Below are 122,699 nucleotides of genomic sequence, written 5' to 3' on the forward strand. Positions count from 1 at the left end.
TGTGAGACGTTTATCATGCAATAGTAACATATCTGTACAATATATCAGATAATCAAGAGCTTTAGTGTTCCAGAAACACCTTTTGTTCCACAGAATGCATTAATTATTTATGATTCAGCAGTGAATGTAATAAAACTGAGAAATATGACCTACATTGCACAGTAAATAATCTCTTTCCCTTCACTGTTAAACATTTTTGAGCTGCAGTGGTTTTGCTAGAATTCCACGCAGTCTTAACTCAAATAGTGGGTTACTGAGGCTATGCACGGGGTCAAAGTGCACCGTCGACAGCTTTGTGTACCGCGAGGAAGAACAATCGGTTCTTTAGCCGAGCTTCTGCACACAAATACCTCTGAACAGTTAATTGCTGCCATGGCAACGTGGGAGCAGACAAGGGAAAGTGACATTAGGTGAGTTGTTTGCAAGAAAGAAGCCGCGCGCACGCGTGTGCGTGTGTGCGTGCGGGCGTGTGTGTGTGTGGGAACCTGAGGTGTGTATGTGAGCAAAGGTCAACATTTTCTCCGTATCATCACACAAGCCATTCAGAACCGACAAAAGCACTCTTGTGCTACAGGATTGGGGAAAGTTTCTAATGCTGGCAAGATCATAATCTAAGTCACATTGCAGAGAAGCAGCACTCAACTTATGTGAAATAACTAGGGCACATGAGAAATGGGCATCATATCACGTCAGTGGTAACACAAAAGGACTTGTTTGTTAATTTTATTTTATTAAATTTATGATAAATACACTACATCACAATAAAGAGTGGAGACTGAGTTTATTGTAATTAATGTGTGTAAAATATATAGATGTTTTGCATTTCTGTGCAACTAAGACCACGGTGGAAAGTAAATAAGATTTCAACGTGTACAATGTACAATATGTTTAATATTTCTGCTCAACTGTAACATAGTAATAGCTATAATCACTGGTGACACTCTTCCTATCCCTAATATGTATATGATGACTACGCCTTAACACATTTTTAGTTTTGCGTCTATATTGGAGACTTAGGCCAGTTTACACAATGACACTTCAAATGAAAATGCATTGTTTTTGCATTTTCATTTTACAAAGGTTTTGCAGTTACACGGCATTGTTTTGAAAATGATGTGGATTTCATGTAGGGACCACTAGAGGATGCTGTTGATTGTTTTTGTCATGAAACTACACACACATACGCAGAGAACAATGAGCTCTAAACATTAATAGCGATGAGTACACATTGTCAGGACAGATGACAAAGTTGGATTGCTATTTTGGGTGACTCAACTATAAAACTACTAAGTCTGAGGAGAATATGGACTGAGAGTCATGACACTGTGGAAGCCCCGTTGTTGTTATTGTCCTTCTACTCGCAATAGTGCAGTAGAAGGTGTGTTTTCTGCCATCTACACGGAGATGGAGTCACTCAAAACGCAACAAAGGTTCACTTAATGTGAAGTAAATGTTAAAAGTTAAAAGTGGCTGATGGATTAGTTTGGGGAGAATTTGTGTCACATGACTAAAGTCCTTTATATCACAGCAGTAGCGCTAATGGCCAGAGGTCGATGGGGCAATACCCCTCCTGCCAATGTTCCTCAATCCAGTCTAAATACTTCAACTGGGAAAGACCTCTTAATGTTAACTTATGAAACAGATTGAATCCAATGTGAATCATATGGCTATTTGTTGGGTGGCTTGCATTGCATGTATAGAACCAGACAAAAAGTTTGACAAGTTTGACAAAAAAACGGCAAATCAATTTGGTGTATTTACCCTCATGAATATGGAATTTGCTCATAGATTATGGTGCAAAACAACAATAATGTGCCTCTGGATTTCAATTTGTGCAGACAGCTAAACGTCATTGTCACTTTATATTTTTGCATATTTTGTTATATATTTTTCAGTTGCATTTGGCGTTTGCTCAGCTGAATGGCGTTCTGCCAGCTTTGTGGCCACAAATCGTCTCATTAAAAGAAAGATGTCTCCGTTATTAGCAGAGGAATTTAGGTGGAGATTTGACCTTATTAAAATTTTACTGTTTGCTGGAAACCATGTGGCTCTTCGTATTGCAGTATCACAAGATGTATATATATTTACTGTACTGTGAACTGTCACAGATTTCTGTCATCATGAGGCAATAAGGTCATGAAAATGACTTTTAACAAATGTGTGAATTATCTGTACGGTAAAACTTTGTGATACTCGGAACAGTGTATTCACCAACTGCAAAAAGAGCTAAATAAATTTCCCTCCATTGTAAACAAAGGTTATGTAAATGCTTTAACTGACAAAAAGAGGAAAGAGAACTTTAAATTTGCTCATCAACGGGGGGGGGGGGAGTGTCAATGTCATTCATTTTGCAAGTATCTAGACTGATACAAAACATGACATTTAAAGTCAGCTCACGATGGCACTGCATGAAAAGGTTTTCACGTTTCTTTCTGGCAAGGGAGTCGGTATCAAATTCTACAGCGATTCATTCAATAGCTGTTGAAAATACAAATAGAGAAACCACAAATGTCAGCCTTATGGTGGGTGAGAGGAAAAGTGAGGGGTTCATCAGAAGACATGAGAGAACACAACGTCTCCGAGGATGAATGTCTGGACACAAAATGTGGCGGTATCAGATGGGTAGCTATTTCCACGGATAAGTGGGGACCACAGAAGTCATTAGGGTTCATCCCTTGGGCATTATGGATATCTGCAGCCCGACTCGGTTTCATGGTAATCCATCCAATACATGAAACATGTCATGAAAGAAAAACAAAAATTCCAACCTAATGGTGGTGCTACAAGTGAAATCACCAAAAGGCGTCATCATCGCAGGACCACAAATGAAAAATGTCATGGCACTTCATCAAACAGTGCATGAGATCGACAGCACTTTTAGATCTGTGCTTTTGAGGCCTGAATAAAACTAGAACAGAATAAAAACTCTGACACAGTCAGGTTGATTTTCACGTTTTTATGTTGTATTTCTTTGGAAAATGTCAGCCTTGTATGTCGGACTGAAAGAAAAGCGAGCTTCACTCAGTGCACACATGCTTCACAGCTTTGCACAGTAAGTGATCCATTCCACATTTAGTCCGACACAATCTAACAGCCACTGTCTGTGTTCATTGATAGCAAGCGAAAGTGACTGAAGTGTGTGAGGTATGGAATTACAGAAGACTAACACATACAAGCACACCGACATCGCGCTTTCATGACAGAGGACAGGGCGCCCCAGCAGGTGTCTCTGCAACAGCTCTCGTCTCTGTACGTCTACTTTCTTGGTGGGGGTGCAGATTAAAAGCTTCATTGGTTGTACGCGGGCACAGTCGCATGGCGACAAGGTCACATTTGCCTCGGTGCACCTTCCTCCTCTCGTCTGGGTTCTATCAAGCTATCAGTCAAAATACTGATTTCTTAAATCGGAACCAACGCCAGGGGAAATGAAAGAGAAAATATAATTCTGATGAGAGGATAATCGAGCGGGATATCCTGCGTGGGCCTCCAAGGGGATTGCGTCATCACACTGTGCCTGCTGTGGTGATGTTATCAGGGACAGCTGCATGGGGTGGAGCCAGGGCTGGGGCTCTGGGGGAACCAAGGGGCAGCCAGTTGCCAGCAGATCCCCCTCTGCTGAGACCCACCTGCTTCGCATGTGCAGTTCTCCTCTAAACCCCTCAAAGGGATTCCCTGAGTCCTCTTCTGTGTCCACTGGCCCCCGGTGTCTTTGAAGTCATGATCCTGTGTGTTTTCATGGCATTGAAGTCCCTTATCCTATGGTCATGTCATGTCATGTGTTTGATCCAAAAGCTTGTTTGAAGTTTCACAAGGAACTCTTAGTGGAAATATTAGTCCCCAGACAAACATGCTAAATCTATATGGCGCTAACTCGTACACAACCAAATCAATTGTCCTTGAATCTCATATAAGAGTAAAAACTTTGAAGAAGAGTGAATAATACAGTTTATGTAAAGGGACGTAAGCATCAGTCAGTGGTGGTAGCCTGCATACACATGGCAGTGATAGCTAATTTAATTGAAAGCCCTTGAAGAAAAAGCCCAGTCTAGCCTAATGCCATTAATTAAGGGTTTCACTGCCATCTCACTAAAATCCCACACCCCGTTAGTGTGATTCATACAGGAAAATATGCCTCTTTGTCTTCGAGGTCAACCGACGATTTGGAGAAGCTGGCTCCGGATCAGGAAACAGTAGTTGAGGGTGTAGGAGTGGGAACGCAGGCAGTAAGGCTGATGGTTGTTCTACTAGATAAGCCATAGCATGAGGTCATTTTGAATGAGAACTGCCTTTTTATTTCAGTTTATTGCAATGGTTTCAGTGTGAAGCAGCCGGTCTTAAAGGTGCAGTGTGTAACTATTCAGGTTGGAAACAATGCAATACGATATTCTGTTTATCTGGCAATGTATACAAATGAACACGTACATGATAACTGCACCTTTTATTACAGTTTCTTTCCATTACAAATTCCTTGTTTCCATCAGCCACATTCCCCCCTCTTCTCCTTTCTTAATGACCCTACGTTGTTGCCACGAGTCAATCCTGTCCCCAGGATGTGAAGGCATTTCCCAGATATTTGCATGTGAAGTGAGATTACATTGAGGTTGCAACAAAACAGAGCATTTTTATTTATAGCATATCAGGCTGTCTATTGTTGTGTCCATGCATTTGTTCTTGTCAGAAATAGAAAATGATTCAGAAGCAGAGGTGGCAAAAGTACTCACAGTATCTGATTTAGTAGAGTAGATACACGTGTAACAAAGATAGCTCGTTTGATTAAATAAAAGTGAGAAATTCTACAGCTGAAGTTTTTAAAGCCTTAAATATGGGGTGTAGGGTTGGGATGGACATGATTATATCTATAATAGTATAATTATTGTTTATAAAAATGGTGTTTGTGTTGGATTGTGGGTAATTTGAGTAATACGTGTTTTTGAAACTAATAAGAGCAATCTTGAAGCTATAATGTGAAACTATATGACAGATTGGGCAAAAAATACAGAATTACCAATAAAAGTTTTAAAACCAAGGCCTTTTATGACTTCCTATTTTGAAAATAGAAGAAGTTTATCCACATCGCTGCTGTACAATCAACATGATGTCTTTTCCCCATGTTTTATTTTTGTTTCTGTGTTGTTAAGCTGATTTGTCACAACGGACCAGTTGTGCTACCAATTAATGGATCTTAGATATTTGTTTGCTTCAAAATAATGAGTTGCCAGACACAATAATCTCACACAGAAAAATCTACTTAAGGAAATTAAATATTTCCACAAAGTCACTTCTATCATTGTTTACCAGTTTGTGATTGTCATTATTTATGAAGCTACGGACACAATGGAAGCCCGTCCTCTGGTGCTCCACCACATTTCTGCAGATCAGACAAAACTAAACAGAGGGCGCAGTACACAACCTCACCACTAGAGACCACGTACTTGGCATGCAGTGGTCTCTGAAGTTGATGGTAATAAAATGTGCATTTGATGTACATAGTCAGGATGTGCACTGGTTAGCAAAAGTAATTTAAGTTTGGCAAAGCGTTTGTATCATTTTGTGACAAGGTCACAGCAGTGTCCGATCCATTTCAATATGAACGCCTTAAAGGCCTGTGATGCGATAATGGCCTTGATTCAAGATTTTTTTTTTTTTATGTAATCAGCCTCTCAAATCTGGTCTGCCTCTTTTAAATCCACCAGATTTGACAGGACACTTTCAGGCCTTCTGTCTACTTTCTCCAGCAAAGCAGTCTCCTCGACAAAACCATATGAAATACCTGCTCCAGGCCAGACTCCATCCGGATGCCAGAAAAAGAGCGCATGTCACATCATGCCAGTGTAGGAATTCAATTAAAGGCAACGGGCTGGATAGCCATGCTGTCATTCATCCATGTCACTGTTGAGCAATCAAAATGTCAACCTGACATATTTTGTGTATATTCACAAATCTTGTTTTATGTTAGCGGTATGTGAGCAGTTGTCTCGAATGAACCAGCGACAGTCAGGGCGGACTCAAAGCATGTAACTGAGTGACGCAGCGTAGTCTCACCAGGAGCTGCAGTCTCGCCTTTCCTGCGATTTGTCTCCAACTGATCTTACCATGAAGACTAAAATGCTTTTACGCTCACAATGATGGGAGATTTCTGTATGTGTTTGAGTATGTATGAGTCATTATTAGAGATGTTTTAGCATTTCATAAAAAAATGGAGCTGTTATGTGTGTGCGATTAGAAGAGGGAGGAATCCCAAAAATGATTTTGTAAACGTTTTTTGTCTTAAAATGTGTCACAGAAAACATACAAATACATTTGAGTTTCTCTATTTTTCCACAGTGATTTGAGTGGCATTTAATAATCCCCGCTTGTCAATGATTTTGGATTTGAAATCACGCTTGATAAGTGTTGTAAATTCATATATCACATAATTAACTGTTTTAGCAATGCTCCTTCACAAGCTTGGCTATTTGAGTGATTATGATTACATTTTGATTAGTCCCTAGCGTCACCACGGTAATATTGCAGTGTTTACTCTCATCAAATGTTTTCCGGCTGGAGTGGAAGAAATATTGCATTTCCTTTTTTTAATTTTGAGCAAAAAGTTGAACTGGGACTTTGGCAGCCCAGTGGAAAGGAGATTAAAATGTGTGTGATGTCTCTCTTCTTTTTTCTATCAAGATGATTTAAAGAAAATTAGGCAGGAAGTATGCGGCTTTCCCTCAAACCAAATGTTTCCTTTGTAAATTCAGGTTCTACATTTCCACTGTGTATTGTGATCTGCAAAAGTGGGTTTAGTTTGATACATCAGAGAATCCATGTCTTTCCAGCAGTATTTAACCTTGGCTGACCATATTTCACTTTTTTGGCACCGATCAATTTCGAAGTACTGAAGATGACTGAAGTGTGTTTTCTTGACATTCCTACTGAGCGCTGATGGAAAGGGTGTTTTTGACCGGGCACTGTCTAGATGATCTTAGCACAACATTAACTGCTTCTTAGCTCTTGTGCAGTGCTGCATGATTAAAGACAGGAAAGCATGAGGCAAGTTTCTTGAAGCTTATCCAAGCACTATGTCAAGACTTATACGTTAAACAATGGATCAAGTCTTTTTCTGATTCGCTTGTCTTTATTCTCGCCCTCAGGTCGGAGTCGGGAATCTCCAAGTTCACGCATCGTTTGTCTCTCAAAGAACGTCCCGCCAAAGCAGAGAAGACTTCTGAAAACAGGCCCCCATCCTACAGGAGACGATCTCTTAGTGTGGACTGGTAAGTCGTATGTCATCTCTTCCTGTCTTTATGATGCAGTAACAAAAACAGATAACGTGACAACGGTGACTGCTCAGAGACCAAAATCACGCTTTGAAATACAATCACAGTAAAGTTAAAGGACATACTCAACCCCACAGACAAAATGAAAGCATTGGTATAGCAGTTGTATGCCCCAGAGTATAACTAATTTGTAAAGAAGACATTTACATACAAAGTATCTGAATTTTATTACTGTACGTTTTCAGGTATCTACCCTTCACTCAGTTCATTTTCATAGTGCAATACACAGTTATTCATACTGAAATTGAAGAAGTCAAGTTAACACCAAGAGTGGTTGAAAGCCAAACTTATCCCTTCCTCATTCTAAAATCTGGCTGGTTTTTTTCCCCCCTCTAGAATATATGGTATTATGGTTAATATCTCAAAACTACAATACAAATTGAGTTATGATTAGTGACACTACTGTATATACACCAGCCTACTGATTAGGCTGGTGTATATACACTGACACAATAATGTAATAATTGTTATAAAGCACACATGAATGTATCTAGATATGAAAGTAGCTCCCAAAACATTTTCAAGATATCTTAAAAATAGGCATTCTGAAGTTAAAATGTTGTTTTTCTACAACAGTCTATCTTAAAATCTGAATTATTTTACTGTCACTTAAGTGAATTAATTGAATCAGTACTTTTACTAATGTTCTCTTTACACAAGTATCCGTGCTTAGTATCTTCTGTCTACAGTATAGGATATGAGTAGTTCTGCAAACTGATTAAGATATGCATCAAAATAATTACAATGCTTCAGCTGGCCTCATGTTGGTTTTATATATTGTTCTATTTTGTAAAAAAAAGATTTTTTTGTTACTTATGTTTGTTAATCATTTTAATAGGAAATATCAGTAAATGTGCAAGGTACTAAATACAGAAAGAGACACACTCTCCCAAAGTCTCTTAGCAATAGTTACCGGTTAACCAAACAAATTAGTCTTTGGATTGTACGAGTAGTTTGTCGGAGTATCTAGAGATAACCTACACACAGATGTTATCGTTAGTATTTATATATATTTAGAAATATTATCAGTATTTCAGATTTTTGGGGGGTTAAATCATTTGGCATTTTTAGACAAATTTAGCTTTACTTTTGGAAAAACTAAAAACAACATGAACGTGGATTACGAGACCAACAACACAAACCCGATGCACCTTGTTGAACAACCATTGTTGAAAGAAAAAAGAAAAGGAGAAGAATCTGTTTGCCATGACGAACCTTTTTGGTTACTGACCCAGAAAAGTGTTGGCACAACTGAGGCCAATAACACATCTCTGCATGGCCTTCAGGTTCCTGAACTGTATAGATTATGAGCTGCTAAAAGATTTGTCTCACAAGCATGGTTTTGAATAGGAAAATATTTAACTCGTCACAATCGAAGTCCAAAAAAATAACACCTAATAAGTGGCGCGGCGGCACAAGAGCTTTGCTGCGATGTGTCTGCTTACATGGTCTGGGCTCAGGTTGATGAGGGCTGGGGTCTGGTGTTTTGGATTTGAGCGGAGGGTGGGTAGTGCGGTGATAGGGTCTCGCTCTGTCTGCGCGTCTGGGTTTCGTTGAAGAGCGCCAAGCGGCTCCAGTGGCGCCGGCTCATCTTGCTCTTGTAAAGCTCCAGTCTTCAGGCAGCCGATGAAAGGAGTTTGAGAGCTTTCCATCGCGAGGCTGCCTTCCCGTCCCCGCCCATGGGAATCCTTCCCAGCCTCCTCTCTTGTTGCCTGGCCTCCTCTCGTTTATCTACCCAATGAACCTGCCGTTTATCCATCTGGCATCCTTCCTGAGCTTCCTGCTATGTATTCTTGGCTCTTCCTTTCTTACTTTCTCACTATTGGGAACACGGGCCTGGATTTAGGAGGATCTTAGACTTCCTTTGCACTTAATTTCATCAAGTTAAAAAAAACAAAGTCCAGTCATCATCCCGAATGATTTTCAGGTTTCCACAGCACTACATTAGCTTTTCATTGGAGTTACTTTGGGGTTGTGGAGTTACAGGTGTGTGATTGTTTAAGGTACCATCGAATCATGCTAGGACAGGGTGTGAGGTCTTGCAAGGTCTTTTGTTGGCCTTTCGAGACCAACTGTGTGGTCTCGGACTGACATTGCGATGTGTGGTCTGCTAGTAGAAATGTGGTGTGAAGTGTATGAGCGTCAGAGTGTATGTGCAGTGTGAGGTCCTTTACTTTAACAGCTCCTTGTTTTCCTTCCATGTTACTGGTGAGGGGACCTGGCCTTTAAAGTTCAGACCCTGATTGATGTGGTCTGGTTTTAATGAAACACAGTCGGTAGATTGGACATGCTCATTTATGAGTAGGATGGGGGGGATTTACTTCAGCTGGATTCTGACTTTCTCTGGGCCGAGCCACCATTACAAGAGTGTGACTGGCCTTTTGTGACATAATAAATGAGGGACCCGTGGAGGAAAGATTCCGGGTTGAGGTCTGAGTCATGCTAATGTGAGGTGAAACATGGTTGGTCCAACTTTTGACAAGACCAAAGTAGCTCCCCTGGAATGCACAGTCATCAGCACAGTCAAAAGGAAAACATGGGACTGTTGTAGCATCTCATGAAAACACCACATGAGTCAAAAGCATTTTTGAAATGATTAAGCATCGATTGAGTTTCCTGTGGGTTTTCGTCAAGCCTTTGATCAAGTTAAAGTCACCTAACATTGATAATTCTATTAGTGGAGATTGTTTCCATCATCGACTCATCGATGCACTTGTTGTACTTTCCTCACACAAACACATTTCACTTGGACGCCATGGTCTTCAGAGCAGCTTGGTTTAAATTTACTCGACATGTTGAGATGAGGAAAACCAGCTTCAACTGCTTTTGCCGTAATTACTTTACTCTTAGGAGCTTCACTTATTCCAATCCAAGCAATTAGTCTATCCTGCAAATATTGCAAAATATACCATTTATGTAAATTATGTCGCTCCCAAGCTTCATCATCCACCCTACAAACATCTGGCGCCGTCGCCAGCAGTATGTGTTTACCTATTACTGTCAATTAATGTGTGTGGGTGGTTGCTGACGTTCGAGAATCTGCACTTTCATTTTTGGTTCCAGCATCATTAGCAGACGTGTCATTGGTTTGTATTCTCTGATTTTTCCTCGACTGTGACTCACTTCAGGATTGTGAGTCATTTTTATATGAGAATGTCAAACAAAAGATTGGATGCTTCAGATTGTCGAATGCTTTAGTGACGACTGACAAACTGTTTCTATGTCCCGGGCCTGCTACTTTAGATTGTTTACAGAAAGCATGTGTCAACCTGCAAATGAAGTCAACTTTGGTAATACAGCCTTTTTATCCCACCTATATATGCTCACTACTTTCACTCTTTAAACAGGAGCTTTTAAGTGTAAAGTGAGACAAGAGTTATATGAAATACCAAGCTGGAAACTTTCCAGCAGCCCTCTGCAATAAGGTAGTCTCAGGTGGCTCAATCTTTACTATCTATTTAGTGGACCATTGCCATTTATGTCGATTCAAGTCAGATAACCAAACAAACTGTGACCATTAAGGGAATTCTGAGCCAAGGCAGCCCATATACAGGCCTGAAACAGGAGCTGTTTTGTAGCTTTATCAAAGTCTATGAGTGCTGGCAGGGTCTTGGGAAAATGCGATAATAAAAGATAATGGCTGTGTTATTGTTATTGGTAATCATAGTAAATGGGCTCTAGGGGTAGGAGTGGAGAAAAGTGTGTAGCTGGGAGTAAGAGTTTTAGGGAGTGTTAAAGGGAAAATAGAAGGGTAGTCACTATATATTAAGCCTGCTGAAAAAATTTGTGACACGTGTTTTACATGAGACCGTCAGAGTCATTACAGTGTAAATCAGAGCTGTTGCTCAGTAAGGTGGTCACCTTTAGAGACTTAAATACATGTTTTATTCACATAATAAACCATCTGTATGCAGACTTCAGGCCATTTCTGATATGTATGCAGATGAATGTTATTGTTATCAGAATATAAGCTTTAGACCTGTATTAATCACATTGCCTAAGTCACTGGTGGCCATATTTGCTTCCTCATTTCCTGTGCCTAAAGTGAACGCAGGAGACATCTAGTAGAGTCTAAGAATCAATACTGCAGCTATAAAGGGACACTGGTTTAGTCCCAGCGTAGGGCCAGCAAATAAGTCTTTATTTCCATATCCTCTCATAGTGACAGAAAGGCAGTTCCAGCCGTTTGCCAAAACCCCCGAGTACAATAGAGAGGCAGTCATGCATATCGGCCAAGCAGTTTTTATTTCCCAAAACAGTTCCCCCGCACTACTTCTGGAGAGGAAACTTAATACATAAGTACTTAAACATCGACGTGTAACGTCGAATTTGGCCCTCAAATCAAATCCACTGCATAAACAAAATTCGAAAATGGAAAGACTGCAGTTGGTACCACACACTCGAAAGTGTTTGATTGTAACATGTGTGATTATGCAGTATGAGCCGGAGGGTTTAAGTCCTCTCCAATCCCTGCAGGCCTTCTGCTCTGCCTGGTGCCACCCTGTCTTTGGGGATAACTCCAAGCTGACAGCACTCTTAGGATGACGTCTTAACTTTGATGTCAGGGGAGAAACTTGCTCTTCCCGCAATCGCGCGCGCACACACACACACACACACACACACACACACACACACACACACACACACACACACACACACACACACACACACACACACACACACACACACACACACACACACACACAGGCTCACAGAGTGGCAGCAACTCATGTCTGTGGGTCTGATTTACTCCTTGATATTCATGCTCACACATCTACATGAGCAAACACACATTGTAATACTTAGAGCACTGTGCTGCGTTTGGTGCGTAAGGGAGGAGTGGAATTGGGGGTTACCAAGTGCTAATCCTTATGAACTGTGCACAAAGGGAATTAGAAAAAAAAAAAGGAAAAAAGAACAGAGAGAAATCACCAAAGTCTTGGTGGAAAAAGAAGGGCAATGCTCAAGGGGCCCAGGCGTGAAGTGGTTTTGGACAGTGTGCCACTTGCCTCATTTGGTTCTAATTTGATTTAATATTCCCCGCTTTTCTCCCTCGTTCTCTTGTTAGATTCTTTTCTCCTTTCTTCTCCGGCTCAGGGATGTCAGTTCAAACGAAAAGAGCAAATGAGAAGGTTATGAATGGCTGTAATTTCTCCCCATCAAAACTGGGATCACAGCATGTTTAAGATCTGTTAAATATCACTGCAGAGTGGGACTGAGTGCTGCTTCTGTTGGAACATCTGACATTTTATGTATATTCAACACTTGAAGGCTTTGACACATGTTCACTAATTGTAAAAAAAAAAAAAAAAAAAAAAAAATGTAAAACCAAAAGAAACTAGTTATAGATAGAATATAACACAGAACGAATAAAATATAGTTTCTTTGAATACTGTGCCAATGAAACCAAGTATGTATTAAGTCTTATATTTTTAAATGTAGCCTCTTGATGAAGACCACAAATGAGGATTATAAGCTCCAGAACAAAAGCAAGGGACTATGTGGTCAGAGAGTTGTCTCAAATGTTCAGAATGCCTCCAACAAAGCGATGTCTGATGTTGCCTATATTTTGAGCTTTTCGTTTGTATCTACTATGGGACTACTGAGGATTTGTGAAACATTTTCCTCGGAACCAAACCGTTTAGCCACGCTGGTTTAAGTGTCCTGCTAAGTTTGTGCCGCGACCGCTTCTTGGCCTGTAATATTAATTTGCTGTGGCTGAATTGTTGGCAAGATGAGAGACTCCAGATTCCAGTCCACATGATGGAGCAGAGGTTTCTCCTGTAACCTCATTGAATCCTGGACTATTCTCTTTTTTTTTTTTTTCTTTCCTTCATTCATACATAAACACAGATATAATCCACTACTACTCTAACCCCAGTTTCAATCCAACCCTAAAATATAATATATATTAACTTTATGCTTCAAGATTTTCCTTACAGGGGACTTCACAATGTTATGGGTACCCGGGGGTGCAATCAGCCAGGTTAGTGTAGAAAAACAGGAACACACCCACACACACACACAGGCGTGTTTATTTTCATGTCTTGAGGGGACATTGCATTGACTTACATTCATTTCCTGCACGCTAATTCTCAGCCCTAAATCTTACCCTAACTATAACTTACCTTGATGCTGAGTCGAACCAAGAGACAAAAACGATGTTGCCCCTTTGAGTCTTGTTTTGGCATATTTTTTTGAGTCACAGATCAATACATGTTACACTTAATACATCTCCTACTACATGAACGAGCATGCACCACCTCAGGCATGCATTAACTGACAAGAACAGATAATAGCGGTCAACAGCACATGTGCTCTGGACTCTGGATGCTGTGGGCTGCACCGAGAGAGATTTATGAGGCTGGCTCCCTCTTGTCCTGTGTGTCTCCGATTGGATACACTGGTTTCCACTCCAGACCTCGCACACAGACACAGAAATACAGGGTTGGGGTGGGGTGGGGTGGGGGGGGGCAGAAAGAGGAGGGAGGTAGACTGAAAGCGAGAAGTGGGGTTATGTCAGTGAGGACTGAAAAAGGTAAGAAGAGAAGGCGGGAGAGGAGTGAACCAGGGCAGGAGACAGTTTGACGGATTGAGACTAAAGTGGATGAAAAGACAGATTGAAAAGTTGATGGAAGAGGCTCCCTCGGGGCTCTGAAAACTGCATTGAAGATGTGGAAGCATAGAGGAGAGGGAGAAGTTATGCAACAGGAGAACATTGCAGGGCGGGGGGATCTGGTTAATGTGGTGTATCTGTGTGTGGCTGTTTCTGCTTGTGTGCGGAGACAGACAGCCAGTAGGTCAGAGGGTTAGAGGGACACCACACATTTCTAATAACCTGATAAAAGACAAACATTGCTGAATGAACTGCGGCCCCCTACCTACTTTCACTGAGTGTGCGGACGTACTGAGGGTCACATTCATATGGAACCAAGCAAGACGTTTAAAGTCGGAAAATGGTTTGCAGATTGAGAAAGCTCAGGCAAGACACACATGCACACTCTCAGCGCACGCCAGGGTACAGCAGAACGAGACAGTTAAGGAGTTAGAGTAGGCGAATAATCAAGACCTGATCCATCAGCATCAGATATTTTCATGTTCATTCTCTTGTTTTGACCTCTCACACTGCTGAAGCGCAACACAGTTGTGACAAAATTCTTTTTCTGCATCAATTATTCTGTCAAAGTTTTAAACAGTGACTGTTGCTGAAGGGACAGCATTTTTTTTGTTGGTAGAACTTATTGTTGAAACTATTTTTCTCATTATGATCATCTGAAAGTCTGCAGAGCTGCTCAGTAGGGCGGTGTTTCTCCTTCACGTTCTGGGTTTTGGTCTTGATTTCGATTAATTACCGGTGAGGTCAGTCTGCCACTCAACAATGACTATCTACTACTACCACTGCTACTTTAAATAAACTTACTTGTTACAGTTTTAAGATATGTAGCAAACTAAATTCAACACATATAACCTGAACTATATCACCTCTGGTTTTTGACAGCATTATTGGAAAACGTTTTATAAGTCAAATTTTATTTTTGTGAAGACATGGATATCTTTTTCAAAACCTCAGATAAAGAAGCACATACAGTATGTTCCTTCTTATGTACTTGTGTTGTTGTCATGCAGGATTTGACTCAATACTAAGCACTTGATAGTGGACTACCAATATAAAACCTCCCTAAGTTTTCTGACACGCACACAGTTTATTGTTGACTGAGGTCACCCACCCTGCATCCATAAAACATGGTGCCAGCTGATAAGAAACTGCAGAAAGGATTTATAAAAATGTCACTGATTACATGTTTAGCTTTCATAAAGCTTTGCTTTTTCACTCAAATATGTGTTTTGTACACAACTGTAGTTACAGGGCTTGTGTTATCTTGGACTACGTTTTATCGACCTCGAAACTCAGCCTGTCGACATCAGGCTGAGTTTCGAGTTGTGCTGTTTAGAGGAAAGACACTTCCATTGAGCCATCACATATATTGTTAACAGCAACGATTAACACAATACTATGGTTTAATGAGATTTTGAATTCAGTGGTTCACACTCATCCTTGTATTGTCACTGCCAGACATCTTTAGAGAAACGATATAATATGTCATACTTGTGGCCTAAAGATGTTTAGTATCTTCACTCTGGTTAATGTTGCCATCACTCCCTTTTTCCACACATCATGCAGCCTAATTTCAAGAAATTCATTTTCTCAATTTATTTCATAAAGACATGACGGACTAATTACAGTCATGGTGACATGAATCTCTACGTGTGCACATGTTTTTGTTTACATATGTGTTTCTATCAACGTTTGTTTTTAAAGTACTCACACACAGTGATGTCAGAGTTTGTCATCCTTTCCACACTCCATTGTTCATCTCTATCCATTTTAATGTGTGCTTATGTGTGTCAGCATGCTGTTATCATTTTTACAAAGCATCTACCACAGTAAGTGGAGTCGTCTTTCCACCCATCCAGCCACCTCCCTCAAGTCCAATCCCAGATAAATAGCCGTGGGACTTTAAACATGGCGCCCGGCCGGCGTGTGACTGAGAGAATGAGCCAACTGGTGGCTTCAGTGGCCAGGGGTCGAACCCACCTCTCTCCTCTCCCTGGCTGGGTGGGTGGCATATGGTGGCCCAGGCAGGGACCCCATTGGTGTGTGACACACACACACACACACACACACACACACACACTGAGAGACACACAGAAGGCATGGAGCCACCCAGGCTGGACCCACGATCGCCGTGGGAGACATGGTGTCACCAAGCCTCTGATAGAGGAGGGGCTCTGCGTATGTTTGTGTGTGGGTGATCCCACCTTGGAAGGCCCCCCCCCCTCCTGAGAACGTTGGCCGCTGCCCGCCGCCACATCCCCATGGTGACTCCACTGTTGTCTCTGCTCATCAAAATTAGAGAGATTTACCTCTGCATGCACACACAACACATGCACACACACAGAGCCAACAGGTGGCAGGCCTTGCTCGGCACAGCAGGCCCACTTCAAAGGTTAAACATACAGCGGACCGCCCACTCTTTCTCTGCCACTCTCCCAAGGGAGACCAGGGGAAAGTGAGAGAAAGAGGACAAGATAAAAGAGACAGAGAAAATGATATCATAGGGTAAAATGAGCACGTTCATAAGCGATCATGCTCTCTGATATCATATATACCTGTTGACAACAACAACTCCATAAACGGGCTCATGTCTCACACTTTAACCAGAGTCAGAAATCACGACGGAGAGTCTAATCCGGACCTGTAGCTAATAGATTTCTACGGATATACATGTATAAACATAACACACACAAAAATAGAATTCATGAATGTGCTTATGAAGTTTCAAAGCGATTATGACCCATTTTTATTAAAGAACTTTTGTTCCAATACTAGTATTTTACTCACTTTCTGAATTCAAGTGATCAGCTACTGTGCAGAGGTTAACTTGAAAGCAAAGCACATGTCAGACAATTCTACATTTCATTACAACCAATGATGTTTACAGACAGACCAGCTTGCAGCTTGTTGGTCATGATAGTCAGGAAAAGTGTGTCATATAAGAGTTGAAAGCCTGATACTTTTCCTCCTCTGCATTTCTCACTGTGAATTTTATCAAAGCAGACATGAACAAACCAATCAGTCATTATTTAGTCACCAAAACACAATCAAACTGATCACAGTCACACACGTTTGCCTCTTTAATCTCACGCACAAGAAAAGACCAACTGAAAGTAGCCTGACTCACTCAGAACAAAAAGCATCACAACAGTGACATATAGAGAAAAGCTTCAGCTTATCAAAAAGGAGGAAGTTGAGTCACATTTGGGCCAGCAGAGCTTTATCACTCAGCTGTGGAAAATATTATGGAGATGACTTTAATTTGGTGTAAACAACTTAAACTATTGCTTTATCCTGTCTGGTATCACTTTTACTGTCTGCTGTCTGCGGTTCAACAGCCTTGGTAATGTTTCCTCAACACTTAGGAGCCTGTTTGTTATCGTTTGAAAACCACAGTCTGTGGTAATAATCTCATCAAGGCCATTTACTTTCATGCCGGTCTACCCCTTTTTAAATGCACATCTGATAGCATATCTCATCCGTGCCTAAGTTTATGTTTGTGGTAAGAAATTAATGTGAAGGGATACTGTCTATGCAAATGTCCAACATTGAAACATTCATGCGCACCTCATTCATTACAAAATAAAATCCAATCCAGGAAATATGACCCATAAGAGCCTTAGGAGTTATTGGAATGGTATTGTTGGCTGTGAAATAATGTGAACCCTCTTAACAAGGCTGCACATACACTGCATGTTTTATTGTGTGGATACAAGTTAATTCGTCTTCATTTGTTTTGTTGCCATGCCATTGTAGTATGCATGACAAGCTGCAGGTCACAGTGTTGGTGTGGCCTCATGTTGCCTATAAGCTGATAAGAGTCAAGGCAATTCAAGCAAAACTGACCCCCCCCCCACACCCCCTCCCTGTCCTCCTGATTCCGCTCTCTCACCCTCTCCTCTGTTTCTCTCACCCTCGCTCTCTCTTTACCCTCTCTCCCTCTGTGCATCCAGCAGCCTGGCTGCTTCCAGCCTGTCTGGTGCCAAGACTCAGATTTCAGAATTTCCTTCTACAAGCCACATTTAGAGCAGCCAGCGTACTCTGTGCATGTGTGTGTGTGTGTGTGTGTGTGTGTGTGTGTGTGTGTGTGTGTGTGTGTGTGTGTGTGTGTGTGTGTGTGTGTGTGTGTGTGTGTGTGTGTGTGTGTGTGTGTGTGTGTGTGTGTGTGTGTGTGTGTGTGTGTGTGTGTGTGTGTGTGTGTGAGACTGAGTGAGTTTGTGTGACTTTCTCCTTTTTACTGCAGAAATCTGGTGAAACCCACCGCCTTGTTTTCGGTGTGCGCTGTCCATCTGGTGCCGCTCTCCGCCTTTCTGACATACCTCTATCCGTACACCAGTTCTTTGCGTTTCACTGTCATTGTCAGCCAAGGTGAATACTTATTTGCTCCCATGTGTGATTAAGACAAATAGACAAGCTCAGACATTCATTTATTTATTCACCTTTATTTAAAAAGCACCAAAGACAACACAGTCATTTCGAGGTGCTTTTAACAGAGAGAAACCCAACAAATCAAATCCATATATAGATAAAGAGGGTTTTTTTAGGGGTTTAGGAGACCCTGGGAAAAACTGGAATAGTGGAATATGATGGAGCACTATTGAGGTGGTGTACTGTTTGATTGAAGGAGAGAGATTTTGTTTAAAGTGAGATAATGAGTCTGATGTCAAGTCAGTGTTAATGAAAAGGGAAAACAAAAGTGGAGAGATGATTTTGGCTTATTGGGATGCAATTTTATTTTGATTGTTTGCACTGCTCCATGTTGTAAAGACTCGACTTTATGGTTTTTGTTCACTTCAATTCACTTTGTTTTATCATAACTGTGTTGTTTACTTCTCGCTATCAAAAGATCTTCCTTTGTGCTGCCAATACTAATTTAGGCAGCAGTCTCTCTTATGTCCTTTTCTGGCAGCTACATGTTTGTACCAGCAAACACACACACACTCAGCTCTTCAATTCTTTGTGCCAGCGTGTATCAGTACAAAGAAAATTCCCATTGAGAGTTTAGTTTAACACTCTCTTTGTTCCTAGAAGCATAAAAGAACATTTTTAGAAATACTTTTAATTTGTCAAGATGTTTTTTTTATTATTTTTTTTACTTTTCTTTCAGTATCTAGAATGCCTGTCAGGTTGCTTGTACAAATAGTAAATTCAAGTCATACGATTTTTATTGTTACGTTGGAGAACGTCTTGGCTCAATTCATGGTTAGCTCAACAGAATGCTGAGTATTTTGTAACTTTGTGCTGCATATTCACATGTGTAGTTTCTTCCATAATGGTAACAGCAGGTAGAGGAATGTAGGTTGGAATAAGTTAATTGAAGCGTGTACATTTTTTTGCTTGGCTGGCAGTTTGTAGATTCGCCGTCACATTTTTCTGAAATTGTCTTTCTGCATGCTGCTGTCATGAGCTGTTGTGCATACCTGTGGCTGCTTTTTAGGAAATCCCAGAAAATTTGCCATTTCTGGAGTCGACAATTATTTGCTTAAATCATAGGTTCCCTTTTTAAACTTTAAATCAAGTGGAGAGTCTAGACAATAAATACATGTCTGGACTGTCTATATGTTTTTGTTTAGTATTTGTTTACATCTGACTCACCGGCTGCTGTCTCAAGCAGTTTTGTTGGGGTGAGAAAAGAGCTGATCTAATAAATATCTAATAAAGCGAATACTGTGTCTACGTGTGTTTGAAATCAGGGGTGTTGATTGCCTGTGGAGCTAATGCAGCCTCGCTACTGCAGGCTGGTTGTATTTGATGTGGGACTGATCAAGGGCCAAGCCATTACTTTTGGTAGAGGCGTTTGGTTTCCCAGAACAACTGCTTCCTGCTTCCCAAAACTGGTAAAACTGTAGGAAATTTTGTGCTGTCTGTGTTGGTGCAAGTTCACGCAAGTTCAGTTGTGGTTGTTTGTTTGTTAGGAGCCCTTTGTGCTTTTAGTTTCTCACGTCTGTTGCTGTAGTAATGATTTTCTTGAACCGTGGGACATTACACTAATGGTGATAATGGTATTGGGAAGGTAGAAGCCGTTTCTGGTATGTACCACTTTAGTAACAAAGAGAACATGTAAATTAAATAAAACCAAACGAAGTCAACTGCTTATAGGAAGTGTACAACTCTAATCGATAGGTTGTCGGAACTACAGTCTTCAAAATGGCCGCGGCTTACAATACATATATTATGCAGTTTCTTTATCAAACAACTAAGTTCTGTATAGCTTTTTAAATGTGTCCCATCTGTGAATCTTATTTTCTGGGTCAGAGGTCATGTCATTGGACACTGACTCCCAGTCTCACGTGGAGGATGCAGCATCTCTTTGAAATCACAGACAAACACACACGCCCTAATGTCGTCAGAGAGTGATGGGGCACCATCCTGCCGACAGAAAAAAGTCGTCTGTTCCATCTCAGGCAAATAACAATAAGCCTAGGGCCGAATTCCGATGGGCTTTCTCTTTGAAATGGGATACCGGCACACGCATTACAAATATATCTCTTGTTTTATCTTCCGGGCCAGGCCCATGGAAAAATTATTCCAAATACCTGCCGCGCTTTATCTGGAACCCTGGAATAGGTTAGGCCCAGCCGGGAACACGAGGATGTCTAAAATAAGGCCTCTATTACGGGATGGAGTGGAGATGGATGGGACGGAGCGGGAAGGGACGGGGATCGGGGGTATTTTAGGTGTATCAGCCCCGTGAAAAAGGCCTTGTTGCGGGGGCTTGGAGCTGCTTTAAAGTCTACAATGTGGGCCGCTGTCAGCTGTTGCCCAAACTGCATGTGTTGGGGGAGGGTCTGCGTGTGCATATGCATACTCATGTGGGCTCACACGTCCACTGCGGAGCGGGAGTATAAATAACATTTTTCCTACAGATGTTCTCACCTTGACAAATCTGTTCTTGGCCCGTGTGATACTTCTTGGCATGTGGCGCAATGGCCTAAGCTAACGCCGTTATTTACTTTCCCCCTACATCGACCTGCTCCCGTTCAAACCGTCACTTTTTCACAACCGCTTTTACGTCTGTGGTATCTTACTCGTGATGTTTTTCAGCGTGACTTACAAAAAGCACATGTCTTTCACCCCTTAATGGTGGCAGGACCAACACATTTGTCTGCTGTAGGGATTCTGAATAGTAAGTAAATAACAAACTGTTCCTTTGCAACGAGATTTTAGATTATATTCATGTCCTTAATTTTAGTTGTCACAATGAAAGATGACATTTCTTCATGGCGTGATTAAGTGTTGTCTAGCATTTCCCATTAATTACATTTTAGGTTGAATGAACAATTACGGGGGGGGGTTATCATTTTCTGGGATTATATTATTACTACAATTTCAATCGATAGATGTAAGACAAATTCACATGAGGAAAGAAACATTAGGATGTCAGAATGAAGGAGAAATGAAAGACAACAAGGCATTAAATGGTTATAGTAACAGACCGGCACTCAGAGGAAATAGGGGAGGAGATAATTAGAGGAGTAACAAGTTCATAAGATAACAGGAGAGGTGGGACAAATATAACAGAAGCAAAAGCTGTCGAAAATTTCTCTCTCTCTCTCCCTCTCTCTCTCTCTCTCTCTCTCTGACATGGAGTCTATCACCACCAGCCTGAAGTGTCCTGCTGACATTTCCTTCAGCAGCTGAGTGTGTGTGAGCGCCACGTACCAGACTCACCCTTAAAGCACACGGCCGTCTACATAGTTCCCATGGCAGAGTGGAGAGGGGCAGCAGAGACGTCATACCAGTAATGCCAAGAAACCAGTGTTTACAAAAGAGCAATATTTTTGGAAGAAATAAAAAATAAAAAAAATAAAAAAATAGACAAAAATGTTAGAGAGCAACACTGGCAAACAAACAACAAACCAGGCTGGATGACTCATACGGCACCTGTGACTGACAACTAAATGCCAGCATCATGCCCATCTGGCAGATCAATGTAATTTATCACCATGCCATAGATCATTTGTGTTTTGGGCCCGTCTCCCAGAGGGTTTGAGTGTTTAAGTGTGTTTGTCGTTTGAAAACCACCTTCAGTAGCTGCTTTCTTATGATAATTCTACAGAAACTTGTATTGGTTGTTTACCCTTTATAGTACGTTCCCCGTGGAAGAGAACCGTGAGTGAAAATGGTTTCCTGATCCCAGAATGTTGACGGGCACTGGCATACATGCTGTTCGATCATCACCAGACATTGAATTTGTTTCAATGACTGATCTGTGAAGCTGATATATTGCACAATGTAAGTCATGTAAGACCCTGATGCCAGGGATTTCATGAGCTGGTTTCCAGGGCCAACATCTGAACTTGTTTACTGAGGAGCTTGTTCAGTGAACTCTCAGATCCTTCCTCAGTCTGTTTCAGCTTCTTTTATTTCTGCATTAGAAAAATGGGACCAAATCAAGTTAGCCAAGCCTATTTTATTTCTTTAGTCCTTTCTTCTTGCATGGAAAATATAGTATTTGACCATTAGTGATTATTTCAGTTGGACACGCGGGTTTGAGCTTAAAAAACAAACAAAAACAAAACAGAAATAGTTTTATTGTAGAAACTTAATTCTTGCTAGCATTCTGTCATGAGTTCAACAACCTTGATAAGTGGTCACATAATGTCATGTTGGGCTCAGCACCTTTTAAAAAATTTTTCTCCTCCACTAAGTACTGCAGCAGATGACTTATATTCCATTCGTTTCTCCCGCGTATCAGTCACGGCTCTTGCCCACCCATCTCTCCTCCAGGGCCGACACTGCCAAGATGACGCAGCCCATGAGAGGGGACCAGGCCCACCAACCAGTCTCAGCTCGCAAGTCGGCCAGCCTGTCCTCGCCAAGCGCAGCCCGCCGCCTATACCGCAATTTGTCTGGAAAGTTCCGTGTGGGCACCAACCCCCCTACCCTGGAAGACAGCGTGGTGTCAGGACGGGGAGGAGAGAAGGAGCGGCTGCGCAAAACCGCCATAGTAAGTCACGGGGAGAAAGAGAGGGAAAAAATAATAAGCCCAGAAACATTGTAGTCTAAAAATAGTCCAAGAAAACACATTGACTTGAGTGGTCAGAGAAGCTCTGGTGGTCACATCATACACCCACCTTTCTAAAGCTTGTGCCACAACCCAGAGAGCATATAGAGGAAAACATTGTGTGTGTATAGGCTGTGTGTTTGCAGTGTGCCAGATTTCATTCATTTAAGCAGAAAGGCCTCAAACTGTAATAACACTGGCTGTCTGGTTTAGTAGTGTTCAGATTTAACTCCGTAATCTAATTTGGTTTTGCAGTTTCAGAGTAATGAGGCATTATTTGAGGCAGTGGAGCATCAGGAACTGGACCTGGTACAGCAGCTTCTCTCCCAGTACAGTCTGGAGGAGCTGGACCTCAACACTCCCAACAGTGAGGGTCTCCTGCCCCTCGATATCGCCATCATGACTAATAACGTGCCCATGGCGAAGCTTCTGCTGCGAGCCGGAGCCAAGGAGAGTCCACACTGTGAGTAAAACAAATTAAACCAAAGGTTATATTAACAAACAAAACAAAAACACAAGTGTTTTGAACAAAAAGAACTTGTCAGAATGATTTTGCAGCCTTGCTGTTTAGAGCTGCATGTGAACTAGTTTCAATCTTTTACAGTATATATCAAAACATTCCTTAAAATGATGCCAAATAAATTATATTTCCGCATTGCATCTGGCTCCAAAATCATAGGGAGATGTTGTAAAAAGATAGCAAGACGAGCCAGAGAAATATAGCTTGATATCTGAGTTTTTTTCATTTGGTGCGTGTTAAAGTACAAAGAAAAAAAAATATTGTCACACAGGGCCGCTGGGTGCCGCAGCGAATTCCAGGTGATATTTGGTGAAAGGCACTCAGAAAAGGTCACCTGTCTATCACATGGCAAATGGAGGGGAATGCCCACTCACATATTCATACTAATGGCAATTTAAAAACCCCAATTTACCTAATTTGATCTGACAACACGCATATTTTATAACACAACCCCCTTCTATATGACCATTTGAAGCAGTCATGCAGTTCATACCGCTTTGTGTTTTTTGCTGGCACTAAAAATCTATTAAAGTTCATGAAGGGGCGGTAAGCATGATGCAATATTAGTCATCTTCATAAGCACTTTTCATTGTCTGTGATCTGGTGAGCCCTCCTCCTCCCCTCCTCTGTTAATGATTACAACTCGCCTGTTCGGCTCCGAGGCTGTTTGTGTTTGTACGTCGGCACACGCACATTTCAAGAGCTGAGCCAGACGTCTTATAAAGGTATCATTAAATTAAAAACACTTGAATGGAAAGCGCTGTTTACTGAAGGTTGCTCTTTGATTGTGAGCGCTCTCTTTTTCCTCCAAAACCCAAATAAGTCATGAGACACAGAGAAAATGAGCATATCGTCACTCATAACAGAAAGTAAACACTTCCAGTGTGTACTGATCACACTTTGAGTACATTTAACATCACAGATGCATTCTCAGCCTTTAAAAGGAATTGATTTTTGCTGCTTGTTGATATGGCTGTCCTTGATTCTTCTTTTCAATGTGTCACCGCAGAGAAATAAGCAAAGACAATCAAACAATTTCTCCAAAGCAACTTCATACTCACATTATAACTCTTGTGGTGGCTTTCAATAAGACAAAACCACTTCAATGTGCTGTTGAGAATCACGGCCTTGATGTGAAATAAGGACAAATCAGGACGCACATACACAATGGTGACAGCATCTGGACCTGTTTTCTCAGCCTGGAAATGTAAATCAACTTAGACCAGCATTGTTATTATTTCTATCCAAGCAGGAGTCCAAGGCCAAGGGTCCCCAGTAATAATTCTAACCCTCCAGCTCATCCCTGACCTGCATATTATATCTTTGTAAAGTGACAAACTGCTCTCAAATCTTCACACAAGTGGCTGAAGGGAACAACAAAAGTGACACCCAGGAGAGACAGTGGGATTCAAAGAGGAGCTCGCAGCCTCTGAGGAGACACAGAGGGAGCCGCAGAATTAAACACCCAGATGGACATTTTGACACGGAGCTTTAAACTTACTGTCAACAGTGGAATCTAACGCTCAACAGTGGAATCTACAATGAACAAACACAGACCACACAGACTAAACACAGACACACACCAGTCCCAAACACTCCAAGAAATGACCTGCCACCAAAGAAGGAGTACAGTACGCTACTGTCCTTTGTGACCTCAGCAGCTTTACGTCACTTTTTCTATACTGTTAATTTAAATAACATGTCTGCATTCGCAATTGGAACAAATCAAACCCCTCTGGTCACGGCGTGATGCCACCCCGAGTCGAGGTTTGAATATTTTCACGTAGTGTTACATCTAATCTGCCATTGTTTTAAACATCATTGTTCATAGTGTTTGAGTAACACCCGGGCCCCCGTTTTTTGAGGAAAACATTCTTCTGATGGCCATTTGACTCTGTGACACATTGTATAAATACACAAGTTATACAAAATGTTCCACAGGTTTCGCAGAAAAATAGTTTTACAATGGCAGTTTAAAGCAATGCCTATGCATGTTCCCACCATTCTGCGCTCCCTTATAACCGCATATGAAGGATACTCCTCCCTCTCTCACCCCTCTTACTTTCATTGCCCCATTTTCTGTGTCATTTTCTACATGATGTCATCCCTAAAAAGAGACTACGTAGTTACATTAAATGAAGTTTATGGAGGAATCTCCCACAGTATTTTGGCAAACAAAGACATTAAAAAGAGTGGCCTGCAAAAGTAATTTGCACCCTTGCATGCGATGGGTGACTTGCAATAACGGTATATGCATTGCTGGAACACGTGATGGAAGCAGACTCAATTGGCACGGTCGAGCTGTAGAGATGAAAACCTGTTGATTCCTAATAAACATGGATCGAAGTTTTAGTTTTCGTTAAAAAAAAGCAATGAGAACATCGAGATATTTTTCAGATGACCAAGAATTTACACAGTTTCAAACTGAATCTGTTGATTTGTTGAGATGACCAAGACAGTTGTCGTCCTTGACACTGAAAGCTCTCCCGTGTCCTCTTCAGTTGTGAGTCTGGAGGGACGAGCGGTGCATTTGGCCACCTTGGTGCAGGAGGCTGAGCAGCGGGTGCTGGAGCTTCAGGCTCAGGTCCGGAATGAAGGTCCGGGTGAGCGCGAGGCATCGGACCGCGAGAGGCAGCTGAAGGCCTGGGAATGGAGACTCCAGCTGTTCCGGCGAATGCAGACGGGCTTCGAGCATGCAAGTAAGACTTCAGGAAGGGTTTCGGCTCTCTGTCACCTTTACAGCACCATATTCACCTTTTCTGTGCCGGCTTTCTGCCTGGCCTGAGTTCATACCTTCCACACTGGAAAGCCCAACACACGGCGGTGTGTGTGTGTGCAAACATGACGCGCCTGTATTCCTGCTTTAAGTTTTTACATATTTTCATGACTTGTTCATTGGCGGAGTAGACAGCCACCCCCCCGGGAGAGGAGGCCCTCCTCTCTGCATTTTCAAAACAAAAACTCTTTACCTGCCACGGTACTCTCCACGTACTACTCCAAATACTAATTTGATGGGAAATGCTGTAGAAAGAACAACATGTCAACATTTGGAGTTCATATTCACAGTCAATACCATGTTTGTTTTTAAGTAAAGCTATCAAAGATGCAATTTTGTAGTCACTACTGTGTGTATTTTTAACTTATTCCACTCTATAAGACATTAATATAACATTTTTATGATATTGGCCCACTTGTATTTCTTTCTGCAGATTCAATTGTAGCCATTTTGTCTCTTGTTTCTCTGCCTCCCAGACCCTCCAGAAGCTCCGAGTTCCGTCCGTCTGTCTGTCAGCAGCAGCTCCAGTCTGAAAGTTGAATTCCATGAGCCTCTTTGTGTCAACTCTGCAGTGGTTACCAAGTACAAAGGTCAATTAAACAAATGGATAAATCTCAACATATTCTATTTTCTAAACGATTTGTTTCCAAAATGTTGTTATTTGTTTGTATTTGTAGTGAGTTGGAGCAACGTGCCTTCGTTCAGTCCTCTGCTGGGTGAGATGATGGTGGACGACACCACTCAGCTGCTGTGCAACATTGCCGGACTCACTTCCGTACGTTCTTCCAAAATCTCTGTCTCAACATTACTAACTGTCGGAATTATTGTACGTGTATATGTTGACCAGTGAATCAACATGAATCTCATTGTAGGTGTTCTTTTTTTTTTGTTCATTTATTAATGTCTATTCCAACATTTCCACTCCAGGAGTCATTCCACTTACCATAAATGTATTTTATTTAAGGGGTGTTTGGATAAACCTTATGACTGTGTACGTTTTTTTTTTTTTTTTTTTCCTTTGCTCAACTACATAACAAGCCATTTTCTCATGAACTTGGTCAAACTGTCGTATTTCCTTCCCACTACCAGATAAAACAGAAGCAATTATTCTTTATAAGTTACTTTATGGATGACAAAGCAACACAAAAAAAGCCACTAAGCTGCAGCTTCTCCAGCTGCTGGTGCTGACCGATAAAACATTTAGAAGCTATTCTCCCACATGAAGGCTTCTCATATTATTTACACACGAGCTTGAAGCATTTGCTTGGGCGACGTTTGAAGGCATTTCCCAAGTGGTTCTCCTTTATAAAACACATCAAACTCCTCACACAAGTTGCAGTCACCATCAATCCCAAACGTTCCCTGTGAAAGACTTATGGCCCTGCTCGAAACACAATTGGAAAACAGAGTTTATTTGTTATTTGTTCGGAGTCTTGGCTCCTGACCATTCACACACGCAACAGTTGCAAGACAGCCTCCAAAATGATAAAAAGAGCAGCTTGGTAGCCTACCACCTGATTTATGTTTGGCATTTTTAAGCGGGTAGACAAATGGACACTCTGCTAGTTGTTTATTATTATGTGAGAGAACCCCCTACCCCACCCCAGGCCCCCACTACGAGCTCACTCCTGTCACAGGACAGGGGTCAAGGCGAGGCCAGTAAGTGTTGGCGGCTGGTTTGATTGATCTGGCTGAGAAAGGAGAGACAGCGGCTCGCTGTCTGCGCACTGGGCATGGAGACAGCCAGAGCTTCTGGATAAACTCTGCACCCACCACACAGACACAGATCCACCCAGCACCATACGTAAACGCTTTTAAGCATGCATACCTTCACAAGTATGACCGTTTAAAGTTACTCATAACCAACATTTCTCTACTGTGATGTCTCCTTTTTAGGGCACTCATTACTATGTTCAAGTGTCAGCCTACAACATGAAGGGCTGGGGGCCTCCGCAAGTTTCCACCCCAGCTTGCTCTGCACCCTCCAGTAAGTCTCCATTGTGCCTGCGTGCGTGTGTGCCGAATTCATGCACGAAGCTCCCAATGTGTCGTAGTTTAATACAAAATGCCCCTAAAGGGGCTTCATTGACGTCACTATATTATCACCCTTGCGAAACAGTTTTCACACAGGATGCAAAATGTGCGTACGTGCGTGTTGAGTGTGCGCCCTGCACGAATGATGCAATTCTCAGAGCTGTCCCTCACATGAAGCGGCCTGGACGTTGCATCATTTGGTTTAGTCGAATTTGGTCACGCCAACGTCATTCCAGCGTCGCTTTGACATCATTAGGGGGATGACAGCTGGAGGCTGGGTAGGCTTTAGGACCCCCACCGTGGATGTCAGCGAGTGTAACCATAGCCCCAGGATGGTGTTTGGGCCCGGCTGGCAGAAGAAGCTCCCGGGTTCAGCCAAGAAATTAACCGTGAAGTCATGTGCAACAGCTGAGGTGTTGACCACTGCAGCTCCGACCCGCCATCCTCCATCCTCCGTCGATCTTCAAAACATTTCTGGGTTTTTTTTATGTGTTGTTTTTTCGCTTTCATGTGTTTATGATTCATGAGATGACTTTACCGATTGCTGTTCATGTGAAACTTGTAAAGTCTCCAGAGTGGGTGCACACCTACCGTCGGAGAGTCCGCCTCGGTACTATCATAATGGGCATACTGGCAGGCTTGTGGCACATCTGGGGAACACATGAACATGTTTATCCTAATCAGCACAGCATTTTTCAGTGTGTGTGTGTGTGTGTGTGTGTGTGTGTGTGTGTGTGTGTGTGTGTGTGTGTGTGTGTGTGTGTGTGTGTGTGTGTGTGTGTCTTCATTTTAAGAACCCAGGCTTTCCCTCTCTTTTTTTTTTCTTCTGTCCCACCCCCCCCCCCCCCTCCCTCCTTTCCTCCCTCCCGCTCTCCCAAGCTAATTTCGATGTTGCGTGTTTGTGTTTTCCATTTGGGCCTACCACTGGAAATATTTGCATGTCTGTGCTGTAGCGCGCGGCGCGGCCCCAACAGTGGGGGCCTTATACCGGGCTGTGGACGCCCATTAAAGGGCCCGCTTGTCTTGTCGGGACAGGCACCTTTCCGGGAATAGAGCTCACCGTGTTTCAGCCCCACGCACCCTCCGGGGGGCTCCTGCAGGGGGGGCCAATGAGGTGGGGGGGGTGGGGGGGGTGGTAGGGATTGAGTGGGGTGATGAGGATTAGTAGGCGATGGCGATGGCTGGACTAGGCTATCGCTAACACATCCTCCGGTGCTAACACAGAAGGAAGAAGGTGCTGAAGGATCGTTTTCTGCAAGATCCGTCTTCTTTTTCGGGGGGCGGGGGGGAAAAGTGTGTTTGCAATAGACTGTAAGTGATTGAGAAAGTTGAACACAATATCAAACACATTAAATATATGTTCAAATTGCAGCACAATAACAATACATGCAGTGCGACATCATGTATGTTTTCTTCTTTTGTAGGTGTTCTTCTTGTCTGTCACATCATGTTTTATTCTCTGTGTACACGTCTGTTCAGAGCCCAAATATGTGCAGATCAGCCGGCAGCCGCAGAGCGTAGTGGGTCTGTTCGTCAGACTCTTTGCAGACTGGCATGTTTGCTGTTTTCAGTGGTACACACGTTAGACTTGTTTGCTGTGCTGGCTGCCCTCATACTAGTGGACGCTTCAGGTAAAGAGCAAACCGAAGATATCAGAATACCTCTCTCCGAAACTCAGCTCACCCATCCTAGTACAGCAACGTCACATGAGCCAAGTATAATTGAGAAAATTTCTAATTTTTTCACAAGTGAAATTGCCAACAGAGAGAGCATTATCAAGCTGTATTTCATTGGGTAAAGATTTTAGGAGTCTGCTGCTGAGGAGAGTGCATCTGAAAATATATTTTCATAAAAGTTGAAGCACAAGTCGAGGTTGTTTTCATCTTACGAATGGCCATGCTTCATCAACTGAATAGCTGACCAATTTGAAACCCAAATGATGATTTATCAACAGCTCACTGGGAACTTAATAACTGGCAGTGTTGGTTTACTTGGAGGGGAAAAAAAATGTGTGGACTGATCCACACTCACATAAAGATGATTAATGTAAGTCAAATGACGACTGCTGAATCAGACAAAGGAGATGTGTCAGGCTGTGTCTGTAAATAGAAGACTTTTATTTAACTGTGAGGCATTGTAAAAACAAGACTGAGATAGTTAAGATAAGAACCCTTTCTGAAAGGCAAAAAAATATATCATTTTATAAGGATACCTAGAGAGCAACAGGACTGATGTTTACAGGAAAATCAGACAGAGTGAAAATTAAAGTGATTCGACTTCACTGATCAGTAGAACTGATGGAAAACACATCAGATATGTTACAGATAATGAATACAGAGGCTTCCATATGCGAACTTGTTCACAATAACACCGTAACAACAGTTCATTAATCGCAGTGCTCTCTATGAGAGCACTTCATTCATTAAATTGAAGCATTTAACTTATTTAATTTAGGACAGTACCATGTGAATAATGGGCTCTTTATGTTGTAGTGGTTTGTACTCTTCCCTCACAGACAGATTACCCCTGATTTGAGTCCAGGCTTGGACATTCTGTACAGAGGCTGCATGTTGTCCCTGTGCATGTGTGAATTATTCATTGATTCTTTGTAGTTTATTTCCCACCCATTCCAAAAGCATGGATCTGAGAGCAGGATACACCCTGGGCAAGTCGCCAGACCATCATCAGGCAAACCTTATAAACACATTCCACAGTAGTCAAAAGCATTGACTTTATGGCAGTTTTACAGAAAAAGTTGAAGAGAGTTGTGTATTGGAAGTCATTAATATTTATATAAATTGTAAAAATCTATTTAATAATAGCTGAAATTATTTACCCTGATCCAGTACCATTTCCTCATCAAGATATTCAATTTAATATCTTTTGTTCCAAGATTATTTATCATCACTGTGACTCTCCATTAATGTAAAGTGAAGCAGTTTTCCAGATTGGTTCTTTTCTGATGTGTGGTTGCAGGTTGGAGGGATATCGATGACCGCGCTCCACGTCAGAGAGGCCAGAAGGAGGCGCTAGACCAGCTACTCGGGCAGATAAAAGAAGCTCACCGCCACTGTGTCTGCCATGGTATCAACAACTTTTTGATCGATTTGATGGGTGTGTTTACATAAACGACCCAACAGTAATGCGAGAGCTTTAACAGTTTGCATGCTTGACCCCGAGTGAAATCCAAACCCCTGAACCTGGAAGCGATAGTGACTTGCTGTACTTGCATACGAGCACATGTCGTTTTAGACCGGGCATGAGTTAGCAACTTGAGGACTAAAGTATCGGTTGAAGTGCTTTAATGTGAGCACTTGACATTAACCTGAGCCTCTTGTTATTTTCTCTCCTCCAATCTCATTTCAAACAAACACATCTGCAATTCGTTGCCGCCATCCAGTTTGCGTTGCAGAAATGTGCGAAGTGTAAATAAACGCAGCGGCGAAGCTGTTCACTGCGCAGGTGTAACGCATTTCGCCAATTGCGACGTTTTATCTCACCTTGACACTTTCCAATCTCAGGCACGACAAGTACTTCAGGGGCCATACACACTAAGATGGCATGTCACCTCAAAAATAATACCCTCCCCTCTGTCTCGAAACCCCCCCACCTCGATCCCCCCTATGGGTCTTTCCATGACTCAGCCCTTCCTAAGCTGAATACCTCTCTCTCTCTCTCTCTCTGTGACAAAACGCAGATCAGCTTCTCTCACACTCAAGCTGTTTATATCCCCAAACACTGTTGGCTATAAGCTGGTCCCATAAGTGTCAAAACCTGTCCACGCCGGCTCTTTTACACGACGGCCAACTGCATGTAGCATTGAGCAAGTTGTCCGTCTTTTTCTCTCACACCCACATGCCTAAACACACACACCCCCTTACCATTGTCTACTGTGGCTGGACCTTATTTGCAATAAGGCGAGATGCAATATAATAGTCAGTATTGAGTGGCTCTCGGTGCTTCAGACGGCGACTGATTGAGCTTGAGAGTTCAAGCACGGTAGTCAAGGTGGCGTGTCCCGGGGTCATGTTTGTTATTCCTGTAAGAGACAAGTCTTGGGCTGGAGTCTGGAGAAGGCATAAATTAACACTGACTACTGCTGACTCCCCCTCAGTCAACCCCCACCCCCCGATGTCCCACTAGTCGTCCCGTCCACTCACACACACACGCACAGACACACAGGCACAGGCACATACGTGTAAAGATAGACAGGCTCATACATAGAAACATATGTATACGAACAGACAAATATTCAAGTACATGTGCTCGCTTTTAACTCAAACTCTGTCTCACATGTCCATGTATGTACCCCCCCCACCTCCTCCGCCACCACAGCCCAGCTTATAGCCCACACCACCTTCTCCCTCTTGTCCAAACACTATTAATTAAACTGTGAAAGAGGCCTTGACTAACACAGGCACCCCAGCAGTCGGCCCTACTTGTCTATCTTACTCAGTGTCAAACGGGGACTGAGGCCCGGCAGACTGGAGCTGAACAGAGTCGCGAGTGGGGAGAAGTTTGGGGAGGTGAGAGGGGTTGAAAGTTGCTGTTTTTTCTCATTACTCCACCACGGCTCGTCCACCTGAAGAGAAAATTAGTTCTTTTCGGGTCCTCAATGGGGGGATTTATTGACTTTAAGTGGCCTGGGGCTGCAGTAAGATCACCTGGGAGGGGAGGGAATCTGCGAAGGGTTTTGGGACTCAAGAGGTTTCTAATGAGTTGGGAGGTGCGTTATCTCACCCACCCACATACACACACACACACACATTCACACACACCTCCCTCTCTTGCCTCCAACCCCCTCCTGGCCCACTAAAAATAAACATGTCCCCACAGACTTAACTGACCTCCCTGTCAGTGAGTGGCAAAGGGTTAAGACACCTACAGACATACACACACAAATTACTACAGCTCCTTGGCTCCATGCATATGGCTGTAGCTCAAGGCATGCCATGCTCCAGCAGTTATAGTATGCAGGTAAACACGCACACACATACATCTACACATAGTTAGTGCCCCTCTGGGAACTGAGAGCTAGTGGTTCCCTCAAGGCCCGTAGTCTGCTGTTGGCAGCCGGCATGACTGTCAAATGGTGCCGCACCGCTGGAGAGCATGAAATGTCAAAAAACATTCCACTCCGACCATGTTGTTGGACGTGTCAGGCTTGTTGTCAGTTAGCGAACAGCCTGTCACCGGAGGAGATATTTCTAGAGTCGGTCTGGACGAAAGTATTCAATGGTTTGGCCGGAAAATTAATGCACCAATCAGAGATATAGAACAATATTTGACTTTGAGCACCCCGATTTAAAGCATCAGGTTGTTGTTGTTGTTGTTGTTGTTGTTGTTGTTGTTTTGTATTTTTATCTGTTTGATGCTCTGGCATTAACTGAGTCATTTGTATGTTTGCCTATTTCCTTCACACAGAACAGTGCAAAGCTCCAGCACAGGGCAGGAAGCACTCAGTGTCCAAAAGCCTACGACACCTCTTCCAAAACACCAGTAAATTTGTGAAAAGCTTGAAAAGGTGGGTGGTTTATCCTTGATGACTGATCTGAAAAGATAAGTATGTAACCATATCTATCCCGTTTTTAACTGTTTCCACTCCAACATGTGTTTGTGTCTGGCTCCCCAGAGGTCTGTATCTGACATCCATCTTCTACAGAGATGACAACGTGTTAGTGACTCCAGAGGATCAGATTCCTATTGTGGAGATTGAAGATTCCTACCCCAGCTCGCTCATGCAAGACTTTCTCTGGTTCACCAAGGTGAATAGACCAAAAGAGAGATTAAGATTAGAAAACTTGATTTTATATTATTCATTATTAACCGTGAACTTTGGAGTACGGCCATTACCACTATTCCTCCAACAGGTGTCCTATCTATGGGAAGAGATTTCCTGGCTCCAGCAGTGTCTCAGCCCCTCTCAGTCGTCTTGTTCATGTACTCTGCAGACACGCCTCAAGATGCTGCAAGCCATCTCCCATCTACAGGTACTGCGGTGACAACATGAAGTGATAAACTATACATTTGATTGCACTGGTGTGCCAATAATTCCAGTTGCTGTTGTTTTTTTCTGCCAGGGAATGTTGGGAACCCAGGATCTGGGTCAGGTGTATTTTGAGCCGATTAAAGACAAGCATGGCAACGCCCTGCTGGTGCTCCTCAAGGACATGAGCGCCTGTTCCAACCTGGATGGTGTCCGGTGGACGCAGCTCTGTAAACTGCAACTCCAACGCAAGTCCATCTCATCCCCCGAGGAGCCCACAGCCTTGGACATGCTCCTGATCACACTACATGTGAGTTGCACTGGTATCAGGCAGACAGTGATTGGAAATCAGAGCAATTTGTTTTTCTTATTTTATGTTGTTGACAGTGTATTGTTATGTGATGATGTGCTGCCAATCAGATCCATCCTGTTTTGTTATGCATTGGAACTAAAATGTTTAATGAGAAGGATTATTCACTGGGACGGCTGCTTTTAAATCTCTCATCTGCAGAAATCCAACATGACTTGACAAACATGAGGCTCTGTGGCTGAAACAATAGGACAGTCAATTAAAAGGTGCTTCCAATTACAAGTGCTGCTTGTGCAGACAATATGTATTCAGATGAACATTAATCATCATGGCTTGCCTCCATTTGTCACTGCGTTTATTGAGGACACGTACCGTTCCCTCAATTGATTAAAATGTCACATTCATGGTTCCAGACCTCTGCTAATCAAACATGATTTTTAATCATCTCCTAGTGACTGAAGCTAACTTCATTTACGCTGTATTTGTTTTGTTAAAATGTGATTTTCAGTTTCTAATCTTTTAACTGTAGTTATTTTGTGTTATATAACTAATGCTATGTTGCTGTTTTGTTTAGAAAATAACACAAACTAGAATTAAACCACAGGTTTTGTCTATATAGCAAAGTAAACCTGATACTATTGTTGCAATGCGGTTTTGTCTCCAGTGTACATCGGTCTAGCTTTGTGGTTCCAAAACAATGGCAGAGACTCTCTTTGGCAAAACCACTCGTCCTTGAAATATGTGTTCGCAGTCAGTGTTATGAACATATTTTATGATGAAAGACATAAAAATGTGCTGATGGGCACTGCTGAAACAACATTAAACTGAGAAATCTTAAGAATTGACAACAAAAAGAAGACAATACTAATTTAGTGTCTGAGGTTGTCTGAGGAGACAAAGCTACAATAACTGTTGATGCACACTCAATCTTTCCACACACCGTCCTCTCACTGGGTTTCTCTCCTCCTGCTCTTAGGAGAAGCTGGCGTATCACAGGCGTAGTAGGAAGGTTTTGTCTCCAGGCTTATACCTGGGCTACCTAAAGCTGTGTACATCAGTGGAGCAGATTAGAGCATTGGTACCCCAGAAACTTCCCAATGTCCTCTGTCACTCCAAAATCCGGGACAACAGTAATGTTTCCAGGTGGGTGGTCGTGTGTCTCTTTCTGTTGGTATTCTCATTAAATCAGCCAGTTTCCAGGAGTAGGGATCCTAATAGTAGTGTCAGAAATAAAAAGATGTCTTCTTTGTGATGCTCTAGGGAGGAGTGGCAGTGGCTGCAAGCCCTCAGCTCCTTAGACGAGTCGTTCGAAATGGACCAGGATGTACAGAGTGCGCCACATCGCCTCCTCCAGGACCTGCGCACCGCCATCAAGGACCTGATAACACACATCAACGTCCCCGGCAATCAGGTCAGGGTTAAGGCCACGGTCAGACTGAAGTTGTGTGCTACCTGATAGTGCCTCGGTTAGCATGGTAGATTCCTTAGAGTGAGTGAACGCATGTTTTCGTACAATATCACTGATACCATGAAACCAGCAGAAGCATCCGGCCAAGTTCCAGTCGAGAAGCAGAAGAGCACGAAGCCCTTTGAGTGATTCCTTTGGAAACTGAGCCAGTTCTGGTTCGACCACTAATTCCACATGATTTCTTGAAAAGGACACGGTTTTAAATTCCAGCACAATGACACTCATTGTCCGTTTGACTTTTACCACCCGCTGTTCCAACTCTGACAACGTGTACTGTACAGAACTTTACTGCCGCTACGGAAACTGGGGTTAAAATGCTGCGAACATGAGCAAATATCTGCATTCATCGATCAGAATATAAACGTGAACGCGTAAATGTGTGTTTCATTTCCGCGGGGCAAAGATGTTAAAAAGAAATGACTAACATAAATATAGTTTTAGGAGCGAGATAGTTTTACTTTACTGTTCCGCACAAGAGTCCAAAGTGTATTAGCGATATGAAATAACCCCTCATTACAGAGAAGGCGCTGCCATCCTCTGCTGCAGTTTGAGCTTCTGTTTCTACTTATTAGATGCTTAAAGGAGTAAAACTCTCTTCATGGTCACCCAAAGAAATCTGTGATTTATACCGTCCAACCGTTACTTTTATCTCACCCTTTATAGCAACCTGCAGTAAAAACACAGACTTTAAAATAAACAATAAGCGGCACGACCTTCCATTTGGCGGGACCACGTATGAAAATATTACCAGTTAATGTGTTGGCTGGATTGTGTGGAGTGAGCCCCAATATAGTTGTTACCTGGCAGGCCTTCTGCAACATGTCATCCCTGATGCCTGACTTCAACTCAAATTTATTCCAGTCAGTCGCTGTACCAGCTCCGCTCGCCAACTATGAGAAGGTTCTCCCATCAGCCATATTCGCCTGCATTGCTAGCATTTCTCACTTCAGCTTTAGCAGTCAAAGCCTTTGGCCTCTGAACAGATGAAAACACATGACTGTTTTCTGTGAGTTTAAGTGTGTGTGTTTGAAAAAAAAATGTTTATCTTAATCATGGTATGCAATCAGAATTATTCCACTGTTTTTACAGTCTTGAAAGCCTGACTTATTTGCTGTTTGTGGTTCGAAAGCCTCATCAAAGTCCAACCTCTTGCATGTGTTTAGGCACAGGATTTCCGCATCTACAGTCAGGAGGTGTTGGAGTTTGGAGAGAAGGTGTCTTTCTTGCTCCTCCTCCCTCCTTCAGATGAAGTGTGCACAGCTCCTGGTCAGAATAACCCGTACTCTCCTCGCTCCGGCTTCCTCACGCTGCCACTACAGATCTTCGAACTGGGTGTGTGATTATGCATTACATCGTGAAAATCAAATATTCGACAGCAACTTATCTATGAGTCTTTCTTTTTAAATTAATTTCCCATGACTCTGTCACCTGTTTATCCCACAGTCCACTTCAATGCCTATTGCCCCAGTTTCATCGGGCAGTACTGCAGGGTGTCGGCGCTGCTGGAGCTGGAGTCCCTCATGTCTCAACAGGCTCTTCGAGAGGCTTTCTCTGAAGCTGAGCTGCTGGCAGCCAAGAAGAAGCATCAACAGCTCCAGGAACACATACAGGTATGAGCAGAAGCATTGCAACGCGGCAAATTGAACATGTCAGAGTTACCGAGATAAACTTTAACCTTGTCAATGACAGCAAATGGAGGAGGTTTGGCGTGATGCAAGGTGGATTATGGAGGCCTTACAGTATGCGCGTTACAAGCAGCCAACAGGAGGCATATATGTAAGCTGGATAATAGACTTCTCCAAGGTGGTGCTGCCCGACAAGCCTCCCTCCACCTCCTCTCAGCTGGACTTCATGCCCTCGCCGATGCCTTCACCCGAACCCTGCCGCAAGCACTCAGGTCAGAGGATGTCTTTGACTGCAAGATAAGTTAAGTAACTTAAGATGTCTCATTCTGAAATGTTGCTCTTTATTCCCCCGAACTGTAGATTTTGCCGGTCTATCAGATGAAGAGGGCTCCTCTGAAGTCTTCCTCACCACTGACAGCGACTACGACTCCAGTCGAGCTCAGAGCCCACGGGAGCTGGACCTCCTCCCCTCCTCGCCGCTCTCATCCGTGCCGCTTGAGCCGCGCGGTTTCCTGCGCAGTGACGGCAGCGGCTCAGGAGGAGTAGGTGGGCGTGGGGGCGGAGCTTTGCGGGATTCCACGCCGGACGTCCTCCAGGCCTCCGAGCCGCAGCGCGGGCGGGAGGCCGAGCGGTGTGGCGGCGGAGAGCGGCGAAGAGTGGCCCCCGAGCTGTTCGACAGTGACTTCATCCTGCCCAGCAGGCAGATCGAGCTGCTGCACATCACAGAGAAGCGACAGGCCTTCTGTGTGAGAACCAGCAGTTTGGAGTTCCCTTCCACCACATCAGTCCACCACAAGCCTTACTCTTGCCACACTACTTGTCCCTCGCTCTCCAATTCCCCACAGCGACGGTGGCACAGGCCGTCGTCAGTAGACCGCTGTTGTTCTGCCGAGCGCTGCCAGCCACAACTACCACCAGCACGAACGTTATCAGAGGACAGTGGCACCCAGAGACTCTCCTCGCCGTCGCCTGTGGTTCACAGGAAAGGCTGCCACACCACCCTCAGAGTGTATCCACAGTATCGCACAGGTCTGCCTAAGGAGACCAGTGTTAAGGTAATGACATTTTCACTCTCGCATGCTGAATTAATAGATTGTTACTCCGTTTGCATTCAGACAGGAAAAAAAATATATAATGTAACAATCGCCCTCTACTCCTGCATTGCAGCTTTGTGTAACACCAGGCACATCTGCGCGTGAGATGATCCAGCTGGTAGTGCAGGAGATGAACATCGTGTCCCGACGCTTGTTGGGCAGCGCGGGAGGCGTCGACAAACAGGAACAGTGCGTTCACTACAGCACCGAACAGTTGAAGCACTTTGGTCTGGTACTGGTTGTGGACAACAGAGAAAAGTGGCTTCAGGATGACTTCTGTCCCCTGGAGCTACAAAACCCCTGGCTGAGGGGGAAGTTATGTGTTCGCATTAAGGAATATTCACCTCTAGCCCTCAAACACAGCCGAGCCACCACAGTGTGACACCTGGAGGAGTGAAGGGAGAAAACCTACTTGAAGTTCATCAAAACAAAAGCTCTTGTCATTTCCAGATTTACCACTCTAAACTGCAGCTATAACTCCTTTTCATTTCTTCTGCTGTTTTATTGTTATCTGAAACACGACTCGGAGGATCTTTTTCCATGAAATGTGTTCTACTGTACTTTTTTTTCAACCCATATGGACACCAAATGAACATTAACCAAGTGAAACAAAGAGAATACGAGCTGTCAGAAACTACTGATGCAGAGTGAGATCGATGGGGGCGTCACTTTGACCACTTTCATGAGTGACGCCAGCCCGTTGGGCTGAGCGCAGTGCCAGAGGGACACTGGCACCTCTTCAGCCCACACACCGGCATTGCTCTCTCATGCTGTCTTTCCCAAAGCGCTGTTGGCTGCAGCAAGTCCGGCCTGTGTTCTCAGGATGTGGACTCTGGATGCAGCCCAGGGGGCAGGAAATGAGAGAGGCACAGAGGTGGCTGACATCCCCGCTCGGTGAAGCAATCGACATGATGATTGGTCATTCACCTGCTCTGAGCCACCGTACCGTCGGGTAGCAAGCAGCCCAGCAAGCAAAGAGTAAAAAAGAGACAAGACGAGGAGCGTGGCGGCTGCATCTTATAGAACCTGGCACAAAAGGCACTGGTGCTCTTTCTCCCTAGTTTACAGCAAAGTCCTCTGTATATTAGACTCAGTGTAGTGTAGCTAACTAAAATGATCATTCCATGTTGTGTAGACATTCAAAACAAAACCAGCTGATTTGGGTTTTTCAAAATTGAGAAAGGAAAAAAAAAAAAAAACAACACAAAAAAAAGACAAGCAATACTTTTTACTTTTTGTTTTTCTAATCGGTGGAAAAAGCATGTGATACCTTCCAGAATTGTGCTGAGTAAATTTTAAGTTTTGTAGTCATGCCGTGCTAAAAGTTAACCAGTTCAGTGTTTTGTTGTGTTTGGTTCAGTGGTATTCCCACATGCATCAGAAAACGGTGCCCTTCTGTCTGGAGCAGGATCTCCCAAAGGGATTCAAGTGTGAAAGGGATGACTCAAGTTTTTTGAGGGGCCCAGCAAGTTAAACCAACCTTACCCACAATACAGTATGTCCTTAACTCTCTTCTAAACAGCCTCAAAGTAGGTTATTCATTAAAAACACCGAAATGAATTCCACTACTGTGGAAACAGTAAAAATCGGAGTCATTTTACAAATAGCAACAGCCCCGGACTGTATATAAAGATGGATGATATGTCTCCCCACTTTGACTGGCTTAGCCTGATACTCTTGCTCTTTACCGACCACAGCCAATACAACTTACAATGACAACATGCTCTACTAATCATTGATAGACTAGAAAAAGATAATTGCATTATACATATTATGATGGACACTTTATAGGGAGATACCACTCAACAACCCAACTTATTCATGACTCAGTCATTCTATCACTTACTGCTTTCAACATGTTAGATTAAAGCTCCATTAACACAAAGTTTCAAGTGAAAATGCATCGTTTTTGCATTTTTGTTTCATAAATGTTTCGCGTTTACACAGCAACGTTTTGAAAACTATGTCCATTTACACAGAAATAGCAGAAATGCTAAAAACGATTTTGATGTTCGATCACTTGTGGATGCTGTTGTTGGGGTTATTTTTGTAATAAAACCACACACATAAATACGCTGTAAACATTAACAATGGTGAGTACGCGGATACTCGTGTGGACAGACGAGGAAGTTGGGTTGAAGTTGGCTTGTTAAGTTTTTCAGATTTCTTTGAAACACCTCAGCACCTTTTTTGTTTGTTTGTTTTCAAAAAAATATGTTTTGTCAGAGCCACATATTGTTTGACAGACCCAATATGAGAAATTAAATTGACACAGGTTTTTTTTAATCTATACTTTGACACTTCTCGTCGACTGCATCGTGGAGTAGTGGTTACTATGCTCACCTCACACCAAGATGGACCCATGTGTTTGAGGGCTGTTTTGCATGGCGTTCACATCTTCCACGTTTGTGTGTTTTTTTTCTTTTTGCACTGCAGTTTCCTCCCACTGTCCGAAGCATGCATTTCAGGGTAAAAGTTAACTTTGGTGGTTATCGTCCTCTCTGTTTTTGCCCTGTGATGGACTGGTGACATGCCCGTAGTGTATCCTCCCTTTGCCCGTATGTATGGAACCATCGCAGGTGGGCTCGGGCCATCCCTGGCAGAGTATGAGCAAATCAGGGCATACCCTACATGGGCCACTACTGCATCATGAGGAAAAACAGGAGAAAAAAATGCCACATGCACTCACAATTTAGACTTATATCTTGAAATGGATGTTTTGTTTTGTTTGACTGAGCAAGGAAACTAAAGTACCTGAAGAAAAGCATTAAATTCACAGAGAAAACATGCAAACGCCACTCACAGCAAGGCCACCAAGTCCAGACTCACATCAGGGATCATTTAATGATTTTACTCCGTAATCACATGTAGCCACAGACATGCAGTCAGAATACATTCACTGTGGTGTAAGTGCAGCATTACAGACCGTGGAAAGATCACATCTCTAACAAAGTGGGGTGACATTAACTTTTTTTTGTATGTTTTTATATACAGTCTATGGAGAAAACTTCCAAAATGACTCCTCGGTGGGCAGCAGGATGAGCCGAAGCATCATTCTTTTTGTGAAGGGTTAAATAAGAGCTTCTTAAAGACACACTTTCTGCTGATAATCACAGAACTCCTCTTTCAATATGATTTACTTTTCAATCTCAGTTATTATTCTGAGATTTTCTATGCAAAACATTAAACTTCCATGCAGTGAGTGAGACAGTCCCAAACCAGGTGATTGCCCTGCTGCGACCACCTTCAACAGAAATACCAGAGGAGGCACAAAAGGAGATAAAAGATAAGGTTTTCAGCAGTTGCTTCCTCCTGAAATGTGTCCGCAGTATCAGATTTAACATCCATGATGTTAATCACACAATGTTTGTGTGAAAGCTAACAAAGCCATTTTTAACTTGGCCACCAAATCTGGCCAAGTTACCCTGAAATTTATACTGGAATCAGTCGAAGGACTAATTTTGTCTCAATGGATGTTCATCAACTTTTTAGTTTGATGATAAAAGAGAAGCCGCTCAGATTTTTGATTTCTCAGCCACTTTTTCAACCACTCCAAACTGGAGCAGAGCAGTATGTGCATTTCTTTTTACAATGTTTCTCTGTGATGGAAACTTCAATCAGCCTTCTTGTTATTTTCTTTCTCTCAGCGGTTGTCAGATATTTAATGGCGAATACTTTTCCTGCTCTAAAATCTACCAGGCTCGGCGTTGTTGCACCACTGCGATGACCTGCAGCAAGTCAAATGTAGCACTGGAACACGGTCCAGAAGGAGCGAATTTGACGGGAGAAGTCGACGGACCTCAGTTATTGTAGCATTTCCAGATTCACAGTGTGGATCTGGAACCGAGGGAGCTGACAGCGGCGTCTCTCCGAGTGTTTACAGCATTACTTTCTTTTACCTTCAACGATGTGTTTATGTGTAACTACTGTACAAAAATGTCTTCAGACAAACTGACGTTATAATGAGTTGTAATTGGTTTTACTGACGGCTTGAACTCTTGTGTTAGCGCTTAGATGTCTTCTTTATTCACACAGATAATAGCCGTTTTTACAAGGGCCATCTGCAAAAACACAACACTCAGCCAGAAAGTGAACCATGTACAGCGACAAACCAGATGAGGGGATGAATGTACTGTATCTACCCTGAATGTGAAAGTAAGTAAAACGGTGGCGGCCGCCATCTTTGCTAAAGGTCAAAGATCAGTGAAGTTGCAACGCCGTCACCTCAAGAGCTCACTGAATGGTAAGAAGGGAGTCTGAATTCCTTTTTCCAGTGGAGAACAAAAAAATAAATAAAACCCTGTGTTTACAAGGAGCTGTTGGCAGATCCATCAGGCAAAGTCATGAAGGAGACATCACGTCACTTTTTTTAAATCTATTTTTATTGAACAATAAATGAATATTACAAAATGAAAGCCTTGGTTGTTTTTGTGGGTTTTCTTCTCTTTTAAGACTTTGCTGCACACGAGTGGAGGAAGTTCTTGGTTTTTTTCTCCCCACATGATTGTTGGAGGTTGTTTTTTCTGGGCATTTTACACCTTAAAAAAAAAAAAAAAAACACTGACTGTCCAACTACAGAGGAAATGTGAAAGGGAAGACGTGCACCAACAGTAGTTGTAAAAATGAGTGAGTTCAGTAAGATATGCACCCTAAACATTTAGCTTTAAGTTTATCTCAAAAATGTAAACAAATATCTTCATGTATGTTCGACCAAGTCATAGCAACATATTTTATGTGGTTTGACCTTTTCACACTCACAGTTTTAAAGATCAGTCACTTGGATAACTGTATTACATGTCTCCATCAGCGCAGGACAAACAGAGGAACAATCACACATATTCAAAAAGAAGAAACCTAAACATGCACAGAGAGAAAACCTACAGAAATCCGCTCCAGCCCAGACTCCCAACAGAATATTCTCACTGTGAGCGTGTTAACCACAAGGGCACTATGGTTACACTAGAACCCATCATGTCTATATACATGTATTCATTTGAAATCAATGTACACCTGCAACCTTTCAAAGGAAGTTATGTTGTGATCTATTAGCTGCTTTTCACAAAAATATAAACATTTACTGTATTATCATTTGCAATTGCATAATCTGTTTTTGTTGTTTTGGTTTGTGTTGTTTCCCCCTGTGTATCATATTTCTTTACAAACATGATACAAAATGATAACATACAGGAAGCAGTCATGGTTTACCTCCACTGTATGGATGGAACATTGATTTATACAACCAAATAATACATCTCTATAAACAAAAACACATCATGTGAAAGGTTTCTCAGAATTTACTCAATATGCTTCATGGTTTACATTTTATTTTTACTTTCTTTTTGAGATTCTGTCTCGTTGACATCGTCGCCTTGTGTCAGATTGCTGTTCCCCACCCTGATGCGTTTCACCTGTGCCTGAGTGTGTGACTGTCTGCACCTGCTGGCTGTTGCATATATTGGGTGTCTTCTGTGTGCTCTGGATGTTTGTCTGTGTTTGGACTTTACAGCATCACTTTGTGATTCTGCAGTGATCTCATGGATTTTGGGTCTTGTGTTAATAGGATTTTAGGTTTTTTGTCACATTGAAAAATAATGATGAGCTTCTGTTCCACGTCCTGAGTTCTACTCTGAGCCACAATGCCTAAAATCATCATCATAAGCAAACAAACAATCCCGTAAAAAATCTCTGGGATGAAAAAAAAGCTTTATATAAAATCTTCAATTTGATTTTAGTTTATTCTTATTGGGCAAATAAATAAATGAGACGTCATGAATGGTAAATATGGGATAATATCTCTGTCTGCTGAGGGCCACCTCTTGGGGATTTTGTCATGCATGAGTTCAGTCCAAAACGATCAATTTAAATACATGATTAATAGTTGCTTGAAAAACAATATAAACTGGACATTTTGATGGATTTGTAAAAACCTACTGGGACAGCAGGTCCGGGCAAAAGAGGACATCCAGTCACCTGAGTTTACATCTGTTTGAAAAATGTCAGAGTGCTCCGACATTACAACATTTATTCTTGGAAAATTACTCCTTGAGTATTTTTTGTCTTTACCCTTCGAACCTTTATCCTTGCTTAGTCCCTCGCAAGGATCAGAGATATTTTCTGGCGTACCTTATCGGCCATATGGAGCCATAACAAGCTCATGTTCCAAGTGTGTGAAGATCACATTTTCTTTGGGGCTTATTCTTTTAGTTTGGAGTTTCATACACATGTATCATATGTTCCCGAGAGTGATTCCTTCATCTGATATGAATGAGAATGACAAATAGAGGGCTCTTGTTCCCTACAGATGCTATATCGCCATGATCTCATCACTGTTTGCCACCCAGCTGATGAAAGCGAATGGTGGGCAGCTGCAGACTCAAACTGTACGCGGTGGGCAAGGCAGCACGAGGCGGAGGATGATCGCTGTTGTTATCTGGTGTTTTTGTGAAAAGCGTGGGAGGAGGTGGAAACAGAGGGGTAATGGTGCTTCCCCTTTGCTCTCGGTTCTCACTACATTCCTTTAAAGACGAGATGGGCATGTTTATAATGCTATACCCATCAGTGATATTGGTTGTTTTTTTCACAAGCTAGTCAGATGAAGGCATTTTTTTCCAGTCATAATATGGCTTTAGGCAGTCGGATGGAATGTGAAAAATATTTTCCAAGTCCTTTCTGCAAGAAGACAAATTACACTTTTTTTTTAATTCAGCGAAATCAGTGGTATAAAAATGACATAAAATCTAGAGAATTAAACAGTGATAAACTTGAAAAGAGATACTATTAATTTTGACTTTCTATTCTGAAGAGGCAATATTTTTTTCAAATGTAAACAATCGAGCACAAAGATACTTTGTTTGACAAACATTTAGGGAAATTACAAGCACCAACAAACATAGACACTTTCATGAACTGAACTGGAACAGCCTGGACAGAATGTGGAAAGTTGATATGTCTATAAGACAACAGAGGTCAATTGTTCACCCTCGCTAATGTCGTTTTTTCACAATGCGTCCATCCAAACAATAACACAATAAAGCAGCTTCCGTTAGTCATTGGAGAGGATAGTTTCTGCTGTAAAGTTAACGGACCACGCAGTTTTATTTTAGATCTACTTTAATATGCTACTTGAGTTTTAAGCGGATTTTGTGCTTAAACCTCATGTTTGTGCATATTAGTCTTGTTATTCTGAACTTATCACTCCCAAAATGCACAAAAACTTGCAACATATTTCTGTGAAAATGCAAATACAGTACATGTTATACAAGATGTTAATAAATCTAGTCGATAGCAGGACGGGGGTCTATGTATTTAAATACACAGAAAGTCATGAATCAGACTTTCAGGATACTTTTATATTTTCTTCTGACTGCTTTCCTTCAAACCCACTGTTGCTCATTTCTTCAAATGTGTATCGAGCTATCTAATCAATTTATCTCAAAATATTTCCCAAACATAATTGTCAGTGAATATCTGCAGAATTTGAGAAACATTATGTTGATTAGTCATAAACTCCCTCATTCAGTCAGCTCAAAAGTTAATATGTAACAAAAGGAGAATTGGATATTTTCTTTTTAAATTGGTTGTTTACATCATCGCAGCCACATGTGCACATACATTTCTTCAAATAACTATATTCATTTGAAGGCTGGACAAACTTAACTGCTGCCAAGAGATATTTTCATAACCTCTAAACTCAAGAACAGCATGTGAGCACAAAGTAGAAAGTGCTTTTTTTTTTTTTTTTGCACATGTATTAATAAATCTTTATGTTGCACAGTTGTGTTTGTGTACAGTGTGGTAATAATGTTTAGGTGAATCATGATCCCCGGGTTAAATCCTGGCTGGCCAGGTTGCTTTCAGCAGGCTCATATCACAGCGCTCCCTTGCTAGCGCCATGTGTTTTTTCAGCCCTTGAGCAAATAAAATGCTGCATGCTTCCCTGTCAACAGATCCTACAAACACTAATGCGGAGATGGACGCGCAAACACTTGCACACACACTTACACTGGCGCACAAATACACAAATCTTGATGTACAGTAAATGCACACATGCACCATGTAGATTTACGCTTTTGTACTATTTCCAAACACTGTGCACTTTCCCAAGCAGCTTATCACACACAAATCAGGTCCAAATACATCATTTTTCAACACACTACTCCTTTAAGAGCAGCCCTTTACCGTTTATTGACAGTAACTTAAGAATTGTACTGGAATTCTAACACCTCCTAATTTTAAACCTTCTGACTCCAGGAGGACCCGAGCTAAATATAACACCTGGCATATATCTGAATACCTATAAAGAAAACATTCCAAAAACGTCTTGAATAGTGGCTATTCATGCTCATAAAAGAGATGTGCCGAGGTTAGGGCGAAGCGACTCGTGACTCATCAAAATATCTGCATCCAAACAGCTACAAACTGGAGTTGTGTATCCGGGGGAATCATTTGATAGGTGATTTCATCAGCACGGCGGCTTGGCACGGGCGCCAGATTCACATGCCGGAGAACTTCCGCACAGGAACTGGAAGAGTCCAGGCTTCTGATTGCATGTGAGCTCATGCAACAGCTTACGCAAGGCTAAAGTGGTCCACCTGAGGAGTAGCAACCGATGTATTTTGAAAGTGAGCAGACTTCAGGAACTAATCTGCTCCCACTTAAGACTGACCCACCTCTTGACCCTTCTCGAGGCCAGTGTGGATTTTGGGAGTAAAAGCATTTATCTGAACCTTGACCAGATCAGTTACATGCGCAGCTCTGTCTTGTGTGGAGAGATGCACGAACACTGATCTAATCAATACATCACTTACTTCCAATGTGCTAACTTTCTGTCGATGCCACAGCGACACTTTCTTCTACTGCTGCATGATCACCTGTTTCACTCCCACCTTCCTTTTCTCCTTCACATCCATAGCCAGCCTCTGCCCCGCCCCGCCCGCCACCCGGCCGATTTCACTTTGGCACTTTCTGCTGGATTAGCAGCGGCGTGTATGTATGTATGTGTATGCTGGCATATGTGTGTGTGTGTTTTTGTATTTGCGTGTGCAGTGGGTGGGAAAAGTGAAGCCTACCACTACTGCATCATTCATTTCTCTCCCTTTCTCGCTCCCTCCCCAGGGCCCATAAACCTTTAAAGCACCTATAAAACACTTGGCGAGGCCTTTTTGAAGTTTTTATGAAGATCTGGCTTTATTGTTCCCAAGAGATGAGCCCCGCTCCGCTGGCGCCTCAGAGCTTTCTGGAAGTGCCAGTGAATTTAGAAGAGGGGGCGGGGGGTTGGGTGGTAGCAGAGGGAGTCCCAGGGTAAAGAAGGGCTGTGGAGGTGGGGGTGTGTGTTTTGTTTTTGGGGGTTTTTTTATGCCCCCTTGTGCATATGTGCATGGTGCGTGATGCACATGTGTGTGTCAGGGTGGCAGATGAGCTGCAGACGCAGCGTCAGACGACGTTGGCGAAAAACCTCATTTTCACTTCCTGGGTTTCCATGCTTGAAGAGTATATTTGGGATTTAAGATGCATCAGATCAAATGCACATTGATAGAGTTCTAATAAAAGTGTGTGTGTGTGTGTGTGTGTGTGTGTGTGTGTGTGTGTGTGTGTGTGTGTGTGTGTGTGTGTGTGTGTGTGTGTGTGTGTGTGTGTGTGTGTGTGTGTGTGTGTGTGTGTGTGTGTGTGTGTGTGTGTGTGTGTGTGTGTGCGTGCCCGTGTAGGCCTGCGTATTTATTCGCAGACGATGGGGCCAGCAGGTTGCGTTCTTGTTGTTTGAAGTGGGGCTCTGTTGTTCTCATAGAGCTAAATGAATGGAGCCGGACCCCCCTCCATCTGTCTGATCCAGCGGCACCGGCCCTCCCTCCCAAATCCCAACTCTGACGCCCGACGCACCGGCCCCCTCAAAGGAACAGTTGGCAAACGAACGGCCCATTAAACAGGCGAGGGCGACGAGCCCTCACCTCTGAGCAACACTTGTAAGAGTGGAGAGAGAGAGTGTGACACAGGCAGAGAGAGTGTGTGTGTGTGTGCGTGTGTGCGCGCGCACAACGTGTGCATTAACTCTGAGCTGAGTGTTTAATATTAGTGTGTGTGTGTGTGTGTGTGTGTGTGTGTGTGTGTGTGTGTGTGTGTGTGTGTGTGTGTGTGTGTGTGTGTGTGTGTGTGTGTGTGTGTGTGTGTGTGTGTGTGTGTGTGTGTGTGTGTGTGTTACAAGTCAGTGGCCATGACATTAGCCATGCTGGTGGCTTTGACTCTGTCTTTGCCCTTCACAGCTCTCACTGTCCTCCTCCTGCCTTCCAATCAAGGAATTAATAAGAAAGCCCATCTGATAGATTCCCCTCTAATGTGCTCTTACTTATTTGAGCTCTAATAAGTATAAGATTATTTCACAGTTGCCCACTGTTAACCATTTGTGACTTGGATTTGCTGTCTGGCTGTCAGATGAAGAATATTTCTATTTGTGAGGTTTCTCAGGAAAGTTGTTTATAAAAACTGTTCCAGGTAATGGAGCTGGATTCTTCTTTCCTATAAAAATATTTTCACATGAAATCAAATGGTTTCCCAGATTCACTTTCTGGTAATCTCACTCAGGTTTGTTTGTAATCGCTTCAAATCTCACCTATTCACAGAAAATCATCACTTTTAGTCTTCACTCAGAAGATAGGGTTATATGCAGAGCAGACAGAGAATCTGCATGAATAATGACTCAAAATGCAAATATTAGCAGAGCAAGCAGGTATTTTGTGCTCAGCTTCATTGCTCCACACCTGGCAAACAACCTGAATGCAATTTAATTTCTCTATCCAAACATTCAGGATCAAATCCAAGTTAGTCACTGACATAAAAGGCAGAAATGTGTAAAAAAGAACTCACTCTATCAGTTTGATCTGCGTGGGAGAGCGTGAGAACTTCATGAGAAGTCCAGTATGTCAGATTTTGGAGGAAATACTTGCCAATGCAAAAAGTGTTAAGCTGGTCGTTTGAGTCAGAACATAGAGATAACTAACAGAAAGGACAAATCCCCCCCCCCCCCCACGCACACACACACACACATTCATATTAACCCCAGCCCTCTTTGTGCAAGGGATGATGTCATGCTTTCTGAAAACATGGGGGGAGACTCAGGGCGTCGAGGGGGGGTTCAGGGGGGATTCCTTTGGTCCTTTCAAGTTTGCAGGGGGAGCCTTGGGCCACGGCAGGGTAGACAGTATGAGGGCAGGAGGCTCAACGCTGCCACCCCTTACCCCCTCTGATTCCACCCAACCCCAGCAAGCAGTCACATTAGGCACGCTCCGGCCACGCCATCAAAGGCTCAGCTCACAGTGCACGCACACACACACACACACACACACGCGTGCGCACACACACACACAAATTTACATCTGCACACATAGACTCATGCATGTGAGCAGTTGCTGCGCATGTATGGAGCCGCAGACGCTCACACTGACACAACTCAAATGAGCATGTTCACACTCAGCTGAAACAAACGCGTGCCTAAAAATAACAACACACACACACACACACACACACACACACACACACACACACACACACACACACACACACACACACACACACACACACACATACCAACAGATCAAGCACACACTTCAATCATGCCAACCCCCCCGGCTGTGTTATTGTTTTGAAAATATGATTGCGGTGACGGATGGGGTGGGGAGGGGAGGGGGCTCTGGCAGGGGCGAGTGGCAGGGCCCCTCTATTGTCCCCGACCAGTGTGAGTTTGTGTCCATAGCTATAGAAACTGGGGCCACACTGGGAAGGCATGCTTTCATCTCCACCACAGGCTCACCGCTGGCAATAAGGGGTCAAATAAATCCCCCTGGATGCAGTGTGTGGATGGGGGGGGGGGGGGGGGGGGGGGGTTAGAGACACACATGCAACCACATGCACACACACGCACACACTCGGAAAGCATGTTTACCTGAGAGATCGCACACTGACACAGCTGTCTCTCATAGGTGCAGTTAGTCATTTGAGAAACACCAAAATAATCCGCACTGTTTGCCATCCAAACAGCTTTCTAATGTTCCCACTACAATCAATCCACAGCACATCTTTGGGTTCGCCTTTGAGAGGAGTGAAATGAGTTCCCATGAAATGTCACCTCTGTTCTGATACTGCCTCAGCCTTAAATACGATGCCTGACATGAAAGAAACCCATGTCTCACCACAACAGAGGCGGTCTGAGGCACTTTGGGTTAATGTGGCCTGAGCACGCAGCATATGTAGCACAGGATCACGATGTTGATCAGTAGAACTTGCAATGTCTTGACAAATTCCAGACTCACTGATTGCACACAGTAACGCACACACACACACGTACACACACGCGCACGCACAGGCTGTATACACAAGCAAATGCATACAAACGCACACTCTCTGACTGAGTGCCGTTGGCAACATGATCACACTTAAGTGCACTCGTCCAGCACAGCGTCATTATCAAGGACAAAACCTGGAGGGGATAGAGTGTGTTCTGGTCCCACGGACAGTGAACAGCCTAAATAATAGACAAACAGCAGACGTGAGAATAATTTCTGGAGACAACAAAATCACTCTGACTTTCTAACACAGCTGGAAGCCAACCATGGAAAGAGCAGTTACTCAAAATTCAGCCTGTTGAAACAAAAGTTTAAAGGGATTAGCTGTTGTTTTTTTTTTCTTGTATAGCAGATGGGGCATTATAAAGCACCTGAGAGGGGTCACTGCAAAATGATCAATCAAATGGAAATTAATGAACATCGTGATTTTTATACGTTTGATAATATATTTCTATTGAGTAGAATTGGGTAGAATTTATGGCTCGGAACTCCATAGCCGTGCCAGATTTTCATGCAGCCTTTTAGGAGGAATAATTGCCCACCCCTGATTTAATGTGTTTGTATGACTCACCTCAGGATTTGAGATTATAAGACACAGGAACGGATCGGAGAAACAGACAAGTATTTCCCAGCATGCCTTCTCCCTTGTTGTTCTTGAGAGGAAATCATGCAAAATAGTGATTGAGTGATAAAAAGTAATGTTCTTTCTGCAAAACACACTGCTTTAAAACTGAAAGTCTTCAGAAAAAGTAATAAAAATGCTTTTAAAATATGCTATAGTGTAAAGTCATGAATGATTAAATAGCAACTCGTTAAATGTGAAACAGGAAGTTGAGCATACAGCTAATAGCTGCCAAAGTCTTGGTGTTATGTTTCACATTCTGTCTTGTTTCACGAGTGTGTTGTTTTTATTTATTAGTTAATCTTCAGGTCTTGTCATGCTATTGTAGTTCTGGGTCTTGTTTCTATGGTTTGTGTTTTAGTTTCTTCCTCTGCACGTTTCATGTTGAGGCTGATGTTATTGTGTCTTCATGTTGCATGCGTGCGTGTGTGCAAGAGTTTTTCTGTCTCACCCTGATTGCCCTGGAGTTTTGTCAGCTGTGTCTCATTGTCTCCCCACTCCTTGTGTGTATATGTGTTCTCCTCAGTCATGTCAGGAATTAGTTCATCTTACTATATTCCGTGCTATTAGTCATTCCAGCTCTGCTCATTGTGGATTACCCTCTGGGTAAAGCATTGATGATTGGGCTGCTTTATTTGTGCATCAGACCCGATCTGCCTGTCTAAGAATGAACTGTTTTCTGCTGCATCTGGGTCTTTTACTTGTGTTTTCATGTCAATAACTGCAGTTTAGTGTGGGTATATTCATGTTTGGGTCCAATGTGTGAATCTCACACTCGGCACATAAGGTTGGCAGCCTGATAACATTTGTTTCCAACGACAGATTTGATGCGTAGTGTATCATATTGAAGTGAGGTTAAAGAGCTGAGTGTTTCCAGAATAAAGGTTCCTGTGATTAAGGTTAATTTATGTTTTTCTCTAAGCACCTATTTGGTATAGGAGCTGAAGTGGGCAGCCAATAAAAGCAGCCATATTTTTTTTAATATTGACAGGTTAAGACATTTTTCTGTGCAGTTTTTTTTCCCCCAGCGACTCAAAGAGAGATGGGGTAATATCTGCAGTGTGAGATTTTGCATGATAGAGGCTTCAACCGGGTGCCTTGTGTGGGTGTTTGCTCACTCAGCTATCCAGAGGCCATTTTGACTCCGCAGCGCCACTGTTACTACCTCCGATAGTGGCACAGAGGTGCAACAATTCCACCTCGGTGTCTTTCACACAGACAGTGGGGCAGAATAAAGTTGGAACAGCCCCGGAACAAACAGGCAGTGTGAAACGAGTTAATGTTGCGGTGAGGATCTGTTGAATCTGAATGCACAGAGCACGGTCTTTAAGCACAGTGCACAAGCCCATCGGTTCCATATTCCGAAACGGATATAATTATGAGAGAAGACCACCGGACATTTGGCCTTTCCTGTTAACACCTGTGTGTGAGTGGTGTGATGTGGTGGGGTTTAGTGTCTGATGGAGCCAGAGAGGAGAGGAGAGGAGAAAAGAGGAGAGGAGAGACGGAAGGTCAGCACCACCACCACATGCCACAGACAGACTGACGATACTTCTACTGGGCTCCATGCCGGGGACCTGGCTGTAATTACACCACACACACACACACACACACACACACACACACACACACACACACACACACACACACACACACACACACACACACACACACACACACACACACACACACACACACACACACACACACACACACACACACACACACGTTAACAGACAGACGGCGAAAGGTGCCCGGCTCCTGAATTCTGTCTCAGTCTCCCCGTCTCATTGCAGTTTTATGTCCACAATGACATCGTCTATCACCCAACTGAACAACTTCATATTGGTTCCAAGCAGTTTGGAAGAGGTAATATCACTTTGGAGGACACATCTGATTTCTTTTATTATTGTTTTTTAAATCACCATAAAAACAACAACAAAACCAAAAAGACCAAACTACGGTTCAAGAAATGAAACACTTGTCTAAAAAAAAATACAAATCTAACAAACAAACCTTAATATCTTTATTATTCTAACACTGAACACATATATACTACGACATGTAAATTATGAGGTGATGAAGCCATTGGCGCAATGCTTGACTTTGAGTCAACCTAAAGGTTCCTAAAGTCAAAGTTATTCTGCATCAAACCAGTTTATATGCCATCGTGTGCTGCAGAAAGGCCCCCGGAGAGTCACAAAATACAGCTCAAAGCAGAATGAAGTGTCACATAAGTATGTCAATGGTTAGATTCAGAGAGCTCTCGCACCAACTTGAATTGGCACATTTTCTTTTGTGAATGGACACTTGTTGTCTGACCTCTCAGTGGACCAAATCCAAGGTTAAATAAGGTCAACAAGGTTATTGGCACAAACCACAATTGTGATCTTGTTTGGCTCTCAGACTGACACCAGCACAGATCCTTGGTATCAATAGCTCCTTGTAGATCCACTTGGCCAGCAGGCAGTATGCCGTCTCTCTCTCTCTCTCTCTCTCTCTCTCTCTCTCTCTCTCTCTCTTCCTGCTGCTCCCACTGACTTGTGAAAGTTATTGGAGTGTAAATGCTTTTAACAGCCTCTGTCTGCTCCTCAATGTACAGAGGGTGTCTGCTTCCTGTTTCATAGTTACAGTATCTGAGTCAGGAACGTGCAGATTCCCAACTATAATGGAAAGCTATCGAAGTCTTTGACTTGGTTTCTTGAATTAATTCAGTTGAACCCGTCTATCTGGATGCACAACTGACTTGAGTTTGTTGGTTTTTAGTATTTACGAACTCTTACGACAATCATGTTTTCCATTCACTTTTATACTGGTCTCAGCCTATCTGTATCAACGCAGTGACATTTTGTGGACTTAATTTTGGAGCGGTGTTGCTCACTCAGCTCTGTTGAAACCTGTCAGTCATTTTAATCACGCTGTCTGTAGCTGCTCCCTCACTAACATTTATTCCAGCAGGCGCTCAATTAAGCAGTGATTCTTATTTACAGTGACAGGTGGGTGGGAATGGGTGTTCCCTTCTCTCACTGAGTTAATAGTTAGAATAAACCACCTGAATCCCTGATTGAGACACAAGCAGCCAGAGGTTGAGGTCTTCTACTTTATTGTTTTGCTGAGGTTTTTTTTTCTTTTTTTAACCACAGCACCATTTCAGTTTCTAACTTCAGCAAGCTCCTTCAGTTTTTCTTTGTACCTGCTCCCTCTATAGTACAATTTCCCTGGGGAGCTCTGGAAGAAGGCAGACGCTCCTGTTTACACATGGCTCCAGGGGCTTGTGGCTCCCGATTAGCAAACCAGTGTGAGTCAACATCTGTTACATCCCTTGGACAAACTATCTCTCTGAGCGCACACTCAGCTGTTGTCAGACTCCGTCCCTTTCCATCCGGTTCCCAAGCAGGACGGCACCCCATGGGCGACAGTGCACACTTACACATTGGCGAGATATTTCCCAAAGCCTTCCCAGTCCCCCTGGCATCTCTGCAGGCCGTCACCTTCTTACCCTCCTGCGTGTTCAAACATGCCAGAGGGCCAAAGAGCATCGGGGGCCGGCGCTGCTATTTGTCTACATGCTTGATTGGGGGGCATAGGGACTCGTTCAGGTCGTGACACCGGTGCAGTCCATCATGCCTGTGCAACCTGCGGCGATTATTTGACTGCATTTCATCCGTGACACATCAGTTTTTAATGCGGTTTAACGAGCTGCCAGGTTGAACCGAGGCTACCTCACCCTGAATCCCGTCAAAGACCGATGGAGACGACATCGTAGAATTTCCCTGACTTTGTTTTCGTTACGCAGTGCCAGTCTATGAAATATCTTGGCTCTAGACTCAACAGAACACACATGCTGAGGAGAGTGTCAGGCAAAGGAACATCTGTTGTGGTCAGTGGCTGCGGGCAAACTGTTTCATTTCGACAAGATGGCCTGTGGCAACACAATGGCTTAGTGGTTGGGAGAATGAACGAATTGCCAGTTACTTGTGGTCGGGGTTTACCTAAGTTGGACAGAGCTTCTGAAAGACATGTGGTCACATTTTACATCAAATTACTCTTTAGTTAGCGATAAAAAGGAGTAATGGCATTGTCTTGACACAATTGTGTTTCAAAATTTGATCTTTTCAAGTGGAACTGTGGAGCAACCTAATTGTTTTTTGGGCTTTTTTGTCTAAGGTCTTTATTCCATTGTAGCTCCTTTTCCATTTCTCTTCTCGTGTAAACCCAGAGTGTAGTAAGTTATTTCACAACAACAAGCATGCACGGAGTGACCAATAGAGCACGCCAACAATGATTTCACTGATGAGAAAGTAGATTAGGATGACAGATTGAATCTTTAGGAATCACGAAGAGTGAAAACATATGACTTAACTGTCCAAATAAACTGTGATATACAGTATGTTCCATTATCAAAGGTCTCATATCTCTGCCATGGCATCCAGTCAAACATCACTTGACGTCTTCAACCAGCCAAGTCTGACTGGAGGAATGTGGAACCCTGGTCAGTTGGGCTGTCTGAAGACGTTTGCATCTCAGCGTTACTTATGTCCTTTTTTTTCCACTTGCTTTCTCCATTTCTCCCTCTGTCTTGTTCTATCTGCCTCTCCTTCCCTCTTGGCTGTTGTGCCACCGTGGAGGCGGCAACACAGTGACCCCATTGTGAATGGTGGGAATTGGGCAGCAGGCCAATGATGTCATCCTGCCATAAGGAAGACCAGGGGGAACGCCCTCCTGGCGTTGGGAATGCACTGTTTTTTCCTGTTTTTTTCCGGAAGATGGTGATCAATTTAATTCCACCCTCGTCACTCCCTGATCTGGTGGGGCCAAGGAGAGAAGAGGGAGGGAGAGCGCGACGGGCAGGATGGTGGAGAGAACATTGGGGGACTCTCTTCCAAAAGAGGACGCAGTGAACAAAAAAACAAAAGGAGAAAGAAAGAAGACGACCGCGGGATGCTTGGAGCTGTTGACACCCTCTTTTTCGTTTAACTTTTTAAGATGTGAATCAGTGTAATCGCACTGGAATCTTATGAGGTTACGTCAACCTTCCCAATTCAAAGTTGCCAGGCATCACTAGAGAAGATTCACCCCCAGAACAAGTGATTCATGGAGTATAAAGTGGAAATGGTTCACGGAAATTAACAATGACTAACTTCTTGCAACCCTCATTACCCAAACACTATGGGAAATGATTTACATTTACATTAAATGGTCCTTTACTTTTGTTCCCCCTCTACGTAGTTCCTTTTTTGTTGGCCATGCTAAACAGCATTCCTTAGACTGTGTGGGTCAGTTTAACTGGTCAGATAAAACACATTGGCTCTGAAGCCTTTGAATCTTGGAGGACCTCAGCATTTTTTCTCTAGTGCCAACCATCAGTCATAGTTTTCCATTATCCTGTAGAAAACCTTCACTGTCTACCACAAATTTTATGCAGATATTTTGGATTTCCAGATGGTGATTCGACTGATGTTGGTGACCTCTGACCTTCCCCTCTGTGCTGCCGGGAGGCTCAGTTCTGTGGTCTTCACAAAGTATTTCAAAGTTGGCATCGTGTTTTGTAGAGAGAATTAACATTTGTTTTTGCAAAGTCTCGGGTCTATGCTCACATGTTTTAATAACCAATCTTCTCAGTCTCAATTGCACTTTGTGTAATCCCAATTATGCTAAAAAAGATTTGCATGAATGATGACTGGAGCAAATCAGCTCAATGTTGCAGTGAGCCATTAGTTTACCTTGAAATGAACACTTCACCATCATATTAGAGTCACATATGGAAGTAAAAATAGCTCCTCCATCCATCCATCAATCCATAGAGCAAACACAAAGAGATAAACACTGACATCCGCACCTGTATGTGTCTTTGCACACTCATGGAGAGCTTGCAAACTCAATACAGACGTCAATGCTCAATGCATAATGGCTCCAATGCCGGACTCGAACAGGATATTCTCACTGTGAGACAATAATGTGAACAACAGGGTCAATTCAGCTACTACGTTCCATGAACAATATGGACTACATCTATGTCACACAATGCCAATTACACTGCAAAAATATTTCATCTTACCATAATGGCTTAATTAGCAAATATGTTATATACATCAAATTCTACTGTGTTTGACCTTTGAGCTGGTGTTTTCATCAATTGAATTTATTGTATTGTATGTTTTTATAGTCCACAACACAATGTGAGAAATATGTATTGATTTCATTCATTTTGATTTAACTGTACCTTTGAATAACCTCCACAGCTCTTTGGATAACTTGAGTTTTTAAATGTGCTTTGTGAATAAACTCCATCTGACTTCAGTCAGATACGTAAATGTGTTTTTAGATAAAATCCTCATTTTGTTATTTTATTTATGTCACATTGGATGGTGTTTTCAGGTATTATAAAGTAAAAGTGTCTAGAATGAGTGAAAGTAAACAATGTATTTTATTGATGTCTCACTTGCTTGGTTGCCCTTTTCTCTACTGTCATACGATCAGATGGTAACCACTAACCATATTGGGTAAGATTTTGACTTTGTACTTGTCTCGATAACTTGTATGATTTAATTAGTCTTCTTCAGTTGTTATCTAAACAGTTACTATCCAGTTATTTGCATATTCAGAGTGACTAAATCCTGTTTAGCTAAATCAACCTGTTTCAAAACCTTTTTTGAAGCAGGTTTGTTTGTTTTTTCATTCTATTTTTAAAGCAATCCAGCACATCCAGCAGTGTGAACTATCCCAGTGGGGGCTGGAACATGGTACTTGGTTTAGATAGAGACCTGTGAGCCATTCTTGTACATCAACAGACTTCGTTCAGACAGTGGAGACCAGACTTCAAACCAAACATGTTGAAGCTGCATTTAGTTGCTATTCTGCACAGAAATGGAACAAGTTAACAAACAAAACTCTGGCTTTATTTTATTAACAATATCTTTTCAGATGAATAAAACCAACTGATTGAATTTCTAACTTTCATTTTTTCTTAATTTCATTTCGTCTTTTTTTTTTTTTTTTACTTTGATTGCTTTTAAATTGCACTGTTATTCATTGGAAGCACATTGTCTTGTGTATGAAATACAATATTTAAATAAAGCTGCTTAGCCCTGCTTAATTGTATTAAGTATCTGGGTAATGGTACTTTCAGGACTATTAATACTCCTTGTCTTTGCATGTGTTCTGTCATACAACCAGGCACAATAACATAAAATAAAGTAATACAATGAATTACCAAACACATAGAGAATCTAAAAGTGAGCATTGATATTCACAGTATGAGTCACAGTGACTCTTTCTGGCTTTACTTGTGCTCTTCAGTGTCTGGGCTCAAATTGGACCCCGTCAGCTCCACTATCAAATCACAAAGCCAATGGCCTGTCTCTGGTATGATCACCATTAATCACAGCTTTTGAACGTTGAAGTGTTTTATCCATTGGCGGGAGTGTCGTGACAGAAATGAAAAAGAGGAAGAAACACTCAGACTTCAGATTGAACAGCAGTGAAAGCCTACTCTCTCAGTAATAAGGACAAGCTATATACAACCCCCCTTTTTTCTGGAAAGGGGGAAAAATATCACTTTGATGCTGTTTATTGGTTATTTTGCACACAAAAAAAATAACTTTATGATGAATTTTAGGGGAAAGGGAAAAAAAATGTAGAAGGGGCTTCAAAAGTAGTGTTAACGGGAGACAGATTTTTGACATGCTTCCCAAGCCATCTGCTTTGGGTTAAAGTTAGGAGACAGACTCGAATATGGGGGAGCGAGAAGAGGGGAGTGAGACTGGAGAAGATGGCAAGACAGCAGGGAATAAAGGGAATGTAATATTGACAAGTAATGGTGGAAAACTATTTATTTAAATGGTGAGCGTTCTGTTTTAAATTGTTGTGGTATAGGTTGTATGTCCAAGGCAAGAAATTGTCTATCTTGCCAATTGGAAGATGTAATAACTTGATCTTGTTTGTACAGCTATTACAAGAAAAAATGTTTAAAATGGCTATCCTGCTAGATGTTACATTAAATACAAACGTGATCTGGTTCCAATTTTGGAGTTACTGGAAATATCTAGTTGGAAATAGTAAAACCTGTTGCTGCACTTTTGACTAAAGCGGTCTGGGCTCTGGTTGGTTCTGAAATCTGTCAGCCTGCCAAACATCCAGCAGTGAGTTTTCTGCTGGAGACGCCACAACACAAAACTAATTATGAAATGTGCTCGGAGCATATCTATTGATTTGAAGGGAGAGCGGCTTGGGGATTTCAGAATTGTACAAACTGCCACTCAAGGCTGTTTCTAAACAGCCACAGCATATTGCCAAATTCCTTCATTTCACTTATCTCCCGAACCTAATGGTGCAAGGAAATGATATGAAACGCACATACAATGTTGATTTTGTTGGAGGGGGGGTTCTTGTTTGTTTCTAAGTCTCCTGTGTTTACTCCCCTCTCGCTTCCACAAACTGTCCGTCTCCATCCACCCCTCTGTGCCATTCTACCAGTCCCCAGTGGGCACAGTCAGCCAGTCTGGCCAGGCTTGCCCCTTGCTGTGCCCCTGCACTGGATAAGCTCCTGTCTGGACCTTGGGTAGAGGCATTTGTATAGAGCTGTGGGGGTGTTGGTGTGTGTATGTGTTTGTGCGTGTGTTATGTGTGGGTGTGGATGTGTGTATAGCATTCATAGCAGAAGAGGAGAAGGGGGTCCTATCTGTGCCTAAGGGCTGCACCCCCACCCCCCCCTCCGGAGCACCTCACATGCGCCCCATTGAGACCTAAGGGAGCGTGAACAATCACTGCAAAACCAAAGAGCTAAGTCCCCTTGTTATACAAGCCCAATTTTCAGCACCAGTCCCACCTCTCCCCTCCACAGTCTGCGCCCCCACCCGGGTCCCACTCGACGGAGGTTGACGGGCTTCGTTAAAGCGAGCCGGGGCCCTTTAATGTCGTTATTTAATTAGCCATTCCACAGCAAACTGCCATCCGGCTCTTCCACCAGCCTCCCACCTATACACACATAGTTCTCCTTACTTCTCTGAAGCCGCCACCATCTTCATCGCCACCTCCCCTGCTCAACATCATCACCACTCTCTCCTCTCCTCCTCTCTCCTCTCCTCTCCTCTCCTCTCCTCTCCTTGTCTTTATCTCCAGTAATTAGCCAGAAGATGGGGGTCGGCTCGTCGCTGGGGTTGCCTGAGTATTAGTGCTTGAGAGAAGAAGGAAGGGAAGTGTCTCTCCCTGCATGGGGCTTCTTTCTCCGTCCACCATCCCGAAGACCTGCAGAGGAGGACAAAGAAAATGGCCCATTCTACAGTAGCCAGCTCAGCCTCACTGTCCCCGCTGCCCACTGAGCGCCGTCTACGTTGGCACTCTAATCATTAACCAGATTGTGACTTTGTGTGTCTGCATGCACATTGGAGGGGTCAGTGGGAATTTACTCACAGGATGTTAAAGACTGCAGGAAACTCTTTTCATGTGGTTAATAGAGTTAAGCTGAGATAATGAAGTCACTTAATTGCATGGTTCACTGAAATTAGAGCTCCTTTTTATAAGTCCCCCCATTCCTCATCTGTGAGGACTTGGTTTTACTCTTTGTTCATATGGATGATTCTGGTATTTCAGAGTGTCTTGTGCATGTATATCGCTGGTGAAGAGTTTCACTTGGGCTGCAACATAACTACCAGTGCACATTCCTCCCTCATGCACTCAAACATGAGTAGTTAAACAGTGGGGCAGAGGCTCTGGGGAGCCCCCAGCTTCATGAGCGCACCATGCTGGATCATCGCCCTCTAGTGACCACTACAAAAGACCAGCATAATGACAGTCTGTCCAAACTGCGCAACGTGAATGCAACAGGCAATATAGTGAGATGGCGAGCACGTCAAAGTTTTTGAGTAGTTTGGCTTTAATGATCTCATGATTATGTTATTTCTATGATGCAAATTTCACAATCTAGACATATAGAATTACATTGATCGGACTGGAGAATATTTGCACAACATTGATAAACTACAGCGTCATGAAATAAGTCTTGTTTTCTTTCTTTTTTTAAAGTGATCACAATTCTAATGCAGTCATGGACAACTGTGCCTCAACAAAACTGATTTGATTGTCAATATCTCTATGTTCAAGTGGCATTAAAGGAGCATTAGAGTGGCTCAAACAAGAGTAAGAAGTTAAGCATGGCTGCTGATTTTCTCATAATGACTGCTTAGCATGGGAAAGGTACTACTTAGTTATCCCTGGCCATTTATAGCTCTTAATTATGCGCCTATTTTGTGACCCCGGAGTTCAACGGGCCAATTCCTGTGTAGACCCAAATCTCGACGAACAAAGGTGGAATGTGATTCTTTTTTTTTCCGCAGACAAGCAACCAAACGTCTCCCATCAATTTCATGGGAAAGTTTGAGCCAAGGAAAAACTTACAGCTGGATATTGACAGCGCATTGGATCTTTTGGAGCATCACAGATAGAATTCAGGAGCTACAGCAGCTGTTTTCGGCTGAAAATATCTATCAGAGAGAAAGAAATACTCTTATATGCACAACACTGTTCATGTCATGGAACATCACATTTTAATAGGGGATAAAACAGGCGCTTTAGGACCCAGTTGATACTTGTCATTGTGGCTGATATTTTCCACGTTGTGAGGGGAGGGGGTAGCCCGGGCGAGGGGGTGGGGGTGGGGGGTGGCTGTCAATCACAGTGAAAGTGGCCGGGGTGGGCAGGCCCTTCTGACACTTTGTACCGACGGAGGGGGATATTTAACTTGGGACTGAGCACCACTCGCTACAGACACACTCACACACAGTGTGCCTAAGCAAAGAAATGCTCCAGCGCCAAGTCTCTCAGACTCCTGAAGTAGGAGCGACTCAGTAGGAGCTTCTGTACCAGTTATCAAAGGAGGAGAGACGCTCCCTCAGGAATTGGCCGCTTGCACCGACCGGGCAAAAAAAGAAAAAAAAAAGAAGAAGAAGAAGAAGAAAAAAACAAGCGCTCCAGATTATGGACCGTCTTCTCCTGCAGCTGCACAGCGATCTGAAGCTTTTCTGAACGGATTCAGCGATGCCACACTGAGAGGAACTCTCAACTATCTGCAGTTTGCATCTGATATGCATTAACACTGCAATTTGCTGTAAAGCATTTTTTGTTTCTATCGTTTTGCCATTGCATGCACAGCCAGGACTTCTGTGGGAATATTACAAGCTGAGACTTTGAGTGAAACAAAGCTGCTCTGTGATCTGGAACATCCTCTGGAAAGATACATGGCTGTCATTTCATAAATTGAGATTGCGTCCTGTGGCTTCTGTCAAATTTTGGTTTTTTTTGTTCTTTTTTTTTATTGGATGGGCATTATCCAGTAAGAGTGCACATATCCACGGCTGGACTATCAGAGGAGGCTGGCAGACCTTTTCCCCTTCAGTTCACGGACTTTGCGCTCTGGGACCTTGACAAACCTGAGAGCGTCTGGCGACGTTAAGAGAAACCACGTTTATAAAAGCTGTGCGTAAAAATAACATTGGCCAAGGCAGCCCTCATTGCCGGGCGCATGACATTTAAAACTTGGTGAAGTAGTCTTTTGTGCGCCCTTCTCTCTCTCTCGGGACGCTGCGGATCTATTCTGTCTCTTTAGAGAACACTCCATCCCATGCAGCTCTCGCCTCGGCCGCTGTCATCCAGTGTGGACAGGTCGTTGTGGCTTTGAGTCCCCGCGGTAACCATGACAACCGAGAGACCCCCAAAGTGAATCCGAGGAGCGGAGTGAGGCAGGAGAGAGCGCGTGAATAGGCTCGAGATTTCACCCGTTTACTTTGGTGCTGTTTCTTTTTTCTTTTTTTTTTTGTGGGAGACTGTGCGTAAAGCGGGGCTGCCGCTTCTCGTTGCAGAGTTGCATCAGCGGGACAAACTGCAAAGTTGAAGGAGCCCTAAAAAAGCAAAGCACCCCGCTAATGTCATTCAAACCCGACGTGGTCTATTAAAAGTATCGCCTTGCCGGTGACTGAACTTCTACTATATTTATGAAGCCCCGGGCTAGTCCTTGCAGAGAACACAGCAACCGGGAGAAGAAGTGACTATTATTCACGCCAGAAGAGCCGGTGCACCGTTCAGGGGGTAATAATGGGCCTCTCACAAACGCTACTCTTGTACGTGCTGCTGTGCGTCCACCTCGGAGTTTCCCAGCATTACCTTCGCCTCCGTCCATCACCCAGCGAACATCTTCCCGTGCCCGACCTGAAGGAGGACCCGGACCCGGAGTACGACCCGCGGGAGCAGGATCTGGTGGAGAGGACTCTGAGGAAAAAGCTCGGCAGTAACTTTGACCCAAACTTCATGTCTATCAGCTCGCCCATGCTGGTCAACCTGTCGGCGCCGGACAACCAGGTGAAGTTGCCGGGGCCCATGCCGAACGAGATTAAAAAACTGGACCTCACAGAGACCCCCTATGGGAAGCGGGTTAAGGTGGGCAAGAAAGCCCGCAGGAAATTTCTGCAGTGGCTGTGGACCTACACGCACTGCCCGGTGGTGTACACCTGGAAGGATCTGGGCGTGAGGTTCTGGCCACGTTACATCAAGGAGGGAAACTGTTTCTCTGAGCGCTCGTGCTCCTTCCCAGAAGGGATGTCTTGCAAACCCGTCAAGTCAATCAACAAGATTTTCCTCCGGTGGTATTGTCAAGGCTTTCTAAGACAGAAATACTGTACGTGGATACCGGTGCAATACCCAATCATCTCAGAGTGCAAGTGTTCGTGCTGATTTTTTTTTTTCCCTAAGGAAGTAGTGGTGGTCGACAGGGGAGTGGACTGGAAATACGGTTTCTATTGCACTGTTAACTCTCTACAGAGGTGGGCACCATAGCAAATCTATTTTTTTATATAGCATTTTAAGTGAAATACCAACATTGTACATATTTAAGAAAATGCAGCTATTTTTTCTAATTGAACCAGGACCATATTTTATTCTCAACCCTGAAACGTTGTTTTTTGGGGGAACAGGAGCACTTCATAACGAAGAGCTTTTTTTTTTTTTTTTTTTTGATATTTTTTATGAGACATTGAAGATGGAATGCATATGCTACACTTCTCCAAGAGGTGACCTTTTTTTTCAACTGAACATTGATGCTGACTGTTATTTCACTGCAATGCTGCCTAGAGTTTTTGTATATTATTAATATCAATAATAATTAAATTGTAAAAAAAAAAAAAAGTTGAGGTTAAAGATATATATAAAGGCGTGAACTCAGCTTTTTTTGGAATACATAGTATTGTAGGAATAAACAAATCTGTACGTTTTTATTTATTATTTTAACGATTTGTGAGTATAGAGCATAAGGAAAGAGAATAGCAGAGTATACCAGAAAAAATATGGGAGATGTCTACTTGAATATTTTTTAAAATGACAAAAAAATAAATAAATAAATGAAAAAATAAAACATATCAGTGTACATGTTATGGTTACACGTTTTAGCAATAAAGTCTATCTTTTCAACATGTATTAGTGTCAAGCCATGTTGCTTACGAGTGTCTATATACAGGGGGCGTTTACACTGTAAAAGAAAAAAAATCATCTGAACATGGTGTCTCCTTTAGGGTTCAAATGTTTCCCTGCAAAGGTTGAAAGTGGATACATTTCACTGATTTCCAATAAGTGTTTGGATTGTTATTAAAGAAATTGTGTTTGATGCAAATTGGATAAGTTCTCTAAAGTTGGAAACACTTGGAATTGGAAAAAAAAGAGTCGAAGCGGTATTCTTTTACAGTGTGCGGACGGTCGCGCAGCGGAGTGGAGTTACTAAACGCAACTTGGAGCGTCTCAGTGGACTGCCTGACGCTCCACGCCGTCACAGTGATTTCAGAAAGGGGCTGATTTACTACGCCGTGTAATGCGCAACACATACCTAAAGCGCGCCTCCACACAAGTGGCATTCATTTGTCTGGGGCCGCGCGCGCACGCACAGCTTGGACGCTCCCTCTGCCGGTGCCTGCGCGCGCGCGCTCGCCCTCGGGTGTTACGAGGCGTTAACATAATGGGGTAAAATATGATTCAGGCATTTCAAAACAGTGTCAAACGATAAAGTGGCGCGCGCGCGCGCGTGTGTGAGTGCGTATACGCGCGAGCCTGTAGCGTCTGGTGGTCTGCGCTTTTTTACTCTGGAAGCTGCACACAAGTTCCACTGAGGTATTTGTATAGAGGTGGACTGGAGCAGACCGGCGCCTATTCAAGTCTGACCGCCCTGGAGAGAGAGAGAGAGAGAGAGAGAGTGAGAGAGAGAGAGAGAGAGAGAGAGAGAGAGAAAGCGAGAGAGAGAGAGAGAGAGAGAGAAAGCGAGAGAGAGAGAGAGAGAGAACACAAAGCCCATAAAACAATGGTCAACTGTTTTTGACGTTAGCAGACTATTAATTGGAGAGCCGGGGTATGCCGTCTGCAAGTTAAAGAGATATGGCCAATTAAACGCGCTGGAGACGCGCGGGGGGAAATTAAGTCGCATGAAATCAAAGCGGAGGACTCATTTTCTATGAGCAGGGGTTTTTTTTGTTTTGTTTTTTTATGGTGTTTATATTATTGGTTGAACACAATCAACGACTTAAACAGGGCTATGACTGAACGTCTGGGGGCTAAAAGCGGGCTTCTGTGTTTCCAGTGAGCGCATCTCGTGCGCCTTCAAGTGATTTGTGCTTTTTGCGGGCAGAAGTTGGATTTGACACTTGCCGCCCGGTTATTGTGACAGAACCACTGCGGGGATTGGGTAAGCGGAGGAGAAGGACGGCAGCATGCCAGCGGAGGAGGAAGAGAAGGAGCAGGAGGTGGTGGAGGAGGAGGAGGAGGAGGGGGGCTGCTTTCCTTACTGTCAGCTTCTTTCTTGATGATGTCTCGGGGTTTTTAGAAACTGCGTCTCTGACTCGACGGCGCCACTCAGCCGCCCCCTCTCGACTGCGCAGAATGAGGCACTTTGGGAAACAGTAACCCTTTCAGGCTCTGCCCGGAGAGTATTTTAGAAGCGTGTGAAAGGCAATACGCCGCCCTGGCTCCAGCCAGTTAGGTGCGCACCTTTTAGAAACTGACCTTGCCCGCTTGTCACATCGCTGTTTCTCAAAGTGGGGTCCGGGGACCTCCAGGTGGTCCCTAATGAAATCCTAAAAGGGTCCTTAATAATAATAATAAAAATGTCATCACTAACATGTCAGGGAAGCAGTTTATTATTAGGATCATGATAATGATCACGATTCCCTCACAGCCACTTCTCACTTCATTGTACACAAGATAAGGAGAATGTTGAATTATATTGCTGGGCTATAAACGTGTAACTCATCACCGTCCCGAAGCCCATATTTCTTCAACCCCTGGCTGTTTGCGCAGTCTTTCTGCACTTTGAAAATCCACTGTACATCCTCTAAATTAATCCCGGTCTACAAATAGAATCCTTTTGAATACAGAGTTATTATAGAAGCATCTAATAGGGCTGCAGGTTAAATATGGACCATGTGGGATTTTTTTCTTGTGCCCAGGGAAAAATGCCAGTCCTTGAATGAGTAACTGTCCTGTCCAGTCTTCACTTCATGCAGAACTGCCGCGTTGACCATAAAACTACGCGGCACCACTGATGAACACATCACAAAGTTTGATCATAACGTTCCTCTTGTATATATAGAATCCCGATAGCTTTAGTTGGAGATTTGCTTGACATGTTATGCTGAGGGGAAAAAATGAGGGAAAATCGCTTTCCCATCCACAATATCAACATCAGTGGAGTGTCACATGTTGTGTATGGTCCCCATTAAAATGTCAAGGCGTTGGTGGCTTTTGCCCTGAGCATCATAAACGCCTGACATATTCTCCCCATTCATAACGTGAACTATAATAAACTCACAATAACAAATGCTGTCTGGAAAATGTGGACCCTATATCAACACACTCATTTGATTGTAAGAGATAACGCACATATTTGATGGCAGTAGGAGAATTAAATAAAGGCCTGGAGACAATTAGGATGGGGCATGATGGGGGAGGAGGCGAGAGGGGAGGAGGGGGGGGGGGTGGTCTCTCTCCTGATGAGAGTAAATCATTATGATGGACTGTGGTCCAATTGGGAGTGACTGGGGTGCGTCTGCGGCTGGGTGGTACAAGGTCTTCAGTGGCTTTTATTCAAACAAACATGTCAAAGACATCCTTTTACCTGCAAGGTTGCATATTTGCCAAAGGATAAGCATGTAAGTATAGCATGCGTGCTGATTGCATGCATGCACACAATCAGCCAAAGGCACACAGACACACAGAGAAAGACACAAACACACACACGCGCACACACTCACATAATAAATCTGGCGTGTGCGCAGTCGTCTGACACATAGACAGAGTTGGAGACAAGGGTCTGTTGCTGTGAGTAAGGCCCAAAACCCCACAGTTGTGAAAGCCAGTGAGTCAGCACTGGTGAGGTTATTGATGATGACAGGGTATTAGATTGAGCACTGAGGGGAGGGAGGGGGCACACACACACACACACACACACACACACACAAATGCACGCGCATACACAACACATAAGTGGAATGACCGCCAACGATACCCGGCATTCCATCACACCACCAACCCAGCTTGTGGTGTCTGGAGGCCTGTGTGTGTACGGGCGTCAAGCTTTGGTTCATGTTGTGTAGGAAAGAGGAGATGAAGAGTCTGGGCGTGCTTCGAGACTGTGCGTGAAGCAGAGAGGAGCCGTGGTGGACGCAATGGTGGCGTGTAAGGTCACCGATGTGTCTTTTTACAAGTCCATTGCCGTATTCGTTACAGTCTTCTGCTCACTTTCTAACCCACCAAAAAGCCCCAAATAGCTATTTATAATCTTTCATGTGTCGGCTTCTTTTCAAGTGTGAGGGTGTTTAGGACAAGATGTTTTTCTGCTGCTTAACACATTTCCACTGCTATGAGACTGATCCAGAGTCAGCAGCTCGTCTAATATCAATTGTCCATCAGTTGGAAGAGCAGATAAACCTGACCCGCCACACTGGGAACAGGATTTCTAATTTTGTAGCTCATCTCTGCAGACAAACAACAGGTGAACCCTGTCCAGTAGCAGTCGATTGCAATCAATTGCCACTCATTGCCAGCATGTAACACTGAAGATCATTTTTATTTCATTTGTGCAATGCCACGAAAACCCATACGATCGTAATTCACATGACTGCATCATCAAGTTCTCAACATTGTATGTGGAAGGTTCATCCATCCATCTTCTTATAGCCACTATATCCAAATTCAGGATCCTGGAGGGCTGGAGATGATTCCAGCTGTCAGTAAGTGAAAGGAAGGTTATAATAATGGAGCGTGATACAGCTTCAGATACTTTAGAAACACAATTAACTGTAAAGCATATCTTTAGATTGTGAGATAAGGTCACAGTATGTGGAGAAAGCCCACACAAACTATGAATAAATGAAATGCAGTAGTTGAGTAAAAGACAACAAAATTCAAAATAAAATCATGAGAAGTCAGAATGATGTGATACAGTCTAAGTAACATTTTCCAGATAAAATATAAGCTGGACCAACAGCAATTTATTTGTTTATTTAGGTCTGCAATTTTCTTTCTCAACATTTTTTGTTCTCTAAGGTTTTTCTGTCTAATCTCTTTCCACTTTTAATTTTTCATGAACTGCAAGCCCTTAATTAGATTATTTCACTGGTCTGCTTGAAGCTTCCAGCTGAATCCACACCAGTGAAAAGCAACATGGCTCGACAGCGGTTGTCCTGCATGCACTCATGCTGCTACCATTTTGATCAGGGGCAGAGTGTGAGAGTCACATTTCTCGAGTCACGCTTGCTGATTACTCAGTTTAACTCTTGTTAGATGTAACAGATATTGTACGCTCAAAGTAAGGCCTAAAAATAGAGCTGTGGGTGGTGTGGCACTCTCAGGGCTGGGAATAGTGCATATTCTGAGCTGTGTTTCCATGGTTACTTGTGCTTTCTCCTATCGCCGGCACGAGTCTCAAATGCATTGATGGCCTTTTAAATGCAGGCTAATGTTACCTTTTTATCAATATATCTCCCCTCAGTACACTGTGTAACAGAAACAACCTCAGGACATCATCTTTGGACACCAGCTTTGCACAAACACCTCGTGCTCCTGATACATGAGCATCATATTGACATATGCAGGCAAACTTTCCTTAAATTGTTTACTTGCCTACTCAGCTTCATCATGATTGCTCTCGTGTGGCTATATACACACACTCGAGCTTTCCTCCATTAAAATTCTATATTTTCCATATTCATCTCCTCTTAGCTCAGTGATTGCTGCTGTACTTCCAACATGCATGCACGCGCGTGCGCACACACACACATGCACACACCTCCCCCTCGCAGCCTGTCCGGCGGCTGTCTCCCAGTACCCCTCTGTGCGCCTAGATGGCATGCTGAGAATGTTTACTTTCGCCACAGTGTGTATTTACAGAGCCTAATAGTTTTTTAGGCCGCAATGGCGCCTCACTTCGCAACATGTGTACAACCCACCTACTACCCCTGACTCCAGAGTGCGCACACACAAGATATAGATCACTCCCCCACCTCAACAAACAACAAATCAAATCTCTGGTATTTGGGGGTTTGGCTGTGGCGTGAGCTCTGATGCATCCAGGTGACGCAGGGATGCAGCAGCATCAGAATGAGATGTTACCTATTTTGTGAGCATGTGAGTGGAGATGACGCTAAAAATAAGAGCAGGCAGGAGAGCATGTCTGCTATGAGAGAATGACTGAATGCATGAGGTGCTTGCAATGAATGTACACATGATGTCTTGGATGGCTGTGTGTGATATGTTGCGATGAGAAAGATTTATGAATGTGTGTAAAGTATGTGTGAGCAAATCTGTGAGATAAAGAGAGAGTGTGTATATCAGAGAGATGATGGAGTGAACCTCGAATAAGAAGCTTAAGCAGACTGTTGGCCGCACATAAATAATTCCTCAAATGAAGTAGGGGAAACTGTCAAAAGTGTAGTTTTCAACAAAACAAAACAAGGTAATGTGCCATCATGTGTACAAACCAGATAAACACTTTAGTTATTCTGATGTATCTCTTCATAACAAGTTACTAATGACGGGCTATTAATGAAAGAGAGAACTGCCATTCAATGTTCAACAGATCATCACATTGAATGAAAACTATGTACCTGCCAGTTTGAACTGAAGAATTGGAAGACTGACCAGTTGGGAAAGTCCTATTTCTCCAGTTTGCTGTGTTTTCATAGCAAAAAGGAATGAACAGCATGGCATCCTCCTGTAGTGCTGCTGGAAAAAAAATGTGGCTCTCTATGAGTATTTACCAAACTAACAAAAATAGCCAGAGCAGTTTTGGTTAGATCTCTCGCCACATAGTAGGAAGGTCATGACTTTAAGTCTGGTCTGGGTATGAATGGAGTTTGCATGTTGCCCATGAGCAAGTGTGTGTGGGTTTTCTCAGTGTACTTTAGTTTCCCTACAAGACGCAGGACCTGCAATATGTAGTGGCTAGCACTCTTGTCTCGCAGCACAATTCTCCCCGCTTCGAATCCAGACTTGGGGAGTATTCCAAAAGCACGTTTGAGGTTAAGTTGATGACTCTAAAATTACCACGTGTGGTTGTTCGTCTCTCTGTGTTTGACCCGTGATGCACTGGTGACCTGTCCATGGTGTACACTGCCTTCACCCACAGGCAGCTGGAATGGGCTCCAGCACCCCGTGACTCTAAAGCGATAAAGAAGACGGACGGGTGGAAGTGAGACCTTTTCCAACTTCTAATCCTCTCATGACGCTGCCATGATACCCAAAACGGATGCTATTGGTGCAAAGGAGACAACGTTGTTACCGTATTTAAAGACAGATTTCTATCGGATGTCAAATTATTGAACATAATTGAGCGCGGGGGTGAATGAGCAGACATTCGACATAAAAGGAAGAAGAATTATTATAAATTTATTTGGCATCTTCATGAGTTTATCTGTGTGTCTCCTGACTCTAAGTTTCACTTTGAATCTAAAGGAGACCGTTTCAGCACGGCTCGTGCTTCTGTTGCATGTAACCACCAAACACTGAGCGGTTTGGGTGATTAACACTCAGAAAGTAACTGACTCGACCCCATTGACTGGTGGAGATTAGGCCCTAAGAGTGGAGTCGAAAACACGCTGACCATTGTTTTATTGCCTTTCTCTGTTTAGACAATAAGTGCAAGGGGTCCAAACGGGTGAAAATAACTGGCTGTATTTTCCCCACTGGGCTGCTATGCACGACTTGGGCCGTTGAACCTGATGTCCTGACGCCTGTCTGTCTGTCGTATTCAGCCGAGGTGGTCTATTCAGAGTTAGGGACCAAGGGACACACAGCCCACGGCGTGTGGACGTGCGTGTATGTGCACTCACGTGTGCGTGTTGGTGTGTAAGGGGGAGGGAGGAGGCACAGCAAGCAGTAGAGAATGCCTGGTGATGGGTTACCAAAAACAGAGCGCCAGGGGACAATAGGACCCAGGACATTCCTGACATAACCCCAACACACCGGGGAGGAAGTGGAAGGGGGGATTTATTGGTGTCAACGGCCCCTTGCCCCAAGAGGAGGAACGGGTGCCTCTTTTGTCCCCTCTGGCGTTGGAGATGGACTGAATCGAGACGCCTTGCAAAGAGAGGACGCCTCTAAACACATACACACATAATCACTCCTTTGAAAGAAGAACCACCAATTAGGGAATGGACATATACGGCTATAGTGGTTTAGGCTCAAAGGAGGCAAGTTTCTGTGTGTGGTGGTGTGTGTGCATGTGAGAGAGAGTGAGTCTGTGTGTGTGTGTGTGTGTGTGTGTGTGTGTGTGTGTGTGTGTGTGTGTGTGTGTGTGTGTGTGTGTGTGTGTGTGTGTGTGTGTGTGTGTGTGTGTGTGTGTGTGTGTGTGTGTGTGTGTGTGTGTGTGTGTGTGTGTGTGTGTGTGTTATTGCAAGGCTGCCTGCATGCACTTTTCAATGGGAGCTGAATGTAAAAGGAGAGGCAAATAGGATGCTTTTCAGTGCAAAGTGCACAAGGGCTGACCCCATGGGAACACTGCTACGAACTTGTTTGAATCAGAGGAGCATTTAGTCTCATTTAGGAAAAGTTCATGTTACACTGAAGGAGTCCACAATGAACAAGACAATGTAATACTCTGGTAATTGGGGAGACAATTGTCAAGCAAATTCCCCGGTGTTCCCCGTAACTTTGCATGTGCTACTTAAGGAAGTGGTCTCTTGTTGAGTGAAATAACATCAAATTATGACATTACTTTGATACCTTTGGCAAAAAAAAAGGTTAAAACGTGGAAAGTTTGCATTGCAATTAATTTAAAAAAAATCATCAATGCAGTCATAATTCCTGTCTAATGTTATTCAACGGGTGAGAAGAAACATGGCTTTGGAAATGGGAGGGCTGGTTTTGAGTTGCATTGTAATTGCTGACCCTCCCTGAGCCTCATTACAGCTTATGCAAACTTTATTGAAGGTAAATACCCCTTTTGTGGACGGAAATGACTACGGAAAGCTGACCACTGAGCCTGACAAAGAATACTTTTTCTCCATAGATACTTGAGACTTAAGCCTTATAGAAAACATCAACACCACACTGACTGAAGACTGTATTTAAGGTTATTGATTTAGAAAGTATCATTATACCTGGTGACGCTGGATGATAAACACCCACTCCGGGGGACAAAGTTTACCAAGACTTGTTGATATTCTTCAATACAAACAGAGGCTTACAGAAAAACCTATTTCATTGGCAAAAATTGTTATAAAATGCCAAAAAAGATGACGGAGATCTCCAGGCAGGCTTGAAATCATCAGGTAGAAGCTTTTCATCCGAGCAGCTGCATACCCCAGTTTTTCTGATTTGGTCTTTTGGACTGTCTGGTTATGGTTTTGGTCAGCTTTCACCTACTTTGACCTTCTTATCAAACAACATCACAGGTATGGGAGACATGACAAGGTAGGCCAACACTGTCATCTAGTGGTGAACGTATTGAGTTATCTGTGTGACGTGTTCCTTCTAAACCTCCGTGGCCACATTGTGGTTGTGTGTGATAAGCAGTTAAGAAGCTGACCTTTTGAGTTTCTACAAGCTGCCGACCCGTATTACCATCATGTTGACATAGATGGCTTGGTATTAGTACATTTTTAAGGCTTGTTAGCTTGGACACAATTACTCTGGATCTTAAGGAGTTTATTTTATTCAGACTGACTCACTTTTACCGTAAGAACGCCAATGAACCCAACATCAGTTCTCATGTTCTGCTCTGTTATTTGGAGCCTGATAGCTTGAGGAAAAGAAAAAAAATGAGGTTTGGATGCAAAGTGGTGCAGTGGATTGCTCTCTCACTTCACTGCAAAGACTCCCTGGGTTGAGTCTGGGTTGTTTTTGTCGGGTATTACAGTTTCCTCCCAGAGAAAATTAAATAAAAGCAGAGAGTGTGTTTATCCCAGCCCAGTTCAGGATGCAAGATGGATGAAGGTGATCTAAACTGGGAAATACTTCAACTTGTGCATAAGCACCAAGCTGCTCTGCACTCAGCAGTGATTTAAGTTGAAAGCTCACATTAATGTGCCTGCATGTTGTGAATTACAATGTTGACATGCTCATGCGAGTGTGCACATTGATGGACGAACTCCAAGAGTGATCGCGATGTTCCAGGACACAGAGTAAGTGAGTAAAGGGTTAACCCTTGGAGAACAGCATCTACAATAGCATAAATTTGATCAGTATCGACTTTCCTGGAGCACTCCAGTCAGTCCAATTATCCAAGCACTTAAACTGAATAATCATCCACCAATCAAAACATAATGGTTACTATATTTGATGTTTATGAACATAGACAAGCTGGGGGGAAATACCAAAACATTTACGGCTTTCCTGCAATTGATTGCAGATTTATTAGGCCATTATTCACTATCAGTATGCCTGACTTGAACCACCACCATCATCCACTTCCAGCTCACTGGATTACAACTAATTCAGAAAGTGGCTCTGTAGCCCTGGGTGGCATTGTTGTGGCCGTACAATTTATTAGCTAATCAGCAAGACAGTGCCAGATTCAGCCGCTCATGAATATCAGAGCAGAATGAGAACCAGAACACAAGCTTTCATTACAAAGTTTTGACTCTTTCAGTCTGTCTAGGTCTTCAGAACACACATAGAGTTCAAATGGGAACTCCCAAGCGCTTCCAGCTGGCAACACTTTGGGATAATGATGCTGGATTCCACACAAATGAAGGGTCTAAATACCACCAGAGAGGCACCTGAACCCCCTCCTTAATGCACAGACATGCATACATATATGTAAAAACACACACGCAAACTTCTAAGCTTTTTTTTTTTTTTACTTCTCTGTGGGTTTATCACACAGGCGCTTTGCGCCAAGTGAGGGAAAACCAATTTCCCACCGTCGTTCTCCACAGTCTCTGCCGTCAAATGTGAAACAGCGAACCCCCAAAAATAATCCCACATCAAGACAACAGCGCCACTCCATACACAATCGCACCGAGGCAATCGTACATCCTTTGAGGCTTCGGGAGCGCAGATTGGGTTACTGCGGATTCTCGGCCGCAGCCTCAAGGTATCCTCATCTAAAAATCCTGTGTGATTGAGTCATCTGTGCAAGCTGGCAGGAGACCACCTTCAGTGGCGTGATGTCAAAATGATGGATGGGACAAAAATACTGGTCCAAGAGCTATTGATAGCTCACTTTCCTTAATGTTGACATGCAGATATCGCACACCCCAAGCAACGCGTGTGACGTGGACGGAGAAAAGGGCACGCACAAACACACACACACACACACACACACACACACACACACACACACACACACACACACACACACACACACACACACACACACACACACACACACACACACACACACACACGCACACACACTTGTATTTCACAAGGACACACTGGTGTTATACCCATTAATATCTCTTCCATTCCCACTCAGGCCCGAAGTCTTTGAAGTGAAGTGGCAGCTGAGCCCTGAGCAAATGAGTGTGTGAGAGGATGTATACAATAATGCCAAGATGCCGACTTGACTTAAGATGAGTTGGCGGGGGGGGGGGGGTAAACAGGCGGGGATCCCCAAGCGGCTGTTGTTATAATCGAGGGTGAGCTGAGAGGAGCTCGCACCGTTTATTTTTACATAAAAACCTCAGTGTCCTTTAGGTGCCCTCGAGTCTCTCTCTAACTTGACCTCCTTTTCCCATACAACACCCCCCCCCCCCCCCCCCCCTCTGGAAAAAAAAAAAAAAGAACCTAAAACCCTGCCACAATCTTCCATCAATCCTCCCGATCTCCGCCATATTGTGCAGGGATCTTGCCTGCAGCAATTAATTAACTGCAGTGCAGGGTTCCAACAATCTCCCGTGACTGGCCCACTTCCCCACTTGCCAACACAAATATGCTGCATATTTTACATTTATGTACAATTAATCTGGGTATCTTTAAACAATAGCTGCAGAGATCTGTGAGGTGCGCCTTTCAGTTCGGGGCAGCGGTGAACTCGACGTTTGATGACACGTTGCCACTGTGGTTGCCTGAGCATGACCTTTGACCTCCACCAGCTCCCTGGGCCAAACCATGGGAACCCACTGCTCCTTGCATGTTTGCTTAAGGTTAACTATAAATACGGTTAAAAGGAGAAAAGTAATTTCACCAAGAGAGATCAATAAATATTCTTAACGTAATTCCTTATATTTCATCAGTTATAAATACATTTGTGGATTATATCAAAAGGCTGCCTCTTTTTAAAAGGTTTTCATAAAAGGGTTTTATGAATAATTACACATGCCTCTTGTAATTATTGATAAAAAAAATATTGACTGAAACTTTATATTCTGGTTAAATAATTACAATTACAAGGTCGACTGTACACCACGATACTAATGTCTCATTAACATGTAGTATTGTAGATATTCTTGACAATATCTTGGGGGTTTTCCCATCCCAGGCCTCGACAGGATCTTATTAAAAAATTAAAAATTAAACAGGTTTATAAACCTCTTGGAAGAGAGTATTACTGGAGATCATGCTCAATATAAATGACTTGATTAATCATTTAAATGTGCACTTATTGGGAACCAGTTTCATATTAAGTGTCAAGAAGCTGTGCTGAAAAAGGAAAAACGTGTTAGTGGTCTGCTGAAACACATTTTCAGCTGGGATGTATGACCATTAGCACCAAATAATTTGTTACAGTTTGTGTAAGTATGTGTCATTTTTTTCACTTAATCTTCTCTATTTGGGATGTTAAGTGCAATATGTCACTGAAAGCAATGCTTTGTGGTGGGATTGGTGCATACTCCTTACAAACTATGATTAAAAGCATAACACAAATAATGGGAATATATCAAAATCTTTCAACCTGTTAAAAAGGTTGACAAATTCTGATTTTAGTTCTAGTTAACAACTGTTGCTGATGTGCATTGAAAAATAAGCTTGATGGGACTGGGACAAAGTAATGTAGCTACTTTTCAAAGTCAGAGTTTCTAAACTACACCTAAGACTTTTTTCTAAACAAAAATCGTATCTTTTTTTTCCCCCCAGGCCATTGAAGATGCTGGCCAGCTCTCAAGAAATAAATTGCAGCTTTAATTGTAGAGATTGTGTTCTTCCTCCGTAATATAAAAGTAATGCTCACTTTGTTTGAGCTGCAATTTTAAGGATATCTCATATCGCATAACGTGCTCATAATAGTTCCATCTTCTATTATTCTGTTCAAAGTCATGGAGCTGAAGACAATTTCTGATATTTTTATCTTATTTTCCCGGCAATGTCTTGAGATCAAATAATCTCTTTTACAGGCAAGACCTGGCCAAAATGGCAGCATTAAAAACAAAGGATGATAGACAAGCACACATGAAACAGGAGAGAAAGAAAGACCACAACCCACACTAGAAGACCACATAAAACAAAGATGATGATGATGATACTATACAATAAAACATCTACACACTCCACAACTGGCCATGAAAAAGTCCCAGGAAACATTCCTGTAATTTGAATTATTTTTGATGCGTGTACAGGGCAGGATGAGTAGAGTATATGGACTTCCTAAAGTTTGTGTCCTGGGAATAGAGACGGAGAGGAGATCTAAGTGCAAACTGTATGCTGGATTTGATTTTAAAGTGATGTATGATGGGATGCCCTATAAATCAACCATCCGAACCGTCCAGGCGCCGTGCTGCAGTAACTTGGCCACAAGAGGGCAGCCTGCCTCCGCTGTAAAACATGAGGGAGGGAGGGGGGGGGGTCCCCTTCAGACAAGGTAAGCATCTTTCCGTGCGTCCCGACAGCAGGGGTGCCAAAAAATGAAGCGAGGAAAAAGCCGGAGGCTGACATTTTCTCCAGGGTGTCCGCCGCAGGGAACCCAGCGCTGAGAGCCCCGGGCTTTGAGCAGACAGACCGCTGAGCCTTGTTTTCCAGACACAATCAGCAGACGGATCCAAGTGCAACAACTCCAAAGCACCGAGGAGAGCTCCCCGCTTGAAACCCATCTGACAGCAAGTGAGTGTGTTGCCCGTTGCTGGTCTTGTTTTCTTTCATTTAGTCTCGAATGCAGTCCAGTCTCTCCCACTTTGAAATGCTGAGATAATTTACGTAGATTAGTGGAGCTCCTTTATTTCGCCAAAATGCGTCAAATGTGGCCTTTCCGGGGAGAAATTGGAGCATGGAAGAGGTGACTGTCACTGATTTTTGTTTATAGATGGAGGTATAATATTTGTGTTTGTTGTTAACGGACTAGAGTGTTACAGGAGCTTGTGCAGCTTTATTACTGGCATGAAAGTCGACGTATATGTTCTTTTCAATTTCTACCAGCTATTCCCAATATTTTAAGTATTTTAAATGACAACATCGGGAAGTTATATGGAAAATTATATTTACCATTCCACCTCAGCTGGGAATTTTTAAAAAAATTTCTTGGGGGGGATGAGACAAAGAAACTTACTAAAAATGTAAAAAAAAACAATAAAGATAATTTAAAAAGTAATTTAGTTCCAAGACTTGGTAAGTCTGACAATGCATCATTTGGAAGACGGGCCGAAAACAACTAGGAAGAAATAACTGACAAAACAAAACAAGATAATCAAAAGATTAAATATTTAAAACAATCGTGAGAAGCACAAATGACGATACTTTGGTAGAAATTATGAAACTGTTTTGTGCGCACTCACTGTTCGGTCTAATTTACCGAACAACAGCCTAGTTTTTTTGAGGGGGGGTTCTTTTGGTTTTAAAAAGCTGGCACCATCTGAGTTTAAGTTCAATAATTAAGTGTCATTTTCTCTTTTTGCTCCAGTTGTGTTCGTTGCATCGTTATTAGGTGAGCTATTGGCTGCAGGTGTGCGTGTGGAGGCGTGACGCTCGTGCGCACACACGCAAAGGATTTTCGTTCTGCTTTTTTTTTTTTTATCCACGGGTCTTAATACGTGTTTGAACGGCCTTTGTTTGAGATTAGTAATTGGAGTAAAAGGCGTTAATGCGTAGCTCGGTTTCGGACTGGGGTCGTGCTGTTCGCCCCAGAGGATGGTACAGCAACCCAACCACACACACACACACACACACACACACACAGGAGGAATGTTGATCAGCTTTCGGTGGAGCCAGGAGGCGCTCGGGATTTGATCGGCCGCGATGCACGGATAATGAACCGCCGGTAGGCAGGCTGCACCTGCAATAACGCAGAGCAACACGCGAGCTGTCGCCTCGACGTCAACGGGAATTCTGAAGTTGGTTGTGGCAGTGCTCGCGGTTCTGCAAGGCTGGTTTTACGCGTGTAACATGTGCTATTCTCCACGCCTTTTCAAAATAAATTCTGATGGTCTGATGTGATTGGCTGAGACAATTCGAAAGTCCTGAAGGGTAAACTGACTAAAACACACCAATGAATAAACTGTATGTGGCTATATACTATAGTTCGTCACTACTGAAGGGGTGTTGTAATTACAGAGTCATTGTTGCTTTGTGATTTATCCAGTGCGCTTTTACGCATATACGGTCTCCAAAAATGGCACACTCGTCGTGACAAAGCACATCCACTTTCACCGACGCACTGCCAGTGGGCTAGAAACTATTTTCATACATTTAGTTTGATGTCACTTGACATCATCACATTATTAATTTAAAAGTAGATTAAAACGTAATAATCTATTGCGCTTTGGCTCAATGAAGTGTAAAGTAATAAATCTCACGAGTTTTGGACTGTTATTGGAATTAATAACTTATAACACTCTGCATCTGCCTCTGGTTTCTGTGGGCCTCAGAGCCCCACGTCTGCTCTGTTTCAACAGGTTCAACGTTGTGGGCTCATTATGACCTCCATATGGCTGCTGCCTGTGAACACAGCGAATAATGGCGCATTTGGAATAGGCAGCATATATAGTAACGATCAGTCCGTAAAGTGGCGGAGGTATTTGTTGTAAGAAGTGACAGAGCAGTTGCCTTATTTCAGAGAGGAACAAGTCTTGTCTTGAAAGAACCTAAGAATACTCGGGTTGGTTTTTGTTTTTTTTGTTTTTTTTGCGCACATTTTTAATCACAAAACAAATTTTTACGCATCAGTAAATTGCAGGTAAAAGAAAACTTAAGATAACACGGTGAGCAATTGTGACATTAAAATCTCTCTCTCTCTCTCTCTCTCTCTCTCTCTCTCTCTCTCTCTCTCTCTCTCTCTCTCTCTCTCCCTCCCTCTCTCTCTCTCGAGCGCGCTCTCGCTGCCTTGCGCACAGCGTTTGGGAAAATCTGGGTTTGATTTTAATGGGGAGTAGCCTACCTCGGGCTCGCTTTACATATGGATGTACTGGACAGTTTTCAGTTGGTTTGAGCTTCGAGTGCGGACGGGTCCAGTGGTCCACCTCTTCTCCTTATCCTCTTAGTTAGAACTATCCCGTCCCTGTTTAGTATAGTATTTTGAGTTGGCATTTGTAAGAAAGACGAGGCACTTTCGCGTTTGGAGCGGACAGTCCCTGACAGAGGAATTGATGTGGATCTCTCTCTGGGGACATCTTTTTAAAAAAAAGACAACGACAGTGACGTGCTGACACGTGGTAAGTTTGTAATTTTCGGGTTACTGTGCCTTACAGCTTTTTCCTGTTTTTGTGGAGAGCCATTTCAATTTTACGCACGGGTTTATTGTCTTGGATAAGAAGTCAGTGACTCACGGCGCTTGCTGTGACTGACTGTCCGTTACCTATCGTTCTTTTTAAATGAACCCAATGACAGTCGGTACTTTATGAAAGGCAGGAGTTGGTTGTTGAATCGCCGGAGTGCGCTGACTTGGATCTGCGGACGCTATAGACAGGTGTTATCCTCTCTGGCTTAGACCCGGTCAGAGGTTCAGAACAGAGGTGGATGTAACAAAACACGATGGATGAGGAGTTTTTCTTTTGATGTCTTTGTCAGTCCTGTTGCCACCACGTGCACGTGAAGTAAATTTGTAAAAAAAAAAAAAAAAAAAACGGACAAAAATAAACAGTTGTTAGAATGTGCTCTGAAAAAAAAAAATCCCCCCTGATCTCCAACAAGTTTTCAATCAGAACTTTGTGGCTTGTGAAGCCTTGGTGCAGTGATACTAGACTTGATTTGATTGTGGAGCTCATTGTGTGCAAGGTGTGACAGGAGACAATGGCTAACACAGTAATGATGAGCTCCACCCTCCCTGAGCTCATCTACCCTCTCCTCTCAAGCTGCTACAAGCCTGGAAGCGAAAGCGAGAGTCCCACACTGATTGCTTATCTCGACTGCTTCAATAGACTTAAAGTATGCCCCCATTGCACACTGAAACAGTGTCAGCCACTTGACCTACTTCTCACTCTCATCGCAAATAACTGGAATCAGTCCGCGGAGAAGGCCTCCGAATCCCCTCAGAGGTCAGAAAGAATGTCAAGTTTACACCAAGGGAGTTGAGGGTGTTCTGGGGAAATGCTGTTCATCTGGAGCGTGGCCATTGCCTTCCTGTTTTTGCAAATTAATCATCATTATTTAATTGCATCACGCCCTGCTTCCATCAGTAACAGAGCGAGGAAGGCAGAGCCAGGAGCAGCCGAAGGCACATGATGTGGAAGCTAATCCAAGGCAACATAGTGCAGATTTTAGTCACTTTTCGTCGTGTGTGTGTGTGTGTGTGTGTGTGTGTGTGTGTGTGTGTGTGTGTGTGTGTGTGTGTGTGTGTGTGTGTGTGTGTGTGTGTGTGTGTGTGTGTGTGTGTGTGTGTGGTATTTATGAAGCCCACAGAAAGGCGGGTGGATGGAGATGGATAAATCTGCAGTAACATAAGCAGATCGTTTTCTCCTGCCTTGAAAAGCAGGATTCCTCGGGACTCTTGGCTCCATCCACCTGAGCGAGTAAAGTCAACACTCACAATGTATTTTTCTTCTGTGGCTTCAGCAACTTGACAGGGCAAAGTAATGCTAGATCTCTCTTTCTGTCAGTCCCCACTCTTTATGTTTCTGCTTGGTGTAACATCATCCTTTCCTCGAGTCAAGCGTTTGTCATTTTGAATAAATGACACAAGCCGATTAAAAAATTAGGCCCTTTCAACCCTGACGCTGCTGGTGAAGCGATCACTGAACCTGGAGATCAGAATGCTCACCTTTCACATCTGTTAAAGAGCTCCAGTAACAGACTCCAGTACTGAACCACTCAGCAAAAACCAGAATTTGAATGGTCTTCAATGAGAAATGTCTGACTCGACACCACATTGCATTTGATGTCTTTTTATATCCGACTTGTTTTCCTCCTTGACCCTGCACTTATTTTTAAACCTTAAGATGAATGTGGTGCGATAAAGTGCCCAAAATCCTACCGACTCACTCACATGTTCACTGGCACCACTTCAGAGGTGAGAATGACGTTCAAATGCTGTCTCTCCACTGACTTAAGTGGCCGTGTGTTTTCTATTTGAGTGACAAATTGGGTGTGTGTGTGTGCTTACCTTTTCTGTTTAAATACTCGTCATTCGTCAGCGTGACACCCAAGACGTCTCTCACGGTGGGAAGAAGGTCCAGAGGCAAAGATTTGCATGCTTTATCCTGCCACTTCCTGCACCCTGCTTGGCCTGTGTTTGTTAGGCACACATTTCATCCAGATGCAGAGTGATGTGTGTGTGTGTGTGTGTGTGTGTGTGTGTGTGTGTGTGTGTGTGTGTGTGTGTGTGTGTGTGTGTGTGTGTGTGTGTGTGTGTGTGTGTGTGTGTGTGTGTGTGTGTGTGTGTGTGTGTGTGTGCGTGTGAGTGTGAGGTCCACATGTGTTTGTCTATCCCCACTGCAGTACTTTCTCGAGACCTATCATTGAGTTTGAATACACGTCTATAAAGTAGGTGTGATACCCCGATAGAGGATTTTTCTCTCTCTATGGTCAGTTTAACAATAAACTCCTATTTGTTCTCTCAGACCTGCAAGACTCACCGAAATCCCAAAAGCTATGCAAGGACACCGAGCGAAGCAACATGCTGTTAAAATAGCATGTGTCTTCTATAAAGCTGGGCAAGCTCTCTGCTCACGTAGTAGCATGTTAACACAAGTCACACCAAGAGACAGTTATTTAGGGCCTTGACACTCTGACCTGGTGTGCAGGAACACTGACCCAAGCTGGGATTTAGAAAGAAGGGAGAGTAACAACAGAGGGAGAGGGAGAGCGGTCAGGCATCCTCCATGACGACTTCATGTGTGATGTCTTCATCAAGGACTCTGTAAATGCAGCTACCACACAGCATGTGTTTGTCCGTCAACAACGTGCGTGTTTAAGTATAGTCAACGCAACCTTGCGCGTATTCTAAGCACTTAATAAAATTATTTGTGGGGGGGGGGTTTCCTCCTGTGAGTTCAAAGTGGCTCTGTGCTTTCGGCTGTTGGGAAGAGGTTGTTCTTGTGCAATGGAAAAAAAAAATAGACTGTTTTCCTGTTATAGGGGGGCTTTTTGGGAAAACCACGACTCCTGCCTACCGCAGCCAACCTTCAAAAGGCTTTGAAGGAGTGTTCACCTCTCTTCTCCTTAAAGCCTTCCATCCCTCTAAACGAGGCACTTCCTCTCATGCCCACCAACACCTAGCCTGCCCCTCCGCGAGCTGTGGTCTAAGTCGTGCTTACGTCTCTGGGAATTGTTCAATAAGGGGGTCTTCGGTCCTCCCACGTGGTCCGAACAAATTTGAGGAAGTTGAACCTTTTGCGGTCTCTTTTTCTCAAAGGCAGAGTTACACCCTGGACAGTTCACTAGTTGACGACAGGCCTGAAACAGAAAGACGGACAATCATAATAATTATATTTAATATATAATATAATCATTTTTAGACTCTGGTCACTTTACTTCTAAATCCCCAAAAATGCCAGACAATGGACATCTCATTTTCACCCCCTCTAAACTCAAAGTCACAGCTTCAGGTTTGAATGAACACATAGATGTTTGGGGTTGAAGCTGCTTGGTGGTTTATGTACTGAATCTTGGTATGGAGTTTGCATGTTCTCGCTAAGTGAGAGTTTCTGGGTACGTTTTCCTCCCACAGTCCAAAAACCTGCATTCCAGGTTAACTGGTCACAATAAATCACTCTGAAGTGTGAGTGTGTGCGATTGTCTGTTTCTCAGTGTTTGTCCTATAGTGTAATGACAACCTGTCCAGTGTATGCTATGATCAGGTCCAGCACCCTGGAAAACTAAATTGTATAAAGCGGTAGAGAAGGTGGGTGTTTGGGGCTGAAGCCTGTGGAATATTCAAAGTTGTTTAAGGAATTTTTGTTAACTTCTTTTGTTTTGTTTTTTCCAGTATCCTCCATATTCCTGTGGCTTCACACAAAATAATCTTCAATCTTTTCCCTTTGAGGCAAAAATTACAACTTTAACTTTAATTAAGACACGGGGGAACTATTATAACCCAGGTATTACATTAATGTGCTCCCACTGTTTTAAAGACATGTGGCCATTTAATTGTATCATGAACTGGTACAAGGTGAAACTTGTCCCTTTATGTGTGAAGTGGACAAGTGTAGAAATTAAACCCAGGTATTGTACAGCCTGTGGGCCACATGCAACACTCTGTTTGTTCTTTTTTGGCCCGTGAATAGTTAATCCGAAATTATCAATCAAATGAAACTGATTGCACATGATGAGTGCAATACAACCGCAGCAGGAACTGTGGCTTATCAAAACCATGTAGCAGAGTGCTTTTTATTTAGATAAAGTTCTGTTTAGTGTGAATGAGTTTGAGTTCATATGTGTTTAATTTTACTTCAGTAAAATGAATTGTCCACCAGTGCTGGAAAACATGGGGGAAAAAATAGTAAGATGAACTCTTGTGTCAATGTCAAGTTACTTTTTATACCTCATCTTTTTCCTCATATCAACTGTTTTTGTTTTGTGGATATTATGATAAAAATGATTAAAACGTGTTGTAATTCACATTAGCACACAGATAAAATGTAAGCAAGTCAGTAAAAATGTAAAACTACAGAGTAAAGTTTTGGTATTGCAGTAGAAAACACAAACCAGACCTTGTATGTCTATTTGGATTCTCACGGGTTAACCCCGTTGAACTTTGGGTCCAAGTTGACTCACCCGTGCCTGAAACCTTCTGCCTGCTCATGTTCTTCAACTCGCTCCAGCTCAAAAGTTTCTCACCAAACACGCCAACCTCACCGAAGAGTTCATCAACAGAAAAATATACCTCAACTTGTCCTATCAGCCTTTTCCCTGCCGCTTTTGTACGTAATACGGAGAGCACAACCTCCTGATGGAGTCTGTGAGAACTGGCTTGACCTCATATTCCACCTTACGCTGTCTGTCTTTTCTCCTCCCGTTCGGTTCTGGATCAGGTTCTGTTGATTTAAAGAGCTGCTGTCAGACTCGGGCCAGCAGTGTGGGCTGGGCAACAGAAGCTGCTGCATTCCTCTGCTGGGCGTTCAGCCTTTCTCCCCCTAGTGTGTCGCTCTCTTAGACGGAAAGGTAGAAAATATTTCAGTCATATGTTTTATGATTACTATCTGGATCCCCTGCTTTGTCTTAATCCACACAGGAACTTGTCAAACGCACACTGTATTATCTCAATTTTTCCTCCAGTAGCCTATAACGACCAGTCCAGCATCAGCTGGGGTGAAGAAGAAGAAGAAAAAAAAAAGAGGAAAACTTGTGTATTTTTCACGTTAAACCTTCCAGAGACACTCACACACGGTGAGACTCTGAGCATAAGCGGGCTTTAAAAATTTGTCAGTGATCCCCCCGCTAATGACGCCCTCAGCTGTGAGAGCTGACCCCCTCCTGCCCTCGCGCCCCCCCACCCCCCACCCGCACCCCCCTGTTCCTCCTCCCCTCCTCTTCAGCCGCTAATGAATGCCAGGGAGGAACTATCCCTCTAAAGTCTCACGTCCATCGCCCACACACACACACACACACACACACACACACACACACACACACACACACACACACACACACACACACACACACACACACACACACACACACACACACACACTCATCACGAGGATATCAAGTGGATTTCAGACCACTAATTGGCGACCTCTGTTACCTGAAGCCTGTCAGTCATATTCATTCAGTTTATTTATCAAATATGAAAGTTGGCGAGCATAAAAAGTTGCACAACTAAGAAGGATGTTATAAATGCTGAACTAGACATTTTAATTCATCATCATCATCACAGATTTTAGTATATGTTTGCTACAGTCTCTGTTGTTGTTTCCTTTCTTTGTGCATCTCGTCTTTTATACTGCTTCATCCAAATCATAGGGAGCTGAGCTCAATCCCAGCTTACACACAGTCACATTTGCACCGATGGGCAAGTTGGAATAACCAGTTAGCCTCAAAAACATTTTTTTGGAACTGTGGAAAAGAAAAACGGGAAATAAAGAGCTGTCAAGTTGTGAAGGATTGATAGTTGAATATGCATTATATGATCCTTTAAAGTGATGATTAGGAGCTGAAATAATCTGTTCCGAAACAATCCTGACCTTATTGCCTTCTCATTCAATGCTTTTATATTCATCCAGTGTGATTCTCTGTAATGATAATAAGAATGGAGGCTCCCCTGTTGTTGGCCTATTTGAAACACCCTCTCTGGCTTTGAAGAGCCAGTAATAACCCCACAAGGGATTACTGTACCGGAGGCTAGAGGGCTAGCAGGATACCAGTATTGGACCCCAGCTTGCTGTCATCTGAGACAGGCAACCCAGAAGACCTCCATTCACTCCCACATTGAGTGTGGCCACCACGCCAACTCTCCAACAGCGTGAAAGGCTCCCACTTGGGATACAAAGTGGCTCAGCTGTCCCTCTCCTCTCCTCACCTCCCCTGGCGCCCTCCTCTACACCCAAGCCAAATAAAGTCTCTCAGCAACTTCTGTTTTCCTAATCTGTGAACTCTGACAGAGGCGCCCACGCTTGAAAGAGAGACATCTCAACATGGGATGATCTCCCGGTGACAGGGAGAAGCTGAAAAAACGTTCCCTGGAATGTCTCCACTGGAACCAACGGACCACCCTGTCATCCTCCTCTTCCTCACTTTCCAGGACTATTTTTCCTGCCTATGCCGGGTCCATCCTCCACACAGACACTTCTCTTTAAACTGAATCCACTCGTGTCTGCCACCCTACTGTCAGCCTCGTCTTACCTCACTGGCACTCGGCCATTAACAAACACAGAAATTGACCTGTGTCCCAAACGCTTCAGTACTTCTATGCTGCCAAACACATCTTTTTCATCGATCATTGGTTCCCCTCAACCAACACGGCATTCAATTTGTAGATACTGTGCGATTAGATATAGTATATGATATTAAAACGTAAAAGCTGTTGTGGGAATATACAGACTGAGGCATTAAAAAACCCTTTAAAACGGGACAGATTAATTCTCTTGCAGTTTTGTCTTATGATTTATCTGTGGCCCCTCCATGAATACTGCTCTTCATAACACTTTCTGTTTATTGTTCCATCCAATACTGACAGCTTCTGCAGAGTGTAGCACATTAGTACAACTAAATTTGCTTTGCTTGTTATACACAAACACCATTTAAGTGTCAAATTGACAATGTAGTTCTTATATATTGTTGAACTTCTTGTAGCAAAAAGTGACTTGCGAGTGGTACCTGGATTTGCAAAAGGAAGCTTGTCGGGAACATTTTAGACAGGAAGTTGATGTAACTCCATTACTTGGCATCCAAAGTTTGTTTTTAATCAAACAAAGTTGGAACATCCCTTCTGTGACCTTCAGGAAAAAGCAAACTTGTAGTTTTCTCTGTTTTTAGTTTTTGTGCAAAACTGCACGAACATATTTACTTTACAAACATTTGAGTGGTATTGATCCTCTCATTCTCACTCTTGCCAAGAAAGTGTATTTCCCAGAACTTCAGATAAATTCCTTTAATTGTTTTCTGGAACAATAAAAAAAAACTTTGTTTACATCAACAATGTAATTGAATTTGCTGTCAGAAAAGCTTTAACTTTACCTGGGTTACTTTCCTAAAACATTTTCCAAATAACCCGACCATTTTGTGTGGCTTTCATTGTCTTCTTCACAGAGACAGAGACACTGGCCTGCAGCTGGCTGCTACCTCAACCACATTTAATGAAAGGCAATTTCTTCCCCCACTGATGGGAACTTTGCGGCTTGCTAAACACACAGTCGGTGATGAGAGGAGATTTCTGTCCTCTTTCTCCGCAAGAACAGATTTTCATGGCTTGAAGGGTCAACTAGCTAACCCCCTGGTCCAACATCAAACGTGCAGAGCTGACAGATATGTGAAGATTTTGCAAAACTGGCTCACATTTGATAGCGATATGGAGCAGGTCTTGAGTTTGTAATGAAGACCAGATTTGTTGGCCACAGTTTAGTGTTGTTGGACAGTCTACCAACAGTTAACGCTGACTGTGGGGCAAAGATCTGTTTCAGAGGGCGAACTGGGTGGAATTAAACAGCCGTGTCACTCTCTTTCTCTCTCTCTCTTTCTCTCTCTCTCTTTCTCTCTCTCTCTCTCTCTCTCTCTCTGTTTAACCTACACGCTCATCTGCCAGATGCGCCTGACAGCACCAGACCCTGGAAGAGTCTCCCAGACAGCACATGGTCCGCACCATATTTAGTCATCCAAAGTCCAGACGCAAACCGATCCACCTTAAGCTGTCTCCTCTCCATTTCTCCCACCATCTCTCTCTCAATCTCCCTCTCTCTCTCTCTCTCTCTCTCTCTCTCTCTCTCTCTCTCTCTCTCTCTCTCTCTGTCACTCTTTTATTCCCTTCCATTTGCTCCCGCCTCCCTCCATCTCTGTCACTTTCCCTCTTTTTCTGACTGCTCACATTCGTCTCTGCCGTTGATCGCCCTCCCTCGAGTCACTCCTGCTTTATCACTGTCAGACCCCTCACGGTTTCTCTGTCTTCCTCGTACATCTGTCTTTTCCCTCTTGCCCGCTAAAACCCGTCTTTTTCTCCTGTTTATGTCCTGTTTTCTAAGTCTCTTGTGACCTTCAAAGTTTGTCTTACTCGCCCAACATGTTCATCAAATCTGTACATCTGTTTCTTCTTCCCGACCTTTCATTTCTACCTCCATCTTCCTGTCTCCCCGCCGTCTCTTTTCTTGGATGAACTTGGCAGTGATGGAAGCTGGGCCAGAATGCTAATGAGTTGCTAATTCTATCGGCCGTGCCCCGCCTGGTGGGTGTCAGCCCATCTTTTGATGAAATGCTCTGGCTGATGAACTGCCTGTGTGTCCATTTTAACCCTCTCGTCATTGATCAGTGTCCTCATCATTGCTGGCAAGGCCTCTTCACTCATTCATACCTCCAGTCTGTTTTTAATACTCTAAAAGTTATTTAATTTTTTTTTTCATTTACTATGCCTCGGACTTGATGACGTACTAAATAACAGGCAAAAATAGTTTTCAAAAGTTTCAGAGCTGCCATACAAAGCACTTCATATATTCTTCAGCACCACCATTCTGCTTCTTAAGCCTGTCACACCATTTTTCCTTTAACACCCAATCTACGCTTAAGAATAAGCCAAATGCCTTGGTTTAAGCACTTGAACACAGAAGAGTGGTCCTATTTAGCCGGGTACTTGGCTCTTTTTTTTGAGAGAGAGAGAGAGAGTTGCTAGCTTTGGACCCCTCACACAATAATGGAACAAAACTTTTGTCTTTTCAACTCACTTTAAATCCATCTGTCTGCCTTCCCCTCTTCACTGAAGTGGATACAGAGGCAGCCTTTTGTTCTACAAAGATGAAGAGGGATGCTGTAGTATAAGAGGGAGTGTGAGGGAAGGAGGCGGTGGGTGTGATTCATTGTAATTTAATAAATACCTTGCAAAAAAGGGGCTTGGGGTTCCCTCTCAACTGCTCAGCTGTCTATTTTGAAATGGGGCTCTTCCAGATTTGACACCCAGGCAAGTAAAAAGAGGGATTAGGGAAGGGAAAGCCTCGGGCCACATATATCTCTTTCCTTTCTCTCTCTTTGCTCCCAAGGCTTTTCTCTTCCTGTGCCCCTCACTCTTTTTCTCCTTGGGAGTAAGAGGCCTCTCGCCAAGCTGTGAGCGTATGAATGATGCCATCCAGGTACCTGTCTTGACCCCGGGAATAAGAAAGGCTTGAATGAACTCTTACAGCTGCAGTCCTTCGAATGGGGAGTATAATCTTCAAATAGCTATCACTTTTGACAAATTTTCTGGTTCAGCGAAAGGGAATAATGTGGTATTTTTCGAGGTCAACAGTGTGACAATACTGTGGCAGTGGTTGGATTTGCTGTAAAATTCCTTAATAATCAGTAAACTCCAGCCATGTCCTTGTATATAGAGTAGTTTCCTTTTATAGGACCAGTTCTTCCAGCAGAGGTTTGACCAGGGTCACACGCGGTCCACTGCTTCACAGCACCACCGGGGATTATGGGGTGACTTCTGCCGTGCTGTTCAAGCATGACCAGAAGGCTTGGCCAGTTTTGACCTGAATAGAATTACTGAAAGAGGGGCAAGCATTGAAATTCAGGATGCAGTTACTTGCAGCCACTAATGTCTTTCTTTAAATGGTCACATCCTTTCTCTTGGCGCCCCCTCATCTCACTGTCTGATCTTTTGACAGGCTTTTAGGCAATGAAAACACTCACTTGTAAGTGTACAGTACAAAAGATCCCATTACATTTCCTTTTTAAGGTCAAATATAATTTTGTTTTGAAGATACACAACCTTGTTTTTGTGCAGTAGATCACTTGTCATATTCGATTATATGTCCAATTATGGTCAAAATATTTCAATGACACTGACCTTTCTGTTTGTTTCTCTCTCTTACAGAAAAGGCTCTGGTCAGCCTGAAGTGAAGGGTCACTGAGCTCAGACACTTTCCCTCCACTGACTCACAAGTATACACTTATAGGGAAAAGTCAAACACAGGCCGCCACACAACTACAGATTTACACTGAATTTATCCACGGAGGCTTTTAGGAAAGACACTTACAAGGCTTCTTCTTTACATAAGTGTGGATACAGATCAAAACACTGGCCCTTTGAGCAGGATGAGGGAACCTTGGAGGTGCCTGCTGGGTCTGTGCCTCCTGGCCTTCTCAGTCTCCACCCACAGTGCCACGAATCCCTTCGCAGGACAGCAGACCCCTCCAGACCCTTGCTATGACGACACAGGCGCAGCGCGCCGTTGCATCCCTGAATTTATCAATGCTGCCTTCGGTAAGGAGGTGATGGTGTCCAGCGTCTGCGGCCGGCCTCCATCTCGCTCCTGCAGTGTGGTGGAGCGAGGCGACGAGCGTCCCTCTGTGCGCACGTGCCAAATCTGCGACGCCGCCGACCCGCGCCGTGCCCACCCTGCTTCTTACCTCACTGACCTCAACTCGGCCCACAACCTCACCTGCTGGCAGTCAGAGAATCTCAACACCTCACCACATAACGTGACTCTCACCCTCTCGCTGGGGAAAAAGTTTGAAATCACCTACGTGAGCCTGCAGTTCTGTTCCCCGCGGCCCGAGTCTCTGGCCATATATAAAAGCATGGACTACGGCAAAACCTGGATGCCCTACCAGTTCTACTCGTCACAGTGCCGGCGAATGTACAATCGCCCCAACAAAGCAACCATAACCAAGCAGAACGAGCAGGAGGCTCTTTGCACAGATGGTCACACTGACCTCTACCCGCTCTCTGGAGGACTCATTGCGTTTAGCACTCTGGACGGACGGCCTTCTGGTAAAGACTTTGACAACAGCCCAGTTCTCCAGGACTGGGTCACCGTCACCGACATCCGCGTGGTGTTCAGCCGGCCTCAGCTGCCCCGGGAGCTCGGCCTCCCTGCTGGAGGAAACAGTGGAGGAAGGGACGATGACCCAATGGCAGTAACCTCCACACTGCCAACTTATTTCTATGCAGTGGGAGACTTCCAGGTGGGCGGGAGGTGTAAATGCAATGGCCATGCCTCACGCTGTCTGAAAGACAAGGAGGGCAAGCTGGTGTGTGACTGCAAACACAACACAGAAGGGCCCGAATGTGACCGATGCAAGCCCTTTCACTACGACAGACCGTGGCAGAGGGCCAACGCTCGGGAGGCTAATGAGTGCCTGCGTAAGTCTTCATCTCCATATTTTATTCTTGCTTCTTCTTTAAACACTTTGTCATTTGCTGTGTCCTTTTTGACAACTTGAATTTCGCAGGACATTGTACCTGATGGAAGGGCAGTTGTGGCTGACTTGAATTGTCCTTTCATAGCAGATTACTCAAGGATATCTTTAGAAAGTAAGATTTCAGAGTTTATGCCACACACAGTCACATTTCTAGGTTTAAAGTCACCAGTTGAAGCATGTTGGAGAAAACCTGAGTACCCGGGGCAAATACATGCACAGGGAGAATGTGCTTTATTGTTTTTAAGTGATTGCCAAATAATCACGGAAAAATAATGGAAAAAGTAATTATTATGGCTTTTCCTGGCAGTGGTTTTCAGCTCTATTTGTTGACAATAACGCATAAACATGTGATACGTTATGACACTTATCTAATACTGAAAGCTGTGTGTTTTAGTTGAAAATTAGGAAATGTTTGAAAGTACTGGTTGTTCTTTCATTAGTTAGAGCTGTTGATGTCACAACTTTGTCACCGCTCATTTTCAGGATATGAGGGCAGCAAAATAAAGCGAGGCCAACAAACTGAGTTTATACACAAGTGCATGGGAAAAGAACAGAGAGAGGAGGTAGAAAATGAGGCACTTAATTAGGAAAACCTCTGCTTGATTATCACAAGTTTCAATAATGTTGTAGCCAGAACATACCGGATGAATTTGTGTTTATTCAGGTGAACAGTTGTGGAAGCTCACCGCGGTTAAACTGCCGACTTCAGCAATGGTTCTCAAGAAGTCCATCCGTTCTCGTCATTTCTCGTCAACCTCTTGCCTTTACAGTTACTCTACAGGAAAACAGACCACTTTTGACAAAGTCATGTTCTCTGGACCTGCCAGTGAAAAAAAAACCCTCTTTCACAGAAACAAGTCTAAACAGTGGATGACAACAGCTCTATTCATTGGCACACTGCAGCAGCGAAGGCATCCAAGAATGTTATTTGGCAGTGTTGGTCTTTTGCTCAAGACTTGCTTACTAAAAGTCATTTAGACAAACTCTGAAAGCTTGCCAAGAATATTTAAAGCAATTTTTGTGGCAATTGCTGTTAATGTAAATGGATTAGCTTTATATTAGATTAACTTTTCCTATGATGGGAGGATTTTGATGTGCATATACGGCTTTTACCTTCATGCCAGGTTGATTGTGTGTCTTCAGCAATATTCATTTTCTAATTTGTGAATGCTTACTCGTGGTAATCTGTTACAGAGGTTACTTTGTTAGTATAAATAGACATAGGTGGAACTTAATTCAGGTCCATTTTGCTTGCCATAAATATTATTTCTTAGCATAAGAAAATAAAAACCCTATCAAAACACCATTGTCCCTAATTTAAACTTTTCCTATAATGAAATAAAATTACAAAAAGAAAGGAAGAAAAAAAACAGGAGAACAGTGAAAAATGTTTGTATATTTTTCTTACATGTTGTAATTGCCCTTGAGCTGACCTGAGACCAAATTTAGCAATGAACAGTGCCAGATCAGTTTAAAAAGGACAAAGAATGACAACGCTGGCGGGGCAAAGCCATTTTAGCATATAACTGTCCAGCAAATTCATTCTTTCCTCATTATGCACTTCCCATGCCAACTCTACCTTACTTTGGCTTCTCTGGTATCCTTGACACCCTCACTTACTCAGCTCACAGATACAAACACATACACCAAACACATTCTGTAACAATAATATCCTGTCAATCCCTCTGTGTTTTCTCCCTCATACTTTCACACACACCCTCTTTCAAATGTCCTGTAGCTGTTTCTCAAGTGTTACGCCCGCTTCCCGTAGATCTCTTCTCTGCGGGATTGATCTGTCACTCCTATCCAACAATTCTGGACTAAATAGCCCGGCTGCACTGGCCAACTGTGATGACTTAATCCCAGTGTTGATACAGGGCAGTTAAAGCCCTTTGCTGGTTGCACGCTATACCTGATCACACATCCAGACATGCCAAAAATTCAGTCCCTGCTCTCCCTAACTTCATGTTCCAAAAGCCTCTTTACAGCTTATTCCGGCACAACAGCTTCCAAAATATTCTTAAAGTAGCAGGAGAGCTCTTAAGAAGCCTCTCCGGCGCGTATTAAAGCCCATTTTCAAAATTAACCCACCCCTTGTTGATTTCACAGTTTGCTTTTCTTTCTGACATGGTGCACAAATGAGGGCTGAGCCCCGAGGCATGCCACTGTAGCTGTATTTAGACTGGAAAAGTGTGCAAGAGTGGCAACACTCCTGCAGCCCAGGAGTCCCATAGGTGTCAGGAGAGCTTTCGTGAGTTCCTCTGGTGTTTGGGTTGGAGGGAGCGCCCGAGAGGTCATGATCCTCTGCGCAGCGGTGACAGAGTTAAGTTGACATTCAGATGGCTTGTGAGCAATGCACATTTCAGAGTGAGCAGATGTAGATGTATTTCTTATTCTGCCACCAAGTTTGTCAGTCTTTGACTAATGATGTACCTCATAGCCAGTTTCACCACCAAGATTTCACTTGTTCTCTCTCTCTCTCTCTCTCTCTCTCTCTCTCTCTCTCTCTCTCTCTCTCTCTCTCTCTCTCTCTCTCTCTCTCTCTCCTTCATCCCAAAAAAATGGGAACGTTTTCCCTAATAAGCTCATTTGATTGTTTTTAGATTTTGTTAAGTGTTTGACATGCCTTGAACCGAGATCACTGTCTGCGATCTTGGCAGGCTCGTGCACTGTCTCGAGACACAAGCCATGCACACACCGGCCCATCTGCTGCCTCCATCTCTGTGAATCCGGCTTCAAGACACCGGTTTACAAATCCCTGTTGTAGTAGTCATAGTGCATAGTGCAGCCTCGCAAAGGACCGCGTCTGTTTGTATTGCGGGGGTCACGATGGAAAAATCTGTGATTTATCTGCCTGGATTTTGAGCCACAGGAGAGAATGAGGAAACAGATGAATATAAGCTATGCAGATACTGGTTGTGATGGAGTATTGGTTTTTCTGCTGGCATGACCAATGTCGTAATGTAAATACTCTATGTTTACTTAAAAATGTGAGACACTCTATCACACCATAATAGAGTCTGTCAGAGTCACTGTATAAGATGGAGAGGCCTCTTGTGGAGTCAATGACAATGTGACATCCTGAGTAGATGATAATTTATGGTGCTGTAGTAGCTCCCTGCTCTTGGCTGGGTCCACAGCCATTTTGGCCTTGTTTGGCCGCGGCACCAAGCTGTTCTATTCTCCAGCCCTTCCTCCCTCTCATTTGTACTCAGCCTGCAGGAAGTCCAGAGTTCTGCTCTGGGATGCAGTGAGCCCAGGGCCAGACACCATCCATCCCTAATGGACCAGCCAAGCCAGGTCTGCTCCCCGTGTTGTGCCAGGCACAGTAGAAAGCATTCATAGCATTAAACACAGAGGTCATGTGAATTGCCACTTTGGCTGATTTGCCAGAAATGCAGGTGAGCTGTGGATGTGGGTGCCCCTGTGCTGCAGTGGTTGGGTGTGGTGTTGGATATTTTGAGTAGGAAATGTAACCATTGGAGAATGAGTGATATAATACTGCAGAATTTCCTTTTAAATGGAATCAATCAACCTCATGACGATTCACTGTAGACTCCCGTTATACACCAAACCATGTCATCACCTGCAGGAAATCCCACAAAGAGGTATTACTTCTGAACAAGTTATTGCCTGTTGCATAATTTCAGCTATTAGATCATGTCTGCTACGCTAATGAAACATTGAATTATAGTGTGATTTTTGCAGCACAAGCTGGAGAAGCAGAACCTTCTTGTTGTGAAGTTGGAGGTCTTGTCTCAAGCCTGTTACAACCTGTTAAGGGGGAGCTTGTGGCTTTAGGTGACCTCGGCCACTGTGTTTGGGAAACTATTAGCTGGACATACAGGGACATTGACAGATGGGTTTCTTCGTGACTTAGTGTGTGTGAATGCTTGTCTCAGAGAAGGAAACTGGCCGGGAACACATGATTAGGAGCATTGCTCGGATGAAGCTTTAATATCTCCACAATGCAGGAAGCACAAACTCTCCTTTTCTCTGTCTCTTCATTTCCCTCACTGACAGGGGGGGCAGATGGTGATTCGATGCTGATTAGAATTTCAAAATAGCCCTCCATCCTTTCACAGCCTTTTTCCTCCTTTCACATCTCCTCGGGAGGGCAGGCAGAGGTCAGGTCCGTGTTCCAGTCATCACGCAGATTCATAAAGACAGTTTTTTCGGCCCAGTGATTGAAAGATGATCTCATTCTTGAGCACACCACACATGAAACCATGGCACACTTTGTGAGATTGCATGATTTAAGTAACATGAGCATCGCCAGATTTTTAAAGTTTCTCATTTGAAAAAAATAAATAAATAAGTGGTGTGTGACTTGTCTGTTTTTTGTTATTGCAACACAGTGTTGTTTAGTTTTCGAGTGGAACAAAGCTAACCGTGCCAGGGATTTCCTGAGAGGATTGGAGAATTCAGTAATGGAGCGTCTTGAAATTTTCCAATATGGCCAGTTGAATTATCTGTAAATCAGAGTGATATTAAACTCATCCATCTGAAGACTCAGACAAACATGGAAGCACACACACTTACATTTAGGGTCAACACAGTGTCACTAGTTGAAAACCAACAATTTCATTGGAATGCACTGGAACACTGGAGAAGGTGTGTCCAGGAATATAAAAAACATGTAGCCTAAAGACTATAACACCTGTCAGAAGATGCAGAGGTTCTGCGGCCCAGGCCTGGTGGGATAGAAACTGCTTTCCACTTTGTTGTGAAACAACAGGCTGCTTAAAATGCTGAAGGCATTTATTGGTTCTGCAGGCTTATATGTGTTCTGTTAATAGCTCGGTTGGGTGTAACTTCAGTCATCAATGTATAAAGTATTAAGTCATGTTCCACAAGCAGCTTTTTTTACTTTTGTGTTTATGGTTGATTTTCAGTATAGTCTTCTTCCCTGGCCATCAGAGTTGAACACCACTGCTCCACCTAATATCTGTGAAATGCTCAATATACATGGAATTATGCAGTTATTTGATTCCATGCATGAACTATGTTGTTGCTTTCACCACCTTAAAGGCCCTTCCACCCTTCCACCTGGTGTTGCTTTCCCCTTAAGGGGAATTGAAACTTCACTTTCTTTCAATACGACTCTGCTGTATGCATTCAGCGGAGGTCGCCAAGGAAAAGAGAGTGAATTTAAAGAAAGAAAAGCTTCCTGTGCTTGGAAATAATTATCCAGCCACAGAATATCATCCTGAAATCATACCTCTGGGGTTGTTGATGTGAAACTGGAGCTAGGTCACTGCAAGGCTGACGAGCAGAAGGTGTGTAGGTTTTTGCTTTTGGTGATGTGTGTGCAGTTCAAGGCTCTGGAATAGGACAGCAAGCTTTGGTCTCTATGGTTGGGTTGTGCTGAAGCTTTTCTCTTTACTCTTCATTCTCCCTGTCATTATAGCATCTTTGGTCTTTGTCCAAGTTGCATGAGACCGATACATTTTTCCTTGAATGAAGCCATACATAAAGACTTTGTGGGACATGGTGAGACAAATGTTAAGGACAGCAATGGGTCAAATAACAGCATTATTGTCAGTTGGCTTGACATAGTGTGCGTGTGTGTGTGTGTGTGTGTGTGCGTCCGTGCACATATGCATGTCGTCGTGCATGTGTGTGAGCCACATATAATCTAGTAGTGCGATGTAGCGTTTCATCCCCGTGCCAAAGCAAACTGGTGGAGCTGTAGTTTGTGCCCACCCTGCTCTCTCAGGCCCTCATCGACTCTCTCTTACAGATGGTAGCAATCACCTCCTGAGGTGCCCGTCACCGCCGGCGCTCTCTTCCCCTCTGTCCTTGTGTAACTGACTCTTGTCAGAGATTAACTCTTCGCCTGGACATTTTCCTGTCTGCTAACTCTTATTTCGTATATTTTCTGCCGTTTCTGCTGAAATCAGCCCTTTTCTCCTCACGTTGCATTGTTGCTGTTATGTTAACAGTTAGCCTTTTCTTATGCTTTCGCAAGCCTCTGTGCTCTGCTGCCTGAGAAAATATGTGGTTCTTGGCTGTCAGCCGGTATTGCTGGTGGCAGCAAGATTCAGAGACTATTAAGAGAAAATATATGTCTATTTGTTAACTGTGAGTGCATGACAATGGCTCTGGTCCATTTAACACAGTTTTTTTGCCCTGCCCCTGGCTGAGACAAGCCATCTGACTGATCAGCTGCTGTCAGTCCGTTCGAATACGGAGCTGACTTTCACACAAGATTCAAACCTTTTTTTATATATATTTATGGTAATATTCTTATGGACCAGCAAGAAAAGCCAACCTAACTTTGCATTTTAATCCATGGATTTACCATCTCACCTTGACTGTGCCAAGCTGTTTAAAATGTTCAGCTATTAATGTGGTTAGAGCCATGGTTCCTCACCATTTCTACTCTTGTCTTGAGCCAAGGTGGTGAATTTACACAGTATGTTCCATCTGTCACTTTCTATTTCTAAACTAGCTAAAGCACCTCAAATGCTGCCCAGACTGGACCTCATGGTTCATGGCTCTATATGCCAAGAGTCATGGTAAAACTAAAACTGTGACGATTTACCTTGGATTCTATTTTATTTATTTTTTTCAAACTGATTCTCCATGATAGTTTGATTGCACAACATCCCCTGTTTCCCTGGCTGCAACATGTTGCCTGTGGGGGGGGGGGGAGCAAGAGCAAGCGAGATAGTCAGAAAGTGAAGGCACATGCTGGACAGAGATAACCATGTTTAGATGTGGAGAAGTGAAGTAGACCAGTGAGAGAGAACAGAGCTAAAAACTCAACTCTCCACTGACACCAGGCCCCCCAACCTGGCATCCCTCCAGCCTAACCTTGTTAAAATCCTTCCTCGCTTGATGCCATCCAGAAAGAGGAAGGGGAGATGGAGGAAAGCATGGATAAGGGACAAGCGGGGCTGAGGAAAGAAACGTAAAAAGACAGAGAGGCGACCGGTCAGATGGGGTTTCATGAAGGTAAGAGGAGAGAAAAGCAGGCTTATAGGCGAGGTGGGAGAGGAATTAAGGGGACTCTCAGTTCAAAAGGGCTCCTAAGAGCTTGCACTTAAGCCCACGGTGTGAGGCTAACCACAGAAACCAGCAGAGGGAGGGTAGGCCTGAGATGTAGTGTCAAAATTTGAAGCGAAAGATGTTTGTGTAGAAGAAGAGGAAAGAGCGAGTGGAGCCGAGGTGGCTTTGCTAGAAATAAGTTCAGGCTCCTGTTCACAGTCCCTGTAATGCACACAGCGGGGCTGCAGTGTTGTCGTTTCCTGTTCGTCCGGAGCTCAGAGTTCCTGAAACATTGTCTCAGCCTGTTGTTCACAGCTCATTAGAGTCCATGAAGCCAGCAAAGTGTACATCTGTTCAAGTCTCACCTCAGATTCACCTTTTGTCTACCTTCAGCCGCTCCTTGTTTTGCGTTACTACCAGTTGACGCCGTCTCCCGTTGGAGTGTGTGTGCATAATTGTGTGTGTTTGTCCACACTGTACACTGCTTTTGCTATAATGAGGAGCTAATTAACCGGGTGTTCCCCTCGGTGCCCAGAGCAGGTGTCCGGAGGAGCCAGGTGGAACTCAGCCCAAACCCACACACACATACACACTCACACACACACACATAATGGCGGGAGCCCTTATAGCAGAGAGTGTTTGGCCTAAGCACTGAAGGGGGGGGGGGGGGGGGGGGCGTTTGAGGGAATCTGTAGCAAGTTTTCAGCTCGGTCTGGTCCAAGAGGGGAAAGGTGGTGGTATCAGCACTCCAATGTTCAAGGACCAATTTTAGGCGTGGGATTTCGGTTTTGCGCAGGCATCCAAAATCAATTGGCTGTGCTCACCAGCTTGGCTTTGTTTCGAGCTGAGGGGAAAAATGAGGTTACATTCATCCCTCACATATGGATGCAGAAGGGAGAGAGAGAGCCACTGCACTCTGCAAACACACATTTTATTTATTGAGCACAGTCTATCGGGAGCAATTTGTCATACCGCAGTGAACAGATCAGCTTCTGAGCTTGTTCAGAGCAAATGTGCTTGTTGAATCACCTGTTTTGAAAGTTGACACAAAACAGATTGTCTTGCAATTCACCGTTGGTATTTCCCGTCTGTGAAAAAGTAAGAAAATAATTTGTTATAAACTGAGTATATGTGTGCAAGCGATGAAGAGGAAGGTGCAGAGTAAAAATAAGACTCTGAAATTTATTTCCAACAGAATTGGAGCTGTTCAGTTTCATGACAAGGTGATGAAACAATTCGGTAGTCTAATATTTTCCGAGGGGTTCGCGCTCCTCTCCCTCCATTTCCTCTTATTTCTGCCCCGGACTGCAGTTTGTATTTGTTGTTTGATTTCCACAACAACATCAGTAACAAGCTTTGCACATCTCCGATCCACGAAAGAAGCACATTCAATTGAGAATCACAGACCAACTCTCATACAAGTCGAAAGGAATGTTTTGGTTTTTTTGGTTTTTAACTCCCACAGATAGGAATTATTAGGTGTTTTTGCAGCGCACTCGTGAAGCTTTGATGTGTTAATGAATTGAGAAATGGCCTTCAACGGTGTTCGGTTATCCCCGCTGAGCCTAATTTGGGTGAGTGGGGGGGGTTACAGCCATGGTGGTGGGTGATGGTGGGGTGTCAGCAAGTGTGTGTGCCCAAGCACTTCAAAACAAACCCATAAACATTCCGAGATTCTTGGGCAGCTGTGGCCCTGAGCTCGAGTCAATTGCGTGCATAAAAAAAAGAATATATATCACATTCATTCTACATCACATCATTCTTCAGCACCATTTCCATTCATATTTCATTTTTCTTTCGTGACACACTAAACAACTATTTCTGATTCAAATTCTCTGTCGGGAAACGCCTTGCTGCTGTTAAATGGCCTCCCCTGCGACACATGCTAAATCATTTAAAGGTTAAGTTCTGAAGTTTTCTTTACATTCTCCACACTTGAACGTATCCTATCTTCTTTTTGCACTTTGTTGGCCGATCCTGTTGCACGGCGGTAAACTGAGATGATGCTGCAGGAGGGCCGTCGCCGCTTCGGCCGGGGAGAAAACGCGATCCACCGCTTTCATGTTCGGCTACAAGGTGTTAATGGACACAAGTGCTCACAGCTGTGTGTGTGTTTGAGATGCTTGATCACAATCACAGTCGCCTGCCGCCCTCGACTCCCCCCCACCTCCTCTTCCTCCTCCTCGCTCTGGCTGGAGCTGGTGTGTTCTTTGTCACATTTCTCTGAGAAGAGGTTGGACAGGCTGTTTAGTCGTACACGTGTTCATGTACGCAGGGAGAAAGGGCCACTTACATTGCAAATGTGCCATCACTTTGCTGTAAATTGTTTTCTGAGTTAAAGCAGGGATCAACCATAGATCTAGCACTAAACCCGTGCTTCCGATAAAAGGATCCGCACTCAGTTTTCAAGCTCTCTTCAGTACCCTGCATTAATTTGTCATCTTAACACCCCCTGCTTTGGACAATTCTCAAAGGCCAAGTGATTATAAATTAATTAAGCTTTGTCTCTACGTAAACTGACTAGATGTTAATTCATACAATAAACAGTACACATTAACTGCAGAATTCCATACAAATTGGACAACATAATAACCAGATGGAATTGGGAAACAGTCTGGGAATGTGCCCCCCTTTTTTTCCAGGGTTTGTGACTAAGGAAAAGTGGGCCTCTTTCCCCTCCAAATGCCAGGCTTTGCTTCGAGTGCGGATGGGGACGTATATTGTTCACTACTTGCATCATGATTGTTACCTCACGGACCGATATATAAGATTCAAGGGGATTTATTATTTATTATTTATAACACCTTTAATTAAGTTGTGATTTTTGCTGAAAGTCCTAAATGTGTAAATACAATGTGTGGCTTCTTTTTATAAAGCCTGCCTTCTTTGAACGGCCAGTTTCTACAGTGGTTAATAGCAGACAAATTACCAGTCAGAGAGAGGTCAATGTATAATAAAAAAGTCTTTGATTGAATAATTCTACCAAGTAAAAATATGTTTTCCTGTTAAATCTTTGGCTTTGATAGTAAAAATATCAATGTGGGTAAAACAAGCAGCCGTCTTTCAAACCAACTTGACAGGGAGGATTAAGGGAAATGAACAACCTCAATCCGAGATGCCACTAAATCCTTCATGCTGCGACTTTGACACTGATTTCTGTGCAGTTCCCTGTGATGATAAACCCATTGTAGTATCACTGTCATTTTTAATGACTACATAAAGATCGGGTATCACATCACAGAACTATAGGTAACTGCAGGTTCCACCTTAAAAAGAACAGGGTGAGTAAGAAGTAGATGAATGTTTTAAAGTGTATTATTTGATCTGCTTAAAGTTTCTTTTTTTACTGTGTGGTAAAAGTAACTTAAGGCACTGAGATAAAGAAACATACTCACCAAGTTGTTCTTTATTTTTTTTTACTTTTGTTGGAATACTTTAGTCTCATATTCTGAGTATGAATTTTGCCGGTACTATCTTTGCGATAAATCCAACTTATTATTGTATTCAGGGCTGTAAAGTTTAAATGTCTAGTATATAAAGGGGAGGGGAGGGGAGGATAACTCCACCCTTGCAAAGCTCAAGTCCAATACTGTACATGCATTTTAATAGTAATTCTTAGCTGCTTGTTGTTTTTCACATTATTAGATCTATTATAAGATATTGTTGTTAACAGCTTTTCGGATCCATCGGCATTGAAAAGCACAACTGTCGTCACGAATTAATTGTGCTCCCAGCATTATACTCCATCGATTTCTTTTTTGATTTCTTTTTAAAAATGAAAAGGAGAACTAAACCCTGATCCTCAGATTATCTCTACTGCTACATTTCACTCAGTCTGTTATTCTGTAAAAAGCACAGATTCAAATAAAATTATAGCCACATCCAGCAAAATGCATAATATAGACACTAAGATACTCATCAGTCTTACTATTTAAATGAAGAACATGTCTAATATCCAAAATATCTCTGTTGATGTCATCTGTAGAAAAGTAGCCATTAGTCACACACTACCATATAATTCCTTCCATGCAGGTCTGTCTTTACTTACACCCCATTGCAAACATTCACTGTTGGTGAAATGTATTTTCTCAAACCCATTCCCATCTGTCCAAACTTAATTAACGTCACCTTTTATTGTGATCCGCTAATAATCCCCCTTTTGCCACAACTGTTGACATTTTTGGTTGAACAGCTCTGCTGTTTACCTCTGTCTAATGTATCTGTGGGTAACTTAGATCTGGTGTTGAGCTCGGTTAAAACCTGGCTTTGAAGCTGAGGCCAAGTCTTCAGGTCCCGGGTCTGACACGGATTTAAACTTTCTTACACAAATAAGAAGTACAGGTTTCTCGTTAGACCTTTTAAAAGCAAACCTCACATGTAGAGAGTGAAAAGAGTTTATCAATAATGTCAGGGGCTGGTGGATGAAGGAATCAATGGAAAAGCTTGTGAGCCAAGGAGACATTAAGGAACCGGTTGGATTTCAAGTGGAAACGGGGAGGGGGGGGGGTCTGTGAACAGCAGAAACCTCACGTCACATGTCCCATATATATTGTAATCGCCTCATTTAGAAGACAGCTCGCTCGAGCCCCATTCCTTTATCTGAACTGGCCGTGCTTATAATAGATCTTTGAAGTCTTTACTCATCAGTGATTCATGAAATTAATGTCTCTGTTTCCAGTGATTAATAACTAATGGGCTGAGAGAAGCTGAATTCATTAATTATGAAATGGAGAAAATGAGCTCTGCAAATATCGGTTTTGATTGATGAGCTCTGGAATAGACCGCCAAGCACACAGCCGCAGTGTAGATTATAAACCACTCACTGTTACGCCATCTTACTGGAACCAAAAACCTCTCCCTGCTCTCTCGTGACAAACGCAAGAGTAAGACTCTGTTTTACTGCAGTGCGCCCTCCACGTGAACATTTCATCGAGTCTAATGCAAATTTGGATTTGAGATAAATACTGGGAAGACATTGTAAACTTTGCCATTTATCCCGCTAACCGCCACTTTTCCTCTTCCCTCCGCAGCGTGTAACTGCAACCTCCATGCCCGCCGCTGTCGGTTCAACATGGAGCTGTACAAGCTGTCGGGGAGGAAAAGCGGAGGGGTCTGCATGAACTGCCGCCACAACACTGCAGGACGCCACTGCCACTACTGCAAGGAGGGCTTCTACAGAGACATGGCCCGGCCGATCACCCACAGACGAGCGTGCAAAGGTAACAAGATTATGGTCAATTCCTCTCTGGCTGTGTTCAGGTCTCAGTCCTCAATTGAAATGTTTTTGTGTATAGATATGTTTTGTTATATTTTCAATCACACCACAGCCCTGAAGTGACCCGCAGCAACTGAAGCAGACGTTGTGTTTACTTGCAATGGGAGATTTCAAAATAATGACTGAATGATAAATAGATGCTTTAATGCCTCACTGATTCCTTTCACTATATACAGGCTCTGTGTAAATGTGAAGTTTCCTCCATTGCTTAAATGTTATCTTGTTGCTTCTTACCTCCTCCAGTTTTGACATGAAAAGCAACATAAGAAACATCAACTGTGCGTCCACCTGGTTCAGATTTTTTTCATAATCAAATTTTTGCTGTTAAGACTGTAGTAAAAAGGAATCCTTTATAACCGATGTATTGCAAAGCTTTCACAGTCGTCTCTCTGAGCGCTCACACATAATTTCCTCAGTCATTTACTGACCAATTTTAAAAAACATGAAGGATTTTTCTCGGAAAGAATTACCTACCACAAGTATTCATAAACATGGACCACCTTGTACTCTATCAGTCATCGACTGACTGTATAATATTTAATTATGAGTGTTTAATTCTATGAAAATGTCACTTACTATTACTCTTAAATTCAGTTTGGCTTTTCATTGGGTGGATTGCAGCGCTAAAAGTTTACAGGATTTTCAAACAATACGTGAATAAGTCGCTCTAAACCTTCTAATACTGGCACAATCGTGCCAGTTCTTGAGAAAGTGTAAAAGGAGTAACATGTTATGATTAGAAACACATGCAGTCATGGTAACTTTGAATAAAAAAAAGTCAGTATGTCTGATTTGCCATAGCATAGCAGAGAGAACTGAATTGATATCATGCCCGAAGCTCTTGTGGCCATCTCACCAAATGTTCCCCCTCACCGTGCACACTACATAATATTATCATTTGACCAAAGCATTTCCCATGGAGGAAAATATTGTATTATTGCAGTGAGTAACTTAGCAGCTTGATATGACGCTGGAAGTATCGCGAACACAACGCAAGTTCCTCAACTTGTTGCTTAGGAAAATATTCAAACAAATAGCAAAGAGGCAAGAGGTTTTTTTGGTTTTTTTTCAACCCAGCTAACCTTGACAAATATAAAGAATCACTTCCAGAAGTAAAAAAAAAAAGGAAAAAAAACGTGTTAGTGAGAACTGCCAACGCTCATAGCCGTGAAGATCTTTTGGTTGAAATTTCACAGCGAGAATCTCCCACTGGCTTCTGCTCAGTTTTCCTTCTGTGGCCCGGACCGGCAGAAACCCAACACCAGTAGGTTGGAAATGGCATGATATCAGGCCGCGTTTGCCCATGTTAGTTGCTCTGAGATGTTTAGCCATTCATCACGCACGGCAAAAACTCCACAGCGACTTGGTCACATACTTTAAAACTGAAGTCATTTGACCTGTTGCTGCACCGAAACAAAAACAGAAGGAGATCTGCCGCAATCTGCGGCGATCACTTCGGAAATGTGCTTTTTTTTTTTTTTTAAAGTAAAAAATTCTTGGCAAGAACGTCCCTCGTCTTCCATTCCCTGCACTACCCAAAGGTGGACTCGTCTCACACACATGCAGGCGCACTGACACCGCAATTTGTCCAAGTAGTCAGGTGATAAACAGTTTAGAGTGCTCTTTCTCGGAGGCTCCAGATACGTCAGAAAAATTAAAGTTAATGTCCAAAACGCCTCTGCTGAGCCGAGCACCTCCGTGATTGATCAGTGCAATTCCACAGCCTTCTCCAAGCTGTCATTTTCCTTTGCTCCAGCCTTTGCTCTCCTTTTTCATCTCAATCCTCCCAGATGGTTTATAACCGCCACCTCCAGTTGCTCTCCAACTCCTGACTTCTCTCATCATGACTCACTATAAAACTTACAAAATCCATCCCTTTCTTTTATTCTCCGCCGTGGAATCCCTAATTTTATTCCCCAGCCCTTTGCTTTCCTCCATGTGTCCGGGTCACGGTGGAGGTCAGAGGTGTGGTATGGCTTGAAGGGGGAGAGTGTCACGTCTGAAATGGAGTTAAGACAATAAAATACAGGTGTTTTCTGAAGCGGAGACAGGACCGGGGAGGGCTGGGGGGTAGTGCAGGCTCAGGAGTCGAGCGCACCCGGTCTGTTTCCAATCAGATTTGCTTTAGATGGGTGTCTGTGCATTGTCTGAGGAGCGTATAAAGAAATAACACACACCTGGTCTTCCTTGTGTGATACTGACATCAAGGTGAGCTTAAGTGAATCTGAACACTTCAAATGCTTCTGGTGTGACATTAAAGCAGACATCACATGGCCCGGCTATAATGTATTAGGTCTTTAAAATCCAAGATATTAATCCCAGTCCATTATGTACACCTGGGATATGTTTGAGCCCGGTGAACACTCAAGAAAAGGGTTTGAAATACAGATATGTTGACCACTTATGAATATAACAATTATTTAATCCTGGCACAGGACGTTAAGGTCTTCGTCTGAAATTATCACAGAAATACACGTTGGGCTTAGTTGGCAGGAAAGAGAGACAGCAGCTCTGCAACTCTTTAACTGTTTTCACCTTCAACAAAAGGAACAACTCCCCTAAGACTTTAAAGACTGCAACTTAATTACTTTAGTATAGTTACTTCAGCCTTACTGGTAGACATTATGGAGTGACAGTTATTATTACTTTAGAACCATTGGATAATGTGAGAAAACTGATGAGCAATCTCATTTTATAATGCTAATATACTATTACGCTTATGTCAGTATATAAAAGGTTGATATAAACAAAATAATATTTTCCTCAGGCACATACTCCCTGATTCATTTTGGCAGTGTTATTGGCCAAGATGCTAATATAATGCAATTTTTTTGTTCTAAAATTGCCATAGCAAATAAAATGTGAACATTTTAATGTTTCTTTTCTCTTCTTTTTTTTTAATCTAGCAGAACAGGCCAAAAGAACATGATTGACCATTAAAAATATATTTCCAGCTCAAGTACAAATAACACCTACTTCTCCAAATGTGGTAAAGGCCACTAATGACTGACAAAGAGCAGTCCTCAATGGCACTTTAAACACACACACACACACACACACACACACACACACACACACACACACACACACACACACACACACACACACACACACACACACACACACACACACACACACACACACACTAAACAATTACACTGAGCAAACGCCTGTCAAAAGGACTACAAATCCCAATGCAATGCACATCTGTAGTTACACAAGCTTGAAAAGTCATCAACATCTGAGGACGTTTTTACTGCTTCTTAACTGGCTCTAGCCCCCTGCACATAAAACTTCAGAAAAACAGTGTGAGGTGGAGGTTTGTAGATTGACACCATCACCCCCATCCCCAGCCTGCCCCTCACGGCTCATTCAGACCTGCTGGCCGCTGGTTGTTTACTGAACAACTCGGACTCTAAAGTTAAACTCTGGAGTCTTGAACTGTGTGCGACTGGTTGCAAAACAACTGAGGAAAATTGTTTACGGTGCTTAAAAAATGAGGATAGACGAAATCGGCAACATGATCTTCGGACACATATTCTGAAATTAAGCATATGATTGGTATCGATGATCATGTGATGATTATTATTGTAATCATGAGCTTAAAACTGTAACTTCTTGTCAATAAGTTTAAGAGCATCCCGAATGAGGTAGATTTCCTCAACAGTATGAGGAAATGAGTCCAGAAATTTCTTAATGGTTTATAAACACTGTAGCACCTGGGATCGGTGGCAGTAGCTTAGGCTTTGGCCGCCGATCCGAGAATGAGAGCATGGTTGGCACAGAGCAGCAGACACAGTCCGGATACCCCTGCTGACTTGACCTCTGGCACGAGGCTCAGTCCTGCCCACACCCTGCTCCATGCATATCTCTGCTCCCTTTATGTGTCGCGAAATTTCTCCAAGTGTCATCAAAGCTGAAAGCGCCTGGTCGGAGTCTGCGTGACTCGAACCACAGAGATTTGGCCACTTGGACACCTGTAGACTGCTCAGCTTTGCTTAAAAAAAAAAAGTGTTTCTAAAGATCTGAGCCACACTTAATCTCTCCCCACCATGTTGCCACATAGACACGATCTCTCTTGGGTAAGTTTAAGCCATTTCAACCCTCCGCCTGCCCAGTCAACAGGTGGTAGGGTCCTCTCCTTTGTTGGAACAGTTAAAAAATGTCCGGAGTAAATAAACACATTCACAGCTCCGTCAGGTGGTGGGAAGGAAACGTGGCATGTTAGCAGCTGCCTTTCTTTTTTGGCAGGCCCCGTGCTAAAACTGTCGAGTTACACGGTTTTTCCCTAAAGTGTAATTCTGGACTTTTTTAACAAAAAAAAAAATCTTTTTCTTTTTTGTTAACATTGGACAATTTTGATGATCATGTTATAGGCAAGTTGCTCGCACATGTGCTTTTGTAATTTTGCACTACTACGAGTGTATTCTCCAAGGAGTTTCCTGAAAAGGCAAAACATGCATTCATCATTTTATGGCTTTTTTTGGCAAAATGTTGATTTAAGAAAAAGTTGATTGGATAATTTAAATGTAAACACTAAAAAGTGCTGCTTTTTTTAAAAAGTCACTTCTATGACTTTCAAAATTTGTGTGAAATATTAAGTATTTGCCACTTGAAAGACAAAGACAAAAAGAAAATATGAAAAAAAAAATGTATAGCATCAGAGGCCCCACAGTCTTAATTCATAGTTTTGTTTTTATCCTGACACACTGTAGACTCTTTGGACTCTACTGCATATCTTGGTCTCTCACTCCCTGCTTTATATTTGACACCCTTTCCTTTACTTCTCCCTCTCTTGACATGTTGTTTTCCTTCTCTCGCTCTCATCCTCTTGTAAAACTGTATCCAAAGGCTTTGGAGCAACACTCCAGATCTGGTATTTAACAGCTCTTTATACCTCGTGTCAATTACGGCTGCTCATATAAATCACCTACAAGCAGCAAGACCCATAAAAGTTGTGCTGAAGCAAGCTGACCGGTGAAACGCGTGTTGCTGTTGGCATTTGCCGGGCATCGAGTGAACTTTCGGGAAGCGATGAAACGGCAGAGCATGTGTTAGCGTACAGGCACCGGACAGCACATGCATTCAGGAGAGAGGGAGCCAGTATGGAGGTGGTACATCTGACAGAGGTGCACATGGATAAACACCTTTTATCATGTTCTATTATCTTCCACTGGACACATGAATCAGCTCACTCTTGTTGGCTCTCATAATAACAGATACACTTGCAGGGTTCATGGGGCAAAATTCCATATTATATCCAATATTCTAGTTTATGGTGCGAGCATTGAAATATGAAACCCCAGAGTAGGATATTTCAATACTTCAAAGTCAATATTTTTTCTTTGTACACATTTGTTCTTTAACAGGAATCAACATTTCAAGCTTAAAATGTCTCCAAATTGGATAAATCATTCACTGGATTCATGTAGCGGCTGCTATTTCAAAATGTCTTCAATGTTCACTTATTAGCTTAAAAGAAACGTGAAGACATGCAAAATTGGTTGCATGATGGAAAAAAAAAGTGGTTACGAGATTTAACCGAGAAGCCAGCAGAGACCAAGAAATTTGAGTACGTGTGACATTTTTGTTTACCATTTTAAACAAGCTGTATCTGATATGTTTTCTGTGTCCCCTCTTTCTCATGCGATCCCTCCTCCTCCTTACCCCTTCACCCCCACCCCAGCCTGTGACTGCCACCCTGTGGGCGCAGCAGGCAAGACCTGCAACCAGACCACAGGACAATGTCCCTGCAAGGACGGCGTCACCGGCATCACCTGCAACCGCTGCGCCAAAGGCTACCAGCAGAGCCGCTCCCCGGTGGCCCCCTGCATCAGTGAGTGACGCATACAGACTCTACACGCCGCACTATCAGTTACCGTGCATGACACGCACCGCCTCTGTTGTCTTCTTCTTGGAAGTATTGTCAGTATACAGAAACTCACTGATTAAATCATGAGCGAGCTGACATGCTCCATTGTGATGAACACAGTATGACACAAGGCATAATGCGTTTCAAAAAAAGCAGCACATATCCTGACATGGAGATTACAGAGTTTAAGTGAAAGCACACTTTCCTGTAGCCTGAAGTCAGTCTGGCTGTCTGACAGACGCACCCAACCCATGCTCTCTACTGTGTATATACATATGGTACATGTGCTCTGTGGGTTTTACATGGCCACTAAAAACGCTATGATAATTTCATAGAGAACAGCCCAAAGCAAGTGCCAAACAAGAGCACGGATGCAAAGGCAGGCTATAGTGAAACTCAATCTATGTTAAAGGACTAATGAAGTTGAAATATAGAGTTTTGGTGTCGGTCAGGGGAGACCTTGTAGTTTGAGAACCCACAGCTTGGTTACTGTTATTCCACCATGTCGACTACATCAGGTTTTTAATTTCCTGTGACAAGCCTCCGTGTGTGTGTGTGTGTGTGTGTGTGTGTGTGTGTGTGTGTGTGTGTGTGTGTGTGTGTGTGTGTGTGTGTGTGTGTGTGTGTGTGTGTGTGTGTGTGTGTGTGTGTGTGTGTGTGTGGGGGGGGGGGGGGGGGGGCTATGAAATCTGCCAGTGGCTCAGCACATGCAGGCACGTGTAATAGAGGGCAACTCCACACCACACTGTGTGCCACATTGCACACACATTCAAGGCAGCCTAGGCCATGGTAAATCGTGCCGTGCTACCCAGCGCCATACCCGGCACTGCCACATTGTGCCACATGGCACCATGTTGTTTGTCTTACATGCAGCCCCCGAGCAGATGGCAAATGGGCAAGAAGGAGACGACGACCGCGGTCATGGATGGTGGACCATGCTCATTTGCGTGTCACTGAAGCTTCGAGAGAAAGCAGAAAGAATAGAGGATGTGCATGTGGTTAAGCATTGCACACACTCGGGTCTATTACATGTATCATTAATGACAACTGTGTGTGGCAGTGGGGCCTCACGGTGGGCATCTCACCTCCTCTTGAGGCTCATCTGCCCCAAGACAGAGGATAATCCCATTAAGCAGCCAATTAGTATGATGGCAGCGTCCCACATCTGAATGATCCTTTCATCATCTGTCCATCTTCACACGATGTGGCCGCGAGGGCACGAGGGGCTCAAAGTAGCTGCTCGCAGCTGCGCCTGCCTTCATAAAGCGTCCGGCCCCTGTTTGTTTTTGTTGGCTGGGTGTCCATAATTTTAGTGAGACAACTGCTGCGTTTGCCTCAAAACAGCTTTCCAAGAAGCCCTCCGCCTCCCCCCCACCCCAACGTACTCCCACTCACTTGGTTCAAACCCTCAACCTCCAAATCCAATCAAAAGCAGATCCTCCGGGTGGATGCTAAGCCGGCGTTCCAGTAATTCTGCTTATGGTAAAAGCAGAGGGCCTGTTGTTAGCATTAGCATTTGTATTGGAAAGTTGCATACGATTAAAGCAGAAATCCTGGAGGAATTCCATGAGGCACTTTTTAGTGTCGCCAGCGGGCACGGCGAGGGAGGGCTGCATCTGTGTCAAGACGATCCAACCAAAATTGCCCCCTTGCCATCTGTCCATCTGTCTATACATGCTCGCATGGAGATAACACAGCAGTGTTAACCCCACATCTGTCGGCGGAGGACGGGACTAATCCAACGCAGCCACCTTTCACTTCGAATCACTTTGCCACAAAGAATCAACTTCTCTCTCAAATGTGTCAAGTATGCCTGCTTTGGACTGCACTGACTTCTCCAAATTGGATTAGGGAACGAATTTGTGCCGCATTTACTGAATCTGACTCAGAACATAAGTATGGTCCTCTGAACATCCATTAGGGTATTTCTTCTACTCATACGATAGTGAGATCTTTCAGAGGATTCCTCGAAGATGACAGAGAAACCACAACATCAGTCCGTAGCATGCACCATGCACGCTCCATTTAAGCCCGTCTTCCCCGTCACCACCAATGAGTGTCCCTGTCAGTCTGTCACTGTTTATCTAGCATGTCCATCTACAAATCTCCATGTGTTTCCATGAGAGTTTTCGCCAAACAGCGGGTCATAGTACAGTTTTGCTAGACGGCCCTGGTGTTTATGATAACTGACCTCGATGAACAAGGACACTTTGTAATACAATGTTTGATCAAACACTCCTGTATCCATTCTTTGCAAATCGTTCGAGTGAATTTTGGCCCCAACCCCTCAGCAGGCCTTCACACACTTGAGACCCACTTGTAAAGTACAGTTTTAAATGTAACTCATGAAAAAAAAAAAGGAAAGAAAAGCATTTCATTTCTTGTTTCTGTGTGTTTCAGAAATCCCTGTGGTCAACCCCACAGCTGTGGTGAGCAGCACAGAGGAACCAGCAGGTTAGTACACACTCTGCGCACCTCACTGCTTTATGAGGGGAATGAAAACATATATTTCTTTTAATATTCCTGGACACGAGTTTTAAGGTGTGGAATAAATATTAATAGAGGGCGGGTCCACCCCTTATTTTGAAGTTCTGCAGAGCGAACGACTGAACCGGGAATGTAAGAATTTTCCTTTGTCTTAAAATTCAGTGTCCTTGGCACGGTTCCCCCGACCACGAGCCTCAAGTTAGTGGAGCCTCACTGTGCTCGAAGTGTGGCCCGCAGCATCAAGCCAAGGCCGTCAGATAGGCAGCGGCGGTGATTAGTTGCCGTTTAGCTGGGACGTACAGTGCGAGGGAGAGATCCGAGGTGTGAAAGCAGTGCTGGCAAAAAAGTAAGGGGAAATTTGTTCAGTCTCTCCCTCGAACTCTCCAATTTGGGCTCCGCTCAATTGCCACCGTCCTTAGTTTTCTTTCTGCAACAGCTTCATTTGAATGATGGTGTTGATTTGGAAATGTTGATTCATTAGAGGTTTAGAGCACATGTCATCACTCAGGATGCAGATTATGCGTCCCACCATGAGCTCCTCAAAGTTTTAGAGTTTTGATATTCTTTCACATCTAAAAATACTCTGCTTTTCGCCTCAGTTTTGACTTTTGCCTTCTTGTGTTTTGGAGTTTAAATACCGCACAGTTTGAGGGTTTGAGTTATAGAGTTGAAGATGTTTTTCATGGCTGATACTTTGGCTCCAGATGAAGACGAAACTTGGTCACTCTGTCAGTGGACACTGCAACTGCATTAGACCGTCCAATTGTATTGGCTTAAATGAAAGAAATAACACAAAACTCTATTTGCTTCCTGGCCATGGGTTTCAGGAGAGCTCTCAAGTTGCTATAGCAAACATTGCAAATGAGCTAATTTCAGATAATCTGTTGGTTTAGCTTTGAGCCTGGAAAGAAAAACAGACTAAGAAACAGTCTGTCAAATACAATTAAATATACAAGATGTGACATTTTAATCAGAAATATTTTGGTACTTTGAGAATGAGCCAGGTAAGCTAAAGGAGCCAGCTGCAATACACTGATACTGATATTGACCGTATCATGAAGCCAAGCCAAAGAGCATTTCATAAAAAGCATCTAGTTTGAACCTGAAACAGTGTTGATTTCTTCTTCTTTTTTTCCACTTTTGCACTTTCTTTTCAACTTCTAATTCTCGCCTACTCTCATTAAGGCCTTTTAGCTTTTTTTGATGCACAGAAAAACACAATCCAGCCCTTACTTGTTTACTACTTCCCTGGGAAAATGTTAAAGGCTCTAAGAACACAACAGTCATTGATTCCCAATTCACCGCAGCCTCGACCGAGCACACCAGAGCATTTCCCCATCTTTTCCCTTCCTAAACTACCATAGAACGAGCTTCACCATCAGAAATCTGAGGCCCCCGAATCTTTTTGTGTAAGGGGCGGTGGATGCAATTTGTCCTTGTCATGGCACAGTGAAAGAGGCTGAAGAGAAAGAGGACATCCAGAGCGCTGGAGCCAATTGTGCATGTTTTCAGTGGGCTGGTCTTCTGGGTCATTGGTCGATTCACCAAGTGCTTTTCCAGGTGAACAGCCAGCAGTGAGTGAGTCTTCATGGGAAAGCGCACACTGTCCTCCAGCCAGTCTGCCCCTACTGATAACTCTTGGTCAGCCACTGTCTGCCACACACACACACACACACACACACACAGAGGGATACACGCACAATGGCGGTAGTTTAATAAAACCCATGCACATCTCATACAAATGCATGCCTGTCACCGTTGCGTGCGCGCTTCCATGATAATGATCTGCACATGAAAACCACACGCCAACATATAATGAAAAAGACCTTCAGCCAGTTGTGATACGTAACATCATTCATTTAAAGTGTGTGAATACTGTACAACACACACTGTGTGCACAAATCCATCCATGCACACTCCTCTGCCCCCGTTAGTGTCTACACCTCCACTTATCAGTTTTGTTTTGTTTTTTTATTTTAATGTCACTCGCCTCAGAGTTATTGGAAGCTGCCGTCTGCTCTTTCTTTCCCCCTTTCGTTCGTTTTCTGTCCTCTCTCTCTGCCTAATAAAAATCTCCAGCTCTCTGATATACAGCCAAGCCTCCTGGACATTTTTATGGGCTCCTTCGTCCCCTGTTTCTTTCTCCTCCTCCATCTCCTCAATCTTCAACCCAAAAATGAACAATACAACACCAATGAGCTCAAACATCTATGAAAGTGTAATCCCTCTCTCTGGTCATGTTTTAAATTATAGCATTTCATGTCCAGTAATTATTTGGTTTGGTTTGGAACGTAAAACAACAAAATAATTCTCATGTTGAAAACAACTCGAGGCCTCGCCATAGATACAAGACCAGTTACCAGCATGTGGTTTTTCAGTTTCATGCCCTCACATTCCAAGTGTGCATCGTGGTCAGCGTTTCATGTCCCCTCACTAAAACTGACTAAAACCATGATGAAAAATAGCTGTCATGGCCTTCCCTACAAATACAGTCCATCATTTTCATTGACTTCTTTTGGGTCCTTCTCATAGCTTTGTAATTGAAACAAGTGGATCCAAGTTTCTATGGTTCATAAATCCAGTGGCATCCAGTCAAGCACACAAGAGCTTTGCTTAATGATCAACAGTGTCTAGTTCTTTTTTGTCAGAGTTCCAAAAGTGGTAGTTACCAGTGTGCAGTGCTTCAAAAACATTTTTTTTTTAGGGGGGGGGGGGGTATTCAAGTCTGTTCATGGGGTCTTGAAAGGTAATTTTTCCACTCTTTTCATCTTTGATCCCCGATTCCCTCTGGCCGCAGAAAACATGTTAAATATATACATGCATGAAAAGAAAGCTTCATGATCCATGCATGTGTTACACACTGTCATTTATCAGCATCAAATCACACACAAATAACAGTGGACATTGTTATAGTCAGGATACAGGTACCTTCTCGTCATAAATTGGTGAATATATGTAGGTGTTTAAAGCTAAAGTGGTGAAATTCATGGTGACTTCTTATCCAGCGGTACCTCCTCTTTTGCCAATATCGATGAAATAAATGGAATGGCATTGATAAAGACACTGAACCAAAGCACGTCTGGCCTCAGAATCAGTCAACAGGAGATGAAATCGGTCAATCGGCCAAGAAATCAATTTCAATCACAAATATAACACCTTGTGACTAGAAACCCCAACTACGAATGGTCAGTGGAGGTCATCTGTCCAATGTGTGGTCTTAGCCATCACGCTGACAGCCAAGGCCTATTCACATTCATCCAGCCATGACCTGCTTCCACCCCGCTCTGTCTTTACTCAGGACCCCAGAAAAGATGTCAAACTGAACACTTTTAGTCCTCTGGTATGTTTCACCTCACTCCCAGCTCTGGCTGCCGCAGGCTTTTGATTTGTGATATGTCACGAGATGTATTTTAGCGCACCAAAACCAAAACTTAGCTCAACATAATCCAACCTCATCCTGTTTTAATTGGAGGCTTTCATTCAGTCCAGAACACACACACACACACACACACACACACACACACACACACACACACACACACACACACACACACACACACACACACACACATATATATCGCTGTGAGGGCAGGAATGAATTTACTGGCATCTCAATTCTAAAACAATCCAGGAACTCATACCTTAAAGATTAGATGATCTTGTGATTGTTGTTCTCAATGGGATGTCCTGGGAAAATAAAAGGCGAAACATAAAAATTGATGAGCAGTAACAAAGACGTTGTTATTGATGCAGATGTTTTTGTGTGACCTCATGATGATTTCACAGTACATAAGTCTTAAATGTTGTCTTGCTTCAGTGTTACAATAAAGTTTGTAGTTTATAGACTAAATGTGTCCAAGTCATAATTGTTTTAAAATTCTTTTTTTTTTTTTTTTTTTTTAAATGCAGATTGTGAGTCATACTGTAAACCAGTGAAGGGCAACCTGAAGATCAACATGAAGAAATATTGCAAAAAGGATTATGGTAAGAGAATAGAAATCAGTGTACTTTCATCAATACATGCTCAGTCGTGACAGCACTAACCCCTGTGTTCTGCGGGTCCATGCTTTCCCAGCGGTCCAAGTGAACGTGCTGGACATGGAGACGGTGGGGGACTGGGCCAAGTTCTCGGTCAGTGTGGTGTCTGTGTACAAGAGCCGTGGCGAGCCCTTAAAGAGAGGCGACAACATCCTGTGGGTACACATGAAGGACCTGGCGTGCAAGTGTCCCAAGATCCAGATGAGCAAACGGTTCTTGGTGATGGGCGGCAGCGAAGGCGGGACAGGCCCGGGGGCGGGACCGGGAGCCGGGCCCGGGGCCGCGGCCACCAGCCCGGGGCGCAGAGCGAGTAGGCCTGGTGGCCGATAAGAACAGCCTGGTCATCCAGTGGAGGGACGTTTGGACGAGACGTCTGCGGAAGTTCCAACGCAAAGAGAAGAAGGGGAAGTGCAGCAAAGCATGATGGGAAAGCAGCGTCCAGCCCTACCTCTCCTTCCATCGCACACCTTCATAAACCCTGACTGTTGACTCCTCCTCTCCCTGAGCCTCTTTTCCTCCTCCATCGTGGGAACACTGCACATTACAAAGACTGCATGTACCCGACCTGTTTTAAGGACCACGTTTTGTGTATATTGTATAATTATTTTACTTTTTATTTCTCATGTTTTTGACTTTGTAATGCCACTTGTCTTTTATTTGTCTAACTGGTTTGCCTTAAAAAGGGACCATTAAAAAGGGTTTGAAGTTTAGACAAAAGCGGGCGCCATTCCCTCACTCGACGACGACGACGACAGCGGAAATGTCCACTCATCCCGCGGCGGCAACCGCCCCCCCCCCCCCCCCCCAGTCTTCCCGCATCTTTCATTCAAAACTGTCTCCTACCGCTTTGTTTTCAGTACTCCAATACAAGACCACCACTGCCCACATTTTGCCCACGTATAAGGATTTTATTTCCCAGTGTTTGTCACTTCAGAGACTGATTCAAGCAACGACACAAGCTGCACATCTTCAGCTTGGCTGCCTCGCGTTGCATAATGGGAACATCCTCAACATCAGTCAACTCCAGCTGGACCACCTGATAACCGTTTCCACATTTGCTGTTAAAGTGGTTCTATAAAGAAAAGGAGGAGAAAAAAAAAAAAAAAAAAGGGCCTGCGTGCTTCGGGTCTTTGCAGTAACTTGTTTAGACTGACAGAAAAACCTCTTGTTCCGTGAGGAACCAAGGGCTCCCTTTGCAGGGACATTTTCCACAGCAAACCTCAGTTACACGCCCACCAACACTGCTGCTGCCGCCATCAGGCAGCGTTCACACAACAAACTGCCCATGAAGGCTCTTATATCTACAACCGTGTGACGCCACTGCTTATAGTAGAGTTTGTATTCTCCGTGTGGCTCCTTGTTATCTCATCCAACCCCATCCCAGCCATGTAATTCATTGCGATATAGCCTTTTGTTTCATTTTAAGCAGAACAAACCCTGTTGGCATGCGTGAGTCAAATTCCAGGCGTCCGGAGCTGTGCCTCTTCACCACTAGATCCTCTCTCGAGCGGTTTATAAAGTCATGCATCACCATCATGACTCATTGCCTGTCACTTTTTCCGGAAGAAACATTAACCAGTGTGGACAAACGGCTGGAATTTTCAGAACAATACCAGTGCTTCCCGGGAGACTCTTTGCTTTATGGATAATCCCTTTGGTCGGGTGCTGATCGTACAGATGTTGCTGTGTGGCCAATGTCATTTCTTTGTTTTCAAATGTCTGAACATTTGTCTGAAGACTGGTAAGCTATTGTTTGCCAAAATAAGAGATTGAAACAAGAGTTTCCTTTTCATGCAGTAAAAAAAAAAAACAACAACAACAACAAAAAAAACAACAAAACAAGTTGGATAAACAACATAAATGTGTTTTTTTTTCTGTAGTATATTTTGACAAAATGAATGAGGCTGGAAAGATTTTAGTGCTCACTGATTGTATTATGACATGAAAGGATCATATTTCATTCCTCATGTGCTTTGTTATGTTTGCATGTTTGTGGTTTTTGCTGGTCCATCAAAACCTTACAGTGAGCAGACAGAGAACTAAACCAACATGAGCATCAAGACCCAAAGGAAAACTTCCCAAGTCATCTCCCACCACTTGCCCACCCTAATACATAACCCTGTCATCCTTTGCCAAATAAGCATAGTCAGTTTTTTGAATTCAATTAAGAGACTATGAGAGTCAGGACCAACAGAAACCACAGAGAGACCCGTCTGGTTGCTCTCAGGCTTTTTATCTGCCTTTTGCTGTTATTTCATTTTGTAAAGGACATTACAATTTATTTAAATAGAGTATAAGATAAACATTGTTTTGAGGGGCACATTCGAGCTGGTCGCGGTGAGTGTGCCTGCAGGCATCTCATGCTAGCTAGTGGTTATGCTCCTTTGGTTGCGGCGGTATGTTTGGTTTGTCATTCTTCCAGAAGTGTCTCTCCTCTTCTCTCGTCTCCGCCACCCTCCACGAACCTTCTTCTTCTTCTTTTTTTTTTTTTAAACCCATCTTGCATGTTGTGTATGTAGTGTCTTAGATAACTGACGGCACAGACAGGGGCTGCCAGTCTCCTCTGTGGCGTATAGTACTGCACTGTAGTTATTATTTTCACGTCCTACGAGAATGTAAATCAAACTGCGAAGAACACGGTCACAAAGGTGTGCAGACGGTCTGATTGTGCTGAAGAAATAATGTTCTACGATTTAAGAATGTGGAAGGCATGATACTTGATGCTATTAAAATCTCTGAACGCAATTACCTGTTAAAATAATTGTGGGTCTGCGTGCTTATCTGTTTCATATTGACTTTTTTTTTTTTTTTTTTTTTTTAATAATCAAATCCAAAAAATTTAATAAATAAATAAATAAATCGACTCAGAACCAAAATGAGTTTCACCCACTGTGATCTTTGGTGAGTGGCAAAAGAAAGCAAAGCAAAAAAAACAAAAAAAAACAAGCATTGAAGTTTATGGTAGCTCTGCGTCCAGGGCGCAGTTTCCACTGATGGAATTTCACAAAAATGCAGAACCAAACAGTCGATTATTTTTGCGTTGGCCGTGCGCAGTGGCCTGTCAGACAGGTGGTGTTACAGTAGCACCCGTCTCCTCGCCCTGGAATGTGAGTATGGCGTGACACGTTATGATAGACGGTCGAATTACGTCCCTGCGAGGCCGATGTGGCGCTCCACCTCTCATGCACGTGGAGGAAACGGCGTGTCCTGAACGGTGGACGCTCATTTAATTCCTTTTCGGCGAGCGCCCACCCTGACTGTTGGAATAAAAATAAGAGGTTAAAGTCAGCCAGGTTTTGTTCAGGGGGGTGGAAGTGTAGCGCTTGTGAAAGCAATTTAGAGAGCCTCATATGGAGAGCCGTCCAGTTGTTTTACGTTAACAAGCACAGCAGCTTGGCAGTGGAACTGAGGCCGTTTAACTCCTTTACTTCACCCCCCCCGCCCTCCCTCTTCACAGCATTTATAGTATTCACAGGTGTGTGAGTTTGTGTGTTTAATTAACCTTCCCAAGCAAACAAGTGATATACACACAAACTGAAAGTGCAGTGAGGTGAGTGACCTCCTCCTCGAAGGGTTCTCAGTTTAACAACTGCTATCAAGAAGTACACAGATTTTCCCATTTGTATTGACATTTTTTTTTTTTTCCACTTTCATTCTCCTTCACGTGTTTGGTTTGTTTAATGAGTCGATGCATTTTCAATGTTGTAAATATGTACTGAACAGCCCCTGGCATTGATGTTGTTTCTTTTTCGTAAAGCATCACTTGGCCTGGAATGACTCATATGTATGGATGTACAAACCAGATGATTATGGATGTTATATGGATGTAGAAACCAGGAACATATGCTTTTGTGATCACAACCAGAAGATGCGGTTCAGATGTTACACAGAATGTATTCCTTTATGTTTAACGTTGCTTTCGGACAACATGCCGCCCAATTCTGAAGGACTCTGAGGTGAATCAATTAAAAACGTGACTGATCTGGACCTCAGTTTTTTTTTTGGGGGGGGGATTTTTTTGTTTGTTTGGTGTTTTTTTGGGGGGGGGGGGTTTCCTGCCCAGATGCAACATCCCATTATGTTCTGCAACAATAATGTCCCGGAAAGTATGTTTCACTCACACAAAACTGTCCACCTCCCTCATTCCAGCCCTGCTTTTCACTTCTATTATATCAAAGTCTTCCTTGTACATTTTCCTCTGAGGCAACGAACCACTGACTTTTTAATCTAAATGGTAAAAAAATAAATAAATTATTAGTTAATGAACTGTGTGTTGTGTTGATCATCTGTCTATTTAATAGCAGGCATTCGCCCGAGCTGCGGAAACGATATAAAAACTGATACGTATTTCCCATCGGAAAGTATGCTGACATGCAGCGGGCACCGCTCTGGTATGTTTCCACTCACAGGGGCTGGATGGGGGCTCGGAGGAGAGAGTACTGGGTAGAGCAGCTTGGCTCCTCCGTGAACACAGCAAGAGCTCAAGCTCTGTAAATAAACAATGAGGCACACACACACACACACACACACACACACACACACACACACACACACACACACACACACACACACACACACACACACTGATGCGTACCTCACCTTGGAGGAAACCCAACTCCAGAGTCAGGCCCAACACAGGAAGCTCCCAAACTTTTCTAGTTTTCCCTCTTTGCTCCTCTCTCACCTACAGTCTCCTCACTTCTCATGTCCCATTCCGAACCCAACAGACTCCCTCCATCCGTTCTTCTCGGGGTAAATTACAGGAAAGAGATCATTTATCATTGCTCAGTCCAGGCGTGGCCATTGGAGCTCTAAGAATAGAGACTGCTGTGATTCTCGGGACACACATGCACTTTGACATGTGTCTCTACATCAAGTCCATCCATCCTGGACATCTTGGCTTCCCACCATTAAAGTCCATTTCCCATTGCCTACAACGAAATGGACACTGAAAATCCAGATTTATGACCATTTGGAATATTCAGAACAGAAGAGAGTTGACCCAAGGGATACGTCTAAAACAGATTTGTCCGTTGCTCTCTTCCAGTTATTGTTTGCCACAGGACTGAAACATTAGATGACGTTGAGTCATAAATGGCTCAATTTGCCCCACAGGCAAGACTCAGAATCAATGAACAGTTCCATTTCTTTCCCTGCGATAGCAGATCAATCAGTGTACAGTTTGCCAAACCCATGATCATAAAAATATGAAAAGCGCAACCCGAAAGCCAGCCGGCCTCTGACCATAGAATTTCCCAGTTCTTGTGAGGTTTAGTCCAATCCAAACAAACCTCGGTGTGACTGCTGTGTTAATGCAGTCCATTTGTGGAAGTGAGAACGCTGCCATCTGAGCCCTGGTGGTGTGTATCAAACAAGCAGACGGAATCCAGTTGAAAAACTAAATACTGAACGTGACGTGCTTCAATGTGCTCCATGTAAGAATCTCTGTTTTTCACATGTTTTTTCAAGTGCCTGGTCGGTTCATATCACATATCACATGCTCTCATTGCATCTTGCTCAAAGAGAGAAACTGATGTGAAAGTGAGAAAAAGGATTGTGCCTGAATCCTTGGGTCTAATATTTAAAAAAATATTTAATATGAATGCAATGCAATTTAACAAGAATTCAAACTTTTCTTCAAGTCCAGTCCAAATTCAAGAAGTTTGCTGTTCGTTTGTGGCTAAAATCTTCAGTCATCCTCATGTTTATTATTTCATTTACATTTGCTGGAA

General features: G+C 43.3%; 3 protein-coding genes across 3 annotated transcripts in view; all 3 read left to right on the plus strand.

Moving 5' to 3' along the window:
* Nucleotides 1-39,134, plus strand: part of ankfn1b (ankyrin repeat and fibronectin type III domain containing 1b) — a gene marked incomplete at both ends in the record, with an annotated part of 111,453 nt that extends 72,319 nt beyond the window's left edge. Inside the window, 19 exons of the mRNA XM_080517560.1 lie at nucleotides 7,131-7,253; nucleotides 22,663-22,882; nucleotides 23,195-23,402; nucleotides 25,961-26,158; nucleotides 26,712-26,825; nucleotides 26,913-27,010; nucleotides 28,132-28,222; nucleotides 31,246-31,353; nucleotides 33,694-33,793; nucleotides 33,902-34,034; nucleotides 34,140-34,259; nucleotides 34,350-34,565; nucleotides 35,542-35,708; nucleotides 35,826-35,976; nucleotides 37,197-37,365; nucleotides 37,477-37,643; nucleotides 37,723-37,930; nucleotides 38,019-38,713; nucleotides 38,826-39,134. Coding sequence (XP_080373686.1) covers nucleotides 7,131-7,253; nucleotides 22,663-22,882; nucleotides 23,195-23,402; nucleotides 25,961-26,158; nucleotides 26,712-26,825; nucleotides 26,913-27,010; nucleotides 28,132-28,222; nucleotides 31,246-31,353; nucleotides 33,694-33,793; nucleotides 33,902-34,034; nucleotides 34,140-34,259; nucleotides 34,350-34,565; nucleotides 35,542-35,708; nucleotides 35,826-35,976; nucleotides 37,197-37,365; nucleotides 37,477-37,643; nucleotides 37,723-37,930; nucleotides 38,019-38,713; nucleotides 38,826-39,134 — 3,595 coding nt within the window. The remainder of the gene's footprint in view (nucleotides 1-7,130; nucleotides 7,254-22,662; nucleotides 22,883-23,194; nucleotides 23,403-25,960; nucleotides 26,159-26,711; nucleotides 26,826-26,912; nucleotides 27,011-28,131; nucleotides 28,223-31,245; nucleotides 31,354-33,693; nucleotides 33,794-33,901; nucleotides 34,035-34,139; nucleotides 34,260-34,349; nucleotides 34,566-35,541; nucleotides 35,709-35,825; nucleotides 35,977-37,196; nucleotides 37,366-37,476; nucleotides 37,644-37,722; nucleotides 37,931-38,018; nucleotides 38,714-38,825) is intronic.
* A 23,347-nt stretch (nucleotides 39,135-62,481) lies between these two features.
* nog2 (noggin 2) lies at nucleotides 62,482-65,165 on the plus strand. Its single transcript, XM_080516704.1, has one exon. The coding sequence runs from the start codon at nucleotides 63,794-63,796 to the stop codon at nucleotides 64,427-64,429; it is 636 nt and encodes a 211-aa protein (XP_080372830.1). The 5' UTR covers nucleotides 62,482-63,793; the 3' UTR covers nucleotides 64,430-65,165.
* Nucleotides 65,166-80,544: 15,379 nt separating this feature from the next.
* Nucleotides 80,545-120,973, plus strand: ntn2 (netrin 2). Its single transcript, XM_080517143.1, is given in 8 exon segments — nucleotides 80,545-80,751; nucleotides 90,972-92,243; nucleotides 104,326-104,514; nucleotides 110,257-110,406; nucleotides 112,843-112,896; nucleotides 116,839-116,913; nucleotides 117,005-117,204; nucleotides 117,206-120,973. Coding segments are annotated over 7 exon segments (1,905 nt in total). The 5' UTR covers nucleotides 80,545-80,751; nucleotides 90,972-91,192; the 3' UTR covers nucleotides 117,392-120,973.
* The last annotated feature ends 1,726 nt before the right edge of the window (nucleotides 120,974-122,699 follow it).

The sequence above is a fragment of the Blennius ocellaris genome (genome assembly GCF_963422515.1).
Source record: "Blennius ocellaris genome assembly, chromosome: 21".
Taxonomy (NCBI): domain Eukaryota; kingdom Metazoa; phylum Chordata; class Actinopteri; order Blenniiformes; family Blenniidae; genus Blennius; species Blennius ocellaris.

Coding starts and splice junctions, on each gene's coding strand:
- nog2 (XM_080516704.1), top strand. CDS start 63,794: ATGGGCCTCTCACAAACGCTACTCTTGTACGTGCTGCTGTGCGTCCAC.